This window comes from Rhinolophus hipposideros, assembly GCF_964194185.1.
Source record: "Rhinolophus hipposideros genome assembly, chromosome: 21".
Classification (NCBI taxonomy): domain Eukaryota; kingdom Metazoa; phylum Chordata; class Mammalia; order Chiroptera; family Rhinolophidae; genus Rhinolophus; species Rhinolophus hipposideros.
The window spans coordinates 48,318,341-48,440,236 of record NC_138067.1 but is presented as its reverse complement, the minus strand read 5'-3'; the positions used below and the strand labels follow the sequence as shown (position 1 = coordinate 48,440,236).

Below are 121,896 nucleotides of genomic sequence, written 5' to 3'. Positions count from 1 at the left end.
CTGGGCTGGGACCTTTCACCCCTCTGGGGAATGGGGGGACCCCCACAGGCAAAATATCCCTCCCAATCTTTAATGGTCACATGTGCGTATGGGACCAGCCCATTCCACACTTCTGACCTTTCTACTAGTCTGAAGGTGGCTTCTTCTACGCGTCCTTAGTTGAAAGGCTTCCGTTCAGCTTGATTTTAGGTGATTCTCAATAATGGTTGTTTTTCCATTAGTTGTAATTTATATGTGGTTGTGAGAGAATGTAAGCACAGTGTTTATCTACTGCGCCATCTTGGTTGTCCCACTCTTCCTTACCATTTTTTACCAGATGAATCCTAACATTTAGCCAACCTTCTAAGGACAGATCCTTGGGTGTTGCCAATTTTTCTTCTCTTCCAAGCAAAGTTCCATAAGCCCTGGATTGAGGACAATGTCCCTCTTCCCCGATATCCATACAGCTGTCTTCTCTTTACTAGCTGGAGCTCTGCTCCAATGTCACCTGCTTAGAGAGGTCCTCCCTGACTGCGAAAGCTGAGATAGCCTCTCCTTTCACTCTCTACCTCATCGCCATTGATCATGCTCGGAAGTTATTAATAACAGTGGGAGCTCCATGACACAAGGGGCTTTAGTTCACTCACTGCTGGATCTTCAACACCTAGAACAGTGTCTGGCACAGAGGAGGCACTCACATATTTATTGAATGAATGATTCCCTGTTCACCCTGAAGCCTCTTGTCTTTTGAGATTCCTGCTTCTCAAAGGATGCAGAAATTCTAGGTGTTCACATGTGAGGCATCCACTTTCTTATTTCTTAGGACTGCCTCTCCCCACCACTAAGGGGGAAGAAAAGAAACAACTCAGGCTCCTTCTTGACCAAATTCCCCCCTCCCCCTTTCCACACATGTCTGTCACATCAACCTCCCTGTGCCACGCTGAATGCAGCAGTGAAAAAAACACCAAGTTCACACCTGCCTCCCTGTCGTGCGGGGGACCCTGCTCTCTGCTCCATTTGTCTTGCAGGGCAGCATGCGGGGTCTCAGCTCCCGCTCCCCACATAAGAACGCAGGACACGGTGAGGCCAAAAAGGAACACCCACGGAGCCATAGGTAGGGAAGCCACACTACTATGGTCCCACTGGCATCTGGGTTGGAGACACAGGAACCAGGAGCAACACAATCCGCAACCCACCATCCACTTGTTTCTGCCAACCAACCTCACTTGCTAGCTGCAATCCACCCTGCTAACTGCAATCTGCCCGCTCCTGGCCAGCTCTGGAGCTCAGCCACCATCTTCTTGCTAGGCCCCATTTTCTGTTAGTGTAGCCACAGCAGTTATATTAGTGGCCAATGGCTCACTGGTTACAGCTGACAGCCCACTAGCCACAGCTGATGGCCATCCAGTCACAGTTGATGGCCATTTACTACCTGAGCCAGCACCTTTCCACGTGAGGCCGAGAGACTGGAAACTGCACTCCTGGCTCTGTCCCCACACTCCTCTTCTCCTCCACTTCTTTCCACCTCTCTGGAAAGCAGGTGACCACCTATAAATAAGCATTCTCTCTATCTAGGCAGCTCTTTACAGAAACTTAGGCAAAAGGAAAATTCCGCCTATGAATTTTCATGCCTTGGAAAATGTTTATTGGGCTAATGAGTATCAATGATGAAGGATATGGAAAATCTATTGAGACTACTGGTGGGCTGGTGGGGTGGGGTTAGGGGGAGATGGATGGATATAATTTCCTGCTAATATTTCTCCCTGGTCTTGGGAGACCAACAAGCCCCAGGGAAATTTGCTCTGATCACAGGCCTGGAGCATGGTTGTATTTAAACCTCACATCAATCTTAAGAAGTGATTATAAAATTATTATAATGATGACACATAATCGAACCTCCTATGTGCCAAGAACTGTTTTAAATGCTTCCATGTATTATCAGTTCATGTGTTCTTCACAACAACACTATAAGGCAGATATTGTCCTTATCCCCATTACACAGATTAGGAAACTGAGGTGCAGAGAACATAAGTCACTTTCCCAAGATTCCTTAAGAGGGGAATGGCCAAATCAGAATTTGGATGTAGCAGTCCACCCCTGAGAGCTATCACCTGGTGCTGCCATTTGCGCCTTGTTGGTCAGGACTTAGTCACATGCCAAAACCAGGCTGCAAGGGAAATGCAGCTAAACTTAGGGGTTTTAGAGCTATGGAAGAAGAGGAGACGAGTTTGGGGGAACGATGAGCCCTCTTCATATAGTTAAGATCCCCAAACTCAGTAGTGCGCAGACACTCCCCATGATGGGCCAGGTAGCAGGTAAGACAGGCTCCTATACATTAGTAGTGGTAATGCCAGTCGGAAGATCATCAGGGAAGGTGTATTGGTTAGCTGGTGCTAATAGCTGATGCTATTTCTGGGTAGGCAGTGTCTCCACCACCCAGCTGGTGTCAAAGGATTGCTTAGTGGAATTGGCGTCAGAATCAGAAGATCTAACCTCCAAAAATCCTACAACATCACTGCTGCCGTATTCTTCTATTCGTCAGCACAAGCCACAAGGACAACACAGATTCAAGGACTGGGAAAACAGAATGCAGCTCCGGAGAACAGGAGCTGCAAAAACCACGTGATCGTTTTTAATATCCAAAATGAGAAAAAATTGTAAAGTGAAAGGAAAGTGGGGAGGGGGAAAGGAAGAGAAAGGAGTAATGAAGAAAAACAGAACAAAACCAGCTTATACATCGGTGGTGCGGCCCAGGCGGTGGCTGCGGCCTCAGGATAGGCACGTTCTGCTCTGGCCATCCCTTTTCCACAAGCTGCAGGATTTTCTAGCTCAGATCCAAGTAGAGACAAAAACGCATCCACGTGCTTCCCCCATGGTACTGACCCTGTCTTGTGGCCTTTCTCTCCTCCTGAACTTAAATGACATAGTATGTGAGTCAAAAGTTTCTCAGGGGGCCTGGCACATAGTGCATGCTCAATACACGCTTCTAATAGTAAGGTTGTTACGTACAGTGACAGGGCCTGCCGGCGAGTATTCACAGAGCTAATCCACGCCAGTACTTGGGACGGCCCTGGCACCTAAAAAAGACCCAATAAGCGCTGCTAGTGTTATTATTGTTGCTGTGGCTTTTAAGAGGATGCATCACACTGTTAGAAAATACAACGGAAGCTTAGTATGTATAGTAAATAGCTAAGGCTTTAGAGATGCACCGTCCAATGCAGCAGCCAGTAGCCCCAGGTAACCATGAACTTTTAAATCAATTAAAATTAAACACAAGTGAAAATTCAGTTCCGTGCCCACACTAGCCACATGTCAAGTGCTCAACAGCCACGCATAGCCAGTGGCCACCATATTGGACAGTGCTCCTTTAGAGGGTCCCAACTCCTGTTTTAAGTACGTTATGTGAATTAACTCATGTAACCCACACAACAGCTCTATGGGACCCGTTTCCTTACAATCTCTTTACAGATGAGGAAAGCAAGGATCAGAAAATTACCACATTGGTCCAAGGACAGAGCTGGGATTGGAACTCCAGAACTGGCGGCAGAGTTTCTGCTCTCAAAGCGGTTCTAATCAATCACCTTCTGCCTATTGATCTTTGCAGTACCGTCGAGGTGATTCCCCCTTTCATCCCCGTATCTTCCCCCTACTCCTCTTTTCTCCTCCGCTCCCGCCTCTTCCCTCCTTGCTTCGCCCTCCCCTCTCTCCTTTTTCACCCCTCTCCTCTACCCTATCCTTTCTTGCTTCCCCTTCTCCTTCCTTCTCTCTCCTAGCTTTTCTCACCCCTCACCCTCTTTTCTCTCTTTACTTTCCTCCCGCGTCTTTCTTTCCTCCCACGCCTCTCTCCAAGCTCCAACCCCCTCCCCTTCGCTCCTCCCCACTCTCCCTCGTCCTCCCTAGGTTCCCACCCCTTTTACCCCCCTCCTCCCGCTGGTACGCAGAGGCTTCTGGGAGCAAGGAGATGGGCGTGGCCTCCGAGGCGAGGGGGCGGGGCGGGATCCTCCGGGCTGCGCAGGCGCAGACTATGCTCTCTCCCGGACCGACCACGGTCGGAATCAAGCTGCAGTTGCGTGGGCGCCGGTGAGTCCGCCCCGCACGCCGGGTTCACTGGCCTGTGGAGTGTTCGTCGTGGGAGAGGACCACGCATCCCAGATCGCGGGGAGGGCACCCGGAGGGCGCTGAAGCCTCGCCCTTTCCCTCCATGCCTCAGTTTCCCTGCCGGGACAGTGGGTCCGCGGGACTCCACCTTCGGAGCTGCGTTTGCTCTTGCTGTGTTTTAGGTAACAGTAAGGGCAGTAACGGCCGTTCGGAGCGTGTATCTCCTCTGCGGGGGCTGGACAGGAGCCCGGGTCACTGTGTCCACCCGCGCCCACACTGCCAGCATCGCCCCAGCTCGTCACATGCAGATTCCCGGGCCGCCCCCGGAAAGACTGCTCAGATTCACAGGCTGGGCCGGGTGGTGCTGAAGTTGCAGAGACCCCACTCCCACCCCTTCGTTAAACCCTTGCAGGAGCCCCATCAGGTACGCGCTACGATCCCCACCCCCGTTTTTGCAGATGAGGAAACTGAGGCACCAAAAAGAAAAGGCCCCACACCTGTGGGAGAGTTAGTGCAACTTAGTAAGACCTCACAACCCCACAAGCTCTTCTACAGGTGAGGAAACCAAGATGAGGGACCACAACCCGACAAGCTCTTCTACAGCTGTGTGCTCAGGGACACACAGCTAGGGAGTGGCAGAGCCGGGATTCAAACCAAGGCAGTAGGGATCCACGGTCTGGGTGCTGTCAGAACAGTGGTCACCAAGGCCATGCAATGAGGGGGAACCAGGGAATGTTAGCGCTTGTGATTCTGGGTCTGAACTGAAAGAGCCGTGATTCAACTTAATTCTGAGATGCATTTCTTTCACAGTTTAACATCTCCGAAATTAGGATGTGTCTTACCACTAATGGTATGTTGTGGTTTAATTGGCAGATTATTTTTTCCTTAGTGAGCTAAAATCATGGTTTCTTTCAATCGTTGTTCGCTTGGAGTCAATGAAATAAAGTGTTTAGTAGAAGACTCGTATATATCAGTTCTTGGTGTGGTTACGTGTATTAGTGTAATTATGGTATTTAATGAGTGTATACATACACCTTATATACAGGTATATATAGTATTTAGTATATGTTCATATATATACTATATTTACAAGGGTACACGGTATTTACTGATGTAAGGAATAGAATATATGAAGGTCTGCCTGGGAACATTTGGGGATGTAAACTCTCAGTGGCTGGGATACGTGCTTGGCCTTGGAAGGATTGGCTACCCTCCCAAGGACCAAGAAAATATTTACAGGATGTGGAGCCTGGCCTTCGCCTTGGTACAGGTGGGCTGAGCTCTGATACATCTAATCTCATACCAAGGACTGGCCCCAGCTCCTAGCCAGATCCGAGACCAGTTCCTTGTGTTGTTAACACGTATGCTTATTGGCTCCTTGCCGCTGTTGTTAGTGAAGTCCTCAAAACCCCAGAAAGCGGAGGCGGAGCAGCAGCAGTAGTTGTTCCCCGGCCGCCTGGGCTGCTGTAAGGTGTTTCGCTCCTGCTGATGAAGGGCCGGTGCTGTTTCTACGACTCTAATTGACCGGGCCCTGGTGGTATGATGAATTGCTTCCTTGCTTGTTAGTGGTATGATGATATATTCCCCTAATCTCTGTCTTGTCTTACTTACTTTCACTCTGTAATAAAACTCTTTAACCCCTTCATCCCGGCTTGTGGTGGTGTGTCTTGCGTATCAGGCCTTGAAAATAAGTCTGTGCACAGCAATCGATAACACTTATCGATACAATTGATTACATACCTCATCTACATTTATATATGGTATTTGTTGTGTGTAAAGTTTGTATGACCATGTATATAATATCCAGAATGTTAATTTATGTATAATCTGTTTACGTATATGTTTCATGCATGTATATATATAGTATTATATTTAGGGTTCAAGACTACACGTTACATCCTGGTATACACTGTGTTTAGCACCATAGCACACAGATACAAGATCACATATATCTTATATACACATATATGTGGTATTTAGTGTGTGATCGGGCCACTTATATGCCTGATATTTAGTGTGTGTACATCTTATATACAAGTGATGTATATAAGTTCACATTTACCTTATATGTACTAATAGGTATATACATTTAGTGTGTGATTACATCTCATATACACGTATATATGGCACTCAGCGTGTGTGTACTTGTAAACATGTTGTAGTGTGTGTGTGTGTGCGCGCACGCACATGTGCGCCTTATATACCTGTATATTCGGTATTTAGTATTATCTAGTACATGCGTATGGGGTACACACATTTTGTACATAGATATGTTCTCTATCTTGTATCATGAGCATACGGTGTTTTCTACTGTGGTACTTGTAGATCACTTAAAAATGAACACCCAGAAGTTGCCACTGGGCTCCATTTTCTTTTTTAAAATCGGGGGGTGTGATCACAAGAGTTTGACGGGGACCTGGAGCTACATCGGGGTCCCTGGCGGGAAGGGGGCATAGTTAAAAATGAAGGTTTTCAGACCCCAAATCTGACTGGGATGGGGCAGACACCCTAAAAGTTCCTGTCCCCCTCGACTTTCGTATTTCCAGTTTCTTTTTGTAACTTAAAAGGGCCTGGTGTCTCTATGGAAACTCAGTTTGGCAGTTCTTTACGAAGTTGACGCAGAATTACCACAGGACCCAGAAATTCCATCCAGAGGTCTAGATCCCAAAGAACTGGAAACTGACTCAAATAAGTGCTTGACCACACATATTCATCGCAGCGTTCCTCACAGTAGCCAAAAGGAGGAAACCACCCACATGTCCAGCAGCTGATGAATAGACAATAAAATGTGGCCTGTTCACCCAGTGGAATATTATTCAGTCATGAAAAGGAAGGAAGCCCTGATATGCTACCACACAGATAAACTTCAAAAATGTGCTCAGTGAGAAAAGCCAGACACAGAAAACCACAGGTATACGATTCCATTTGTATGAAATGTCCAGAACAGGAAAACCCATGTAGACAGAAAGCAGACTGCTGGTTGCCAGGGAATGTGGGGGATGGGGCATGGGAAAGGGCAGTGTTTAATGGGTATGGGGTTTCCTTTTTGGGTGATCAGAAAGTTTTGGATCTAGATAGAGGTGGTTATCCAACATTGTGAATGTCCTAAATGCCACTGAATTGCACACTTCAAAATGGTTACAATGCTAAATTTCATGTTATGTATATTTGACCATAATAGAAAAGAGGTGGGCTTGTCATGGGCCAAATCCCGTGCAGAATCTTGAGATAAAGGCTAAAAAAAAGGGAACCGGAGTTTAGTGGGGAAAACATCAAAATACAGATGCTGTCAGTAAAAAATAACAGTAATAATAAAACATGTATATATTCCTTACCATATGACAGGTGTGGTTTTAAGTGTTTTACTTCTACTCACTTGTTGAAACCTTATAACATTCCCATGAGGTGGGTATCTTATCCACATTTTCCAGGTGTGAAAACAGCACAGAGAGGTTAAGTCAATTGTCCAAAGCCACACAGCATTTAAGTGGCAGAGCTGTGATTAGAACCCAGGTATCTGGCTCCTGCAGCCTCACAGTTCACCAGCCCAGGGTGAAAAGTGTCAAAGGATGGTCACAGGCAAGCCCCAGGTCAGCACAGAGGAAAGAGGACTTTGTTCCATCCAGAGCCCCAAAAGCTGGGTCAGGGATGACGGTCACCCCACATCTCAACCAGGAAGCTGAGGCATCATGGGGTGGTTCCCCAGCTGGGAATTGGTTTTTCTGTTGCTGGACCTTCGTCGGCAGGGAACTTTATATCTGGTAGTGGAGCTGGACCCCAAGTGTAAGCTGGGCCCTGGGGCAGTGGCAGGGACTTGGCCACTTGGGCCTGGGGATGGATCCTGTTTCCAGGCCTGGTGGGTGTGTCTATGTAGGCAGAGTGGGCCTGGGTCTGGTCCCACCTAGGAGAGGCACCCCACTCCCCACTTCCTCAGCCACACCGGGGGTAAGTAGGTGGTGTGAGCCCATGTGATATGTCTGCTGGTCTCTGTATTTCTGTGGATGAGAACAGTGGGGTGTGGGGGAGGTTTTGTGTGTGTGTGTGTGTGTGTGTGTGTGTGTGTGTGTGTCTGTGTACGCATCCAGAGGCAGCGCTAGGCCTGGTCCCTCACTGTCCTTTCTTTCTGTATCTCTCTTCCCTCCTCAGCCGCATCGGCCCCCCAGACTCGGCCACTGTCTCCTGGTCACCATGGGCAGTGAAAGGATGGCTGTGAAGCTGCTGGCTGAGGCTCTGGTGAGTAGTGTCGTCCCCTGGTCCTTCTGGTGGGTGGCTCAGGCTGGAGGCCAGAGAGTAGAATGAGCCTCTTCCTGCCCGAGTTCCCTCCAGGGCCCGTGTCCCTGTCACCTGGAGTGAGTGTGTGTGTGTGTGTGTGTGTGTGTGTGTCTGTGTCTGTGTCTGTGTGTGTGTTGGTTGTGGTGGGGTTCAGTACAAAACAGCAAAGCCTAAACTTAGAGACAGACAAACATTGGTAAATGTTGATCCAGTTGCTGGACATTTCAAGTGTTTTCAGCCTAAAAGTAGAGGAATATCAGAAAATCAAATCCCAAGCAGCAGGTTTATAATCCTGAAACCTGCTGACTTGAAACAGAAGGTCCCCTCAAAATGGAACAAATTTATCCACAGCCAGTGAGGCTAGGTTAACCTCCACGGTACACACAAGTTGATAAAAACGGACATGGAAAGTGGAGAGCACCAAGAGGTCAGTGGGGAAAAGGGCATGGACATGCTGAAAACTCGAATCACATTTGAAAAGAATTTCTTTTACTTCTAATCAACTAAACGTAAGGAAACACACCAGTGTGACCCATTTCCCACTCTCCCATTAGCCAAGATCTCTGAGAAGGAGATCTGGGGATAATGGAGTCAAAAAGTCATTTTCACACTCAGAAACCCTACTGGCTTTGCATAGCATTGGGGGACCTGGGAGAAGGGTACACAGGATCTCTCTGTAATATTTCTAACAACAGTGATCTCAAAATACACATTTAAACAAAAATCTTAACAGCCTTTGTCTGTTCTAACCTGTAATTTCCCTTCTAAGACCTGATGGAAGGAAACCAAAATGCAGACGAGTGTACCAATTAATATCCTAGTTGGGAAAAGTCATCCTCGGACAGGATTCAAGGTCCAAACACAGATCTGCCCTCATGCAATTTCTCATTTATAACAATGAGAACCTGGAAATGGTCCAGATGTAAAAAAAGTCAGGCCTACAGCAGCTTCCAACACAGGCACAGAGCAGAGACGTGCTGTTCACTCAGTCAGTACATGTGGAACTCTGGGCTCAGCCTCCCCTTTTGGGAGAAGAGTGCCATATAAAACCATAGGACTGGACTTATCTGCTATTTGCTTTCTTATTTCCTCTCCTTCCTTTCTTACTTACAAATACGATGTTTAATACTATGCCTGGTTACCCCTTTGTTTAGCTCTGCGCTTCTTTCTTGCTTTATTTATTTATCCATTGGTTTAATGTGCATGGACTCTATACACACAGTGTATGCATATGCCATTACTTATTTATTTTTAGATTAAGAAGCTTGAATTTAATACACATGTACCACATTTATTAAAGCATTAGAATAATTGAAATTTGCTGCTGTAGCCATCCAATCTGTCTAAATAATTATGTGGGTGTCTTGTTGTGATAAAAGATTACCTAGAATTCTATTAAAGGCTGCATATGCCTTTAAATGTCTACAATTTATCTGCTGTGTTTCAAAGTATGGGACATGCCAGCTGCAGTGGGTACTGTTATCCCCACTGAGCAGATGAAGAAACTGAGGCCCAAAGAAGCTGGTAGGTATGTCTCCCTGGAGGCTGATGTGCACTTTCTACCTCTGTTGTGGGAGGGCTCATGGAAATCACGCAGCCGCTCACCAAGAGCAGGGAGAATGTATGAACAAATGCATGGTGGTCTTTTCACACAACGGAACGACCCATAGCAACAAGGACCAACAAGCCGCATACACAGTGATATGGATGGGTATCCAAAACATCCCGTAGAAGGAAGGACATACCACGGTATCTGGGAGCCTGTGGGTAACCCTTTGTCAGACCGTCTGCAGAGAGGTTAGGTCACTAGATTTAGACCCAGGCAGCCTGGCCCCAGAGCTGGTGTTCTCAGCTCCTACGTGTCACTATCTTTCTGTGTTTTAAAAAAAGAAAGATAGAAAAGAAAACGTGGGGAGGGGCGTCAGGGTGGGCTGCTTTAGCCCACAGATATTTACTCCACAGAGAAGCATTGTAGTGTAGGGGTTCAGAGCATGACTCCGCCCAGACCAGCTGCCTGCGTTTGAATGTCAGTGCCACCACCTTCCTGCTGTGGGATTCTGTGCAAGTTAAGCCACTTCTCTGGGTCTCATCTGTACAATAGGGAAATTCATAGGACCCACTTGATAGGGTTGTTGGGAGAATACAATGTGTTAATGTGTACCTGTGGCCTGGAATGGCACCCAGTGTGGAGGAAGTGTTCAATCAGTGGTAGCTGCTATTCCCAACATTCATTATTACTTTTCTTGTGCCCTGGTGGGGTTTGGCCCTTGTGCAGAAAACAGTTGATGTCCAGACCTGAGACTGCTTGTCCTTGAGAGGCTGACCCTTGGCTGGCATCTGGGGACCTGGATTTTGGGAGAGTTCCCACTGTTCCATTGGGAGAGGATTCTGGTGGTTTTGGCCCACACTTTGTCCCTTTGCTAATGGTTCTTTGTATCCTTTCCCTGTAATAAGTCACACCTGTGAGTAGACTTTATCCTGCAAGTCCTCATTGAGAATCACTGAACCTGCGGTGTCTTTGGGGGCCCCAGTGCAGCCCTTAAACCCCTAACCAAATCAGACTCAGTCCTGTAAAGTGATGGTCATCATAATCACAGCCGATGTTCCTTTGAGCACCTACTATGTGCCGGGTGCTGTGCTGGGGATAGGTGGGGGTATTTCCCTGGGGTGACCCTCTGAAGCTGGCTCCCTGCCCCCCTCCCCTGCTCCTTCAGTCCAGGACCTGGGTGAACCAGGCATCTTTGTGGTGGCAGGAGTTGGCGACATTCAGAGATGTGGCGGAGGACTTCACCCAGGAGGAGTGGCAGAGCTGGCACTGACTCAGAGGGCCCTGTACCAGGATGTGATGCTGGAGACCTTAGAGAACTTAAGGAACCTGAGTTCGCCGGGTAAGGCGGGGTTCTGGGAGGTCCCTTTCCTGGTTCGCAGCCTAACCTTCTCCTCTGTCCTCACATGGGGGAAAGGGCGAGGAAGCTTTCTGGGGTCCCTTTTATAAGAGTACCGATTCCCGTCATGATGGCTCCACCCTAATGACCTCCCCAAGGCCCCACCTCCAGATACCATTACCTGGGGGTCAGGAGTGGCGAAGGAAGTCTGTAGCGCCAGGCCTTAGTCAGAGCCCTTGGGAAGGGCTTGCGGGGCTTCTCTGCGTTCTCAGCCTGCAGCCCTCACCTCTCCCAGCTCCGAGAGCAGGTGACGAGGGTTCAGTCCTGTTTTTTGTCTCAGATTTGGAGTCCAGGCACGAGTGGGACCACCTACCGGAATCTGTTCCTGCAGGAGCTCCCCGTGGGCTGGCCCCGGAAAGCCCCGAGGTGGCTGCCCTGGGGCTCCGCGTCCTGAAAGGCCGGGAGGCGTTCAGGAAGGGTCCGTAGAGACCCCCAGTCAGGAACTGCGGAAGGGAGGAGACCCCACAAGTGTGGCCCTCAGAATCCCGGTGGGGAGAGCCCCCGGGGGCGGCAGGGAGCCCTGCGTGTGCGGCGAGTGTGGGGATGCCTCCGCGCGGGGCGCAGCGCTGGCGCAGCACCACGGCGCCCGTGCCGGGACAAGCCGTTTGCGTGCGCGGAGTGCGGGAGGCGCCTCGGCGGGAACGCCGCACTTGCTGTGCACCCGCGCGTCCACACCCGCGAGAAGCCGTTCGCGCGTGCCGAGTGCAGCAAGGCCAGCGTGCCAGCCTCACGGTGCAGCGGCGCGTCCACACCGGCGAGCGGCCCTTCAAGTGCTATGACTGCAGCAAGGCCTCGCCAGAAGGCGCACCCGGGAGAGGGCGTTTGCGCGCGGCCGCTGTGGGAAGCGCTGCCCCACGTCGTCCGCGCTGGTCCTGCACGAGAGGACGCACCCCGGCAAGAGGCCCCACCGCTGCGCGGACTGCAGCAAGGCCTTGCCCCAGAACGTGCAGCTGGTGGCGCACCGGCGCACCCACCCCGGGGAGAGGCCCTTCGAGTGCCACGAGTGTGGCAAGACCTTCAGCCAGAAGGCGCACCTCTCCATCCACCTGCGGGTCCACACGGGCGAGAAGCCGTACCACTGCAGCTAGTGTGGGAGAACCTTCCGGAAGGTGTCCTTTTTGCTCCAGCATCAGGCCATTCACAGTGACGAGAGGCCCTTCCAGTGTGGCACGTGCGGCAAGGCCTTCGTGCGCAAGTGGACGCTTGTCCAGCACAGCCGACTCCACATGGGCGACAAGCCCTACCAGTGTACGCAGGGCGGCAAGGTCTTTCGGCCCCAGCCCACGCTGACGGCGCACCGCAGGATCCACACCGGGGAGAGCCATCCAAGTGCAAGGCGTGTGGGAAGGCCTTCAGGCAGATTGGGAATCTCCCTGCCACCAGAAGACCCACGTGGCTGAGGAGGTGCCCCCCGGGGGGCACAGTGCGGGGAGACTGCCTTCCCCCCACCCACATAACCCCCCAGATAACTGCCAACAGAGCCGTGGATAATGGGCCTGAGGTCGTGGCCAAGTTTCAGCCTTTACTTTCCTGAGAGGTACTTAGGGATATCATGAGATGCCCACAAGGCTGGTGCCATGTTCCTGAGAATTCAGTGAGGACAGACAACAGCACGCACAGCTTCAAGGCTGTACAACCATACAGGGCCCACTCGCTTTCATGCTCTGCTGTCACCCTCCTGAAATTAATCTCTGAACCAAGGGCCCCATATTTTCGTTTTCCATCAGGCCCCTAAAATTGTTGTGGGTTCCAGTGGTAGAAATTGAATCAGGTGCGGGCAAACCACAGCCCACAGGGCCAGACCTGCTTTTGCGTGGCCTGAACGGTAAGCGTGTTTTTACATTTCGGAAGGGTTGTAAAATAACCTGAAAAGAATGTGAGACAGGCCGTGTGACCTGCAAAGCATAAAATATTTACGATTTGGCCCTTCTCAGAAAAAGGTTGCCAACCCTAGCCATCAACAAACCGTTATTTGTGGGAATTCCGCTCTTCTTGGAGAGCTCTGGCAAAGTCCCTGTGTGGTCTCATGATCCCTCTGTGCTTCCATCAAGGTAGGCTCCTCTGTGCTAAGCAGAGGGATTCTGGGATAGGAAGGCTCGTTCATCTCCAGGTGGTGCAGACAGACCAGCCACTGTCCTTGGTCCTGAATCCCACCTGCTTCAGGGCCACCGGGATCTGCATGTCTGGCATTTATGGAGAATGAAATAAACGTGATTCTCTGTTCCGCGGCTGCCTGTTCACTACACGACCTGGGCGTCTCATACCAGGAAGCTTTGCCCAGCAGGACCTTTTTGTAGCTTACTCTGTTCACTGTATTTGTTCACTCGGGCTGCCATGGCAAAATAACACAGATTGGGAGGCTTAAACAACAGAAATATATTTTTCTCACTGTTCTGGAGGCTAGAATTCTGAGGTCAGGGTGTCAGGAGAGTTGCTTTCTCCTGAGGCCTCTCTCCTTGGTTTGCCGATGGCCACCCTCTCACTGCCTTTTCACGCATTTGTCCCTAGTGCCCAGTGCACCCCTGGTGTCTGTCTTCTTACAAGGACACCAGTCACTGGTTTAGGGCCCACCTATATGACCTCTTTTAACCTTAATTACCCCCTTTAAAAGCCCTATATCCAAATGCAGTCACATGCTGAAGTTACTGAGTGTTAGGATTTCAAGGTGTGAATTTGTGGGGAACACGTTCAATCTATGACATCCTCAAATGGCTAGAAATTTGACCTTTTATAACTGTAGCGATGTCTATGTGGTTTGGCAAGCACAAACTGAGCTCCCACTATGTGTTTTGTTTCTATGGCAGGGAGGGCCAGCGCCCCCCAAATGCCTCACTGTCATACCTTCCTGGTGTGGTTGGTCCTGGGATGCAGTCATCCTGCCAGAGACCACATTTCCCACTTCCATCTAGGAGGGGGTGTAGACCGTACAGAAAGTGAAGGGAGGGATGATCCAGAAATGGTTGAGCCTTTGCCACTGCCCTTCTCGAGCCCCCAGGCATCTCCAGAAGTGGTGGGTTGAAGATGGTGGGGTTAGCTTGGATTCCTGAGTCACCCCGTGGAGTAGACACTCCTGCTGATTGGCTGGAATAAAGCGCCAGGTCTGTGGGGTTTGTTACAGCATTTGGTCCGTGCTGACCAATCGTCTCCACCCCGTGCTGGAGGACAGGCACCATCCCCATGTAACAGATGGGGAGGTGCCAAGGAGCTCAGTCATCACCACCTGGTAAGTGGCGGAACCACTGACTGAACCCAGGACCCACTGATCCCAGAGCCTGTGATTCTGCAGACCAGGTGTTGAATCAAATCTGTTTCTTCATGCAAGTGTAGTTGGTGTGGCCTCACTGGGCCTGCCCCAAATAGCATTTCTTAAATAAATATGGGAATTTGGTGCTGTTTAGAAAACAGAGACATTGCACATAAGAAGTCTGGCTATCCACCTCCATGATCTCAAGCAAAATGCTCTAAGCCTTGATTTCCTCAGATGAAAATCCGGCTAATAGTGCTCTGAGTAATGATTAATTAGTCATTTATTAATTAACATTTTATGTATTATTTCATTATTCACAATAATAGAGCACCATCATTATATTTATTTGCTATTCATTATTGATAATAGAGCTCTATTATATTATCAATAGTAAAATAATAAAAATATTACTAAGGGTGTGGTGAGGCATAATTGGATAATGTGCCTGCTTGACAGAAAGCACTTTATTTTCACAAGAATTCCACCTAGCATGGTGGGGGAGTAATACAGGGATTAGTCTGTGATCTAAGGCAGTATTGTTCTCCTGTAATTCTTTTTTTTTTTTAAACAGTCGTGTTTTTGTTTTTTTCAGGACTTTATTAGGGAACAGTGTGTACTTCCAGGACTTTTTTCCAAGTCAAGTTGTCCTTTCAATCTTAGTTGTGGAGGGTGCCATTAAGCTTCAAGTTGTTGTCCTTTCAGTCTTAGTTGTGAAGGGCACAGCTCAGCTCCAGGTCCAGTTGCCATTGCTAGTTGCAGGGGGTGCAGCCCACCATCCCTTGCGGGAGTCGAACCGGCAACCTTGTGGCTGAGAGGACACGGTCCAACCCAACTGAGCCATCCGGGAGCTCAGCAGCAGCTCAACTCAAGGTGCCTTGTTCAATCTTAGTTGCAGGGGGCGCTGTTGAACCGGCATCCTTGTGGTTGAGAGCCCACTGGCCCATGTGGGAATTGAACCGGCAGCCTTCGGAGTTAGGAGCACAGAGCTCCAGGCGCCTGAGCCACAGGGCCGGCCCCTTCTCCTGTAATTCTGAAACAGCCCTGCCTGGGGTCTCCTGCTGTCTTACTGGGTTTCTGCAGGAGGGGCCTTCTCCCCCATCTGTGAGGCTGTGGGTTGGGGCCCAGCCTCCTGGTGTCGCGTCCCGCGCAACAAGGGCAGTGAGGAGGCGAGAAGGGGCGGTTTGGGTTAAGTTTTTAAGCAAGAAACAACCAGAGACTTAATGCAGTTAAATCTCTCCGAAGGCCAGGGGTCTCTCAGTCTCAGAGGACTGGAGCCCAGAATAAAGCTGGCTGGAGGTTTTTATTGATAGGTCTACAACTACAAGAAAGCAACATTGTTTCTTACACGGTCTGTGAGGCTCAGACTTCATAACAGAAAAATGTTTGTTCCAATCACCCTTTGTCTGTTAACGGAAGCACAAGGTCCCAGGATGTTTTGTACCTAAAGTATGTACCTTTTCAGGATCAAGTCTTTCACGTTGTAACAACTCTGCTGGGAGAAGTGGAAACAGGTGCAAGGGAAAAGCCAGAGCCGGCAACAGACTTTCCCAAGCAGGGGGAAGGGGAGGCAAGGCCCCTTCCCATACCTATCCAAGGCAGCTCATTTGGGGTCCCCACTCGGTTCCGCCTGGCTTAGGTTGTATCTCCCGTGAGATATCTTACCCGTCTTTGGCTGCAAACCATCTTTTGGGGACCAGACAGAGAGACATAAGGTGTAAACACAAGGATGGAACAGAGTCCCAGAAAGGTACAATCTCACAAACTCTTCTTTCCTTAAGGAAAGACATGAAGGGACATTTGGCTAGGCTGTTGTGCGACTACATCCTGGTATGACCATTTCCAGGCCAGGAATCTGGGGCTGTGAGGAGCAGGTAGCCTGATATTCTGGGGCCAGGTGTGCTGAGTTCCTGGGGTTCCCGGGGTTCCCATGGGTGGGACAGCAGCCAAACAGGAGTGTCCTGGGGCTGCTGCTTGGCCAAACGCTGGTGGGGAGCCTTCTCTAGGCACCCACAGAGGCCAGTGGGAAGACAGGCTCGGGCTGGGGCAATGGTGTGTTAACAGTGGCTTTTACTTTCTGATGCTTTGACATTTGGGGGCCTTGCTGATCCTGGAGAGACTTCCCCTCCCAGGGCTAGCTAATTCCTAGAGATAGGAAACCACACAATTTTCTGTAAGCATGCTTTCCAGATGCAAACCAAACCATCCAGAGCCCACAACCCACCCAACTCCTCTGTCTCACACTCCAGCCTCTGTCCTCCTCCACCCACCCATCCTCCCTGGGCAGGTACCAGACAACTTGGGGCAGTCCCTATGCCCCAGAGCCCTGAGATCTGCCAATCTTAAGCCTGCTCACCCTGCCTCCCCATTCCAGGGGGCTGTGGGTGGGGCGCTGAGGGATCCAAGTCGGATCCAGGTCACCATGGAATATGTTAGGTCTGGAATGTAATGGGCTGGTGCCTGGGAAAGCCCACTGGCTTATTCATAATCCAGTTGGCTAGCATTTATGGAGTGCCTGCTGCTGATTCATTAATTCAAAAACACTTACAGAGCACTACTGTGCTCTTCTAAGTCCTAGGGAAACCAAGTGAACCAAACTGACAAGGTCCAAAGGTCGGTTCTCATTCTAGTGAAGGAAACAGGTGACAAAGAAAGATCAGTATTCAGACAGCCTGCAGTCTGCACATTGGCGAAATATGAAGTGTGTGTGTGTGTGTGTGTGTGCGTGCGTGTGTGTGTGTGTGTGTGTGTGGCGGGGGGGGGAGGCTGCAATTTCAGAGTGTGATCGGAGAAGGAAATGTTTAAATACAAACCTTAAGCAGACTGTCAGGGTGCTCCAGAGAAACGAGCTATATCTTCCTTTACACATATATCCTATTATATATCTTGTATAAATATCTTATTTATACATATATGTCCTATGTGTCTATATATATATATAGACACATATAAGTACATATATTCAAGTATACTTATGTATGAGTATAAGTCCTAGAGATTTTGTTTTTTAAATTAGCTCCTGCAATTGTGGGTCTGGCAAGTCCAAAATCCATAGGGCAGGCCAGTAGGCAGGAAACCAAGGCGGAAGTTGATGCTGTAATCCTAAACTAGAATTTTTTTCTTCTCTGGGAAACCTCAGTCTTTACTCTTAAGTCCTGCAACTGATTGAGTGAAGCCCACCCACATTAACAAAAATAATCTTTATAGTCAGCTGTTGGTAGATACTAGCTTCACAGCCAGCCCTGGACTCTGGTATGATCAAATTACTGAGCACTAGAGCCCAGCCAAATTGACATGTAAAACTCACCATCACAGACCCTGAGGCTCAGAGAGGTTAGGAAACTTGCCCAAAGTCACACAGCAAGTACGGTCAGAGTCTGGGTCTGAACGCAGTCTGGCTCCATATCCTGTCCCTTTTTCTTTATTTATCGAATGAGGGCATTGTCCTTGGTTGTAGTAGTAAGAGTAAAGGCACGTACTCACTATGATCGGTTATTGAGTATAGGTGACCCTTGAACAACACGGGTTTGAAATGCACAGCTCCACTTAATGCGGGTTTTTTCAATAAATACGGTAAATGTATTTTTCTTATGATTTTCTTAATAACGTTAAGATGCAGCCCCACACTCCAATCCCAGCCCCATCGCTGTGTGACCTCGCTCAGGTCTTTGAGCCTCTCTGAACCTCAGCTTCCCCATCCCCAATGGGGATGGTGTGAAGAAAACACAACTGTGTGTGTAAAGTCCTTGCACGCCTAGGCACTCAGTGACTGCTGTGATAAGGTGTTCCTTCCAACCCCCTTATGAAGAATGGCTTTGAACTTCTCACCACCCCTCCTGGTGCCTTTGAGGTGAATCCCACCCAACCGCCCAGTCGTGAACTGTCCCCCTCACTTCTTTCTGCCTCTGTCCACACGTCTGCTCCTGCCAGGCCTTCCTGACCACCCAACCTCAGAGCCTCATGCCACACCTGGCTCGATGGCCCATATGTTATGCTCAGTTGCCTCATTTACTGCCTGCACTCTGGCACTACAATGTAAGTTCCACCACAGAGGACCCTCACTTGCTTCTATTTGGTGCTGAGCCCCCACCCCCAGCTTCCAGAACTGTGTCCAGGTACTTGGTAAATGCTGCTGGACAACTGGTCACTGGAGCCTCTGGGCACTCCCCCGGGCTTGTCTCGCCCGGTCTCAGTTACCCCCATCCTGTCCAGCTTCCTACGGATCAGGTGGCAATGAGTGACACAGGAGCTGATGTCCCTTCCCATCTCACCCCTTCTCTCCCTGTCCATTCTGCATTGAGCAGAAAGACCGGGCAGGACGTGGAAGGTGCGGCAGGGAGAGTGTCACCTCAGGAGTAAGGCTGAGGATGCCAGCAGAAGGTGCACACAGGACGTGACTCAGGCGACAAGAACAGGACTCACAGGCAGGTGGAGACAGTGGCAGCTGGACAGGCTGTCAGAGATGTGGCCTCTTAGCTCTCAGAAGTGCTCGGCAGGTTACAAACTTCCACGTGCTCGTCTTATCGAATGACCCATATCTCCTGCCCCTTCTCTAGAGAGAATGGGAGAGCGAAGGGAAAAGGGGCTTTGTTCTGTAGGTTTTTGTGTCGCTGGGTCCACTTGTGACAGCAGCTTAGCTTTCACTGAGTAACCGATCCATAGACTCTCATTGTCCCCATTTTAAAGGTAAGGAAACCTCAGCACACACAGGGGTTAGATGAAACATGCTCAGAGTCACACAGCTGGGGCTCACCTTCTGTCCAACCTTTCACACGTATCATCACTTATTACGAAGTCCTCGCATGTGCTGCTGTGGATTTCAGTCACTACCAAAGTTTATAATCTCTCCAGCCACCCCCCAGCAGGCAGCCTGGCTGACATGTTTTGATGACAGGAATGGACTGTGAAGATGAAGTCCCAGTAGCCGTTGGTACAAGCAGCCATGAGGTGGGACCTCTCAGCAAGTCTGGGCGCCCTCTGGCCAGCCCCAGGGAAGCCTGGCCTGTGGCCCTTTGCTGTCCCCACCCCATGGTTGGGTCGAGGGAGTACAGAAGACACCACAACAATGACGGGACTTCCCAAAGATAATGTCACATGCAGCAAGACCTCACTTTCAGGATGAAATCCAAGCAGCCATCTCATTTTAAATCATGTTAACCCCTCAGGGCTGCTTTCCCCATCTCCCCCCACCTCTCCCCGACTGCCATCCGGGTAGAATCAACTGTACACCCCGTCAGCTCCGGGCTGAGCTGGGGAGTCATTGCCCTTCCCTTTCCACAGCTGCTGTTTCAGGGACAAGGGCAGGACCCAGCCCTAAGCACATGGTACTTATGGGGCCCTGGAGATCAGTTCACAGGTGAGCCCAACAGAATGAAGCTTGGGGCTTTTTGTCAATGAGTGGAGGATGTGACAGAAATCATGCCATCGAGAGGAGATTCTGGAGCCCACTGTGTAATGATGAGGCCAGCTGAGGCAGAGGCTGGCACGTGAAAGGGAGCAGAGAGCCAGAGCTATGGTGCCGATGACATGCCTGGATCAAACCCACCCTGATTCCCACATGGCTGCCAGACATGGGAAAACCTACCCGTCCTGTCCATGCGTGCCCAAGAGATGTTGGCCCCACTTACAACACAGGTGTGTTCACCGACATAAATGATTTTGAAAACAATTTATTCTTCGTGCATACCCGTGTCAGCATTCAGGAACACCAGGCCCTTAGCAACGAGGAGCATCAAGTGTTACAATAAAAAGGGTGGCGTAAAAAGCCCCAGAGAAAGGAAACTCTGGCGGAAACTATGTGGAAACAAAGCTTCAGATTGGCCTTAGGAAACTCAGCTGGAGCTACCTTCCGGTTTCACAGCAAAAATAAAGCAGACGCTCCGTGCTCAGATGTGCACACTTACCAAATCCAGGAAGTATTCAAACCTGGATATCAAACCTGCTGTATTTGTACACCCTCCCCTTCTGCCCCTCGCCCCACAAGTGTTGACACTGATTTTGATAGGACAACTGGAACCTGTATCTGTTGCACCTGACAACTGTTTAAAATGACACTGGTCTCCCTTAATTAAGTTTCATTTTTAAAAAAGTTTCATTTAAAAAATTAACAGATCACTACGAGAAACTCTGGCATCTGAAGTGATTACTGTCATGTGCTAACTGTGAAAAAGAACTATTTTTCCCACGAACAACTTGCCAACTCCTACCGCTTATTAGCTTGGGGGCTTCCAGCAGGTGTTGTAGGGAGGCTGGGGACTGGATGTGGGGAGGTTGGAAACTCACAGATGGTGACAACCTGACCTCTGGACTAGATCCAGGATACGTGTGACAAAGGGAGAATGTCCCCATGTTCACCTGAGTCCTCTCCCACTCCTCCATTTTACAATTGAGGAAACAGAGACCTATAGACAGTGAATCTGTTGTCCAAGCTCTTAAGACAATTTTTGCAGAGCTCGTTCTGGAGCCCTGACGTCCGAGGTCCCTGGAGCCACAGTGAACCTCACCATGTCCCCAGATACGAAACTTGTAGGGGCTTGCTCTCTACTGTGGCTGCGCAGACGCTGCAGAAACAAGTAGCTCCTGGGAACAGCGAGGCCTGTCCCCAACGCCCACATTCTCAAGACCCGTCTGGGCAGGCCTTGTCTTGGCACTGCGTTACCGGGGCCCCAGTGTCAGAACTTCTTGGGCTGTCACAGGCGCTCAGGGTCCCGCCCGCCTGGTGTGGATGCTGAGGTCCCACGCCCCGCTACGTGTGGATCCTCAGGTGTCGCGTGAGGTTGGTGTTGCGGCTGAAGGTCTTCCCGCACTCGCCGCACTTGTACGGTTTCTCTCCCGTGTGGATCCGCTGGTGGACGGTGAGCGAGGAGTTCTTGATGAAGGCCTTGCCGCACTGGGCGCACCTGTAGGGCTTCTCCCCGGTGTGGATGCGCTGGTGCTCGATGAGGTAGGCGCTCTGGCTGAAGGCCTTGCCGCACTGGCCGCAGGCGAACGGCCGCTCCCCGGTGTGGCCGAGCTGGTGGACCAGCAGGGACGAGCGCCCGGTGAAGTGCTCCCTGCAGACGGAGCACGCGTAGGGCTTCTCCCCGGTGTGGAGGCGCTGGTGCTGGGTGAGCGCCGAGTTCTTGCTGAAGGCCTTGCCGCACGCGCTGCACTCGAAGGGCTTCAGCCCGCTGTGGAAGCGCTGGTGCTCGATGAGGTAGGCGCTCTGGCTGAAGGCCTGGCCGCACTGGCCGCACGCGTAGGGCCGCTCGCCCGTGTGGTTCCTCAGGTGCAGCGTGAGCGACGAGCTCTTGTGGAAGGCCTTGCCGCACTCGTGGCACGCGTACGGCCGCTCGCCCGTGTGCGTGCGCCGGTGCTCCGTCAGGTGCATGTTCTGGCTGAAGGCGCGCCCGCACACGCCGCACGCGTACGGCCTCTCCCCGGTGTGCGTGCGCCGGTGCACGACCAGGTGCATGTTCTGGCTGAAGGCCTTGCCGCAGTCCCCGCACGCGTAGGGCTTCTCCCCCGTGTGGATCCTCTCGTGCTGCACCAGGGACGACGTCTTCCGGAAGGCCTTCCCGCACACGCCGCACGCGTACGGCCTCTCCCCGGTGTGCGTGCGCTGGTGCACGACCAGGTTCATGCGCTGGCTGAAGGCCTTGCCGCAGTCCCCGCAGCCATAGGGCTTCTCCCCGGTGTGCACGCGCTGGTGGATGGTGAGGGAAGACCGCTCGAGGAAGTGCTTCCCGCACACGCCGCACGCGAAGGGCTTCTCCCCGGTGTGCGTGCGCTGGTGCTTCGTCAGGGAGGAGCTTCGGCCGAAAGCCTTGCCACACTGCCTGCAGTGGTGGGATTTCCTCTCCGCGCAAACCTTAGACGGTGGACTGAGGTCTGCGGTACCCGACAGGTTCTTCCCACGCATGACAAACGCGTGGGTGCCCTCTGTCCTCGGCCCTTCTGATCTCGGGGGGACCGGCCTGGAGCTTTGGTGGATGAAAGCCTTAAATGCACAACGTTCAGAGGCTAGCTCCTGGGAAATCTCCAGGCGCTCCAGGCAGGTTCCTGCCTCCCCCTGCTGCCTCTCCACCCAGTCACCCTGTGTCCCCGCTTCTTCAAAGGCAGAACGCCAGGCACCATTCCTCGTGGGTCCTTCCACGACCACCCCCGCGGATGGTCTGCGTTCTGAAATGCCCTCCTTTAGGTCCGATTCTTTCACGTCAGGTTTAGTCTCCAAGTCTGGGTGGGGACGGGAAAGAGAAGACCACGTGTTAACAAGAGGAGGGAGGAACTTCCCAAGACTGCACAAAGCACAGAGGACAAAGTGGCAGCCTGTCGCTGGGACAGGAGGGAGAAGGGAAGCAGTGAGCTGACACAAGCGTGGATTAAAGAGGTGAGCAGAGGACAAGATAAGTCCCTTCGGGAGGGGGTGCAAAAGGTGGCCAGCAGCCCGAGCTCAGAGGACAGACCCCTGAAAAGGGACAGCAGGAGGATGGCAGGCTGAGAGGATCAGATTGCAGGTGGATTGCAGTCTCTCGCAAACCCGAGTAAGGGATTACTGCAACGGGCTCCTCCCTTGCAGGGCTCCTTCTGTATCCCCTCATCCAGCTGTGCTTCTCGCAGCACTGATTTTTATCAGAAACGATAAAATAAGCGCTGACATTCATGTGGTGTGTGCTGGCTGTCCTGCATCTCCCCAGTGGCCAGCTGAGCTCCCTCCTTCCCCACCCCTCCCAGTGGGCGCCCCTCACTGACCTGTTTCACTGTCTAGTCCTGGAGCAGCGCTGTCCCTTGCAGGTGGCTGCAGACCCCCTTCTCTTTGCACACCCATCCCTCCCTGATCACAGCCATATGGCAGCTCGAATCCCTTTCTACGTGTGTCCTGTGAATTTCTCAATCTCTATTTCCAGTCTAGGGGGCTCACCTGAGTTTAGACTCTGTATCATGGACCTCATGGCTTTATCCCAAACATTTAAAAATTGTGAGATCTTACACAAAAATTTCATTAAAAAATGTGAAAATCCAGCCCTTCTTCCTATGAGGCAACAAAAAGCAGGAGTAGAGGAACAGCTGTTCCCTCTTCTGCATTTAAGCTCCCACCATCCCCTCTGACCCCTCAGTTTGAGACTGCTCCCGTAAGCCATGCCAGCTTCCACTGCCACCATACAAGAGCCTGGATTTCAGTGTCTTCTCTATGCTGGTGCCCCTAAATTGAAGCTCCCAGTCCAGACCTCCTCTCTGTGCTCTGCTGAGGAATGTTCAAAAGTCTATTGGGTGTCCCTCTTGGTATTGCAAACCTAACACATTTGATGTGAAACTTGTGATTTTGGAACCCGTGCCACTCCAAAAAAATGATAGAAAGAAAGGCTCATCAGAGAAACTGTAGTCACACAGCAACCTAGCAGTCTGTCCCCTCCAATCTTTCCTTAGGGAAAGGTGACCCTGCGGGATTGTCCCTCATTGGGGTTGAGTTTATGCTACCCTAAGTCTCCATGTTTGGTCCTTGTAAGCAGGGTCTGCAGTCAAAGACGGGTAAGATTTCTCACGGGAGAAACAACCTAAGCCAGACGGGACCCCCCCTAGAACCCCCATGAGCTAATGTAAAGTTAGGAGGTAGCTGTGCCCCTCCTCTTCTGAGAAGCTGCTGTCGCATGCCTCAACTATTGTCCTTTACCCTCAGGTGTAATGGACCCATTAGAACAATAGCATCTCGCCCCTCCTGTTTGGCTCATGGGATAATCTTATCTTGTGAGACTTGTTCCCCCCAGAGATTGTATGCACCACACCTTGGTCATTTGGGGGATGGTATGCATAGGTTGCTTTGGGACGATTATGGGATTTGGAATGAAGGATTATTGTGTGGTGTAAGAGTTTCGCAGACCCTGCCCGTAATCATGTGATCTCTATTGTGAAAAATCAATACATGATCTCTATTGTGAAAAATCAATAAATACCCACGGTGACCCATTCGGGGCTCCAGTCCCTTGAGGCTGTGAGTCCCTTGGTCCTCTGTGATTTAACTATATTTGAGTCTCTGTCTCTTTGTGAGAGTTTAACTCTCGCCGCTTCCCTCGCCTTCCCACGGCTTGTGTTGTGCAGAAACTTAGCAAAATAAGTCAGACACAGGACTGATACTGTATGATTCCACTCATGAGGTCCCTAGAGTCATCAAATTCATGGGGACAGAAAGTAGGACAGTGGGGGAGGAAGGAATGGAGAGCTGTTTAATGGGGACAGAGTTCCAGTTTGGGATGATGAAAAGACTTCTGGAGACGGATAAAGTGATGGTCGCATGACAATATGAATGTAGTTAATACCACCGAACTATACACTTAAAAATGGTTAAAACAGTAAATTTTGTTATGTATATTTTACAATTTTTAAAAAATGAATTTATTAAAAAATGAAGATTCAGCAGTCATCTTTGACTCACCCCTTCCCTCCCACTGTCCAGCCTATTAACAAGTGCCACTGGACGTGCAAAACCACTTGAACTGGCCCAAATCTCTCCATCACCACTGCCAACAATCCAGCTGCACCCTGGATTTCGTGCCTGAAGTGCCACAACAGCCTCCACCCTCACCACTCCACAACGCACCCTCCACTCAGCGGGAAAAGGGACTCAAGAGTCAGAGCAAACTCTCCCGGGGCTTCCCCATGTCCTGGGGTAAGAGCCCATGCCTTCCCACAGTCTGTGGGCGGCCTCTCTGGACTCCTCTCCACCATCCACCCACACTCGCCCTTTCGTTCCCTTGTCTGTGCCAAGTTCTTCCTGCCCCAGGGCCTTTGCATCTGCTAACCCAGACCTTACCATGGGTATTCATCCTTCAGGCCTCAGCATTTATCCCTCACAGGAGACTGTCACCCTACAGTGGAAAGGAAGAGCTATCCCACGGTTCTCTCGCCTGCTTCATTGTGAGTGCACATTACTAGCTCCCTCAGTGGAAAGTGAGCTCCATGAAGCCAAGGGCCTTGCTGGTCCCCAGTTCCTCCAGCCGTGCCTGGCACACAGAAGGTACCCGACAGCATCTGCTACATGCCCTGTGTGGTGCCGAGCAGCCTGCATGGGTCATTTCATGCAACCCTGGCGTCCAAACGTGAGTAGGTGCTGTTAAGGTTGCACCCATTTTACAATCGGGTAAACCAAGGCTCTGAGAATGAATTCACACCCTCAAGGTCACACAGCACATTCAATTAGGCGGTCTGGTCCCTGAGTCACTATTTGGCTGTGTCTCGCTGTCCCGTTCCATAGGAAAGGATTTGAGAACTACTCAAGGTGAGAGAATGACCCTAGTATGGGCGTGACACTCAAATGTCAGGGCAGCTGGTGGCATGGGGCGTGAAGGCCCTGGGGCGGGTGAGGGTAACTTCTTGGGGAGGACGGAAGCGAAGGTAACGGTGGATTTGGTTTGGGGCCACATTAGGGACATAAACCGGCACGTGGTTACAGACGTCAGAGGGCACAGTCTGGGTTGTGAATATGGTTGGAAGTCTTTTGGAATAAACTAACCCAAAAAGTCAGGAGAACTGGAGGCAGAATGCCAGCAGAACCCGTAATTAAGGGGTGGGGGAAAGGAGGCAGCCTCCTTTTCACAGATTAAAATCCTTCATCTGCAGAAAAAGCAAACACCCAGCTCTTCACCCTGAAAAGCTGTGGAAACACAGCTCCACATCAGCCAAGTTAAAATGACCCCGCCACGCAGCTTTTCACCAAGCAGATTGGCAAGGAGCAAAGCATCTGATGACATGCTTGGCATTCTTGCCCAAGGTCCAGGGAAATGTCAACAGTATAAGGTCCAGAAAGGCCATTTTGGCAAAAAAACTATGAATGTGCAAAACGGTATTCATTCCTTTTGGTCTAAATGTGGATGAGGCTTGTTTTCATGGTGCTAGATTTCTTGTCCTTCATAGTTTCTTTCTCCATATTGTACCGATTTCTATGATCGTTTCTTTTTTAAATTTTTATAAGAGTTTATTTGAGCCAAACTGACCACATAGGCCAGGGGGCAAGATCTCAAATGCTCCTATAATTGTTTCTAATCACAAAGTAATTCAAGCCTCTTATTAAAACATCCAACATCAAAAAAAAATTTATAAAATGGAAGTCTCCTGCAATCTCACCCATTTGAGTTAACAGTTTGTTGTATACTTTTAGAATATTTTCCCCAGTGCATACCTTTTTAAAAAATACACACAACATGTCTGTATGCACACTCTCATGAACGCACACCTTTTCCTCCCTAAAATGAGGCTTCTGGCCAAGACACAGCATCAGGGATAACATTTCCCTGCAGCAGTGTGGGGGGCGGGGACAGAATATATAGAATAAAGGTTTTCAAGACACTGGACATCAGGCAACGAAGGGCACTAATTCCTAGAGGTGGGATTCAAAAGAGGCCCTACAACCTGGGAAGTTTGCAGGCTGCGGCCCAGAGGGGAAGCTGAGGCAAAGCACAGCAGACTCCAGGTTGAGAAGGGACCGAGGGAGCAGGGCAGGCAGAGTTCATCAGACAGAGCCAGAGCGCTGGAGAGGGAAGCCCTTCACAGAATGTGCTGGGGGTCGGTGAGATACTTCCTCCAGTTTCCAGATCAGAGGTATGTGAAATTGGGAAACCTCCTGAAAGGACCTGGAAAAGGTCCCCCGCGCTGACGCACGGCCGGAAACGGTAACTTCTCACACTGGCTAGCCATTTAACTTGCACCAGGTAAACTCATAGGTCATCGGGCAGAATACCCAGGGGGTCTTGTGGAGAGTAAGTCATCCTACACTGAGCGCGGGTCAAAAGGCTAAGCCTGAGAGCAGATCGAATGACATGAGGCTGATGTCAAGACACACAAATGGATGGATGGACACAACAGAGTCCAGAATCAGAGCCACACATACATGGACAACTAACTGATTTTTGACAAAAGCTCAAAGGCAATTCAATGGAGAAAATTCCAGGGGAATTTTTTGATGGAAAAATTTAGTCTTTTCAACAAATGGTGGAATAACATTTGATTTAAAAAAATGGACTTGAATGAACATTCTGCATCATCACTCTGAAGGGGTCAGAACAAAAATATAAAGCCTAAGATTCTGTATCTTATACTAGAAGAAAACCTTTGTGGATTTGAGCTAAGCAAAGATTTCCTAGATGTGACACCAAAAATACAATCCCCAAAGAAAATAACTGATGAACTGGACTTCATCAAATTAAAAACATCCACTCTTCAGCAAATGGTGTTGGCTCCTGGGTATCCACATTCAAGAGTGACATTAGCCCCCTTTCTTTACATCGTTTACCAAAAAAAAATAATAACTCAAAATGGACCAAAGACCGGAACAAAAGGCTAAAAGTATAAAACTCTTAGAAGAAAACACAGGAGAAACTCTTTGTGGCCTCAGGTCAGGCAATGGTTTCTCAGATATGACACCAAAAGCACAAGCAACAACAACAAAATAAATAAACTGGACCACGTCAAAACTAAAAACATTTGTGTTTCAAATGGTGCTGTCAAGAAATAGAAAAGACTACCCACAGAATGGGAGAAAATAGTTGCAAAGCATCTATACGATAAAGGACTTTGGTCTAGAACTTAAAAAAAAAGACTATGTACAGAACTGTCAAAACTCGACAATAAGGAAACAAACAACCCAATGTAAAACACAGGCAAAAGACTTGAACAGATATCTCACTGAAGAGAATAAACAGGTGGCAAATACACACACAAAAAGAGTCTCAATGGTCAAATGAAAACTGCCATGTGATAAGACGGCAACCAACGAGAATGGCTAAAATATTCTGTTCTGAGAAGCCCACAGATCAACTGGGACCGCTGGTGGAAATGTCAAATGGGACAACCTCTCTGAAAAAAGTTTGGCAGTTTCTTAAAAAGTTAAATAGACATCTACCCTATGACCCAACCACTGTGCTTCTTGGTGTTCACTCAAGAGAAAGGAAAGCACACGTCTGCAGAAAAACTTGCACATGCATGCTCTGGCAGCTTTGTCTGTAAATAGTTCAGACTGGGAACAACTCAAACATTCGTCAACAAGTAAATGCATGAACAAACTGTGGTCTATCCATGAAGTAGACTATTACTCAGCAATAAAAAGAAGTGAACTGGCAATACCCAGGGACAACATGGGTGAACCAGGAAAATGATGCTGAGTGTAAGAAGTCAGACCCCCAAACAAGAGTACATGCTGTATGACTGCATGTATATAAAATCCTACAATATGGAAACTGAAGTACAGGGATATAAAGCAGGCCAGCAGTCGCCTGGGAGTAGAGGCTGTGTGTAGGGACGGCGGGGGGGGGGGCGGGGGGGGGAGGGAGGTATTAAGAAGGGGCATGAGAAACTTTCTGGGCTAATGGGTATGCTCATTATCTGGATCATGGTGATGGTTTCCCAGGTATACTCATATACAGATGTCAAAATGCATCAAACTGTTCACTTTAAATATGGGCTTAACTGTAGGTCAATTACACCTCCACAAAAGCTGTTAAACAAGTGGGACCTTACTCTGGGTCGGAAGTTATGTGCTTTTACTGAACAGTATTGTCCAGGGACATCATTTCATGTCAGTGCCTACAAAGAGTGCTCATCTTCGCAGAGCTGCACTGCGTCCACCATACTGCTACACCTTGACATGCTCAGTCCATCCTGCAGAGGTGGGCATCTAGGTTGTTTCTCTTTATTTTTCATCCTGTGAAAAACTTTGCACACTTACAGGAAGATTTCTAAAAAACAGATCCCGCAAAATGCAATTGTTCGAAATGTGGTTGATGATACCAAACCATCTTCCAAAGCAGATATCCCAACTTTATGCTCCTAAAATGAGAGTCCCTTTCCCTACACCCTCATAATACAGGCAATTATTATCCTTTTTCATCTCTGTGTGTCTCATGGGCAAGAATTGTATTTCTTTGACTCAATTTGTATTTCTTTGACTATTAGTAAGGTTTAAAAGTCTTTTATAGGGGCGGCCGGTTGGCTCAGTTGGTTAAAGCGCAGTGCTCATAACACCCAGGTTGCTAGTTCGATTCCCACATGGCCAGAGAGCTGCGGTCTCCACAACTAGATTAAAAAAAAACAACGAGTTGACTTAGAGCTGATAGGTCCTGGAAAAACACACTGTTCCCCAATTAAAAAAAAGAAAAAAAAATTTTAAAAAGCAAAATCTTTTATAAAGTGGAACTCCATGTATTTCTGCATCTATGAATTCCCAGCTCATAAGTTTGGTCCATCTTTCTATCATTCGCTTCTTTTTTAGTCATTCCTAGGAGCTCTTTCTACAGTTATAATCCTTTGACTGTTACACATGTGCTAATACTATTCCCATTTCATCACCTACCATCACCTATTATCTACTTGAAGCTGCTGTATTTTTAGCTTCAAGTAGAGTAATTTAAACTTTCTACATAGTCAGATCTGTCCATCTTTTTTCTTATTTCTTTACAGTCCTCAAGTGACAAGCTGATGGTAACTCAGCGAGCTGCCCCTTACCCAGCGAGACCAGGTTCCTGTAGGTCTCCAGCATCACATCTCTGTACAGGTCCTTCTGGGCGGGCTCCAGCTGCTGCCACTCCTCCCGGGTGAAGTCTACAGTCACATCCCTGAACGTCACTGACTCCTGAAAGAGGAAACCCACAACCACTCACTGCAGGGCCCTTCTCACAGAGGTCTGCAGAAACGGCCAGAAGAGCAGAGGGGATTAGGGAAGGCGGACGGGATGTAGCTGAAGTGATTTCTACACAGAGCAGATTCTGAAGGGCCTGACCACTCACAGTGTTCTTGGTGACTAAGTATACCAAGAACATACTCAGGCACCAAGGGTGGTCCTCTGACAGAGAAATAAAACAAATATGAGACTGTTTAGTGCAGCAATTCACAAATTTGAGAAACAGAGGGCAGTGCTTAAGAGTGTGGGCTCAGGAGCCTGGCAGCCTGTGACAAAATCCTGGCTTTGCCACTCCCCAGCTATGTTCCCTTGAGCAACTGTCTTAACCTTTCTGAGCCTGTTTGTTCTATGGACTTCACAATAACAACATCTCCCTCTGTAGCTGTTGTGGGGTTAAATGAGGTAATACATATATGAGTCCAGCACTATAAGGCATGGCTGGAGTAAGGGCTCAATAAATATCAACTATTGCTATCATCATTGATTAATTTGACATTTCATACATATCATATCTATTTATTAATAGTACTTATCGCATTATATTATTATTATTATTTGAGTGTCTGGCCCCATACATCCTTTGGCCAATCCAGCTAATGATTTCTGTTTTTTTAAACCACTTTATTGATGTATGATAGAAATTCAAAATGTTGCCCACATTTAATGGATACAACTTGGTAAATGTGAAAGTAAGTACACATCTTTGAAACCATCACCACAAGTGAGGCCACAAACTCATCCATCATCTGCTAAAGTTTCCCCCTTTTGTTTTAATTTTTAAAATATAATTCCTCTGAAAGTCTCCCCTGAGTTTGTCCCACTGCAGTGAACTACTTACTGAGCAGGCTCCATGGGCTGGCATGGGGATGCACTGAAACCAAAACAGGTGGTCCCGGAAATCTTCAAGCCCACCCTATACAGCAAGGATGTGGGAGGGCAGACGCAGGGGTGTGGAGACACGAGAGAGGGAGAGACTGCCAGCTTTGATTGTAAGGGTCGGGGAGAGTCCAGGGAGAGTCCCGTAAGAGTGAGGCTTCACCCCCAGTAAGCTGCACCTGAGGTCTCTGTGTGCACGTGTCTGAGGCCACTCACCTTAGGGCTTCATCTATTCTGGTTTCCTGTCTAATGGCACACAAACCATTTCACCACAAGGAAAACCTCACCCACTTCCAAAGAGCTGAAATCAGATAGGCTCTGTTTTTCAAAAAATCAGAATGTAATTACACTGGAAGTGATTAAGAAAAAAATGACCCCCAAATCCCAACCATATTGAAATGACAACTGACAAATCCTGCTCAGTAATGTCGGTAAAAGAAGAAATCAAGGCGATAATCACAGAAGTTAAAAATCAAGATATCCTGGGGCAGACAAGTTGGAAAATAATCCTTAAATGGTTAAACAGAGAGTTATCAAAGGACAAGCAATTCCACACTTATATCCAAGAGAAATGAGAACACAAGCTCAAACAAAACACTTGTACACTAATGTTCACAGCAGTGTTACTAATAACCAAAAAGTGGAATTAGCCCAAATGTCTGCCACCTGTTGAATGGATAAACAATAAGCGCTCTATCCACACAATGGACTATTATTCATCCATGAAAATGAATGAAGCACCAACACTTACTACGATGGAGGTGAACGTCAAAAACATGATGGTCAGTGAGAGAAGCCAGACATAAAAGACCACATATTGTCTGATTCCATTTATACGAATTGTCCAGATCAGGCCAATCCAGAGACAGAGTAAATTAGTGGTTGCCACGAGCTGGAAGTTATTGGGGGAGAAATGGGGATGAGTGGTGATAGGCATACGGTTCCTTTTTGGGGTGATGAAAATATTTTTTTTAATTTTTTTTTTTAAATTGAACAGTCTTTGATTTTTTTAAATTAATTAATTAATTAATTTATTTTTTTGTTGTTGAGAGCCCACTGGCCCATGTGGGAATCGAACCGGCAGCCTTCGGAGTTAGGAGCATGGAGCTCTAACCGCCTGCGCCACCGGGCCAGCCCCGAAAATATTTTAAAATTGACTGTGGTCATGGTGGCATAACTCTGTGACTATACCAAAAAGAATGAGGCGTACGCTTTGTGACATGAGGTGTGTCGCAATAAAGGTGTTAATGAGGACACGACAAACCAAAACTCACGGGTAAGTGAATTGACACATTTATACAGCAAGACAAATTCCAGGTGGATATGAAAGATTCAAAAGTTCACTCTTAATACCCAAATGATAAGTGGAATAAAGGAAGATACATCGGTGACGTGCGACCTGTGGATGGAGAAAACCTTTTACAGCTTGAAGACAATGGGAAGCACCGGAATGGGAGAGAATGAAAGACTGGATTTTAAAAACATGCAATGCTTTTGTACTTACAAAATACAAATGAAATAAATTGAGAAACAAAAAACAAACCGGGAAGAATATTTGTCACAAATATGTGCACACACACACACACACACACACACTCTTCTTTAAAACCTTCAAGAATGCTAAGATTCCTGTAGACTGGCAAAGCACAGGGTAATTTACCCACCTGCAGAAATGGCTAAGAAACATTTTCTCAAAATCAAACCTCACTAATAATACAAAGGATGCTATTCAGAAAGAGGTCATGTGATGCCAGTTGTCACGTACTCCAGGTTTATACCATTTGTCACTCAGAGCCAATGAGCAGAAGAAACACCTGACAACAGCGGCCAATGTAAACCAGTGCTAGCCTCTCCTGCACCCTGGTGGGAGTATAAACTGCCCCGCCAACTGGGAAAGAACTGTGAAGACTCACGAATCACTCCTAAAGAACGCATGTAAAATGCAGGGCAAGATTTATGCCTAGCCATGTATAGATTTTTTATTACGAAATATTTCTTGCATCAAAGAAAGTTTAGAGAAAAATACCACAAATAGCCACATATATACCACCCACTAAAACATCATAAAACACAGTGAAAGCTGGGGACGCGCACGTGCCCCTCCCCACAGGCATCCTCCTCCTTCTCCTGGGACATTAGTGCTGTCTGTCACTTCTGAAGGTTACACATCCCACACTGAGCTATCTGGGCCCCTCTGCAGGGGCCTTTTACATACTTGATGTAATGTGTTTAAGCCACCACTTCCCAGGTGCCCATCTGTGTCTCCTGACAGCCCCGGGGCAGGACAAGTCACTCCTGAGCTGCCCTGTCCCCCTTGCTTGACTGAGCCAGTGTCAGGGCACTACCCTCCTTCCTCAGGGCAGACACAGCCCCCAGGAGACTGGGGCGGGGCCCTGTTGGGGGCTTGGGTGGGCAGTGTGTCATCCCGGGCAGAAGCTCCATCCTGTGGGTCTGAGCCTCAGGAAGGGAGTGTGAGAGAGTGACATGACTCACCAGGGCCTTGTCGGTCAGCGGCTGGGCGGCCATCCCTCCAGGGCCCACAGTGACCAGGGGACGGGAGGGCTGTGGGGTGGGGGGAGAAAGAGGGAGGCACAGTGAGAGACCAGGCCTAGGCCTGCCTCACAATGCGAGCAGGACAGACAGACACAACCGCACTAAGAGAGGCAGAGTCATGCAGACACCTTAGTAGCAAACACATAAGGGGCCTATCGGGTTTATCGCATGTCAAACACTGGACAAACGTCTCACTGAATCCTCCTAACACCCTACAAAGTGGGTGCTATTTCCACCCACCCCATTTCACAGATGAAGAAACAGAGGCCCAAAGAGATAAGCTGTTCCCCAAGGTTACAGAGCTGGGATTGGAGATGGGCTGAGAACATCCGGGTCCGCGTTCGCTGTCTCTCCAAGGCACGCCCAGACTCCCACTGCACTGATACTACCCCAACACACACACACACACACACACACACACACACACGCACGCACGCACACACTGCCAGTCCCACAGGCTGGAGGGAGCAACAGGACCCTGTGTCCACTCCCTGGGTCTGAGTACTGACCCAAAGCCCCACCAGATGCCCCAACTCTGTCCCCACCCATCCCCAGATCTCATGGGGTTACTGCGAGGTTCAACTAACAGATACACGAGGAGCACACGGAGAGAACTCAATATACATCCTCTGTCATTATGACTGTTGTTGTTAGTGGAGTGTGTTCCCGTGGGACGCAGTCACCTGCGGGGCTGCAGGAGCAGAACTGAGATGATCATTTTGGATTGTGTCCCCTGCATCTAGGACAACGTCCAGCACACCGGATATTCCCACACATTGAATAAATGAATAAATTATGAATAATTTATTTAATAATTTATTTATTATGAGCCAATTTCTAGCGCTGGCAAAGGAAGAAAATGAAGGAACAACTGCCTCTCAACCTTTGCAGATAGTGAGCTGGCAAAGGACAGACCCATCACCCATTGACCCTGGTGCTGGGACTCTGCCTGTGGCAACAACAGCTCCACGTGAAAGGTTACGCACGGACCAGAGACGTTTACTGTAGCACTGTTCCCAGGGGCAAAGCACAAACCAACCCACCAACAGAAAAAACCCTGGAGACAAAATCAGTACTCATCAGATACACGGCGGGCATCCGGTCTTAAATGCCAGGTCACCTCTAGGGGGCAGGAGTCAGTTGTGCACCTGCAGGCATGTCTGTGAAGTCATTAAATGAGGACAGCAAGTTGCACAGTTGTGTACATAACTCTAATGCCTCCAAGTGAAAACAATTAACATGCGAGGCTGTGTGTGCTTTTGAGCAGTGTTTCCAAGCCTGGGGAAGGCTGTGGAATGACAAACACCGGGTGGTGTCCTGAGGGAACAAAGTGGGAATGCAAAGGGGGTGCTCATTATCTTCCCTTTGTATCCCTGTCCCTGGGTGCAGTGACTTCACATTATTTCATAATTTTTAAACACAATTTAATTTTTAAAAACGTATTCTTTTTGGACTAGCAGTCTCTGACTCTTATCCTTGCAGCCTAAGGTCAACAACACCCACTCCTTTTGCCCGATGTGGAAGCGACCACAGCTGACTCGCCCAGAAGTGGGCCCCGGGCCGATACCTGTAGGGGCCCCATGAGAAAGTCTTCATTTCTTTTAAAATTATAAGAAAAAATGGTGAATTTAATCCAGGCTGGATTATATTTGTCTTTACAGCAATGTAATCACTAACTATAATTTTTAATTTTCTTTATTTTTTAATTTTTTAGTTTTCAAGAAAAGAGGCCAGGAAGGCACAGTGGCCCTGGAAGTGACATGTGCATGGGTCTGGTGACCACTGAACTCAGTGTGGCCCGAGATTTGTGTGGCTGAAAAGTCAGGAGCTCCCTCATTCCTCTTCTTCCTCCATTCGAGCTTTCTGGCATTTGCTTCCTTCCATTGTCTCTAAGGGGAAATCCCAACAGGGAAAAATCCTACAGCTTTGTATCAGAGGAGCCCAAAGGAAACAAGGATTTCCCATCTTTCAGGGTGGCTAGGTGTGGGGGCTCAGGAACCTGGATACCTGGGTGTCGAGGTGGGTGATTTGCTTCAAAGTCTCTGAGCCTCAGTTTCCCCATCTGTAAAATGGGGATATGAGGGTCAGTGCCTCAGAGTTACTGGGAGGTCTATAAATGAGGTAGTCTGTGAGTGCCCAACACACATGCCTTCAACAAATCAACCCCTGGTCAGCATGCGATAAAGGTCTCTGGCTCCCCTTCCCCTTAAGAAGGCCCCGTGGGAAGCCCCATACCCCGTCACCACACGGGGCTCTGAAGAGCAGGAAGGAGCTGGGGGCTTTGGGGGAAGAAGGGAGGCCCACCTGTCCAGGTGTGCACGGTCTTTTGCACCTGCTTCTGGGAGGGCATGCCCAGATGCACCAGATGCTTATACCCACCCAACAGTCACACACCAACACTCAGCAACAGCCCGAGACAGAGACACAGTGGACACACAGAGACAGGCAGACACAGGCAGGAGAGACACACTCACACCCAGAAACACATACAGAGGAAAAGACACCTGGATGGCACCTCACACTGAGACACAATGCACAGAAATAAAGACGCGTACACGTGTACCAACAGGCATGGACATGGGCGGCCACCCAGAGAGACCTCCCGGAGACGGGCAAACACAACCTACTGCTGGACACCTTCCACAGACAGACCCCCAGGGACCAAGGCCGGTGGCGTCCACACACGCCAAGGCCAGGGTGCAGGAGGCCACCCGCGCGCACACACACACACACACACACACACACACAGTCCCAGGCACACACAGACTCACCACCTTCCCCATCCAGTCAGATTCCGCGTGGAAACCGCTTTCCTCGCCTCAGCCCTAAACTCCCTCCCTGAGGCGCACACCTCCCCCTCAGTCCGCACGCCCCTGCCTCGGACCCGCACACCCCACCCCTCAGCCCGCCCTCCCCCTCTCCTCCCGTCCCGGCCCCGCCCGCAGCCGGCCTCACCGCACGGTCCTGTCAGCACGACGGCCGGTGCCGCGAGGCCCACCCCGCAGCACTGCGCCCGCGCGACGGGCCGACTACACTTCCCAGAACCCCGCGCGCCGCCGCCTCCAACCGAGCGCAGCCGAGCGGACCCGAGCGGACCCGAACCCGAGACCCGACCGCGCGCCTCCATCTCCCAGAGGCCCCTGAGGCACTGCGGCCCAGGGGGCGGGGAAGGGTGCGCAGGAGGGTAGGGGAGAAGGGAGAGGAAGAGAAAGGGGCAGGAACAGGGCGGGTGATAAGGTGCAGGGAGAGAGAGGTCCGGGAAGGGGACAGGAAGGGGAGGGAGGAGCTGGGAAGAAAGGGAGGGGAGGGAAGATGGAGAGAAAGGGAAAGAATGGAAGGGGGATGGGAGGGATGAGAGGGGAAGAAGGGAGAAGGGACAGGGAGGGAAGGTGAGAGGAGGAAGGGGGCTGGAAGAAATAACAAGTGGGAAGAGGGATGGGGAGGAAGGAAGAACTGTAAGAAAAGGGTCAGAGGAGGAAGGGAGTAGAAATAGGCTTGGGGTGGGAGGAGGGGCAGGAAGGAGGGGAGGGAGGACTGCTTAGGGAGGAGGAGGGAGGAGGGAAAATTCCAGAAAAGGAGGGGCGGTTGGTGGAGGTGGAGTAAAGAAGCTACAGCGCGTCTCCAGACTTTCTCCAGTCCAGCCAAGGCAACCGGGCAACTTTCTTGAATCTGATAATCATGCTGATTTGTAGAAAACTGGCAAAGCATACAGACATGCCAAGCAGCGAATGATCATTATAAGGAGAAAAAAATTAACCCCTCGTATTATGAGTTGCCCACATGCCAGCTCCTGATCTTGGCATCTTATGACGTACAAACTCCTTTAACCCTCGTAACCAACCAAGCTACTTTCCAGCTGAGGAAAGGAGTGCAGACAAGAGAGGTCACAAGAGAGGAAAGTGGGGCTTCAGGGAGCCTTCTTACACCATAAACCACAACGCCAAGTTCAAAAGCATCTGCTGACTGAGTGACCACAAAAATCACAAACAGCAGCTTGCCTCAGGTGGTGATTAATGATTTTTAAATTATTTTATTTTGAGACAAATGTAAATTCACATGCCGTTGTAACAAATAATACAGACACTATACACAGAGACCCCATGTGCCACTGAGCGAGTTCCCCCGAAAAATGGCATCTTACAATACCAATGTAAATAGCATAACAGTTCCATCACCACCAGGCTTTCTCATGTGGCTCTTTCACAGCTACACCCACTTTACTCCAGACCCCATCCTTCCTCAATCCCCGATTGTCACCAGTTTGTCCTCCACACCTATAATTTTGTCGTTTCAAAAATGTTATACTATAGACATTTTATTCACTGAACACAATTCTTGAAATTTCCCCAAGATGTTTCACGTATCAATGATCCAGTACTTTATTGCTAAGGGCTATTTCACAGTATTAATGTACCACAATTTGGGTACCTCATCTAGGATGTTTCCAGTTTAAGGCTATTCCAGGTTTCTTTTCATTTCATTGTAGTGAAAGCACTGAACATGAGATCTACCCTCCTAACAAATTTTTAAGTGTACAATACTGTATTAAGTGCAGGCACGATGTTGTACAGATTTCTAGAACTTATTCATCTTGCATAACTGAAAGTTTATACCTATTGAACAATCACTCTCCACTTACTCCCTCCCCCCAGACACTGCCAACCAGTACTCTTTATTTCTATGTGTTTGACTATTTTAGATACTTCATATAAATGCAGTATTTGTCTTTCTGTGTCTTGTTTCTTTCATTTAGCACAGTGTCCTCAAGGTTTACTCATGTTGTTGCATGTAGTAGGATTTCCTTCTTTTTAAAGACTGGGAAATATTGCATTGTATGTGTGAACCACATTTTCTTTATCCGGGTTCCGTTGATGGACACTGGGGTTGCTTCCACGTCTTGGCTGTGAATAATGCTGCAATGAATCATGCAGTGGAAATATCTATTTGAGATCCTGATTTCAGTCCTTTTGGGTAAATGCCCAGAAATGAGATTGCTGGATAATATGGTAGTTCTATTTTTAATTTTTTGGAGGAACCTTGTACTGTTTCCCCTATTGGCTGCATTCCCTCCTGCACCCAAATTTTACATTCCCACCAGCAGTGTATAAAGATTCCAATTTCTCCACATCCTAACACTTTTTTTTATATATATAATAACCATTCTAACAGGTTAGAAGTGACATCTCACTGTGGTTTGATTTGCATTTCCCTGATGATGAGTGACATTGAGCATCTTTTCAGATACCTACTGGTTGGTCACCTATATGTCTTCTTTGGCGAAATGTCTATTCAATTCAAGTGCTTTGCTGTTTTTTTTCAATTTTTTTTTTTTTGAAGGAGTTCCTTACAGATTTTGGGTGTTAACCCCTTATCAGATATTTGGTTTGTAAATATTTCCTCCCATTCCATAGGTTGCCCTTTCACTGTTGTTTCCTTTTCACAGATTTTTTTGTGTGAACACAAATCTTATTTTTCTGGGACAAATGCCCAGAGATGCAGTTTACATGTGGGATGGCATTTACTTCTTTTTTTTTTGGTTTTTGTTTCTTTAAAATGAACTTCCAAACTGTTTGACAGTGACAGTACCATTTTACAATCCTACAGTCCTTATGAGATACCAGTTTCTCTAAATCCTTAACAATATTTGATGTTATTATATATACTTTTATTCTATCCTCTCTGATTATGTAGTGATATCTCATTGTTGGTTTTTTGTTTTGTTTTCATTTTTACTAGCAGACTTTATTTTTTAGAACAGTTTTTCATTTGCAGAAAAATTGAACAGGTAGTGCAAAGAGAGCTCACAGACCCACCTCCCTGCACACTATTTCCCCTATTATTAAACATTTGCATGAGTGTGTTACATTTGTTACAATTAATGAACTGACATTGATACATTACTAATTAAACAACACAGTTTACACTAAGGTTACTCTTTGTATTGTTAACTTCTGTGGGTTTTGATAAATGCATAATAATCTGTACCCACCACCACAGTGGCATACAGAATAGTTTCACTGCCCTAAAAATGCTCTGGGCTCCATCTGCTCAACCCCCTCCATCTTCATCAACCCTTTCAGCCACTTTCTGCTCCCATAGTTTTGCCTTTTCCGGCATGTCCTATGGTTAGAATCAGACAACACATAGCCTTTTCAGACTGGCTTCTTTCACTTAACATTCAATATGCATTTGTTTCCTCCTTTTTTTTTTTAACTTGATAGCTCATTTCTTTTTATCACTGAATAATAATAATAATAATAATAATAATAATAATAATAATAATGTTCCACAGTCTGTTTATCCATTCATCTATTAAAGGACATCTAGGTTGTTGTATAAAACTGCTATAAACATCCATGTGCAGCTTTCTGTGTGTGGACAAAAGTCTTCAACTCATGTGAGTAAATACCTCACATGGAGCGTGATTGCTGGACAGTATGGTAAGACTAGCCCTGTAAGAAACAGCCAAACTGTCACCCAAAGTGGCTGCATCATTTTGCATTCCCACCAGGAACAAATGAGAACCTCCTTGCCTCATATCCTCTCCAGCGTTTGTTGTTGTCAGTTCCTTCTGGATTTTTGCCATTTTAATAGGTGTGTAGTTTGCAGTTCTCTAATGACATGGGATGGGAAGCATCTTCTATGCTTATTTGCCATCTGTGTATCTTCTTTAGTGAGGTGTCTGTTCGGATCCTTTGCCCATTTTTCAATTGGGTTGTTTTCTTATTATTGAGTATTTAGAGTTCATTGTGTATTTTGTATAAACGTCCTTTATCAGACACGTGTTGTTTCTGCCTACAAAATGTGGAGGATTCAAATGAGAATTCCTAGTCCCAGGACAGTGATGGATGGGTCCTGCATCCCTGAGAGAGTGAGTGGAGCAGAGTCCCCAACCCTTGTTGCCTGTGATCAACTTTTACTGGGACCTTAACTTGTATCTAAGACATCTCAGAGACCTTGAAATCTGGTGTTAAGGGCTGATTTGCATCACACCCCCCAATTTATATATTGAAGCCCTAACCCTGAGGACCTCAGAATGTAATGCTGTTTGGAGATAGTCTTTGAAAAGGTGACTGAGTTAAAATGAGGCCATTTGGATGGGTCCTAATCCAATCTGAGAGATGTCCTCATAAGAGATTAGGACGCAGACACGCACAGAGCATGACCATGTGAGAACACAGGGAGAAGACGGCTGTCTAAAAGCCAAGAAGAGAGGTCTCAGGAGGAACCAACCTGCCCACATCTTGATCTTGCCTCCAGAACCGTTGAGAAGACAAATTTGTGTTTAAGCCACCCATGCTGTGGGATTTTGTGATGGCAGACTAGTGCCTCTCAGGCTGGTGCACCTGGAGAGGTGGGACCAGAGGGCCTTCCAGAGCTGCCCAACCCCTGAGGCCCATGGGACTGTAGTTCCTGTTCTGGGCACAGTCGCCACCCCAACTTCTCTCAGCAGCTTCCAGCTGGGCTTTCACTCTTTGCCGCTCCTCTGGAAACCAGGTGGTAGCGAGGCAAGTACCTGGCTCCTCCCACGTAGAGGCCCACTGCTATGTCTGTATGGCCCAAGGGAGGGTGGACAGGGAGGGGCTACAGGGGTTTCAGGCTTGTTTCTCCCAGAGCACCTGGCTCAAGACCCAAAATTCCAGCCGGTGGTGTGGGAGTTGGGTGGTGCTGGAGGTGGGTCTGTGTGTCCAGGTGTCCTGCATCTCCACGCATCCCCCAGGATGTCTTGACTGGCCCGAGCCCAGCTCATGAATACTGGTTCCGTGATGGGACTCATTTTTACTTGAATGATCCACTGGCTACAAATGACCCAGCCCCCAAAGCGCAGGAGGACACCCAGAACCAATTTTCCTGCTGGGCCCGGGAGCCCAGATGGGACCCTATTTTTATACACACTTCTCTCTTTTTTTCTTTCTTTTTTCTTCTTTTAAAATTAGGTACTGATCATTTCTTTTTCTTTGTCATTTTCTGGAAGTCTGGAATGATTGGCAACTTTTTATGCATTTAACTATTTACACAATATTCATGCATTTTAAAAGATCACTTCGACACTTCATCTTGAGTCTTGCTCTCAAGACCCTTGTTCTACATATCGAAGCAACAGTTTCAGGATACCCACATTTTTACATTTTTGTTCCCCCAGAAAGGAAATAGAGCAGATTTTAAAAAATAGTTTCAACTGATAAGTTTACATAATTGATTGATTTTATGGACCCCCCGCCCCGCCAAGAAAATCTTACATGTTTCACATGTTTTCAAAACAATGTGTTCTTTCTACATTACTTTGATTTTTTGACATTAACATTCACTTTAAGCCAGCCACTATGTCTACGGTATTTAACTTGTTGAGTCAACTTTCTCTCTTTTGATCACCTTTCCTTTAACATTATTTGCAATTTGATTAAAGTCTCTTATATCTCTTATTTAAAAAACACCATTAAAATGCCAATAATGATATTAATTAAAACTCAGGGGATGGTGCCAGTCCCGATATGAATTACTCTGTATCGTTTGTAAATCAGATTGTCTCCTTTTGGGAATCATATTCATAGTGTTTAGTGGCAAGAAGAGCAGTCCTCAGAGACCACTTACTGCCCTTATGAGGAGTGTTCCGGAACATTCCGTGAGGTACATGCCCTCTGAGTTCCAGGTTCCTTGGATACAGGGAACACAAACACTCATGTGAAGGCTGCATCTGCAGCGGGCAATGGTCATTCTTCCTGCTGTGATCTAGAAATTCTGACTCCCTCAACTTATCTCACGTCTCCAGACCAACTTCCTGTAAAAGTCAGTCCTTCTGGGAAAAATCGCCAGACACATTTCTCAGTTGTCACAACTTCTCTGTAGGTCTAGTGTCTCTTCCCCTTCTTATAAGGACACCAGTCCTATCAGATTAGGACCCCATCCATGTCACATCATTTAACCTTAATTTCCTCCCTAAAGACCCCATCTCCAAATGCCGTTACATTGGGGTTTAGGGCTTTAACATATGAATTTGCGAGGAGGGTACAATTCATTCCACAACAACCAATTCCACGATAAAATATGGAATTTAACAAGCACCCTATTTTATTAGCAACCCATAAAAGGAGTCTCTCAATTTGATTTTGAGCAATCTTAATCCCATGCCTTTAAACAGTATAAGACATCCTTCAACAATATCGTACAAAGACCTTTAGTTTAAATTTTTTGCCTTGATGTTAGAAGTTAAAGCAGTTAGATACTAGCATCATATACTCTCTTTGGACTTGGCATTCCTCTTCCTCTTAAAACTGTCATTATCCAGGACCCTCAGGTGACTCCAGCTAATAACTCACTTGTTCGTTTGCCCAGTATACACGAGTTGTTTCTTTCCTAGGTTAGAAAAGAAACAGGAGTCTTACTTGTCCCATCTCACCCCAAACCAATCCTTAATATCTCAGATTTTCCCAAGATTGTATTGCCTATCACCCAATCTTCACACCTATTTCTGTACTGGCTAAGTTTCTTTAATTGCTAGCAAATAAGCAATATAAGCCCAAAATGAAGAACTGGAAGGATAACGGGTAGTTTGAGGAAAGCACAAAATCTAGGGTGGGTCCAAAGATCACAACCATGACAACACCAGCGTCATCCCTTCAGGGAGCTGTCACTGGATGACACAGACCCACTGCCTTTCAAACTCCAGAGAATTTGACTAGCCAGGTCCAACAAAACCATACGCCAGTTACTCAATGGAAAAGAAGAGATGGTGTCCTCAAAAGGAAAACTGGGCAGGGAAAAACAGAAAAATATACTTTAGGTTTTATTTTTGATATTACAATTATGAATTTAAACTAGAATACAGGTCTGAAAAATTTTTCATTTATTATAGCACAGTCATCTCTCTATCACTATACACACATTTATAATTTTTTTCAACAACTATGTATAATTCTATGAAGTGAATACACCATAATTAACTTACCACTGACCCATTACCCCTAATAGTTTACCATTAGAAAAAAAAATTTTTTTTGCCATTATACATTTACCTACCTTTGTATAGTTTGGTTTCTGAGGAATATTGATTCAAATGGTATATACATAAGGCAAGTTATATAAATGGCAATGGAATAAATTGTCTCATTTTTTCACATATTCATCAAAACTGGATATTATCACTCTTCCATGATTTAAAACCAAGCTATTGGGGCGGGGGTGGGGGTGGGGTAGAAATAGATATATCATCACTTTATTTTACATTTTCCTGATTACTGGTGATATTCAGTAATTTTCATTAGCTGTTTTTATTTCATCTTTGAACTGCCTGTTAGCTTTGTTCACTTTTCTACTGAGTTGCAGATGTTACTATTACTGATTTGTAATAGTACTTTGAATATCAGGGATTATCCTTTATTTGTTGCAAACATTTTGTTTTAGTTTCTCGTTTGTCTATTAACTTTGACGCTGATGTTTTCCACACATAAATGTTATTTAGTTTAACGTCAGCTCCTGGGTTATGTGGAATGCTTCAGAAGGTCTGCCTCAAGCCAGGGTTATAAAAACATTCAAAGTTTTTCTTGTACCTTAACATCTTACATTTAGATCTTTAATCTTTCAGAGCTTCCTCAGTGTGCCAGGGATTGATCCAGAGCTTTCCTAATGCCATTTGATCACTCCATCTTTTCCCCAATGCAATGAAGAATCCTTTTGGTCATATATAAGGAGAGTCTAGAAGTTCCACATACTCTGGATAAGACTGCCTGTCTCCTAGCTTCTATGCCGAAGGAAAGATGGAACCCCAAAGCTCCACTTTCTAGCAGTCGTGTCCTCTGCTCAAGAGATTCTCTCACGTGGTCCTCTATACTGCCACTGGGGCAGTCATGAGAAGAACCCAAGAGCTCTGGTGCTTCAGGTAAGAGTACTCCTCCAGGGGTACTGCTAAAAGACATGGGATTTCTTTTTGGGTGATGAAAATGTAAAATGTGTAAAATGAACTGTAGTGATGGTTGCATAACTCTGAACATAAAAGTCATTGAATCGTATACTATAAATGGGTGAATTGTATGATATGTGAATTATACCGCAAATAAGGCAGTTACATATAAAAAAAAAATACCCTCCACCAGCCTCTAAATCACTATTGATAAAGAGTGAATAGAAGTCTCACGACCCTTGTTAAACCATCAGTTCTCTCTGCCACACTGAAAGCGTCATAACTACCTACCTTGGGACTTCTCCTACCATGACTTGTCCTCACGCCCTGGTTACCTCTAGTTCTTCCCCCACTTCCATTGCCCACGTATACTGGGGGTAGTAAGGCACTCTCCCAGAACTCCCTGGCTCCTTTTTGAAATCATTTATCGTCTTGATACATATCATGTACTTACCATACAGCATGGATTTCCCCGGTTTTGTCTTCTCCCACTAGATCTGTGAGGGCAAAATTTTTTTGTACGTTTTGCACCCTGTTGTCTCTCCAACACCTAAAACGGTGCCTGGCACATTAGTAAATGCTGAACTAATGTTAATTGAATGAGTGCTACCTTCCCAATGGAATGCTGTATCAATTCTACAGATGGTCAGAATGAGACTGTCAACTTGGAAATACATTCGGATTTTTATGGAACATTAGTGAATTTACATATTTAATGTGGGAAGAAATACCTTTGCCAGACAGAGTCCTTCTATACAAAGACATGTCTACCTTCCATTTACTCTATTTTTTTAATAGCTAAAAAATAAGTTTAAGTACGTTTTAACATGTCCATTCGTAAGCTAATTGCAGTACCTATGGTTTTGTTTTGGTATCAGCCTTCAGTTTCTGAACAAGAAGGGAAGCTTTACTGTATTTCATGCTCTGGAACAATATAAATATCACAGGAATTGTCTGTGGTGCGTGTCTACAGGAGAAAGTATTGAAGTACCTTTTTCAGTTGATTTCATGGCTATTAATCTCGTAGAGCTTCCTAGCTTGTTTATTTTAATTTGTTTTTAATACTGTCCCCTGGCTAGTCCTACATCCTGCCAAACCCTTTTGTTCTAATTGGCCAATTCTCACTTCTACGTGCCAGGTAGAGGGAGAGTTCCTCATCAACAGTGCTGTGTCCTTATATTTATTCATAGATGGATTTGTAAGCCACCATGTTACCCTGCATATCATACACCCTTCAACTCTGAATGTACCCGTCTGTCCTACTTACTGTGAGAGTAGAGTCCTCTGTCTGCTCTAAAATCTGTAGGTTTCTTAGTCTTGATCTCTACTGGTTCACCGTACTTACAGCTGAACAACTGTGAGGAAAACTTTACCTAATGGCACTAATTATATGTCAAGGATTATGTGCTAAGCCCCTTAAATGGATTATCTAACATGTTCTTCAAAATACATGCTTTGAATGGAAAAGTTCCATGAATGTAAATTTTTAAGAGATTAAGCTGCTACCGTGTGAAAAAGGAACTAGAGGGGAGCCAGAGGGAAAATGGCTGTGATGTTACTGCAGAAATCCAAGCGATACGGTTGCATCTTGGATGATGGCGGTAGGACATGAGAAAAAGTGGATGGGTTCTAGAGGTATTTAGAAGATTGAATCTAGAGGACTTGGTGGTACAGTGCTGAGGAGGAAGGAAGAATTGAGGACGACTCTCCAGTATGAACTCGCTGATGATGAGTGAGATGTATGCTCTGCCTGAAGGCCTTTCCACATTCCTTACATTCATAGGGCCTTTCTCCAGTATGGATTCTCTTATGTAGCGTAAGATGGGCAATCTGGCTGAAGGCTTTGCAACATTCCTGACACTCATAAGGTTTCTCTCCAGTATGAATTCTTTGATGTAGAGTAAGGGATTTACGGTGGCTAAAGGCTTTCCCACACACATTACATTCATAAGGTTTCTCACCTGTATGGCACCTTTGGTGACAAATCAGGGAGGCCCTCTGTCTGAACGCCTTCCCGCATTCACGACACTCATATGGTCTTTTGCCCGTGTGGAGTCTCTGATGTTGAACAAGATAGGAGCCATCACTGAAGGCCTTCCCACACTCAACACATTCGTAAGGCTTCTCACCAGTGTGGACCCTCTGGTGCTGCACAAGATGTGCCGTCTGGCTGAAAGCCTTACCGCACTCCTTACACTCATAAGGTTTCTCTCCTGTGTGTATTTTCTGATGTTGTGCAAGGTGTGCATTCTGGCTGAAGGCTTTGCTGCACTCCTTACATTCATAAGGTTTCTCTCCAGTATGAATTCTCTGATGATGAGCGAGGTGTGTGCTCTGCCGAAAAGCTTTCCCACACTCCTTACACTCATAAGGTTTCTCTCCAGTATGAACTCTTTGATGAAGAGTAAGTGAGCCACGATGGCTAAAGGCTTTCCCACAGAGCATACATTCATAAGGTCTCTCTCCTGTGTGAATTCTCTGATGTACAGTCAGCGATGAGCCATGGCTAAAAGCCTTCCCACACACATTACATTTATAGGGTCTTTCTCCAGTATGAATTCTCTTATGCTGAATAAGTCCTATGTGATCTGTGAAAGCCTTTCCACAATCGATACAGTCAAATGGCTTCTCTCCAGTGTGATAATATCTCCGATGACGTATGAGAGAAGCATTCTGCCTGAAGGCTTTCCCACAGTCAACACATTCATAGGGTTTTTTTCCAGTGTGAATCCTTCGATGATGAGCTAGGGAAGAACAATCACTAAAGGCCTTCTCACATTCAATACATTCATAGGGCTTCTCTCCAGTATGGACTCTCTGATGCTGAGCAAGGTGTGCAAGTTGGCTGAAGGCTTTTGTGCACTGCTTACACTGATAAGGTTTCTCTCCAGTATGAACTCTCTGATGTTGAATTAGATGAGCATTCTGGCTGAAGGCTTTTCCACATTCAGTACATCCAAAAGGTTTTTCCCCTGTGTGAACTCTCAGATGTTGAGCAAGGTGGGCACTCTGGCTGAAGGCTTTCCCACACTCAATACATTCATAGGGTTTCTCTCCAGTATGAATTCTTTGATGAAGAGTAAGGGTTGAGATTTTGCTGAAAGTTTTCTCACAGTCGTTACATTTCAAAAGTTTCTTTGCTCCACAGACTTGCTTCTGCTTTTTAACAAATGAATGTGTTTTTAAGCTTTTCTCATCTATGTCAAAATTATACATTCTCTCTTCAATGGGAAATAACTGCTTTATATAAGATAATGTATTCAGATGAAAAACTGTCCCAGACTTGTTAGAGTGGTCTCTTTTCTCAATAAGTGCATCTATATGAGTGACTGTCTCTTGCCTAAAATGTGGCTTTGGACTTACCGCCTCTCTCTCACACAGGTCTTCACATTTCCAGTTTCTCCCTAATGTGGAACATTCAAGGTCGTAGGTAGTAAGTCTTTCCATTATCATTGCCTGGGATAATTTTTCTTCATAAATGTCAAGGTTTGGAGATAATTCCTTTGTCATCCACACATACTCCATGTCTGAAAGATATTAAGAAGGCAAATGTCTCCTTTATTGAATGCCAGAAGAATGGATACTTCCACAATAAAACCATGGGAATCAACAATTTACTGAAGGCCACAGAGGTGAATGTTTTTGACAGTTTTCAGACAAAGGTAGGCAATGCTACTACCATTGTATTTCTGGAATAAACTCTCTTGGCTATGGTATGTTATTTCAACATGATTTTTTTATTTAAGATTTTACACCAACATTCATAATTGAGATTGGTCTGTAATTTCCTTTTTTTGGTGCTGTTTTGGTAAGACTTTACCAAGTGTTTATCAAGTGTTATGCTGTCTTGATAAACACATTTTTAAAATTGTCTGTCACAAAACATCTTAAACAATGCTGATAACATTTTTCCTTAAAAGTTTTATAGAATTTATTTGTGAAATATTTGGCATTGTTACTTTTCTAGAGGGAGGGAATTATTCGATAACTTTCTATATTCCTTCAATGGTAATGGGTCTGTTGAAATTTTCTTTCTCTCTTCTGGTGTCAGTTGTGGTAATTTATATTCTCCTAAAATATCATTCATTTCATCCAAGTTTTCAAATTATTTATAGAAAGTTGATAAAAACAGACTCTGATGATTCTTTCAAGTACTTATGCATCAGAGGTTATTTACTATTCTTTTACTTCTTGTTTTTTCTTATTTGTCCTGACAGTTTATATACTTTATTGATTTTTTAAAGCACCTATTTGATTTAATTAAGTACCTCTTTGACCTATTGTTTTCTAATTCATGTATTCCTATTTTTTTCTCTAACAGTATAAATCACTATACATGACTTATTTGGGTTTTCTTTAAGATTCATTTTGTTCTTTTCCTAATATCTTGAATTGGATACTGATTCCATTTACTTTTTATTTCTTATTTATTAATGTACATCATTAGGGCTTTCAGTGACCTACCAACAATCCTCTTCTTGAAAATACGAGAACTAAGAGTAGGAAAAGGACACACTACAGTCACAGAACAAACTCCAATCATCTCACGTGAGGCTCATTTCCCTGCAACATACTGTTAACTTGTTTCCTAAACCAGAAAAACAGCTTTCAAGCAAGGCAGGGGGAAAAAAATTACATTTGAAGAAAATAAACTGGGCCAAAAATCTTAATGGCTGAAATAAAAGTGGAGAGATTATAAATGATAAGAGGAAGGAGGTAACATCAGTGAGCTAATTACTTCATCTTTCATATGGGTGTCAAAAGATGATGCTTTGAAACTCAAACAGATAAACTTTAAAATACGGATTTAAAATTATATAAAGACATAAAGGTAAAAACTTGTGGGATTAACAACCTTTCCAATTCAAGGGGTGGGATGATGTGAGGGGGTTAAAACAGATATAAACAACAAAGCAAGAATACATAACAACAACAGAAAGCACTAAAGAGAACAATAATGAAAAGCAGAGGGAAGAATATAGTTATAAAACTTGTTAATCCAATAAACTCACATTTTAAAGAAAGGAAAATATTTAAACCAGTTCAAAAAAATTAAACACAAACTTGTCTAAAGAATTCAGAAATGTTGAAAATCAGGAATGATTAAAACAATATGGTACTTGAGCAAAACTAGGTAAATATCAATGGACAATAACAGAGTTCAGAAACGTTCAATGGGATTTGTAGGAAATCAATAAAGGTAAAGGTGGTAGGTCATACCCGTGAGGAGAGAAGGTCCATTTAAAAATGATGTTAGAACAAGAAGGTTCAATTTGGGAAAGATTTTTCATAAAACAAGAGATAGAAACAAACTGTTTCTACCGTCTGAGTCATAGGGATCATGTTGAGAGAACTAAGTCATTTGCTAAACAGTGCCAATCTCATCATGCATGGGCAGGCCCACATGCTCAGAAAGCCCAGTGTTAAAAAAAGAAAAAAAGAGGGGGAGGGATTTTGAGAGGTATTTTCCAATAAGTCTTAAAGAGAAGAAACATCTTGAAAATAGTCTGCCCAGCTCCAGTAATCCTGTACTTACCTGGGCACAGAACTCCTTTCATCACTTCATTCGTTATCCAGGGCTCTTTACCTTGCTCCAATAAGGAGATCACATCTGGTTTAAAAATGCAAAGACCTGCAATTAAGATAAGAAAATTGGCTATGCTGTGGCCATTCCAGAGCTATGACCCAGTCCAAATGTTATTGAGAGAAGAGGAAATGTTATTGAGAAATATTATTGAGAGAAGTAGGAAAATGCTGATACAGGCAGGAACGATGGCTGAAGTGGAAAAACTCCTATGTGGAGGTGGAAAGAGAAAGATGCTCTTACCCACTGACACCAGGTTTCTGTAGTTTTCCAACATCACCTTCTTGTACAAAGTCCTCTGAGCAAGATTCAGCCATTGCCACTCATCTTGGGAGAAGTCTACGGCCACATCTGTGAAAGTCACTGAATCCTGAAATGACACAAATATAATTTTGCTCTAACAGTGTTCATGCCCTCATTTAGCTGGACCTAGAGTAAAGGATTATGCTATTCACACTTTGGGGGAAAAAACAAACATTGTGCGTAAGTAATTGTACTGGGGGGTCTAAATGATCCAGGTGAGCTAGTTAGTTACTGGACAACTTTTCTGCCTAGTTATACATACATATTAGGAAAAAAGACATGACAGATGCTCTCTGCTCTTGGAGTATTTACAATTCTATGAAATTTATGAGCATTTATGAAAAAAATTTGACTGCATTCAAAACAGCATCAAATATTAAATTATTTTATCTATGTTAGGAGCTATGTCACTATTCCACATGGAGAAAATAAAGAGTTTTGGTACTGTGAAGGAAAGTTTCAAGGAAGGACGCTGACCTGATGAACATGATTTCAATCTCCACAATATATTCAAAGAAATCTTAGTGTTTTTGAGATGTTAAGAGGTGTGCCTAACACAGGACAGTTAAGAGGAATAGCATCAGAGTTCTTTAAAATTGAGAAAAAGTCCAAAAAAATAGGAAGTTGGGCAAAAGAATAAAGAGAAAAATTCACAAAAGAGATGAAAAGGTAACCCTGAATCATAGGAATATTATGTATGGCAAGTCATTCAATTAGTTGTTTATCAAGATTGGTTTAGATATTCTATATTTTTTGCATTTTGATAGTATTGATAAGCTTGCCAAATTCAAAAATGGCTAAAAACAATGACAATACCAGCAGGATGGGATCATGATTAAGATTTGTCAACTGTCTGCTTATAGATCAACTAGGGGCGTGTGTTAAAGGGTACATGGGATAAAGGGTACATGGGAAATCTCTATGCCTTCCTCTCAATTTTGCTGTCAACCTAAAACTGCTCTAAAAAATAAAATTGGTGAACACACAATGTGATATATAGATGATGTATTACAGAATTGTACACTTGAAACCTATGTAACTTTACTAACCATTGTCACCCCAATAAACTTTAATTAAAAAAAAAGGTGTGCCTAAAAAAATGAGAGAAAAATGTCTAGCAACATTCTTTTCTTTTGAAATAAAAATATATTTGGATTAGAAGAGAAGAACACCTTTGGATAGTTGGTTTTTGATGATCTGCTAAAAACTATTCTGAGAGATCATATTAGCTAAGCACATGTCAAGCAACCTGTGTTTTGTTACACGGGCTGAATTTCCTAACCAACCGCAAGTGGTGTCAGGCATCCATTCTGAGGTTGCTGGCAGATTTTCCATTTCTTATTTTGTGATTTCACTTATATCAACATCTAAGGAAGAGTTTTAAATAAGTCCTAGAGAAAAAGGTCAGATTACTCTAAAGAATTCAGACGCTGGTACCGACCATCTGGGTGATCTTTGCCAAGTTAATTAACTCACTCGTGCTTCAGTTTACCCACCTGAAAATGGGAATGATTTTAGTACCCACCTTGTAGCAGCATTGTGAGAATTAAATGAATTAAAAGGCACAGTACCTGCCTAAGTGCTCAAGAATTGTTACCTATGATAATGATGAAGGAGGGTTGGGAAAGAAGAGAAGAAGGGGGAGGCTGAGATGGGTGAAACATTTCACTGGTTTAATACTTCAATAAGTTTCACTTATATTTTATCTAATTTCAGTATACTATAGTAGTTAAGAACATGGTCTCTGAAGCCAGACCACCTATGAACAAATCCTGTTCTGTTCAGGAAACCTAAGCTGTAAGTTTTATTTTCAATCGTTGAAGATATTTTAAATAACTCAAAAGAACAGTCTCTTGTATTTACATATACACAGTTACCATTTCTGCTGCACTTCTTCCTTCATTCCTGATGTTTCAAGTTCCCTTCTGGTATAATTTCTTTTTTTTCCCCCACATTTTATTCAGATTTCATAGTTGTTGTTGTTGTTGTTGTTGTTGTTGTTTTTTAAATATTTTATTGGGGAAGGGGAACAGGACTTTATTGGGGAATAGTGTGTACTTCCAGGACTTTTTTCCAAGTCAAGTTGTTGTCCTTTCAATCTTAGTTGTGGAGGGTGCCGTTCAGCTTCAAGTTGTTGTCTTTTCAGTCTTAGTTGTGGAGGGTGCAGCTCAGCTCCAGGTCCAGTTGCCGTTTCTAGTTGCAGGGGGCACAGCCCATCATCCTTTGCGGGAATGGAGCAGTTGAACTGGCAGCCTTGTGGTTGAGAGCCCACTGGCCCATGTGGGAATCGAACTGGCAACCTTCGGAGTTAGGAGCATGGAGCTCTAACCGCCTGAGCCACCGGGCCGGCCCTGGTATAATTTCTATGTGAAAAAAAATTCCTTTAGCAATTCTTTCAGAAATCTGTCAATGAAAATTCTTAGTTTTCCTTCATATGAGCAACTATTTCACCTTCATTTTTGAAAGCTATTTTTACTGGACATAGAATTCTAAGTTGACAGTTCTTTTCTTTTGAGTGCTTTAAAAAAGTATTTCTACTTCCTTCTGACTTTTATGGTTTCTGATGAGAAATCCAGTTATTCAAATCCTGTTGCTCTTTATGGTAAGCATTATTTTTCTCTGGCTGCTTTCGAGAATTTCTTTTTTCTTGTCTTTAGTTTTCAGCAGTCTGAGTACAAAGTTTTCAGGGGGTATTTCTTTGAGTTTAATCACACTGGAGTTTGCAGAGCTTCATGCATCCACAAGTTTATGTATTTCACTATAAGTTGGAAATTTTTCAGCCATTATTTTTTCAAATATTTTTTCTACACTCCACTTTTTCCTCTTTTTTGGGACTCAATGATATAAATGTTAAACATCTTGGTATTGTCCCACAGAGCCCTGAGGCTCTGTTTAATATTTTTTCTGTTATTCAGATTAGTTTCTATTTGTCTTCAAGTTCACTATTTCTTTTGTCATGTCCACTGACATGACAATAAGCTCCCATCCAGCTTATTTTGGCTGTTATAGTTATCATTTCTTGATCTTTTCTATTTCTTGACTGAGACTATCTTTCCATTTGTTTCAAGAGTGTTCACCCTTACTTGTTGGAGTATTTTTCTAATAGCTGCTTCAAAGTCATTATCAGATAATGCCAATATCTGTGTCTCATCAATGTTAGTGTTTGATGATTGTCTTTTCCCTTGTGAATTGAAATTTCCCTAGTTTTTCATTAGCTAAGTAAGTTTGGATTGTATCCTTGACATTTTGGATGTTTTAAGACTCTATGTCTTGTTTGAATTCTATGGCGAATGTTGATGTTTTGTTCAAGGTGCACATTCTAACTACCCTTCTGTGAGCTGTGTTTCAAAAGCCGTTGCATTTTCAAAGCCTTTGCAGTGATATTAACCTGTCCTACTGTGTACCACTCATGAACAGTGGTCTAATCCTTAGTTTTAGGGTCAGATACCTGCATGAGCAGTTTAGAGTAAGCCTCGGAATTCATAAAGAACTTCATGTGGTTGATTTCCAAAACTCCACCCTCTCTGTGATCTCTCCAGTATTTTCCATTTCCCAGGAGCTCCCCTTTTTAGTCTTCTGGCCAGGTAACTGAGTGCTTACTTATTCCGTTCCACTGTGTACTTGCCATGACTGTACTCAGCCCCTGGGGCCAAGCAGGGTGAGGACAGAAGCAGAAAAAAAGCAGCGAGGGTTTCTCCCACCCTCTGGGGAACACAGGTTCTCCAACCACAGAGAAAGCTTCTCCTCCCTCCGAGTTTTAGACTCCTGAAGACCCCACTACCACTGTCAGGGCACAAAAAAAACAGAAAATTTTTTTTAAAGGGAGACCCCCACTGCCACTCTCTGAGCATTAGATCCCTTATCCACCTCCTGAGCCTGAAATTAGAATGTTTCTCTTGTAGTTCTTTCTATCCATGCCAATACCACTTCAATGTTTTATGCTTGCTGAATCCATGCTATGAGATATTGGGAGGGGAAAAAATGCGAACATGCCACATGTTTGGCGGCACTCCACATTTTGGGCTTCTTCGCCACTCTGCCTGTTACTATTCACCTTTTAGAGGCCTCTGACTGCTTCTCCAGGAATGTTGTTGTGGTTTTACAAAAAGCTTCACTGGGGAAGACAAAGTGAAGTGTGCTCAGCCCATCTTACCCAGAACCAGGACTCTCCCAAATTCACTGTAAATTATTATTGTTTTTAAAATTAATATTTCATTGGAAATAAAATGTGTCCTGGTATTCAGTGCTTCTTGTGCATTAAACATCATATTGCAGTCTTCAACCTGTATGTGTGTGTGTGTGTGTGTGTGTGTGTGTGTTTAACTACGTGGGCACATAGGCAAACAGTAGCTACATAGGCAAAAAGTGGCATATATAGCCGATGCTTATGTGATCCCTATTATGTGCCAGGTACTTCTCTAAACACTTAAAATATATTAACATAAATCCTCACAAAAATCCTATGAATTAGTATTATTCTCATTTTATGGCTGAGGAAACTGAAATTAAGATGATATATCTAGCATACAGTAGTATAGAATTTGTACCCAGGCAATCTGGTTCAAGAGTCCATGTTACTAACCTTTATGCCATATTCTGCCGCTCTTTCCTCTAACAACAATAATGCTTTTGTAGCAAATGTTTAAATGCTCAAAGGAACACATTCTACTGGTAGACCATGTTTTATGGCATTATATCTTGCTAAGAAAAGGTGTTTGGTTTTGATATAAACTGCTCATTGTGTCTTTGATATAAAATAAAAACAATTTTACTATTTAAAATTATTTTTGATTCCCTCCACTTCCGTCAAGATGCAACTCAGGAATCACTTCTTCTGTGATTCAGTTCCTCCCACCACCCAGCCCCCTCCAACAGTGAGTATGACTGTGCAGGCTACATCCTATACAAGGATCTCTCGCCAAGGAGGCAAAAAGGAGCTCAAATAAAGATTTCCTCTTGCCACACTGTGGCCTGTCACAGAGCTTCAATCAACATGAAGGGGCATCGTTTCCTAATTCACTCAAAGGCGCTCATATGAGCTATTATTGGCCCTCCCCCACCACTCCACAGGAAGCCTACTCTCCACATGCAGCACTGATCACAGACTGCAAGCTTTCTGAGAGTCAGGAGGGGGACTTAGGGACCAGGCAGATCATGGCTCTCAAATTTACTCTAAGGACTGCATTTCTGCATAGTTTGATGATTATGAAAAGACTGAGCAGAGGGAAAGGCTCGTGTGGATCATTTCTTGCATGAAGAGTAAACACCAAACAGGAAGAAGCACAAGCTCTAAGAGATCACTGGGCTGTTTGAGTCTCTCCCTGTGACTCCACCACTTATCAGAAAGGGAAGAAATAGGACTCAGGTCCCAGGGTAGAACTCGTAAGCAGACAGTTCTCAGAAGGAAACAAACATTACCAAACCCTGAAAAGCAAAACTGTATTGTGAGGAGGAGAGAGGGACTACTAACTCACCAGGGACATAGCTTTGAAGAGTTCGATCCCCATCACCTCCTCCTCTTCCTGGCCCCTCATTTGAAGGGCTTTACCTTAGAGGGCAGAGCTGGGGGAGAAGAAAGGAGCAGTGACATGAGCATCACGACCTGGGAACTCTTTCTTCCCTTCAGCTCCCTGTTCACTCCCCAACTCCCACTTACCCAACCACCCCTCACAGTCCAGGCACTCGCTGTAAGACCCACAATTTACAGCTGGGGTTCTGCTCTGCTCTGGGTGTTCAGGCTGAGCACACCCCTCTCCATCAAAGCCACCACTCATTAACTAGAGATGAACCAGGTATGCTACAGATATCATTACTACTCTGACTTAACCTTCACAATCTTCAATGAAAATAGGAACTACTATTAACATTTCACACACAAATGTTCTGGGAAGTGAAGCCTTTGTGTAAGTCATACTGCTTGCAAATAATGGAGCCCAGTCACCACCCTAGGTCTGCCTGACTCCAGTACCCAAGTTATTTGTTCAAGCAGACACCAGAATATAACAGGAAATATGTCCCCTAACTAGCCAGGATTCATGTAGATTCAATGAGACTCGGAAAAAGCCCTCTTCCCTAAAGAGAGTCCACGTGGCTTGCAGATAACTGAACCAAAAAACCATTAGGAGACCCAGTTTCTCATTTTGCTTTGTGACAAACTACAGTTTTGAAGAAATCCCTTGCCCCCCAAGCCAAGTTTCTTCTATTTGGGAGAGGATACAAGTATTTGACTTAATCTTTCCTATAAACTCCACTGCTTTCTGAAAGTATTATTATAATGATAATGATAATAATAAGAATGAACACTTACTATGTGGCAGGGACTACACCAACTACTTTATAGGTATGAGTTCATTTAATCCTTGCAACAACCCTATGAGGTATATGTTACTCCATTTTACGTAAGATAAATTAGGTCATAAAATTTAAAAAAAAACACACTTGCTCCGTGGAGGTTTTGTGATATGTACTCTTGAAGTTATTTAACCCTTTCAGAGTTGGTTTCATCAACAGTAAAAACTGGGTAAGAATACCTATCTCAAGCCTTTGTTGAGGGGATTACATGACAGCCAGTACAGAGAGGGACTGCAGTCAACCTGTCCTGGATCTGAATCCTGGCTCCTCTACTTCCTGGCAATTACTCCTCCTCTCTATGCTTCAGGGTCCTCATCTTTGTAAAGGAGGTAAGGTAGTTTCCACTTCATAACGTTGTGAAGTTTCATGTTGATATGCCCCAAAGGTCTTAGAACTGCGTCTGGCCCAAAATAAGCAGGTAGGAAACATTAGCTATTACTATGATATGCAGTGCAACAAGCCAGGAACACTATGTACTACAGCACTTCTTCCCATCCCTTACCCACTAAGCGCGGGGGAGGGGGTTAGGTCATAAAGAGAGAGAACTGTGAGGGAGGTACGGGAACGTTTTGGTTTACTTACTAGAAGGTAGGTGACTAAGCCATAAAAGCTGGGATCTCTCAGCACTGCCAGATGAAGCTGTGAATCTCGCCTTCCTCCCAAGTCGCATTCCACACTGATATGTGGGACACGACTCTGACACATAAAAACGTAAACACCGAGGTCCTTCTTGAAGAGCAGCAGAGCACCCAGGGGTGATGTTCTAATGGGTAAGGCAATACTCTCTCCCCTGGGTCCTTGGAGATACCCACGAAGACGGGGAAGGGGACTGTCTGATAAGATCCCTCCCTGAATTCAGCTCTATACTCTAGCCCAAGGTGACCTTCCAATCCTTTGGACTCCTGGGTCCACCAGCCTCTGAGGCCAAGGACATCCTCCTCCAACACTTGGGCCCCGAGGCACAGCACCCCCAAATCTTAATTTCCACTCTTGCAGCCGCACACCTGCCACCTGTCACTCTTACCTGGGTACTCAGTCCCATGGATGTTTGGACGTGTGCGGAGTTCTGCTCCCTTTAGGTGGGGCAGCAAGACATGTTGGCCGACCCGCCCCAATCGGGCACTTGTCCAGGACTCTAGCGTTTGGCCCAAGCTAACTTCTTGGTGGTTGGGTCTGTGTGGGTTGGTGCGCGTGATACCCTCCGGGAGGGTTCCAGCTCTCAGCCCCCTAAACCCCTCATTCATTGCAATACACACCGTCTCTCACACGCTCCTGGGATGGGCAAAGACGCACCGAAACACGCGCCAGTCTTAGGCGCCGCACCCTCCCTACCAGTCACACCCTACACTTGCACACGCACCCGCCTCCTCCTCGCAGCCACGTCCTCTTATACACACATATACCACGCACCCTCGCACCCTTGGTCACGGTCGCCAAGTCACGCGCGCACGTTCACGTTCTGCCCCGCATCTTCCCAGGCTGCCGAGCCAAGCTCCACACCCCTCGCGGCTTCCTCCTCAGACCCCGCCCCACTCGCCGGAAGTGGGCGTGTCCTTCCGCCGCAACGGCTTCTGTGAAGTGTAGTTCCTACAGAGGCAGCAATGGCGTCCTGAAATCAGGCGGTGAGACTGCCAGGCACACCTCCTTTCCCCGACTGGTGATCACTGTCCTCTGTCCCTTATAGGTGCCACCTGGTCGGGAATAGAGCAGCCTAGAAGCCTCTCAGGCCTGGCTCTGGGTCCCAGAAATACAGACCGCCTCCAAGCCAGCCGACCCCGGGCGCTGCTGAGAGCACTCGCCAGGTTCCCAGTGTGCAGGCGCAGCTGTCAGGCTTGACAAACGCGGAGCCAGCTCGGCAAACTGGAAGCGGGCTCAGGGGACTACTCCGCTGGGGTCCAGGAGGCCATCAGTGCCCTGGGGCATTGTGCCTTCAGGTAAAAGGCAATGGGCAGGGCTTAGTGAGGCGGGTCTGGGGCGGAGATTTTAGGAGTGATTTAGAATTCGCCTACTGTTTTGTGCTTGTGTGGTTTGTGACTTTCTAAATCTGTGTGGGGTAACTGCCTTATTTCATACCTACCACTTCTCCCTCTTTAATATAATCTACTCCCCTAACCCATTTTATGGCTCCCTGATGGAACCAGGGTCCCAGAAAGACACAGCTTCTTAATCCTGACTAGGGTTGTATACCCACTCAGTGAAAAAGTGTTTGGCATATACAGTCATGCGTAGCTTTACGACAGGTATACATTCTCAGAAATGTGTTGTTAGGCAATTTCGTCTTGTCGGAACATGATGGTGCACTTACACAAATCTAGACGGTCTAGCCTTCCCCACACCTGGGGTGTATGGTACAGCCTATTGCTCCTGGGCTAAAAGCCTGTACAGTGTGTTACAGTCCTGAATATGTAGGCAACTATAACACAATGGTAAGTATCTGTGTATCTAAATATATCCAAACATAGAAAAGGTACAGTAAAAATATGGTATAAGAAAACAAAAAATGGCAGACCTGTATAGAGCACTTACCATTGATCTTGCAGGACTGGAAGTTGCTCTGGGTGAGTCATGAGTGGTGAGTGAATGTGAGAGTCTAGGACGTGACTGTACACTACTGTAGGCTTTATAAACATTGTTCATTTAGACAACACTAAATTTATTTTAAAAATTTATCTTTCTTCAATGATAAATTAACCTTAGCCTACTGTAACATTTTTTACAACTTTTCCACTCTTTTGTAATACACTTATCTTAAAACAAACACATTGTACAACTGTACAAAAATATGTTTTCTTTACATAGTTATTGTATAAATCAGTTTTCTATTAGATTTTTTTTTTTTTTTTTTTTTTTACTTTTTAAACTTTTTTGTTAAAAACCAAGACACAAACACACACATTAGCCTAGGCCTACGCAGGGTCAGGTTGATCAGCATCACCGACTTCCACCTCCACATCTTGTCCCACTGGAAGGTCTTCGGGGGCAATAACACATGTGGAGCTGTTGTCTGTGGTAACAATGCTGTCTTCTGGAACACCTCCTGAAGGACTTGCCTGAGGCTCTTCTTGAGGTGTCCCTCTTTTCTGCAATATGCCCACGGTGGTTTGCTTGATTTATTTCATCACAGAGTTGCTTGTAAGCAGATAATGCACCATGAACATCCCTCTCTATTAATGAAAAACTGTCAGTGTTGGGGATCCATGTTTTCAAACTTTTTAAGGAGCTTGCTGAGGTCTGCAAAAGCTTCTCCTAAACCCTTCACTGTGAATTTTCTTGGGGGTTCTTCTTTTGTTCTTGCCTCCTCTTCAGCTATGCGTTCCTGTCCAGTTCCAACAACTCCTCATTAGTCAGTCCCTCAGGAACCACCTCTAAGAGCTCTCCAATGTCACCTTCATCCACACCCAGCTTAAAGTCCTGCGTTTGCCATCTCAACCACAGCCTTGTTGATTTTTGCAACCTCCTCACCCTTGGCAAAACCTTTGAAGTCATAGACAAACCTCTTGAGTGTCTTTTTCCAGATGCTGTTCATACACTCCTTGGCGACATCACCCCAAGCCTAAGCAAGATTCTTGCTGCAATCATAGATACTTCCAGAATTGCATCAGTGTCTTCCTCAATTGCAGCAATAGCCTGGGCAAAGGTCCTCTTCAGGTAGTGGGTCTTCAAAGCTGCTATAACTCCTTGATCCATTGGTTGAATCAAAGAGGAGGTGTTTGGAGGTAGAAACATCACTTTGATATTGGGATGAAGGTCACCTATAAAAGGAGTGTGTCTGGGAGCATTATCAACAATAAGCAAAATCTTGAAAGGTATGTTATTCTCCAAACAGTACTTTTCCATTTCGTGGGCATAGCAATTCAGGAGGGCATCTAGGAAGATGAGTTGTGTCATCCATAACTTCCTATTGCTCCTGTAGCACACTGGCAATGTGCGCTTACTGACATGTTTGAAGGTCCTGGGGTTCTCACTGTGCCAGATCACAAAGGTTTCAATTTATAGCCTGCAACATTGCCCCCAAATAAGACTGTTATCCTGTCCCTAAAAGCCTTGAAACCTGGCATTGACTTGGCCTCCTTATGGATACAAGTCCTTTCAGGCATTCTTTTCCAGAATAGGGAGGTTTCATCCATATTGAATATTTGCTCTGGCAAGTAATTTTCCTCCACAATCAGCTTATCTAGAGTTTCCAAGAATTGTTCAGCTGCTTTCACATCAGCAGACTCACAACTTATCTTCACGTTATGTAATGAATAACGATTCTTGAATAATTTAAACCACCCAGAACTAGCAGTAAATTCAACATTGTAGTTGGGTACAGCCTTTTCTTTCAACATTGCAAACAAACATTTTGCTTTGGCCGTGATCATCATGGTGCTGAGAGGGATATGCTTCTGTGCCTGGCCTTCAATCCAGGTTATTAGAAGTTTCTCCATGTCTGATATAGGCCCTTCTCGAATTTTTGTTAGTCTCGTTGTCTTCAATGAAGCAGGTCCTTTAACAGCTTCCGTCACTTTGTTCTTGTTCTTCAAGATTGTTGCTATGATGGAGTGGGACATACCTGACTGGTGAGCTATTACCATCACTGATTTTCCACCTTCATAGTCCTTAATCACATTTAATTTCGTTTTCAGGTAAATTGCTCGACGTGGCCTCTTACTGGCAACATTGGCAGATTTTGTATACTTAGAGGCTATGATGAACAAAACACACCAGATTAAATCAAGCACAAGAGAAAATGATGCAATCAAGAGATGCAATAAACACAAGATATATGAAACCGCCAGCATAATATGGCATACTGTTTTATAGCAAACATTTTTTATAAGTAGCAAGAGTACACTCTAAAATAACAAAATTATAGTAAATACATCAACTAGTAACATAGTCATTTATTATCATTCTCAAGTATAATGTACTATATGTAACTATATGTGCTATACTTTTAGACCACTGGCACAGAAAGTTTACATCAGCATCACTACTAACATATGAGTAACGCATTGTGCTACAATGTCCCTAGGTGATAGGAATTTTACACCTCCGTTATAATCTTATGGGACTGTTGTATATGGGGGTCGATCACTGACTGAAATGTCATTATGTGGCACATGACTATACTAAGTGCTCAGTAAAAAAAAAAATATACTTACTTTAGCATTAGTAGTCTCATTGTGACACAGGTACAGAAACTGGTCTACCATTTGTCACCTAAAAATTAAGTCACTCGGACATAACCAATCAAAGCTACAAAGCCACCTCTGGACTCTGCCTTCCCAGGATCCAATTTCTCAGACTTCATGTACTCCATGATCAAGCTAATTCTAGCTGTGAAGATGTTGTCTCTAAGGAATTGAAAATGAAATCTTAAGTGTTTGTAACATTTTGTGGTTGGTTATTTGGGTTGGATAAAAACAATACTAGTACTTTCTATTTTAGAACATATAAAGAGGTTAGAGACTTTCACTCGCATCTTCACAACAAGAAAAACATTCGACCAACTGACAATCAAAAACTTGAAAAGAAATCCATTAGGGAATTGAGGTCACAAAGGAAATACCACCACAATGTTTGGAGAATCACGGGAATATAGAAAGTCATAGCAAATATCAGCTTACCTGAAGCAGAAGCTGCGAGAGCCATAAATTGATACAAATTCTTAACTGGTAATTTTGGTGAACTGTTGGAGGCTTAGTGTAGACTAGCTCCTGAGTTAAAAATTCCTGAGGGCCCCCACCACATGCATGAATTTCCCTCCAGGAACTCCAAGTTCTCACACTAAACATCGGGGTGTGTGTAGGAGGGGGGAACCTCCTCATGTTTTTGGGCAGGGGGAGGGTTAAAGTAAACATTTTGAAGTACACTCAGAGCACTCTCCATAACAAACTCCTGCATTCCAAGGAAAACTACATACTGGAGCCTTTTTGGACCTGGAGGAGGGCCAGTTGGGCAGCTCTAGTTTCTCTAGCCTTCCTATCTTAGTAAGGGCTAAGGCCTTCTGAAGGTCGCAGCCCACGCCCACTGCAAACTAAGACTTAATAAGATTTCAGACTGCTTCTTCTTCTGAATTCTTTACTACCACCACATCAACAGGGCTTCAGTATAATAATAGCAGATTACAACAAGCAGCAAGACACATTCTATTGAAGGAGTTCTCAGGGAGACCCAAAGATAACAGAGGAAAAAAAGCAAGGGATCTAGAGGAAACCAAAGCCTCTGGCAGCTCCAGCTCCAGTAAACATTAAAGCTAGCTGGATCCTAGCCAGATTAACATAAGACCTCACCTAAAAACCTAATTACGTTAGTTTCTGTTACCTAGTATATCATGTCCAGCTTTCAACAAAAAAATTACAAGACACGCACAAGAAAAAACACAGTATGAAGAAACAAAGCAAGCATCAAAAAACAGGCTCAGATATAGCACAGATTTTAGAATTTTCATACTAGGAATTTAAAATAATTATGGTTGCTATGTTAAGACAACATGCAAAAATGGAGGGATAATGTAAGCAGAGAGATGGAAGTCCTTAAGAAAGAACCAAAAGAAAATGCTAGAAATTAAAAAGTGCTCTAACAGAAATAATGTCTTTGATGGGCTTATCAATAGCTGACACAGGTGAACAAAGAATGAGTTGAATATATATGTCAACAGAAACTTCCCAAATTATATAGAGAAAAAACAGACACAAAAAAGCCTCAGAATATCCGAGAATTGTGGGACAATTAAAAGTGTTAACGGGTGCTGGCCCGGTGGCTCAGGCAGTTAGAGCTCCATGCTCCTAACTCCGAAGGCTGCTGGTTCAATTCCCACATGGGCCAGTGGGCTCTCAACTACAAGGTTGCCAGTTGAATTCCGCAAGGGATGGTGAGTTGCGCCCCCTGCAACTAGCAATGGCAACTGGACCTGGCGCTGAGCTGCGCCCTCCACAACTAAGATTGAAAGGACAACTTGACTTGGAAAAAAAAAAAAAAGTCCTGGAAGTACACACTGTTCCCCAATAAAGTCCTGTTCCCCTTCCCCAATAAAATCTTTTTTTTAAAAAGCGTTAACTTATGCACAACTGGAATATCAGAAAAAGAGAGAAAGCAAAAGAAATATTTGAAGTATTAATGGCTGAGAATTTTCCAAGGTTAATGACAAACACCAAACCAAAGATCCAGGAAGCAGAGAATACCAAACAGGACAAATATAAATATACAAATATAAACCTAGGTATGTTATCTTCAGGATGCAGAAAATCAAACACAAAGAAAATCTTGAAGAAGTCCGGGGAGCATAGATGGAAGGGAGAGAGAGGGAACCTAAGAGAGGAAAAAAATAAACCAAACCCAGAATATGAAATTCTCAATTAAAATCAGAGATGGCATAGAGGGAGAAACAAAATATTATGTAAGTTGACTGGCAATCTGGCAATCTTGCCCTCTTACAGGTTCTAGCTGCTTTTTATAGGTAAGTGTTCATACCATGTACCAATAATGACAATTATATTTACTCTCTTACTATCATTATATCTTAATTCCTTTTCTTTCCAGAGGGTAGTGGACTCCAGCACTATGTCAAATAGTAACAACACTGGATTATTCTTAGTATCAAAGTGGAGAACCTCTGTACTTAATGCACATTGTATTATTAAGTATAATGTTTTCTTGTAGTTTAACTGGTGCTTTTCTACATTAAGGTAATCATGATTTTTCTCTTTTATTCTATTAATGTGGTGATGGACTAATAGATTTACTGTTAAGCCATCCCTACTTTTTCTGAAAAAGCACTATATGTTAATTTTTAAGAAACTGGTGAACATATAGTTAGCTAATACTTTATTTAAAAATTTAGCATTTATGTTCATAAGTGAAATGGACCTTTCATTATCTTATATTGTTCTTGTCTTATTTTGGAATCAAGATTATAGATTCTTATAAAATGAACTGGACAACTTTTACTTTTTGGGGGGGGGGGTGTTATAACTTCTATAAGATAGAAATAAACCATTTCTTGGTAGTTTCGTAGAGCGCACCTATAAGGCATTCTGAATGGTATTCTTCAAGGATAAGAGTTCTCTGACATTTTGCCTCATTTATTCTCTATATTCCTCGTGCAATTACCCATATTTTCAATAAATTTATCCCCTATATTTAGATATATAGTTGGTTAATTCTGTTGTCCAAAGTTGTTGCCTTTTCTTTTCTGCATTTTTATCTCTTGTTCAGTTAGTTTTTAAAAAATCTCCCCTCTTGTACTCTCTTATCAGATAATTTGATATATTATGAACCTTTTCAAAGCTAGAACTTCAGGTACTGTTAATCTTCTATGTCCTGCATTTCATTCATTTTCTCTCTTCTTGTCTCTGTGTATGTCCAATTGCTCTTTACTTGAATACTTTGTTCTTAACCTGTTTTCTACTTTCATGATAAACATAGTTAAAACTTCATTTTCTCACAATTTCAGACAGGTAGTGTTTAAGTCTTTAATTCTCACCCTTTTTATCCATTTTTTAAAAAAGATTTTATTGGGGAAGGGGAACAGGATTTTACTGGGAACAGTGTGTACTTCTGGGACTTTTCCAAGTCAAGTTGTTGTCCTTTCAATCTTAGTTGTGGAGGGTGCAGCTCAGCTCCAGGACCAGTTGCCATTGTTAGTTGCAGGGGGTGCAGCCCACCATCCCTTGCGGTAGGTGAACTGGCAACCTTGTGGTTGAGAGCCTGCGCTCCAACCAACTGAACCATCTGGCACTGGCCCATGGGGGAATCGAACCGGCAACCTTCGGCTTTAGGAGCATGGAGCTCCAACCGCCTGAGCCACCGGGCCAGCCCCTTTTTATACATTTTTAAATCTCTGAATTTTAATTGGAGTATTTAGTCCATTTACATTTAATATGATTATTGATGTGGTTGGATTTAGGTTTATCATTTTGCTATCTTTTTTTAACTGTCTGTTTTAGTTGCTTTTGTCTTTTCCTGACTTCTTTTTAATTAACTGAACGTTTTACTTTTTAAACAGACTTTTAAGCCATAATTTTTTTCATTTTATATAGTACATTTTACATTTGCGCTAATTTTAGTATATTTTGCTCAAGGAATTCTTAACTTTTCAATGTACTAGAAGTTAACATTGTCCCCTTCACAATAAATGTACGAGATTCACAATCATATACGTGTTTCTCCCAAAACAAGACCTAGCCGGACGGACCATCAGCTCTAGTACGTCTTTTGGAGCAAAAATTAATATAAGACTGGTCTTATTTTACTACAAGAACTGGTTTTTGCTCCAAAAGATGCATTAAAGCCGATGGTCTGGCTAGGTCTTATTTTTTGGGAAACACGGTAGTTCTACTTATGTCTTCATCACTTATGCTTTTGCTCTATGTGCACACATTACATCTACATGCTCTGAAAATTCCACAATACAAAGTTATTTTGACTACAACAATCGTGTTTTAAATAAAGTGTGTATGAACTGAGAGATAATATTAATTAGGTTTAAAATTTTTTACCCACATATTTACCATTTCTGGTGATCTTCATTCCTTCCTGAAGATCCAAGTTATCATCTGATATTTACATCAAGCCTGAGTAAATTCCCTTTAGCTTTTTTTTTTTTTTTTAAGATTTTATTGGGAAAGGGGAACAGGACTTTATTGGGGAACAGTGTGTACTTCCAGGACTTTTTTTCCAAGTCAAGTTGTTGGCCTTTAATTCTTAGTTGTGGAGGGCACAGTGCAGCTTCAAGTTGTTGTCCTTGCAGTCTTTAGCTGTGGAGGGCGCAGCTCAGCACCAGGTCCAGTTGCTGGTGTTAGTTGCAGGGGACACAGCCCACCATCCCTTGCTGGACTTGAGGAATCGAACTGGCAACCTTGTGGTTGAGAGCTGGCACTCAAACCAACTGAGCCATCCGGGAGGCAGCTCAGCTCAAGGTGCCGTGTTCAATCTTACTTGCAGCGGGCAGAGCTCACCATCCCTTGTGGGACTCGAGGAGTTGACCTGGCAACCTTGTGGTTGAGAGTCCACTGGCCCATGTGGGAATTGAACCAGCAGCCTTCGGAGTTAGGAGCACGGAGCTCCAACCGCCTGAGCCACCACGCCAGCAAAGCCTTTAGCATTTCTTGTCATGTAGATTTTCTAGCAACAAATTCATAGCTTTTGTTTATCTAAAAAAGTCTATTTCACCTTCATTTTTGAAGGACTTTTTCTCTGGATATGGAATTCTAAGTTGAAAGGTTTTCTTTTTTCTCCCAGCACTTAAAAAAGTGTCATCCCATTGTCCTGTTTTTGATTATGAAAAGCCAGCCATCATTCATATCATTGTTCCTACCTGTAATGCATGATTTTGTTTGGATACTTTCCAGGTTGCTTTTTTTTTAATCTTTGGGTTTCAGCATATCATAATGATGTGCCCAGGTCTGGTTTCCTTTGTATTTATCCTGCTTGGGGTTTTATGACACTTGAATGTGGAAATATGTATCTTTCACCAAATTTGGGAAATTTCTGGATATTATTCAAACAGGTTTTCTATTTCATCCCTTTTTCTCCCTTTTTGTAATTCTAATTACATTTGTTAGATCTTTTGATATTCTCACACGTCACTGAAGCACTATCCATTCTCTTTTAAGCCTTTCTTCTCTGTATTTTAACATATCTATATTCACCTTCATTGACTCTTCTTCTACCTCCAATTCACTGCTAAACCTATCCAGTTAATTTTTACTTCCAAATATTGTATTCCTAATTTATACAAATCCCATTTCCAAATTGTTTTTATTCTTTGGCTGAAATTCCCATCTGCTCATTCTTTAATTCCATTTTCCTTTATATCCTTCAGAATAATTATAATAGCTGCTTTAAGTTTCTTGTTTGCTAACATCAATATCTGGGTTATCTCAGGACTTGTCTAAGTTGCTTTTTCTCTTGAATGTAGCTTATGTTTTCTTGTTTTTCATATATCTAATAACTTTTATTGCATTCTATATGTTGTGAATAATACATTGTAGACAGACTGTTAACATTCCTGTGAAGAATACTGACTTTTGTTTTAGTAGGCTGTTCATTTGGTTGAACTCAATCTCCAAAGTGTCTCTCCTGAGATAGGCAGAAGTTAAAGCCTTTACTCAGTTCTTTCAGTCTTAGCTGGAATGCTTGGAGTTTGTCCAATACTTGCATATATACAGGATTAGTCAGAAATTTTAAACTTTAAGTGCTGGCGTAGGCTTAAAGAAAAGTGAGAAAAACCTTATCAGAAATTGGTGGAAAGGGGCTCTTGTTAAGTAGTGGCAGAAAGCTCAGCACCCTATTATTTGTAGTTAGTGTTGCAAATAGAACTGGGTGATCTAGCTAAAGAGACTTTCACCAGTTTGTTTGTTTTTTTAACTGCTTACAGAAACAGGCAAAAGGAGAGATAAAAATTGAGGGAAAGACTTAACGAGTAAGGACTTGATGGTTTTGAAAATCCGTAGCCTCCACTGATGGCAGATGACACTAAAATCAATAAAAGGCTTCTAAGCAAAGACAAAATCCAGGGTACTGCTAAGAAACTGGTCTATAGAGAAAACTAAGGGTATGACTGTAAAATATTTTGTTAGAACCTTAGAAAAATCAAAGATCATGTCTCAGAGTACGATTTAATCAGAAAAAGGCTTTGGTCAGAGATTAAAAAGGACACTCACAGATACTTTGATTTACATGACAAGACATCTAAGAAGGTTATCTTCATGAGAGTCATGGCTGTGGCTTTTGTCTAATGAGATTCACACAAAGTCCACAAAATTTTCAAGAGAATTAGCTCAGCGGAAAACCGCCAACTTGGAGTGACAGGGACAGAGACTACAAAATGAAGAAACCAATGGATCCCCAAAATTCGAATGCCAGTCAGCAAGATTAGAAAACTACTGGACTGCAAACACACAGCAGAACCAAGTGTTCAGAGGGTGGAGAATGTTTTCCAGGCCTTGGGACCTAATCAAGGAATTTTCAAATATTTTTCTGGCCAGATTTCAGAATTGCTGTGCACCAGTGACTTCACTCTGCTGGCTGTGGGGGTTGGGGTAGATAATTTCTTCTCTATTTCCAAAGTTCTACAAATCAAGAGGAACTGTATTTAAGAAACTACAGCTTATGAGCCTCATCAGCATCCAGACCTGATTTAATTGATAATATTCTTGACTTTGAGCTAATGCTATGAGACTAGACTTTGGGAGGACCTATGGGTAAGTGTATGTTGCATGTGGAAGGGACACAAATCATTAAGGACCACAGGGCAGACTGTAATAGGCAGTCATTAAGATGGTTTCCCCAATGATTCCTGCTTGCTGTTACTCATCCCTTTCATAATCCTCTCCACTTAGAAGTGAGCTGGGTCTACTGAGCCATTTCTAATGAAGCAAAGCTCAGGGGATGTCACTTGTAATATTAGGTTACAAAAAGACTGACTTCCATCTTGGGTACCCTCTCTTGCCTGCTCACTTTCAAGAAAGCCAGCTGCCATGTGAGCTGCCCACGTGGAAAGGAATTAATGTGTCCAGCCAAGTCAGTGAGGACCTGAGATGAGCCAGTTTAATGAGTGAGTTTGGAAGACGATTCTCCAACAGACTTCAGGTGACTACAGCCTAGTGAGAAACCCTAGGAACCAGAGGCACACAGCTAAGCCATGCCTGGATTCCTTACAAAAAGAAACTGTGAGATAATAAGTGCATGTTTGTTTTAAACCACTAAGCTTTAGGGTAACTTGTTATACAATAGCTAACACACCATCACAGCTTTTACTCCATGATCAGTGAGTTAAAAAACGTATTCTATCAGTAGTCAAAGATACCACATTGATTAGAATTGCAATAGCTACTATTAAGTTTAAAACCTAAGTGTTATTACCTTCATACATATGTTTATTTTTCACTCATATAACACTCCGTTGCTGGTGTTCCTGGGTGACTAATGGCTTTTTTCCAAGTAGTGGTTTAGGACCCAGAGTTCTTCCATCTTGCAGCTTTGCCATTCCATACAATTAAGTCTTCTTTTCCCTGCTGGAGAGCATAACCTCTTTTTCATAACTGAGCCTTGAGTGATATAAGTCACCCCTATTCAAATCACACTGAAGAAAATGAACCTAATAGCCACAACTAGAAGCAGTAGTGGTTGAGTAATGTAGGCTGTCTGGACAGTCACGTTCCAGAATCATTTCCAGACAACAGAAAGGAAAGTACAAACGTTTGGTGGTCATCTAGCTATATTATACATAGAATTAACAAATACATACTCAGGACCTTGGAAAATAACCACAGTGTGGGTTTGTGGTCACTGGACCTGCTATATGCTATACTATGTAAGAATTTCCCCATAAGCTCTCACTCCACATAAAGTCAAGTCTTTTAGGAATTCCAGTGGAAACGTTCACTGATTTTAATTACAATCATTCAAGAGTACTCAGTCCCCTTTCTATGGACTCAAGTCAATGTGGGACTTGGATACCATGCCATGGAGTGTTGTCAATTAAAACAAAACCCAGGTGTAGTTTCAACCATGAGGATCAATCACTAAGTACAGTGGAAATATCGATTATCAGAACATTTTTGGAGTTCTGAGGTTTATTATGGCCATTTCAGTTTCTTCTCATGGTTAACTATTGCCCCATAATTCAGCTACTACACATCCCATAGTTCAATTCCTTTCCAAATGCAATCGCTCTCATAATTCCCAGTACCTAGAGGACAAGACATAAGAAAAATTTTAAGATGCTGGTGCATCTTTCATGTCAAAAAAACATGGAAAGGCTACTGGACCCGGACAGGGGACCTTGCAAAAGATGAGTCAGGGGCATGGACTTAAATCATCCGATCTGCCAGCATAAACTTTTGTCCTTATATATTACGCATAGTAATTCCTAACTCTCAAAACACATTTGCAAAAGCATTCTCTAGATTTTTGATGGTATAATTAGTAAAGGATATTAGATATTTCTGGATGAGATTAATCTCTTCCCTATCTTTTTGCCTTTCAAACTGTAGGTCATATTGAATTCAGATTTTCATTACTAAGTAATATCGGTGGGACTATAAGAGCTGACTCAAAATTTAAGAGTCACAGGGAGGTATGGCAAGAATTAGTAGGGAGGTTTCTTAAGGTTTGAGAGTTAAAAGTTGAGATGCTCAAATCCTTCGTGACAGCCCCGTCCCAGTAATGTGGATTCAAATCCTTCCCAAGACTTCAATTTCATTTAAGAGAAGTCACAAGGCTGGAAACTCAGTGAAGCTTCATACCTCAGCAACAACTGGATCTACTGTTGCATCTGGCTTCCAGCAATGGCAACCCTATGATCAGAAGCAGTAACATGATTCCCAACACACTAATAAAAATGCCCTGGTCTCAATTTCTTGCTTACGGTCAGAATTTCAAGTGGATTTTTACTTGTAATTATCTAGTTTCATTATAAAGAAGCATCACATATACTTTTGGAACTAGCATTCCTCATCACCTCTAGTTTTTGGTAAGAGGACTTAGCCCCTAATGCAAAACAGGCTTACCCTGTTTGTATGATGAACACTCTTTTCTGGTACAAGCCAGGATTACAAGTTTCTCTGTCTTTGGATCTATCTCATTCAAAAATCAATCCTTAACACTCTGCTTCTCTACAGTCCGACAATCACTCTAGTATGAATTCCTATATGGGCTAGCTTTCTTTGGTTGAAAGATGATGACTCTTACTTAAAATTAGAAGTTAAATATTGGAATAATACCAGGTGCCTTGCAGATTTAAAGAACGGAACAAAACTAGGATGTGAGAAAGCAGAAATTATTTTAATGGATCAGAGTGATAGGTAGAGAGACAGAAATTTTTAGGCTGCTGCCAAAGTATGACTCAATTCCAACTACTTCCAGTCCAGGAGTGACATTCCACATACTTAACAACTGGTACAATGAGGACCCCAACCAATCAAAGTGAATACTGACTTTAAGAAAACACCCATTAGGGCTATGTATAAAGCCGAATATCAGCCCTGCTCCTGTCCCTGTACATCCAAAAAAATTACAAAGAATAAAAAATCTGATTGACTTAATTGGAGCTATGTGTAACTGGCAGTACACCATAACAATATTGAGTGAAGAAAGTGAAAGTGCCGATAAAGAGCTAGGAAAGTGTGTGTGTTCAAGATGAACAGATTTCTACAAACTGAAATATATATACATATATATATATATATATATATATATATATGTGTGTCTATATATATATGCACATACATATACATGCAAAGATAGATAAATATATTCAATATTAATTTTGACTGACTACGAGATTATTTTACAGATAGGTTCTGCAAATCACGTATTTCATTTATTATACTGTGGATGGTCAACTCTCCACAGAAGCATTTGTATAGAGCTTAACTTCTTTAAGCTTAACTACTGATTGGACAACACAGTATTGAATAATCACAATTTAATTAATCTGCTTGGCAGGAAACTGAATTCTATTTATCATAATTAAAACAACTCTGCAATAATTATTATTTACATCTACCTATTTATTCCAACAGGATAAGATTCCTAGATCAAAAGAAATGCATGTTGATAATGTTGATAGGTCATGCCACATTGCCTTCCAAAAAGGTACAAGACAAATTTACACTGCTAATGATGAACAAGTTCCTTTTGTCCCACACTGATACCAGTGATGAGTATTATCCTAATTTTAGATTTTAATCCATCTAGGAGCCAAGAAAACTTGTTTTAATTTGTAATTTTCTGGTTAACAAGGTCAAGAATGTCACAAAGTTTTCTTCATTCATTTGAATTCAACTGTAACAGGCCCATTGTTATGCACTGTGAGTTTTTCCCCACTACTTTCTATGTGTAATAGCACTTTGTTCCTAAATGACTATTTTTTCATATAAGTTATATATATTTTCTGTCAATTGTCTTTTACATCTTTTTAGTGCTTTTTACCATGCCAGTTTTAAATCTTTGTACAGGTCAAATTACTCTCTTCCTTATCTCTTCTAGGACTCCCAATCCAACTTACTAAATCCAACTGTAGTATACACAATTATATTAAACTTCTCCGGAAGGTGTAAATGTGTTTTTGGGTTTTTTTGGAGAGTGGACAACCAACTGTTAAAATGTCATTCCCCCAAAATAAAAAGCCAGTGTTTTTATTTACCAAAATATCAACTACAAAGAAACCTACTTCAAAACTGTCCCTCTATGCTTGCCAAATTATCCTTCATGCTGTTTAAAATAAACATATCCTACTCGGACTCTGTTGTGAAAGACAATTTACAAACATTTTAGTAGTATTATTTCATCTAGAAAAATATCTTATTTCTCCTTTTACTGACATATTTTTTATTGTTTAAAATGGTTTGATAATTTCCTTTCACCTCTAGTCATAAATCACTAGACAGTTTTTCTTGTTGATATTGAGAGTTGTATTACCCTCATAGAAATAATGGGAATCTTTGTATATGCTTCTGTGTACTAGAGCAGGGGTGGGCAAACTTTTTCTGTAAAAGGATAGTAAATATTCAAGGTTGTGCAGGCCACATTGTCTCTGTTGCAGCTACTCAACTCTGATCTTGTGGAGTGAAAGCAGCCACAGGCAATATGTAAAACAAATGAGTGTGGCTGTGTTCTAACAAAACTATTTACAGCCACTGAAATTTAAATTTCATGTAATATTCATGTTGTCATAAAATATTCTCTTCACTTACTCAACCATTTAAACCTTTTATAAAAATTGAGATCATGGGCTATACGAAAACAGTCAGTGAGACTGGCCATGAGTCAGTTTGCTGACCCCTACTCTCACTTGATGAGTATACCTCCGGTTAATGGTTCCTTGGAAATTTAACAATTCATTCATAAGTCCAGGTGACTTTAGATAGATCAAATCTTGTCAAGTTTTCTAATTCTTGAGTAACATGTCTATAGTTTTAGGTTTATGCATATAAATCTTGCATTTTCCTTTGTTTCAGTTTTTTTGTTCCAGGTGGCCTACTCATTCATGTTCTCTACACAATTTCTAAGACTGTGGTCAGACGTATAGTTGAATTTTCCCACCAACAAGGTCACATCACCTTATATTATGCAGATAAGGTGGAAAACCACAACACTAACTCAACATGATGGAATCAAGTTTCAAACCAACACAAGCTTCAAGCACAGCTTCATTGAGTACCTTGAAACTACTGTCCCTCATCTAAATCCTGGTTTCTCCTGGCCTCGTTCTAGGTACCATTTTTATTCAGAGCTAACTATGGTAATGCTTCAATGTCCCCAAAAAGCTAAAGTTACTCAACACTTCGTGTGGACGAGGCATTGTTTTAAGAGCATCTGAGGCATTAACGAGTTTAAGGATGTCAATGCAAGTTTTTACATGACTGAATTACATTTACACTTAAAAAAAGTCCTACTGACTGCCATGTGAAGAACTTGTAAACGACAAAAACAAAAGAACAGAGAGACCAGTTTTTAAACTACTGTAGTAGTCTAATTGAAATAATAATGAGACTATGGTGATGGGAGTGAGGATGGGTTCCAGAGAAATTTGGGAAACAGATCCACAGGACTTGATGTGGAAGGTAAAGAGGGATGTGTTGATGACTCTCCAGTATGAATCCGCTGATGAGCAAAGTGTGTACTCTGCCTGAAGACTCTCCTGCTTTTCTTGTAGTTATAGGACCGCTCTCCAGTATGCACTCTTTTATGTTGATTAAGGTGTCCAATTTGTATGAAGGTTTTCCTACACTCCTTGCATTCATACGGTTTCTTTCCGGAATGAATTCTCTGATGAACACTAAGGGATTGACGATGGCTGAAGGCTTTGCCACATGCACTACACTCATAAGGTTTCTCCCCAGTGTGACTCCTGCGATGACAGATAAGGGATGACTTTGTCTTGAATGCCTTCCCACATTCAATACATTCATAAGGCCTTTGGCCTGTGTGAAGCCTCTGATGTTGAGTACAGGAGGAGTTATCACCAAAGGCCTTTCCACATTCAATACACTTATAGGGCTTCTCTCCAGTATGAACTCTCTGATGTTGAATTAGATGTGTGGTCTGGCTGAAGGCTTTCCCACATTCTTTACACTCATAAGGTTTCTCTCCAGTATGAGTTTTCTGATGCTGTGCAAGGTGAGCCTTTTGGGTAAAGGCTTTACTACAAACCTTACATTCATAAGGTTTCTCTCCAGTATGAATTCTCTGATGAGTGGCCAGCTGTGAACTGATGCTGAAGGATTTGCCACATTCCCCACATTCAAAGGGTTTCTCTCCAGTATGAATTCTCAAATGACTAGCAAGGTGTATATTCTGCCTAAAAGCTTTCCCACATTCTTTGCACTTAAAAGGTTTCTCTCCAGAATGTACTCTTTGATGTTGAGTGAGTGATGCATGATGGCTGAAGGCTTTCCTACAAACATCACATTCATATGGTTTCTCTCCAGTATGAATCCTTTGATGAACAGTCAGAGATGAGCCGTACCTAAAGGATTTGTCACATACATCACATTTGTAGGGTTTCTCTCCAGTATGGATTCTCCTATGTTGATTAAGTCCTATGTGATCAATGAAGGCTTTCCCACAGTCAATGCAATCAAAGGGTTTCTCCCCAGTGTGATAATATCTCCAGTGACGAATAAGGGATGTGTTCTGTATGAAGGCTTTCCCACACTCAATACATTCATAGGGCTTCTTGCCAGTGTGACATCTCTGATGTCGAGCAAAGGACGAGCCATCACTGAAGGCCTTTCCACAATCGTTACATTTATAGGGCTTCTCCCCAGTATGAATTCTCTGGTGAACAGTAAGGGAGGAGCTCTGAGTAAAAGTTTTCTTACATTCATTACATTTGAAAAGTTTTTTTCCTGCATAGATTCCTGTATGTTTTATAACCAATGAATTTTTGGGGAAATTTTTCTTAACTGAATCACGACTATGAACTCTCTCTTCTGAAACGTCCAAAGGGAACCATCTTCCAGATTTGTTATACATATGCTCTCTTTCATTAGAGAAGGTTTTGTTATTAATGACTGTCTCTTGCCTGAATTGTGTCTCCTGACCTACCAGCTTCCTTTCAAACACACCCTCAGAATCCCAATTTTCTCTGAAAGTGGAACACTCCAAATTAGTGTTTAAAGTTCTGTCTGTTACCACTTCAGCAAATAAATCCTGCTTTGGAAATAATTCCTGGGTCTCATGTACAGATTGTTGGCCTGAAACATATCAAGAAAACAAATATGTCCTTTATCATGTACTAGAAAAAAAGGAATCTGCTAAAAGGAAAATTGTGAATGAATTCACTAAATGGCAAATTAAACCACTTAAATTATACATTTCTAAAAGCTACTGCATTTAAACATGCAGCCTATGATGTCTGTAAAAACACCCCAGACTGAATTCACACATGAACCTTAGGAGACAGGAGTAGAAAAAAATACATATGTGGAATCAGTTACATATCAGAAGAGTAAGGAGTTGGAAAAACGTTCTACAATCACACCACCTAAAAATACAGGCTATGACATCCATTGACTTAACTTCACTCTGTCCACCCTGCTTTGGATGCCAGAGCTGTCATCATGTCACAAAAGTTGTTCCAAGAAATATGCCAAAGCACAAAAAAGACATTGTAGTCTACAGTATTTATTAGAATTGTCTAAAAGCCCAGTCATTCCCCTACAACCAGAAAATGGTGTTTCTGTAAACCATATTTTATTTGAGAAATTTCAACAAAAGTTACATTGCCAATTGATGACCAAAGCTCAGTAGACACATAAAATCAATTTTACGTTTACCTGATTGCTTCCACAAGCCTAACAAAATCCTTACTTTTCTGGCCATTTATTAAGGGCCTTGCAATTTAACTTGTCATTTTGAAATGAATGTTGTTATAATAATGGCAATTACTAATATTACGTTTAATATGTTCATATACACTACTAAACAAGAACATGCCTTATCTCAAACTTTAAGCTTATCAGGAGGAGTGAATATGCCTGGATCCTTTTGCTAAATCACTTTGCATATACCAAAAATCATGCATGTATAGTTGTATCTCAATAAATATACATAGATAAAATTGGAATTGGGGAAATGATGCAGGGAGACAAAGGTCTACAAAATGATGATCTTAAATAAAGGAAAAGGAGGAACTCTTTTTTTTTTAAATGACAACACTGAAAGCTTTCCTTCTTAGATCAGTAACAAGACAAGGATGCCTGCTTTCACAACTTCTGCACTGTTCTGGAAATACTAGCCAGAGAAATTAGAAATAGAAATAAAAGGCATCCAAGTTAGAAAGGAAGAAGTAAAAGTATATTTGAAGGTGACATGATCCCATGTATAGAAAACCCTAAAGAATCCACAAGTAAAGTATTAGCACTAATAAGTTAGTTCATCAAAATGGCGAGATACAAGATCAACACAGAAAACTCAGCTGTACTTATATACAGTGGGAATGAAAAATCTAAAAAGGAAATTACGAAAACAATTCCATGAAAAATAGCATTAAAAAATTATTGAGGAATAATTGTACCCAAGGATGTGCAAGATTGTATGCTGAAAACTACCAAACATTGCTGGATGAAATTACGAAGAGCTAAATAAATGGAAAGACATCCTATGTTCATGGATAGGAAGACTCATCAGTGTTCACGGATAGGAAGACAGCAAGAAAGAAATAACAGAAACAAAGACAAACAAATTTGTTATGTGGTACAAATGGGAATAATACATCTATTAATAAAAGGAAAAAAGTATGAATGAAACAAAAAGTCAACAAAAATAAATGCTTCACCCAATTTAAACTGCTATATAGCAAGAAACATTGTGCAAACTTACAGGCCATATGAAACTGGGAAAAAATGTGTCACATTCACGAAACAGGATTTATATTCATACTACATAAAGGCAACAAAATTGGGTGATGAATATAAGGAAACCATTAGCAGAATATAAACTCTAACTGGATTTAAATGCATATATCCTCAATATTACAAGTATCTGGGAAATTAAAATTAAACAAAACTCAAAAATAAAACAAAAGCTTGGCAAAAAAACAAAACAAATGATATTGGTGAAGATGTCTAGAAAACAGGTTTCTTATATGTTGTTCTTATATGTTGTTCACCAAAGATATAGCACAATTTTATGTCCATAAAATTTTAAAAATATGTATATTTTGATCATGCAAAGAGGTATGTACAAACAGGACCACTGTTTATTAAAGGTAAAAACTGGAAAAGACCTAAATGTTTAAATGTTCTCAATACTAGTAAATTAGTTAAGTAAATTATGATATAGCCATATATTGTAATACTAGGCAGTCATTTAAAAAACAAAATAGAACTATATGTATTAAGTTTCTAAGAACACAAATAAAGGGAGAAATTGTAAAAGAAATAATGTATCAGACTACATAGTTTTTACATATGACAATTTAAAAAGATCTAATTAAAACAAAACTCTTATTACCATATGTGAAAAACAGTTTGAGACAATACATCAGTCAGTCACTGGGACTGTTAAGAAAACATTTAAGACATGGACAAAGAAATGGGTATAAATGAGAAATATTTTACAAAAGGATAAAGAGAATAACCATACTCAGGAAAAGTATTCAACCAAGTTCAATTTAATAAAAAATATAACTAGGCTGTATTCTTTCGCCAAATAATAAGCAAACATCTTCAATCAAAATACCTAATGCTATGAGGATAAAATTAAACCCATACATTTAGTCATCGCTGGAGTTGCTGAAAGCAAAGAAAACTTTCAGAGCCTAGCAGATGTTCGTACTCAGGGATACGGCAATCCCCAAAACACATAGTTTTCACTTACATAAAGATATTTATTCTAAGTGTATTTTTCATACCAATAAATGTGAACTAACCTAACTGAATATGTACAACATGGAATGCATTCGATAAACATCTGCATGCGTGACTGACTGTACACTATAATTCCTACTATGTTAAAAACGTGTTTATCATGACTTGAAAGGGGTCTAAAATTGCCTTGTTAACATACTGTGCTTATGGGTCATGATTTTCTACTCTTCTTCCAGACAGGTGACAGCATTACAGTTTCCACAAACCATTATTTTTGAAAGAAATTTCTTCTCCTTCCCTTGTATATCAAAGGACGAAGAGATGCTCTACTTGTTGTGATCCAACTTCTGCCGACTCTGCCCGACTGTAACCTGGACACTACTGGGAACCCTGCCCTTTGCCTCAGTAATGCCCCACTGGAAACTGGAAACTACCTCATGCACACATCTTCCCCTGTTAAGAGGATTACTGGACAGTTTATAGAATGTGCGCAAATTCCCTCTTTCTCCAGTCACCTATCAGTGCCAAGCAGAGCAGCGCACTAATGACTTTCAATTTATGGTTCTTACAGGAATGGGCGCGCAGTGAAGCGAATGGGCTGTTTGATCACAGAAGGGGAAACCTTTGGAAGACAGCAAAGGGTTGCACACGGTCAGGAAAGGTCACTTAAGGAACCAAGTGGCTGATAAACATCGAGTGCACAAACAGGGGCAGCAGTACCCAGAGTAACTATTGCCAGAGGCAAAGGAGCCCAGGAGCAGGGAAGAGGAATTCTGAAAGCCCTGATCTCAATTTTGCCTCCAGACTTAGAGGACGTGGCAAAGTTTTCTCCTGGACATTAGCAAGGACTTTGTCTCGGGAAAAGCTATGCCCTGGCCTGCGGTCATTTCCACACCAGGCCTCCCAAGCTCACCTGAGAACAGGACTCCCATCAGCTCTCTCTTCACCAGCCAGGGCTCCTTCCCTTGTTCCAGTAAAGAAACCAAACCTGGCTCAGACACACAGCATCCTACGTGTGGGAAAGACATGGGGTTCCGTCATGCTCTTGGTACTCTGAACAGAGAACCAGTTCCTTGGCTTTCAGAGAAGAGTGTTATTACAGGAAAGAGCAGAAAGAAAAGTGAGGAGAATCCGAAAGACAGCAAAGGAAATGCTTCAAGCCTAATGAAGACATCAACTTTCAACTCTATAAATGGCAAGCTCTTATTTTAGGATGCAGGAGCAAAAATTCAGCCCAATACTCGAGAAGAACCCTAGACAGAGAGACAGACAGACACACGCACAGAAATACACTGACACACACACACACTTCATAACTGAGGAAAGATAAATTCAGATTTGGGACAGGGACATTCTTACCTACTGACCCAAGATCGTGGTTCTCCCACATCACATTCTTACAGAAACTCTTCTGAGTTGGGTCTAGCTGCTGGGAGAGATCTATGGCCACATTCGCAATGGTCACCAAGCCCTGAAATGGTACAAACACGTTTTTTGGTAACACCATGCTTGTGAACCTGTAATGGCTCTGACAGGGTGGGCTATGTCAACACACTGTGAAGGAGGCACTCTGTATCAAGAATGTCACATAGGTTCCGAGTGACGCAGGTCACATAATGACTGGGCCTAGTTATAACATATATGTTTGGGGGAACAAAGAGAAAAATAGGAGGGCCTATTTCTGTCATGAAGAATCTAATTCTGTAAAGAGAATGGCCTCACGCACAGTATGAATTATCTAATGCTGACTGAAGGCTTCCCCACATTCATACGCGTTATTCCATAAATCTGTAGGATTTTCCTCTCATATGAAATCTCCGATGAAAAGAAAGGGTTGAGAGCCTGCTCGACGGTTTCTCACATTCATTACATGTCGAACGTTTCTGATTTAAACAGACTTGTGATTCATTACAACTGAATTTCCCCCACTTTCCGTGTGTGTGTATCATGACTGCACAGTCTTACCTCTAGCGGGCCAGTGTTGACAGGAAGCACTGCGTGCAAAGAGGAACCTCTCTCACACTTACTGTACCCATGGTCTCTTTCCTCAAGAAGAGTTTCTTAATAAAGGACACTGCATCTTGCAATCCAACTCGTGCCTCCCTGTCTACTGAAACCAGGAGCCATTATCGGGGATCATGCCCTTGGCCTCGGAAACACCCTACTGGAAATCTTGCACACACTACCTCATGCAAGTTACCCATGCAAGGGTCCTCTCTCCTCCATTTCTCTCCTGACTTACCGGCTGCCTCCCAAACAGAGCTTCATAATCCCAGGATTCCCCTAATACGGAGCGTTCCATACTGCAACTAGTGCGTGTGCCCACTAGCACTGCCTGGGACAACGTTCCTTCATAGAAGTTCTGTGGAGGTGTCTCCTTGGTCTCTGGCACAGCTTTCCAGCCTGAAAGGTATTAAGAAAGTAAATACTCGGCCCGCCGGGTGGCTCAGGTGGTTGGAACGCCGTGCTCCTCACGCTGAGGTCGCCTGTTCAATTCCCACATGGGCCAGGGAGCTGCGCCCTCTACAGCTAAGACTGTGCACAACAGCTCTCCCTGGAGCTGGGCTGCTGTGAACAGAGCCGGAGGTTGGCGTGAACTGCCGTGGGCTGCTGTGTGCTGCCCTGGGCTGCTGTGTGCTGCCAGGAGCAGCCGGTGGCCAGTGTGAATGGCTGGCAGCCAGCGTGAGCAGCCAAGGGCTCCTGTGTGCTGCTGTGGGATACAGTGAGCTGCTGTGAGCAGCCGACTACCTGGGGTGGAGGAAGGGGGCCAGAAGGGGCATAAGCCTCATAATACCAGCATGGGTCAGGGAGCTGTGTCCTATACAACTAGACTGAGAAATGATGGCTTGAACTGGAGTGGCGGGAGGGAGGTGGGAAAAAAAGTAAATATCGCTTTTGTTATGTGTTAATAGGAAGAAAACTTCCAACATGTAATCAGGTGAACTAAAATCCTCAGAAAAGCATATAATTTTCAGAAAGTTCCTTCATGACTGACCAACCTTCCATTCCCTAATTTATGTAGCTTTAACTGTCAACGATATGAGCTTTCTCACCTAAATGTTAGCCAAGCAGTGCACATTATGCTTTTAGCAGGAGACTAAAAAAGGAAATCGAAAATGAGATGAGAGAGTTCACTCAGATGTAAATCTAAGATAAAATGTGACTAATATAGACCAAGAGGGAGAGGAGGCTACAGAAGAAAATGCTACCTGACCCTTATTTCAGCTTATTCAGTAAAATCTGCTTTGACTTTTTCTCCATTTTACCCAGCAAAATTTCTTCTCCAGACCATTATACTTCCTTTTTTATTACAAGGCTAACTAATAACAATATGATTTAATAGGATGTTAAATAGCAAACACTCACAGAAACACCATTCTAGTTCTCCTGTGCCATGTGACAACCCATGTGCACTGTTGTACTTTGTAACTGAGTAACCTGCCCTGTTCTGTCAACACGAACTTTTCCTTTGAAGTATGATTTGAACAAAGAGGTTTTACAAAATTCTCAAGTCTTTAGAAATTCTTGGCATTTCCTATTACGGTAACCTCTAACAGAAATCTGTAATTATGATTCCTTGTCTTGCTTGATTAATTTGTTGTTCTAGAAATAATGCTGTGGTTGAAAGCTCTGTATTCACAGTGGTATAAACATCATCACAGTATCTGTAAGAATATTCCATCAGATCAGAATCAGTGTTCTTTTCTTCTGAAAGCCAATCACCACTGGAAGTCCACTTGAACCCCAAATCAATTATGGCTGAACCCCCAAACTCATCTCCTAACCTCTTTTTTCGAATTCCAAAGTTTCTGCTCAAGGCTCCTTTCCTTGGCTTGAAACTGAATATGAATTTTCTTTTTCCTCTTAAGTCCCTATTTACACTTATCACACATAGAATAGCAGTTTATTTCTTTTATGTACAGGTATGTCTTACTCCCTTATGAGATGGTTAGTTCTTTTTTTTTGAAATTTTTAATTTTTTTCAATTACAGTTGACATTATTATTTTATGTTGGTTTCAGGGGAGATGATTAGTTTTTTAATGGTTTCCACTCATCGTATCAACCAGCACCTGATGGCCTTACTCAAAGCTGACACTCAGTAAAAATGAGTTAAAAGAAGTCTGTAAATGTTACAAAACAGTCACAGAATGTAAAGTATAGCACAGGGAATACAGTCAATAATGTGGTAAAAACTGTATGGTGCGAGGTGGGGACTAATCAGGGGGATCACCTTGTAAGGTATATAAATGTCTCACCACTACACTGTACACCTGAAACTAGTGTAACTCTGAATATTAACTGTAGTTGAAAAACAAAAATTAGGAAAAACAAGATGTTCATAAATCAGCCAACTCATCAAAGACAGTAAAAAGAACATCAGAATTAGCCAAAGAGTTTTTTAAAAACGAGATGATTATGTAAGTCTGAGGGGCAAAGGGCCTGAGAAGGAGCTTGGAAAAAATGGGGTCCAAAGTAGAGGAACTGAACTTATGTTTAGGAGGAGGAGAGCAAAGTTAGAGAGATGAAACCTTGGGAGTCCATTCTCAAGAGGACTTAACCCGCCCCCCAGGTCCACAGCTTAGAAGAGTCTGCTGATGATCCTACAGCTCTGAGGTGGTTGAGCTGGGACCAGCAGTGTCTTCACCCCACCTGGGTGCTCACCTGGGCACTGGCCTCTCATCAACTTTCTCTTCGGCATCCAGGGCTCTTTCCTTTGTTCCAATGAGGAGATCACATCGGGCTTAGAGAAGCAAAGTCCTAAGTACATAAAAAGACACAGGAGGAGGTTATGCTGTGGTCTGTCCAGACTTGGGATGCAGGCCCCTGGCTCAATGAGACACAAGGTGTGAGAAGGGGCAGGAAACAGCCTCACCCAGCGAGACCAGGCTCTGGTAGTTCTCCAGCATCACATCTCTGTACAGACCCCTCTGAGCAGAGTTCAGCTGCTCCCACTCCTCCTGGGAGAAATCCACGGCCACGTCCCCAAATGTCACCAAGCTCTGAAAGGACAAAACCAAGTTCTTGCTCAACCAGTGCTCATGCCTCCTCACAATTGGGGGGTTGTTCTGGACTGAACTGTGTCCCTCAAATTCATATGTTGAAGTCCTAACACCCGGTACCTCTGAATGTGACCGTATGTGCTCACAGGCCCTTGAAAGAGGTAATAAAAAGTAAAATGAAGTCATGTGGGTGAGCCCTAATCCAATCTGACTGGTATCCTTATAGAAGAGGAAGAAACACCAGGAATGAGGGAGCATAGTGAGAAGGTGGAGAGAGACCTCATGAGAAACCAAACCTGCTGACACTTTGATCTTAAACTTCTAGCCACCAGCACTGTGAGAAAAGAAATCTCTGTTTTTTAGGCCCCCTGGATTGTGGTATGTCATGGAAGCCCTCAAAAACTAACACAGAGGTCTAGGATTATCTTTTCTTCATTTGAGGTAAGGGAATATATCCAGTGATTTGGAAATCTCATTCATTACTGGACAGCTGGCCTCATTATGTCATCAACGCCAGAGAAAAGAAAAAAGTATGGAGACAGTTCCTGCCTTTAGGGAATTGGCAATTCTGTGCAGCTAAAAGGAGGGACACACAACAAAAATATTTCACATCAATTCAAAATAAATGACAAAGGTAAATTGTTCCATACACAATAGGTAGCAGAGCATTTTTTACCACTAGGACACTCAAGTGGCCTGACTTAGCACAAGAATGGGGAAATAAACCTGGGCATGAATCTCAAAACATGAACACGACTAATCCCCAAAAGGGTTCTAAGGATTTCTGTTTGACTTGTAGTCTTCACCAGAATTTGAGTGTTTATTAAAAACAAACAAACAAACAAAAACATTTGGTAATATTTGCAGGAAGAGCCAAGAACCACTTAGCGAGCCTCGAGCCAATGATCTGCTCCTGTGCTACTACCTGAGCAAGCTACTGTGTTTCCCCAAAACCAAGACCTAGCCGGACCATCAGCTCTAATGCGTCTTTTGGAGCAAAAATTAATATCAGACCTGGTCTTATATTATATTATATAAGACCCAGTATTATATTATATTATACCCGATATTATATAATATTATATTATATTATACACAGTGTTATATTATAGTAAAACAAGACCGGGTCTTATATTAATTTTTGCTCCAAAAGATGCATTAGAGCTGGTCCGGCTAGGCCTTATTTTGGGGGAAACAAAGTAGTTAAAGCAAATGCGGTCAGCTCTCAACAGTAACATTGCAAGCTGTGGCATCTGGCCCTGACAGCAGAGGAACTGCTCTGTGGGCTTAGGACCTGGCGGAGAGTTCATCTTGCAGGAAAGAATCGATCCCAACTCTCCGGTTGTTCATACTGAATGACCTGTTATACATCCGCACGTCACACCAGCAATTCGCTAAATGCCTTCGATTTTGAAAACTGTGAGATTCAGCAGTGGAAATCTTCAAGTATACTAAAACTAACATTCCAGTGCATAAGCTCAGTGACATGAGCCAGACACAAACACTGTATCATCTCACACAGGAAATCTAAAGTAGTCACTCATAGAAGAGAAGATAGAATGGTGGTTGCCAGGGGCAGGGGAGGGGAGGTGGGAGGTGGGAGGTATGGTCATAGGGCACAAACCTCCAGTTACAAAATGAATTAAGTTCTGGAGATCTTTACAGCACAGTGCTTATATAATAGCAGACAGCAGCGCACTGTATGCTTACAATTTGCAAGGGCGGGAGATGTTACTAGAAAAGTATAATAATAACAGGTGGGAGGAAACTTTGGGAGATGATGGATAAGTTTATGGTCTTGATGGTTTTTCACAGTGTGACATCCTCAAACTCATCTAGTACACATTAAACAGTGCAGCTTTTTACATGTCGCTCATACCTCAATAAAGTGGTATAATAACGAAATAAACAGAAAACATTTTAATGCAACTGTTTAGTGTTCAAAGATACAGGTGGTCAGTCAGACACATGCTACTTCCATGCTTCTGACCCAGTCACAGAAGACGGGCTCTCACACGCTCCAGTCTTACCATTCTAACTGCATGCTCTTTGGTTAGCAAGCCTCACACTTATTTTTTTTTTAAATATTCCAAACATTTTTCAGATATTCTTTACCAATTACAATGTCTTTTAAAACTCTTTACACTATCTTCACAGAATCTTCACAATAACTTTGTAAGTCTATTGATGCAAGAGAAAGTGACGCCCATTTTTCTAGCATTTGTAACCACTGTCATTGGTAGGAAAACTAAAATGTGGGGGCTCCTAAAGAGAATATCAGTTCAAATGTTTTCTTACACTTGGTAACTGGGTTCTTGTGGTTTTGATTATTTTTTCTTAATAAGAAATGTGCCCTTCTCCACCTCTCTAACTCCACACTCACGAGAAACCCATTATTAACTGTGTGTATCCTTCTCATTGTCAGTTCATGCAGACTGCCCCTCATGCAAAGAGCCAGTGACTTGTTTGCAAATATCTTTTACTGTAAATTTAACAGTTATAGCTCACGCACTTACAATATTCCAGACACACTTCTATATACTGACATACAAGCTTATTTCATCCTGCAACAACCCCAACAGTCAATACTATTACTGTCTCATTTTATAGATGAAGACACAGCTGTAACCTGTGTAAGATCACACAGCCCACTGTGGAGCCAGAACTTGAACCTGGTAGCCTGGCTCCATGGTCCACGCTCTTTACCTCTACATCAAACATCAGCAGGGGCTTTCTGTGAAGGGCCAGAGAGTAACTATTAATATTTCAGGCTGTGTGAACCAAACAGCCTATCACGACTGCTCTGTTCTACCAGTGAAGCAGGAACACAGCCACAGACGACATGGAAGCGAAGGAGTGGGCTGTGCTCAAGCAGACTTGACTCACGAACACCAAAATGAGAATTTCATATAATTTCCACATGTCGTAAAATACCATTCTCCTTCCGAAGATTGTCAACCACTGAAAACTGTAAAAAACCATTTGCAGCTTGTGAGCTATACAAAAAGAGCTGGTGGGCCAGATGTGGCCCACAGGCCAGTGAGCCCACTCCCGTCCTATGTCACATATTGTTTTGTAATGTGTATCACCTTAACAATAATGCTGATCTGAGATGCTGATAGCCACTGTGTTTCCCCGAAAATAAGACCTAACTGGAAAATAAGCCCTACCATGATTTTTCAGGATGACATCCCCTGAACATAAGCCCTAATGCATCTTTAGGAGCAAATATTAATATAAGACACGATCTTATTTTCAGGGAAACACGATAACAATAAATTCTTACCACATGCCAGGTACCTGACATGTATTAGCTTAATTGACCCCTACAAGAACCATGAGGGAGGTAGTGTTGTTATCCTCATTTTTGAAGATAAAGAAAATGTGGTCATTTAAGTCACCCTCAGGTTGCACAGGGATTAAATGCTAGGGTGAGTGTCAGAACCCAGGTAGTCTGGCTCACAGACTACCATTATGCTGCCAGGTTCCACTCTAACTGATAATGTTTGCTATCCATTCTCCCTGATGGAGAAATAAGACCCACTAGACAATACAGCTTTCAGAGAAAACGAACTTTCTCTAACTGATGTCTAATCAACCTGCTTCATTCAAGAGTCACAAAACACTTTCAAATGTGTAGGTCTTGGTCTTACTCCTGTGGCTCCCACGGAGATGTGGAGCTTTCCAGATGGGTTTCGCAATGTCACACTACACCACAGAGAAAACATGCAGGTACAGAACCTGCTCCATATGGAAGAATTCCATTTGGTGCTTTCACTCAATCTTAATAGAGACAGACTTTAAAAACAAACCAACAAAAAACAAAAGCAACTCTATCCTTAGAGAAATACACTTTGTATTAATATTTTAGAGGAAGAAATGAATAAAAAGCATTTTATAGAAAAACATGCATGAAAGAGGGGTTTTTTGGTTCAATTTAATTTAGTTCATTTGAAAGCACACAAATGAAAAATTGGGAATACATTTTGGGGTTTTTTTTTGTGAAGTTTATTTTTTTTTTATTTATTTTTTTATTTTTTTGTTGAGAGCCCACTGGCCCATGTGGGAATCGAACCGGCAGCCTTCTGAGTTAGGAGCACAGAGCTCTAACCGCCTGCGCCACCGGGCCGGCCCTTTTTTTCTTTTTTTTTTTTTTTTGAAGTTTATTTTTTTTTAAAGCATGAATTCTAGCTTTTGAGACCCTACTGCTGTTGTGTTCAAATATAATTTTAGAAGTATTCTGATTTCATGGAAGTTTGGTAAACTTTAACCCACAAAGTAAGAACTTCTGCAAATATATTAATAGGAAATAACTGGGGTAAATCACATTTTCAGATATGATTATTGTAATACTATATTAAAGCAAACACTGACTATAAGAGAACTACAAGAGAACTTTTATCCAACAAATATTTTCTGTATCAGGCACTGGGGCAAAACTGGTCAAAGTCCCTGCCGTGTGAGGTGTACTTCACAGGAAGGGACTCAGACAAGAGAAAAACAGATAAATAAAGTAAGATATACAGGATGCTGGAAAGTGCTGAGTTTAAAAAAGTAAAGGAGGGACGAGTGATGTAAGGATCTGGGTGAAAGGCTTGGAATTTCAGGCAGAGTGATTAGGAAAAGGAGAAGGCAACTTTAGAGAAAACAAAGTGAGTGACAGGTGAGTGTAGCAATGTCAGAGCCACAGGGGCCACGTCACATCAGGCCTGTCGGGACAGAGGTCTGGCCGCCTTCACGGCAGCCACTGGAGGGTTTTGAGCAGCATGACAGAGTAGGTAGAACAGACCCCTCTGGCTGCTGTGTTGGGAAGCGACCTCGGAAGCATGAGTAGAAGCAGCCCACAAAGGAGTCGCCAAGGGACAAAGTGGTCGGCATGGTGCTGCGCCTCAGATTCTGAATCCAATTTCCAATAGTGCTGACAGGACTTGCACACAGACCACATATAGGAGGCGAGGGGAGGACAGGAGACAGGATAGCACCGAGGTTTACAGCCAGAATAACTGAGGGAATGAACCTGCCAGGGTCTGAGACAAAGACAACTGTGAGAGGGGCCAGTTTTGGAGGGAATCTCAGTAATTTGGGTCTGGACATGGTAGGTTTCAATGACTTATTCAACATCCAGGCGGAGAAGTCAAGTTGGACACATAGGTCTGGACCTCGGAGAGGTTTGGGCCAGAAAAGAATTTGGGAGGAGCCAGACAAGAACAAAGGAAGGTATGCTGACAGACAAGAAGAGAGCCAAGAATGGAGCCCTGAAGCAAGCCTATAGTTACGGGTCAGAGATGAGGAGGAACTAGCTGCGAGAACTGAGAGGAAAGCCAGAGGGATGTGGCATCCTAGAAGCAGAGGAAAAAAAGGGTCCCATGGGAGGGCCAGGGATGATGCAGTTCAGAGGTTGGCAACCACCTGTTTGTGTAAATAAAGTTTTATTGGAACACAACTCTACCATTCATTTACCTATCAGCTGTGGCAGCTTTAGGACTGGGGACAGAGTGGAGTAGCTGCAGAGACCTTATGGCCTACAAAGCCTAAAACATTTACTACCTAACATGATACTGTGAAAGCCTGCCAACCCCTGAGCTATTTCAAGTGCAAAAAAGATTGAGAATTGAGCACTGCATTTGGTAATGTGGGATGACTGATGACCTCCTTAAAAGCAGTTTGAATGGCACAACTGGAACCTGGTTCATATGTATATGAAACACAGCTGACAAAAACAAACAAAACTATTTATTAGCATTTTAAGAATCCACACAATCAAGTGGGAAAAAGATACCCTTTCACACTGCACTGAAAATGCTGCCCTTCCCGTTCTGCCTTCCAAACATCACCTCTCCCTTAAAAACATGGCTCAAAAATCATTTTATGGTCAAACTCCATAACCTACCCCCGCGGCGGACAGAAGCCAAGGGCTCCTTCTAGCATAGTCACAGTACTCAGCTCAACACTCACATTCTAGAACCATTTAGTTCCATGTTTCCCAACGATGGGCTGTAAGCTCCTTGAGAGCAGGGAATGGGGCTTAGCCATCTGCTTCTGCAGGGGCTGGCAGAATGTGGATACCAAATAAACCAGGTACAGCACAAGGGGCTGTCATGTTTTCCCCAAGGAGTACTGATCCTCTCCATCAAAGTCCCTCGAAGAAAAGTGGCACAGGGAGGAGCTGAATCACTTCACCTATGAAGAAGGAACACTGAACAGGATAAAGAGGAAGCAGGGAGGGAGGCCCTGGCTATGCTTGTAGCCCATCACGCACTAGAACGTGGGGAAATGGGAACCACCTCCCAGAATAGGTCTTTTAAACTAAAAACTTTTGTAAGAAAATAAATATTGAGTCCTGAAAGGCAAGAGTGCATTTTAGAGAGGAGACAAGAAATGCTACCCACCTGGGACATGGGTTGGGATTCATTTTCTGTCCCTGCTGCTTCCTGCTTGTGCCTCCTCTCCTGGAGAAGGGCAGTGTCCCTGAAAGGCAAGGCTGGAGGTGGGGTGGAGGGAGAAAGGAGCCGTTAGAGATCAGGTCTACATGGCACTCCAGGATCACCAGCCTTGAAATGCTCCCTTCCTGCTGAGTCTTGCTACAGCCATAAATCAGAAAGGGTTTCCACAGGTGGAGAATATAATACTCGGGCATGAGCAGGAAGATGCCAGTTTTGAAGAGGGGCTGCCACGGGAGGGGAGGGGTTTTCCTTTCCCTGGGACCACGGAAACGGGGACTGTCTGGTTAGGGTGACCCTGGGCAAGTCCAGGTCCTTCCCTGTACCGCTGCTTGATGCTCTGATTCAAGTTCTCCTTTCAGACCTTGGCATGCCCCCGACCCACCAGTCTGGGAGCCTGGGGACACCATTCACAGGCACTTGGGCCCCGAGAGGGCCCCTGCCCCAAGGCCTTCCCATCCCTTCACCCTGAGAGGGATGAATTCGTCCCCGGAGACCCGCAAGGCCACTTGTCACCCTCACCTCTGTTCTCAAGCCCTGTGGTCACTGCTCTTGCCTGGCCCTTGGAGGTGAGGCCATTCTTTGAGCGCGGCCTTCCCGGACCACGGCGGACGAAAGCGGCCTGGGTCGCTGCAGTCCGGCATCGGCCCGCCCTGGGCTTTGTGCGGAGGGGGCCTCGCCGCGCCGGAGACCCCAGCTCGCGGGGCCCCGCGATCCCGGCCGCACTTGCCGCCCCCCGCATCTCCCCGCTATCGCGCGGACACACCCGCCCACCGCGGGCACGCCCATCTTCCAGCGCTCCCGTCCCCATCCCCACCGTGGCCGCCGAGCTCACCACAGTACCGTACCCACCAGAGCCAAGCAAAGCACCGCCCCCGGAAGTGGGCGTGGCTCTCGCAGCACCTCCTTCTGGGAAACGTAGTCCCGGCCGGGGTCGCGAAGGTGTCGGGCGGAGCGCGGACTGTGAGGAGGCGGGCCCAACCCGACAATGGGCGGGTCGGCGATGCCCCTGGCGGGCAGGTCAGAGTCTGACCGGAAGTATAGGTCGCCTCGAGCGACAAAGCCGCGCCCCATGGGCTTCTGGGAGTCGGTGCCACGGTTGGAGCGCGCAGGCGCGGTTGCCTGGCGAGGCAGGATTTACGGCAAGGGGCGGGGCCGCAGGGAAGGTAGTGGACACTGAGCGGGGGCAGGCAGTGTGGTCAGGTGGTCGTGTAGCGGGTTGTCAATGCGTGCGGAAGGGGGTAACGCGCAGGGGGCGGTAACCGGCGCCTTGAGAAGGACCAGCTTGTAACTCTGATTGGGGGGCCGCGTGTGTGAGCGAGTGTGCCTCCGTGTTTACGAAGCGCACCTTTGACCCTTCTCCCTGGATACTGAGGCCTCCCACACCTGCAATACCCATCCTCCAGTGCTGCCCCTCGACTTGCAGACGTTGCTCCTGCGCAATCTCTTTGTTAATGATAATGTGGAATTATTAATTCTTATCGACGTCTAAATAACTCGAAACTTGGTACATTTAAAAAAACAAATATCCACAACTAAGATTGAAAGGACAACAACTTGACTTGAAAGTCCTAGAAGTACAAAGTGTTCTCCAATAAAGTCCTGTTCCCCTTCCCCAATAAAATCTTAAAAAAAAAACAATATATAACCAAGCTATTTTAATAACAATAGCTATGTATACAGATACATTGATCAAAAGAATAGTGGTAAGAGTATGGATGATTTTATTTTCTTTGCAACTCTATAGTATCTGAATTTAAAAAATAGCATTTATTTGTCCCCAACTTTTTCTGTCCAGGCTGGCTCCTTTGTGTCATCTACTGGTCATCTCAGAAGAGTGGCCCATCCTCCCAGTCACAAATGCCACCCTTCCTGACCTTATAAATCCCCTGCATAACATTCATCGTTATCTGGAATTAGCTGACATTTTATTCATTTACAAGAATATATCTGTCGTGTGGATGTCTGAGTGGGTGGTGTCCTGGGGGTAAGGTGTCTGTGACTCTGGAAGCTGGAAGAAGATGCGTGGAGCCGAAGGCAGAGAAGACATTTTTATTCACAGGCTTTCTGGAGACAGCCAGAGTTTCTCACTGCTGCACACAGCTGGACATTCTCAGGTTACAACCCATAGCCAGCAGCAGTCTCATAACTCAGCAGCCTGTTTCTCAGCAGCTCCATTGCTGGTCACAGCCAGCAGCACAACACAGTACAGCACAGCCCACAGCAGTCCCACTTCTCAGCAGCCCCTCATTTCTTGGCAGCTCTCAGGGCAGCCCAGTATAATGGCCGGCCCCTTTTTATACCATACAGAGACAAAAGGGGCTTACATAAGAGTATTTACAGTACCATCTTCAGGATGGACGGTGTGTCTGCAACATTCCATCTTACTGGACCGGCGGGCCACCGGTCAGGGTCACCAGCTGGCCAGGGGAGGGAAGCCTGACCGTCTCTATTTTCCCTACAATATCACAGGAGTGCCAGGGTGGGAAATCTGTTAATGAAAGTCACTACCATTAGTAAAAGTGAAAAAAATCCTCTAGTCATCTCAATAAGTGAGGAAAAAACATCTGATAAAATCTAATACACATCTGTGACTTAAGAAAAAAATGCTTAGTAAACTAGAAATGGTCAGGAACTTATCTAAATAAAAATTTAGAATAAAATTGTTCTAAACCTCAAATACTTTCATTCTTCTTTGGTTAAAATTATGCCTTTTCAGGTTCAGGGTGGAAAGAGAAGGTTGCCATAGGTAGTTATATGAATGGAAACAAAATAAACTTTGTCTTTTATTGTAAAGAATATTTCCTCATCACTTACCATAAATGCAAAAATGGTGGGGGGGTGGTTTACCCCAAGTCTTGCTTTGGTTAAATTTTGATGAACCTACCTGAAAGGCAGTAGTGATGAATTTGACTTCATCAAACTTAAATACTCAGTACATGAAATAAATATTTTTTAAAAATCACTGAAGCCATAATATTGATAGGCTAAATGGGAAACTGGTTAACTTTCATCCACGGCCATCTCAGGCAAGAAAGTATTAGTTGGCACAATTTCTTAACGTGTTTTAGGGGCTCAGAGTTATAAAACCTCAAATTCTTCCACAAATCCTCATTCCAGTAGCCATGATACCAACTGCTAATTAATGTCAAATATTTTACTTAAGAAACATGCCCACACTGTAATATTTAGCAACCACAGCCATATGGCTATGAGTTTTTTTGACTATGTGATAAAAAAACGGCTTGTGACCATGCATTCAAGCAAAAATTTTAAGATACAAGTCATTCTTTTTCTTGCATTATATTATTCAATTCTATTATGAACAGACATCATACATATGTCTTGGACTGGCACGTCACACCATCTATTGGCAACAGCTGATTGTTGCCATCAATGCATGCTTTTGTGGCATAAAATAAGTTGGGGAGCCTAACAATCCTTTGCTCCATTTCACCCAATAACGAAACTTTAATAATCCACATTTTCTGAGGACCTTTTGCCTGAAATCTAATGCCACCAATTTCTGTATTGGTTAGGTTTCTTTGGTTGATAGCAAAAGAACTTAATCTAATTTTAAAAGGAAAACAAACTACTGGTGGGATACATGGAAAGAACATGAATCAGATTGGCTCTAGCTAGGGTTTCCCTGCCCGTTCCAGGGAATGTTTTCACTTTCCCGTTCGCGGGAAAAAGTTGGTCAGGAAATCGGGAAAATCGGCTCCTTGAACCCAGTAATACCCACAATGGGAAATAAACATACTACTCACAATGTATCTCTTAGACATTTTTCCTATTTATCGCTATCTAAAGTTACATTGTGTTACAATGTTACACGCCACCAGGCATGCACCCCCACACACACACCAGAATCAGATATCCCATGACCAGCTAATTTTAGCTCTTGTAAATCGAGCACACTTAATCATGGAGAACAGAAAACAGTTTGTATTTACACAGAGAAATATTTATTTTCACAACCCAGGATTTGACTGCAAAGTCGTCTTCAGGAAATCTAACATAGTTTACCTTAATATGACATTGTAGTCAAATCCTGGGTTGTAAAAATAAATGTTTCTCTGTGTAAATACAAATTGTTTTCTGCGATGAACCGTTTCCACAAAGTGACGGCTGATACTACCAACCGCACTCGATCACTTATGGAAAGAAGAGTATTATGAAATATTGAATTGCTTACAACCTGTAAGATTAGCAGCTGAAGCCTTAAGCAATAGAGAAGCTAATATTCTCACAAATGAAGGAATTTTTAAGTTCCTGTTCAGTAATTTAGAAAAACAGAATTCTTCAATGAGCCAAATGCTTTTAAAGGAAATAAAATTTGAATTGGTTAAACATAGAAATAGAGATCTTGTGTCTCTCAAAAGTACTTGAGCAACATTAGTTGTCTATGTGAGATGGAAGAAGATGAATTTTTTGCCTTGTCAAGTAAGAATGAAATTGCATAACTGGCGAAGTCATTAATGGAAAGACTTTTTAAAGGAACATTTACAGCAGAAGAAGTTCCAAGAGAAGAAATAAAGGATGTCCTTACAAAGAGTTCTGACATTAAATCAGAATCTGATCTGAAGTGTGAATTGACTAAAGCAATATCAATTTTGACATCAAAGCCAGCCCTATGCATGTTGACAAAATATTTGCTTCTATAAGGGAGGAAAAGAGCTTATATGAAGCAACACATTCTCTCACTCCCAACTTGAAGATCCTTTTAGAGGCACTCATAACAATTCAACCAACGTCTACAGAAAATGAAAGAAATTTTTCCACAAGTATATTTGTTACAAAGTGAAGATCACAATTGTCTGATCAGGCATTTAATGCTCTATGTTTCTTAAAGTTTTATTTTAAAAATGACAAATAAAAACTATTTGAAGTATATTTAAAATTTTCAAATGAATATTTGCATTTGTTTTTTACTAATGTTTAATTTAATAAAATATTTAAATAAGATTGGGAATGTTAATACATTGTGTGATATATGTAAAAACTCACTGTATACTATAAGGTTTGGTTAAACAAAGTTTGTATTAATTACATTGTTTATATTTTGAGAAAACCTGACATATAACAGAAACCTAGCCAAAATGATACCGTAGTGACCCACTTAGCGCTCAGGGCAAAAGATGCACAAATCATGAAATTCCAGTCAACCTCCATTTAGGAAACTTTATTTACTCAAGTTTTGCGTCGACCTTTTACATATAGGAGTGTCTCAAAACCTCTGAAAGACTGCGCTGGGGCCATGAACTCCAGTTGCCCCACCTTCTCTAAGGCTTTTCTGTTTATTAACATTTACTGTTACAGCCATTGTTACAGATTATCAATGAAAATTAAATTTAAAAAGATTATTTCAGGAATTCTCAAGAACTCTCAGGAAACACGATTTCCTGTTCTCAATTCCAAAAGGTTCCAAAATGTCAGGAATTTGGAAACCCTTGCTCTAGGAATCAGAGCAGCAGAAACTGATGCACCATCTTTAAGTCATGGCCAAAGACTCATACTCATGTCCCACCTGTGTCCCAAGAAGAAGTTATCTGAATGGATTAAGGTGAACCATATTCAATTGGCAACACAAACAAAACCTCAAGAAGTGACACCAGAGCAGTTCCTCAAATCAACTCAGGGAAGGAGTTTGTATGTGTAACGTTTCTATTTATATTGTAGAGAAAAACAACATCATCTGCATTTTTGTACTTTTAACTTTATAAAGTTTATGTATTTAAAACTAAGTGATCACATTATATGGTTATGAAAATTACATTTTCAATTAATAAATGACAAACATTTTCCATGAGTATAGAGATCCACCTCATTGTTTTCAATGACTGTATACTAATCTCCTGAGCTTATTTTCCATAATTTAATTCATTGATTTACCAGGGCTGGACGTTATAGCTCTTTCAAATTTTTTACTATTCTTTAATAAATGTGCTTATGCATATATTTCTGCACTTGTACTTTTCGAGAATGTAAGTACCTAGATGTAGAATTGTGTCATTTAAAATGTTGACAGGTAACATCACCTTGCCCTCTAAAGTACCTTTCCACCAATACACTCTCTCAGTGTATGAAAATATGGTTTCTCACATCTGCAACAATACTAGGTATTAGTCAACCTTCACAATGACGTAAAATATGTGCTGGTTTGTGTTGGAAGTGAGTTTTAAAATTTACATTTATCTGGTAATTATTACCATTAAGTACTCCTCTATTTTGATTGTTTTACGTTCTTCATGGAAGAGTTGCTTATTGGTACATTTTTTCAGACTGTATTTTATCTTGTCCTTGCTGGTTTCCAACAGCACTTCCTGTAAGGGCTACATCCTTTGTAATGTTTGAAATGTCTCTCAGCCTCTCACATACCTGTTAACATTGCATACAGTGTCTCATACCATGGAGAAGGTTTAAATCTTTCACATGGTCTTACCTGTCACTCTCTTGTTTTTATGGCTCTTGGACTCTGTGTACTCCTTACCAAAGTCTTCTTCAACCTAAAAGGATAGAAATATTCTACATTATGCTCTAGAATCTTCATACTGTGTTTCCTATTACATCTTTCATCCATATTGAATGAATTCTCTGTAAGGGGTGAAATGTAGATCTCACTTTATTTCCAGTTGTAGAACTAACTGTCAAACGCCATTTAAATAATCCATTCCTCCCAGTGACACATCAAAAATACCACTTTTGCAATATACTAAATGTATGGGTATATGATCATTTTCAAAAATGTCCTTCAAATGCTCACCCACTTACCATTCTACATGAATTTCAGAAGAAAATGGTCAATGTAAAAATACCCTACAAGGAATGTGACTGGAATTGAGTGAATAGACAGACACCTTTAAAATGTTGAAACTTCCATCTAAAAACCTTTGTGGATCTCCATTTACTCAGAGCATCTGTTCTCTTTCAACAGAGTAACTTCCTTTCTCTATTATAACCATAAGTAAATTCATCTGTAATTTCATTGTTTTCCTGGGGTTGATGTCAGAGTTGAATTAGCCTCATGAAAAGAATGGAATATTCCTAAAAAAAATTTTTCTGTACTCTATAACAGCTTAATTAGTGGTTCCTTGAAAGTTAAGAATTAATCTATGAAACCAGGTGACTTTAAATAGGGATAGACTATTCAAGTCCTCTATTTCTTCACTCTTAGATATTAGTACCATGTTTCCCCGAAAATAAGACCTAGCTGGACAATCAGCTCTAATGCATCTTTTGGAGCAAAAATTAATATAAGATCTGGTATTATATCATATTATACCTGGACTTATAGTAAAATAAGATCCAGTATTATATTATATTACATTATTATATTATGTTATATTACATTATATTATATTATATTATATTATATTATATTATATTATATTATATTATACTATACCTGGTTTTATAGTAAAACAAGACTGGATCTTACATTAATTTTTGCTCCAAAAGATGCATTAGAGCTGATTTTCCAGATAGGTCTCATTTTCAGAGAAACACAGTTTATTTTTTTTCCTTGACTAAATAGCATCTTACATTCTTCTCAGAAAGTTCAAATTCATTTTCTCTAGTTCTATTGAGAGTTCCAGATGCAACCAAAAACATATTCTATGCATCAAGTCATACTGAATTTCTTCACCAACAAAGGAACACAGTGTCAGAGTCATGGAAAAGCCACTATATTACTTTGTTATAACGTTAAGCTCTAAACATGCTAATGCTAATCCTCATCATCCCCATAAGATTTTTCAGTTCCAAAATTATGCTGTCCTAGCACTGATATACTGCTTTCCAGAGTTTACTATTTAAAAATAATGTTTAAAAAGACTGAAGAATACTGACCTAACATTAAACAAGAACTTAGAGTCAGACACTATGCTAAGTACTTATGTGCATCAACTAGTTTAAAATTTCATAAAAGGGTTTAGGAGGAGAGTAATATAGTTACTTTTTGTTTTTAAAGACCACTGTGGCAGCAGTGTGAAAAATAAACTTGAAAGGGACAAAAGATGGTGCAAGGGAACCAATTCTTACACAATTGGAATAGTCCAGGTGAAAGGAATGTGCTTTGAGCGAGGGCAATGAGAATTGAAAGGGGATGAATTCCCAAAATATTCAGCAGATATATCCATAGGCGTTGGTGACACAGGGGGTGAGGAAGAGCTGGGTGCTCGAGCTGACTCTGCAGCATGAATTTTCTGATGATGAGCAAGGTGTGCACTTTGTCTGAACACATTGCCACACTCCTTACATTCAGAAGACCTCTCTCCAGTATGAATTCTTCTATGTAGATTAAGGTATCCAATCTGGCTAAAGGTTTTTCCACATTCCTTACATTCACATGGTTTTCCCCCAGAATGGATTCTCTGATGAACAGTAAGGGATTGACGATGGCTAAAGGCTTTGTCACATGCATTACACTCATAAGGTTTCTCCCCAGTGTGACATCTTTAATGACAAATAAGGGATGCTTTTGTCCTAAATGCCTTCTCACAGTCAACATATTCATAAGTCCTTTGGCCTGTGTGAAGTCTCCAGTGCTGAGCACAGGATGAACTATCACCAAAGGCCTTCCCACATTCAGCACATTTATGAGGTTTCTCTCCAGTATGGACTCTGTAATGTTGGATGACGCAGGTTGTCTGGCTGAAGGCTTTCCCACATTCCTTACACTCATAAGGTTTCTCTCCAGTATGTATTTTATGATGTTGTGCAAGGTGTGCACTCTGGTTGAAGGATTTACTGCATTCCCTGCATTCATAAGGTTTCTTTCCAGTACGAATTCTCTGATGAGTGGCCAGCTGTGAACTGATGCTGAAGGATTTGCCACATTCCCCACATTCAAAGGGTTTCTCTTCAGTATGAATTCTCAAATGACTAGCAAGGTGTATACTCTGCCTAAAGCCTTTCCCACACTCCTTACATTCATAAGGTTTCTCTCCAGAATGCACTCGTTGATGTTGAATGAGTGAAGCATGATGACTAAAGACTTTCCCACAGATATCACATTCATAAGGTTTCTCTCCTGTGTGAATTCTCAGATGTACAACAAGCGATGAACTGTAGCTGAAGGTTTTTCCACACACGCTACATTTATAGGGTTTCTCTCCAGTATGGATTCTCCTATGTTGATTAAGTCCTATGTGATCACTGAAGGCTTTCCCACAGTTGTTGCAATCAAAGGGTTTCTCCCCAGTGTGATAATATCTCCAGTGACGAATAAGGGATGTGTTCTGCCTGAAGGCTTTCCCACACTCAATACATTTATTTTGCCAGTGTGACATCTTTGGTGTCGAGCAAAGGACGAGCCATCGCTGAAGGCCTTTCCACATTCCTTACATTCATAGGGCTTTTCTCCAGTATGAATTCTCTGATGCCGAGCAAGGTGTGCAGGTTGGCTGAAGGCTTTTATACATTTCTTACATTTATATGTTTTTTCTCCAGTATGAACTCTTTGATGTTGAATAAGGTGTATGTTTTGGCTGAAGGCTTTCCCACAGTCTTTACATTCATAGAGTTTCTCTCCGGTATGTATTCGGTGATGTTGAGCTAGGTGCTGACTCTGGTTGAAGGCTTTCCCACATTCCTTACATTCATACGGCTTTTCACCAGTATGAATTCTCTGATGAACAGTAAGAGATGACCTTTGGGTGAAGGTTTTCTCACATTCATTACATTTAAAAAGTTTATTTCCTCCATAGATTCTCTTGTGTTTTCTCACCATAGAATTTTTGGAAAAGCTCATTTTATCAGACTTGTGATTATAGACATTCTCTCCTGCATTGTCTAGATAGACAAATTTCCAAGATTTGTTATTTTTATGGTCTATTTCTTTAGTAAGGGTTTCTTTGAGTGAGTGTTTCTTGCCTGATAAATGTCTCTTGATTTACCAGCTGCCTTTCACAGAGATCTTCATGTTTCCAATTTTCTCTGAAAGTGGAATGCTCAAGACCATAGCTTGTAATTCTCTCCATTAACATATCATCATATATGAATGGCTTCAGAGATAATTTTTGTGTCTCATATCTAGATTCCCAGTCTGGAAGATATCAAAAAAGCAAATGTTTCCTTTCATGAGCTATAACAAAAGAAAAGGGGAACATGGAAAAGGGGATTAAAAAATAATGAATCCCCATAAAATCTATTATGTACAGGCATGTCAACTGAAAAACTGTAACAAGACTCCCAAAGAATGAGAACTCATAGAGTAAGATGGAATAGGTGATTAAGAAAATTAAAATGGGGGCGGTCGGAGGGCTCAGTTGGTTAGAGCATGAGCTCTCAACAACAAGGTTGCTAGTTCAATTCCCGCATGGGGTGGTGGGTTACGCACCCTGCAACTAAGATTGAAAACAGCGACTGGACTTGGAGCTGAGCTGTGCCCTCCACAACTAGATTGAAGAACAATGACTTGACTTGGAGCTGATGGGCCCTGGAAAAACACACCGTTCCCCAACATTCCCCAATAAAAAAATAAAGAAAGAAAATTAAAAAGTATGATCCTAGAGAAGTAGTCTGCAAGGAAATATTTTATGCCTGTATTAACTAACAGAATATAAATTAAGCTCCCTTCCTCTATTCTGTCCCACTTCTAATTGATTTGTGTAACAGTTTGGTTAACTGTTTAAATACCAATATCATCACAGCAATAGCATCCATACTGCTGCTCAAACATATCTACAGATTCCCAGCAACTACAATTCTTTATGCTTTTGACTTCCCTTGGGGGTTAGATGAGATCTTAGATTTCTCTTTTCATAGTCAGAAAATAGTATCTCTGTGAACCATCTCCATGCGCTTCCATATAGTGAACTCTACATTTCTCAAAGATCTCAGAACTTGAGGCTGCATATAAGGAATTTTTTCCTTCATCATCTTACTTTCACCAGCCCAGGAAAGTATCACTTCTCATGGCAGATCTTAAGGGGATTTTGCCATGTGTGCTTTTGAAGAAACTACTTTTATAGTAATATGAGGGTTGGCATCACTATTATTAACCTTGTTTTTATTTCCTGCCCCATAAGTACCTTTCTTGCCTTATGAGTCACACTATAAATCTTGAAGAAGGAATAAATGTGCCTGCCATGAACACTGGACCCATTTGGTCTCCAAGGCTAACAGACGCATATATTAACATACCTGTCACATACTTGAGGCATACCTGAGTACCTTGCATAGTTTAGAAAACTCTAGACTAAAGTATAGTGAAAAAGCTAAAAAGTGAATTAGGATAAGGCTTGAGAAATAGAAAGTCATGGATCACACAGGGGCTGGTAGAATTTGGATTTTTCTTATTTGTAACAGGAAACCAAAGTTTTAAAGCAGCAGAGTATATTAAAATTGCAAGCAACACCTAATGTTTTATTAAGAAAGTTAAGAAACCAAAAAGCTTATATAAGTCTGTATGGCAAAAGTAGAGGGGATGGAACGGAGCCGGATAAAGATTTTTGCAAAGTGAGTTATCTGATGAGAGTTAAGTAGAAGAGAAGATACTTGGAAAGCCCAAGGTAAGCAGCAGCATTTCAGCTTTCCCCCCAGGCATGGAAGGCTTGAGGAGACTTCTAAGAGGCGTAAGTGAGGAGGATCACCTTTGAAAATGGCTGAGCTTTTACCTGGAAAGGATCCCCCTATCTGGTTCTACTACACTCACCTGAGAATATGCTTCCTGTCATCTCACTCTTCATCTCCCAAGGCTCCTTCCCTTGCTCCAATAAGGAGACCACACATGGCTTAGAGATGCAAAGCCCTGCACACAAAACAAAAAAATAAACAAACAATAACAACAACAACACACAAAAAAACAGGAAAATTGGCCATATTTTGGGTATTCCACACTCTAAGCTAGTCCCTTAATTCTAATGGAATAATGTAACAGGAATGATTAGATCAAGGGGTAAGAACATTTTAAGGACATGTGACAAAGCTTCTGGCATAATTTAGTGGGACTGCCATCAGTCAACTCTAAAAGTTAGGCAATTTTCTAAAGGCCCAGGGGCAGAAATTTAGCCCAGCGTCTTCAGAGGATCATCTGATAGCAGTAAATGATGATCATACATGGTCCCTGGAGACGGAATTGGGAATTTCAGTCAAGTTAAGTAACTGCTTTAAAAAAAAGTCAATACTGTCCAGATGAATGTAACAGAATCCAGAGTCCCTACAATGTATTATTTATAGTATCCAGGATAAAATCCAAATTAGTAACTATAAGAAGAAAGAGGAAAAAGTGAATCATACTCAGAAGGAAAGGCAATCAATAGAAAGCCAACCTGTGATAAAACAGATGTTAGAATTAGTAAACCAGGATTTTAAAACAGCTATTGTAGCTATATTGAATGATGTAAAAAATATGTACTTGTAATATCTCAGCAGAAAAATAGAAATTACGAAAGGGCAAAGTGGAATGTCTAGAGTTGAAATTTATAGTATCTGCAATTTGAAAATTTATTAGATCGGCTTAACAAGACATTGAAGAAGACAAGGAAATAATGACATTGAATATAAATCAGTAGAAGTTATATAATCTGAAAAACAGAGAAAAAAGATTTTGAAAAGTAAACAGATCCTTAGTTACCTAGGGTACAATATCACAGGTTTTAACATATTTGTAATTGAGGTCCCAGAAGGAGAAAAGATAGAACACAAAAAAATATTTGAAAAAATAATGGCCAAAAAGTTCTGAAATTTAATGATAGATATAAATTTAGTTTCAGAAGCTCAGTGAACCATAAACAGGATAAAAGGACCCTCTGGAGAACAGAAAGCTAGTCTACCCAGTAAAATGGTCCTACATCAGAAAAGGTTCCATGCTAGTTTCCCTAATAACATCTGAAGACATTTTCATCGTTTGTACTTCAATGGTTCACTTATTGCACGTTAATAAAAAGATACAAATTTTGAAAGTGGTATTCTGAATTTATATTAATCCAGCTATATTTTTGGTGAACCTTCTTACTGCCTCCTCGTCATAACAATACTGCAGGGAAGCACAACGGACCAGTAAGAGTCACATCATGGCCTGTGTTCCCGACTGCCTAAAAAGCACACCGTGGAATATTTGATACATGTCAAATTCACTGAATAAATCTGTAATTTCCATCAATCCCTAAATATCCATTTTGTTTCCCGATTCTATTCTGACCTACACAATAGAAAAAGAAGTTTTCAGAATAAATAGAAAAGTAAAGAGTCCCTAAGGGTAGATTCTGAATTTGCGGAGGAGAAAAGATCCTCACCAAGTGATACCAGACTGATAGTTCTCCAGCATCATACTCCTGTATAGACTCCTCTGAGCAGGGTTCAGCCAGTCCCATTCCTCCTGGGAAAAGTCTATTGCCACCTCCTTGAATGTCACCAAGTCCTGAAATGCCACAAATACATTGTTGATAAACTAATGTTCATGTCTACACAAGTCCAAGCTGAAGTGTTATATTGTCCCTACATTATGTTAGAAATAGCCCTTGGAGAAGAAAAACCTTAAACACAAGCTCCAACCTAACATGGTACTTACAGAAGTGTTAAATTGTATTGTATACAATTGTACTAATCCATTTCTCATCATGGGAAATATGGACAGGTGGCCACAGGCAGTAAACTAGGGCTTCAAGGCAGGACCTACACCTATGGTTGAATCCTCAAAACAACAACAAAAAAGACTATCTAAATTAATATTTTGCAAATGGTACACTACGGGATTTAGTGTTCAGGTGGGACAAGCACTGAACTGATGTAAGTGGTTCTTTTTCTTACACAACAAACAATGAATATATTTAGAATGCAATTTCTTATGCTCTGCCATTGAGAACGAGCATGCCATGCCATAGCAGAGTAAAGTGGCAAGCGATATGAGGAATCGCCCAGCATCAGACTATCACCCATCCAACCCTCACACGCTGCTGCTGAGAATGTAAAATGGCAGAGCCACTTTGAGAAACAGTCCGGCAGTTTCTTAAAAGAGTTAAATGTGAATTTAGCATATGACCCAGCAATTCTACTCCTAGGTTAATCTACCCATGAGAAATGAAAATATACCCAAATAAAGATTTACATTAAATGTAGACAGTGGCATTATTCATGATTGCCAAAAAGTGCAATCAACCCAAATGTCCATCAACTGATGAAGAGATTAACAAAATATGGTACACCTTTCAATAAAATGCAATTAGCAATAAAAAGGAATGAAATGTTAATACATGTTGCAACATGGATGCAACATGTAAACTCAAAAATGTAAAACTAAGTGAAAAAAGCCAGATGCAAAGGACTACATACTATATGATTCCATTTCTATACAATATCCAGAAAAGTCAAATCTAAGACAGAAAGTAGTTAGTGGTGGCCTAGGGGTAGAGATGGGAGCAGGAATTAACTGTAAATGGGCATGAGGAATGTTACTAAGGTGATGAAAATGATCTAAAATTGCATTATAATGATTCTTACACAACTCAGTAAATTTACTAAAATCATGGAATTGTACACTTCAAATGTTAAACTTTATGGTATGTAAATGATACCTCAATAAAGTTGTTTTTTAAAAAGAAACCTACTATTATAAATTATCTAGAAAGTGATGAATAGGAGGCATTACTATTCAAAGGCCAAGTGTATTTAATATTGTGTTAGACTACCTACACTCTAGAGATATCCACATAACAAAAATAATAACATATAATCCATTAAGTATTAGAAAAATATTAGTTAACTATCTCTTTCCTGCAATCATATGAACAGAGAGCTAAAATTGGGTCATCGACTCCCACAATTCCAGAGTATTCACATCGAAGTCTATGTGACTATTATGCCCTGACACTGTCTAACAAGTGTTCCCTACCCGAGGAAACTAGTTAAAATACAAAATATAAGTCATTCAAACAAAATACTCAAAAAAAATTTTTTAAGGAAATATTTAAATTAAAAAATTTTAAACTTTAAAAGGAAATTTTTAGAAAGGTACCTGGGTGTAAGCAACACATTAATATTTTTTTTTCCTTTTCTAACAACATGCACTAGAGAGGAAAATGGGAAAATATCCCATTTTGAATATGATGTATCTCTTTAAAACACTTATATTTAACAGAAAAAGTATCAAATCTGTGATAAGACAACTGTAGAATTTTCTTCAAGGCAGTAAAAGACAAAGACAAAGATAGGTAAAAAACACACTTTTAGCAACACATAGACTTGAATAAATGTAAATACATACTCATTTTTTATTCTAATGTAAGAAGATTCAAGCTTTCAATTCTTACATTAATCTATAAATTTAATGGATTCCATCCTGACCCATCATTACCTCTTATGTGGATTATTACAACATGTCTTCCTACTTCCTTCCTTGCTTCCCTAAGAGTCTATTTTCAACACAGCAGCCAGAGGAATCCTCATGTTTCATCTCTGCTTGAAATCTCCCCAACTCACACAGTAATAGCCCACGTCCTTATAATGGCCTCGAGATTCAAAAGATTGGGCACTCAAGACTTCTACTATCTCTCCTCCTGGCTCTGTCCTTGCTCTTCCTGAACACAAAAGAAACATTCATGACTGACCTTGCACATCCTGTTTCCGCTTTTACAACAAGTTTCTTCCCAATATCCATGTACTCGCTATCTTATTTTCTTTAGATGTCTGCTCAAATGTCAGACAGGCCTTCCATAATCACCCTATAAACAATAAAATCCAGACTTCCCCTTACCCAGCACTCCCTCTCCGACTTACCCTCTTTCCACTTCACTTTTCACAATTTGATGTAAACCAATTAATTTCTTTATGTCTATTTCCCCTCTAGAAGGTAAGCTCCACAAGGGCAGGCCCTTTCCTTTGTTCTTCACTGCAGCCTCAGAATCTAAAAGAACACCTGGCATGGACGAGGCCCTCAAAAAGTATTTGCTGAATACATAAATCCCAGTTTAAAATAATTAGTGGGGCTTTTAAAAACTGCCTGATTCTAAAGTTTGCCGGAAAAACGAAACTCAATTTACAAGAAAAGTCAGGAGACTCCTGGAAAGACGAGTAATGAGAGAGTATTAGGTGTCGGTTCTTCCACATTATAAAATATCACTAGTACCCAAATATGAGGCAGAGATTTCCCTAAGTGTGTTTTATACCGTGGGTTATTTCCAAAGTTTCCCATGCTGGAGGAAAGCCAGGGCTCATAGCACAAGTAGATGGAACTCTCACATCTGACTAGTTGAGGTCTTTTGAGGAAGGACAGCAGCAATAAATGCTAATCTAGAGTGTTTACAAATTCTATAATCTGCCAAAGATAGATCCCATTAAATATCCCAGGCTTTTGGTTGAGAACCCAAAGGAAGGACTAAACACCTGAGTTAATGGTAAACCAGAAATAAGCCAGCCTACACAAGGAGGGAGGCCCAGCCTCTAATTATTTCAGCTCCTGATTGCATTAAGACTTGTTCTACCATAGCTGTTTGCCTGAAGCAAAAGTTAACCCTCTCCACTGTAGAGAAATGGCTGAGTAACACTGAGTTATGACCTAAGGTATAAATAAATGTGCATCCGTCCATATGATACACATAAATAACTGAATAAATAAATGGGGGGAAAGAGATAAATCTCTCACATAGAAGAATTTCAAATGAGTTAGTTAGAAACTCCACCCTCGAGGTAGAACATAACTTCCCACTCCTTAGGTGTGGCTTGTGTATAGTGATTTTTTCCAAAGGGTACAGTATGGAAAGGTAAAAGCAAAAAGAAGTAACCTTACTGTAGGGAGCGGGCTGTAAGCTGACAAGGGCTTTGGAGCTGCAAGGTCATTCCCATAGGAAGCCTCGCCTCAGCAATCTTCCCAGAAAGTACAAGATAACACTAATGCAGTCACAGACATACAAACTGGCCAATACACAAAACAAAATGTTCTAATAATACCTGCTTATTCTGCTAATACTTGTTTGTATAGATTACTATTCTAAGATTGTATAAAAACTGTGTGTGAAATAAAGACTGCGCCACTGCTCCACCATCCATGGACGGTGGACCTCCCGATCCCAGCTTTCCTGTCTCTTGTGTCTTTTTTCTGTCTCCTCGCCCTTCCCCCTCAGGCCAACCTCTCCTGCACCTTACAGTGGAGAAACCTGACAAACACTATCTCAATCAGTAATAAGTCATGTTGATGATATGTACTTTTGATAGGATATGATAAAAAGGCAACTTTACCTCCGTGATCATCCTTCCAAAAACATATTACTGCAGTCTAATCATGAAGAAAACATCAGATTTGAGAAATGTTCTACAAAATATTTGAGAAATGTTCTACAAAATACATGAGTAACCCTCAAAACTGATATGATCACCAAAAGGGAGGAAAGTATGTGATGCTGTCATAGCTAAGAGGAGCCTTTAGAGACAGAATTATTAAATGCCATATGATATCCCAGATAGGACTCTGGAACAGGAAAAGGACATTAAGAAAAAAACTAAGGAAATCTGAACAGCATGGACTTTAGTTAATAATAACGAATCAATGTTGGTTCATTAATTGTAACAAATGCCCCATACTAATGTAAGATGTTAATAACGGGAAGCTATGTGTAGTGTATATGGGTGCTCTCTATACTACCTTTGAAATTTTTCTGTCAATATAAAACTGTTATACAAAATAAAGTTTATTTTAAAAAATTTATTTTAAAAAAGTAAACCCTATCAAGAGGAAGGGGGTGGTCGGTTAGCTCAGTTGTTTAGAGCATGGTGCTGGTAGCACCAAGGTTGCCAGTTCAATCCCTACATGGGCCACTGAGAGCTGCGCCCTCCTTAAAAAAAACACGAGAAAAAAAAAAGAGGAAGACATCACAGCTTCGTATTATCTCTAAGATTTTTTAATATAGAAAGTCTAGCAATTAACCCAAAGTAATGAGGCACATAAGACAAAATGAAGAGGAAAAAATGAGAAAATAAAAAGAAACTCACCGGAGATCCGGATAATGGAATTATCTGACAACATATCAAAATATTTATGATGAATATTTTTAAGGAATTAAAAGGAAAGATGGTGACTTTAGACAGAAAATGGGAAACTGTATAAAATAATTAAATAGACATTCTAGAACTAAAAATGCAATCATGGAAGTTTAGAATTCAATGATGGATTTAACAGCAGATTAGAGAGTTGAAGAAAACTAAAGCGTAAGTAACATATAAAACAGAGTGGAAAACAGAGTAGCATTTATATAATTATAATTTTGAAGGAGGGAAGAGAAAAGGTCAGAGCTAATATTTAAAAAGATAGTGATTGAAAAATTCCCCAAACTGATGAAAAATGCCAACCTATCCTGAACACTGACTTAAGAGTACTAAAATAACGTTTGAAGGTTGACAAGAGTGTGTGTGTGTGTGTGTGTGTGAGTGTGTGTGTGTGTGTGTGTATTTGGGGTTGTTAATGGACCACATCTTTATCATCCATATTAGTAGGTGCATAAATAATATTGAAAACTAAATCAAGGACTAGTATTCCAAATATATTATTCAGGTGTATGAAGTTAAATAACAGCTGAGACAGTTAATTGATAATAACATTATAGAGATCCCTGACTTATTCCTATAGAACGAATGAGGAGAAAATATCCTATTGGTATGCTAATTGGTGCTTGATGACTTCGAATACGATGTCAATAACATCATACACCCAAACTCTCAAAGTTCTGTATTTCTGGAAAATGACTTTAGAGGATTCATAAAGAGGTTCTGACGTTGGGAAAGGCAGATGTCCAAAATGCACGTAAATCTTTTTGATACCTAATTAACTCTGACAGATAAAGCAAAAAGCAGTGTTTTAAAATTAATTTAATATGTGATTTTTAATATAAAGGAATGAAAATAAATAATAAGTGGGCATTGATGATCCTCATTTTAAAGAAAGTGGAAATGTTCTACAAAATACCTGAAACTTCCCAAAACTTCTCATTGGGAAAATTCAGGGCTCCTTTTATATCAAGGCTCTGCAAATGATATATTTTTCTATTACAAGGTTAAAAACAAGTAAAATGAACGTAGCCCAGCAACAAAATCAAATATACGCGTACGCAGGAATTCAGTGTAAAATATAGCTGCCAATCCAAACCAGTGAGAAAGAGGTGGATTATTCAGTAAATACTACTGAGTCAACTGGACAGGCAACTGGAAAAAAAGTGAGCGTCTGTCTCACTTATCATAATAGATTAAACATTTAATGTAATAATTTAAATTAAAATTAATGTAAAAATTTAATGTAATTTTGAGCCTTACCCTCACAGAAAAAAAAAATTACAAAAGTCAACTCTAAATTTATCAGAAACCTAACTGCTAGGTGAAAAATAGAATATCTACATACCCTAGATGTAGACAAAGATTTCTTAAAAGGGACACAAAAAACACCAACTACGAAGGGACAAGAGTATCTATCTATATACAGAATAGCCCTGAATAAAATAGAAGCAGCTGAGATTATTTACTGTCTATTAAGAGAAGAAATGGGAGGCAAGAGGGAGGACTTCAGACTTTTAAATTTTGTACTATGTGCACATATCACTTATTTCAAATTTGTAAAAATTAAGTAGGATATTTTAGGTAAACAAATGAGGCTGGGAATTCATACACAGAACATTAAGAAAAATGTTTCAGAATTTAAGAAAATAAAGACTGGGACAAAATCCACCTAGAGGGATGGTTCTGATGCATTCTATGAATAGGAGAGGGCTAGCTGATGCATACTTAACTTGGAACCCAGCTCACTGGCAGAGGTACCTCCATTAAGCACAATAGAAACTTTTCGCAAGTGTCAACACTGAATTAAAATGTATGAGTTGAACAGAATAAGGGCTCTATGCTTCATTATACTCAGTTTTACTTGTCCATTACGCAGTTCAAGAACAGGGCCCTCTGGCAGAAGTGGTCACCAGGCCCTTGGACAAGACTGTTCATCAAGGAATTTTCAAAAGAAAAGAAGCATTACCAAGTCCTAAACAGTAAGACTGTCTTTCATGAAGGAGAAAGGAAATTACAACTAACCTCTGCTATGCTTTTCACTAGTTCAACAGTCATTTTTGCCTTCTTTTCCTGGCTTCTCTCTTGGAGAACAGCAGGGTCCTGGGAGGGCAAAGCTGGAAGAAGAGAAAGGATAGTGAGCCCTGAGGCCTTCCCTACACTCCCAGGCACCAGTCTAAAATGTATATTCCCTTTCTTTCTCCCAGCTTTCTTTGCTCCTACTGCCCACTGAGAGATTACAGGCAACCTATGGCTGTTGAGGGGGTCTAATTTATAACAGTTTCTCTTATGTTTGAGGTCCAAAATTTAATGTTCCCCCCCCCAAAAGTTGCCTTCCCATTCTTTGGTTTTACTACAAATAAAAATAATGAGATGTTCTAGATACTCCGCATAGATCACAGTCTTTATTTTTTAAATAATCCTATGAAACAGTTATTATGATTTCCTCTAATTTGCAGGTCGAGGTGGGTGCTCTCCCGAGGAGGATGCATCTCTGCTTCATGCTTTGACACAATCTGTTCGAAAATCTGACTCCCAAATTCCACCAGAGGCCAGTTATTGTCCTTCTACCCAAACTCCACAGGCTTTGCCTTCCTCTTGCCCTGGGGACAGTGAATCCTTTAGCACCCAATTCTGCCACCTTCACTCTCACCTCTGTTCTCAGTCCTTTGGTTTCCTTTCCTTTCTGTCACCCACAACTGAAGGTGTCTCCTGCAGTCAGGAGCTCTAGTTACGCCACGTCTTGCTTCTTACTGGAACTCCTGGACTAAGGGCAGGGAATTCTGTAGGATTCTTATTCCCGCCACACACAATTCCAAAGCAGCATGCAGAAAGTGCCAAAGCTACCAATCTTCCTAGTGGTCTCCCCATACACACTACCCACACCAGGCCAGTTACAAGCATACACGGTGACACAGAAACGCTAATGCAAGATCCCATATATTTCCTGATCACACAGAGGATATGATCACAAGCACCCAAAGGAAGGCACATCACAGGCAGTCACCCACACCACGGTCTCTGAGAGGCCATGGGTACAAACACAGGGCGACACACAAACATCACACACACCCACACGGCTCACCGCCTCTTATCTGGGTGTCACTCACAAATGCACAGTCCAAAACCTCAAAGAGGCTGTATTGGCGAGCCTACGTCTGTTACACACTTTGATGTCACACACACAACCACGTCGTTAGTGTTGCCCCCTTTCTCACACACAGACACGATAGTCTCACACTTCAGTCTCTCTCACATACAATGAATGGTTTTCAGAGACACGGATTTCGCTCACACTCTAGAGTGTCACACACACATTCTGGCATCTCACATTCTAAATGCTCTTTCTCGTACACAAAGTACATACTGGTCTCTCTCACCCTCAGGCACACACACACTCACAAAACCTCACGTGCCGGACACACACATCGGTCTCACACGCTCCGTGGTCTCTCATTACACACTCATCTAAACACACTCAGGTCTCTCCCTGTCACACACACCACTCTCTCTCCCACTCAGTCGCCCCGGTCCCTCCTACACACCACGCTCCGGCTGCCCCACAGTACGGAGCCCCGTGGGAGCCGGGCCTCAGTATACCCACCCTGCAGCCCCAGGGAAACGCGCCGCGCGGGCCTCCAAAAAATGCAGTCGGCTGAGGGACGAGCTCCCCGCCCGGATCAGGGCGGCCCACCGCTCCTGCCGGATCCGACCCTCGGGCTCCGCGATCACGTAAACGAGCCACCGGCTCCGCCCCGAAGCCAGCAGCTCTCACCCTAAGGACTCCAGGAGTGGACGCCCGAGTTCTGAGTGCCCAGGCGCCCGATTTCCCGCGGTAGGCGGAGACGGGGGTGGGGGTGGGCGTGGTTTAGATGAGAGGGGCGTGTTCTTAGTTGCGAGAGGGAGGAGGAAGCAGAGCTTCAGAGCTTGCGTGTGCACCTATGCGTCACAACGTTCCAAGGGCGTGGTCCGGGATGCAGGGCTGGGCGCGAGTGTGCGCAAGCGCCGTAGAATGCCAACTCCCCTTCCTCTCCTCTCGCTTGGAGACCAGAAGAGTCTCTGGTTACTGGATCCAAAGACCTCAGAGCGGAGCTTGGAGGCTCAGCCCTTGGAGTGATTCTGGTGTGGCTTTGTGACTTGTGTCCCTGTGACCACGCCGTCGTGCGCACCCAGCCTTCTGAGCTTCTTTCTGACACTGAGAACACCGACTGGGAACCGAACCCCGACTATATTTGATCAATTCTGTGACTACAGCAAACTAGTAAATTTCCCACCTGCATAATGGGAATGCTATTATTAGTGTTCAGAGGCAGTGAATGAGAGGGCATCTTTGGAAGCAGAACGCTAGGATGGAACCCCGTTCTGCCCCTTACCAGCGTGGAAATGGTCCCTGGTGTGGGGGACTAAGAAGAGTGTGGAATTAATACCTGCATTGGAAGTTGAAGCAAATGAAAAAGACAACCAAAAAAGCCTTTCAGGGGATCCAGCAAAGGAAAAAAACATAAAATTCCCTGCCCTCTTAGATCTTACTTTCAAGTGGATGGAGACAAACCACAGTGAATGAGTAAAATAAATAGTATATCAAACGGTGAAAATGGCTATGGAGAAACATAAAGCAGGGGCGAGGAATAGAGACTAGACAAAATTAGAATGTTTAGTGTTGAAAAAATGAGTAAAGGAATCAAGAGCAATAGTGGAAACCATCCAGAATCCCAGAACTTAAAACTGCTGCTAACACTATTAACATTTGTAGCTTCTAAGTTAATACATATTTTTCTTTCACACCCAGGTTGAGATTTCTATACATACATAAACAATTTAGACAGTGGGATAACATAGTACATGATTTTTGAAATGTTTTCTCTATTGAATATCAGGAACATCTTTTCATATCAAGTACTCTTTATCTCAATGTTTAATGATTATAACAAAAATTGATTGCCACAAGTGATTTAAATAAACTGCTATTGTTGGGCTCAAAATCCTGCATACTGAGCAAATTCTCAACAAGCTTCTGTATTTCATATCTTAGCCAACTTCTCAACCTGTTGATGCAGTGTGGATGCCTGGTGAGTAAGTATCATTCATTTCTGGGGTCAGAGATATTCAGATTTGTGGGGATGTGTCATGCGGAAGACCCTACTCTCTGTGCCATTTGTCGTGCAGGGTCTCCTGCGGGGTCTCCTGCGGGGTCTCTGCTCCCGCTCCTCACATAAGAATGCAGGATACTGCTAGGCCGAAAAGGAACACCCACAGAGCCATAGATAGGGGAGTCATACCACTATGGTCCCACTGGAGGCTGGGTTTACACGACGTGCGACCTGCTGTCCACTTTGCTGCCAACTGACCAACTCTCCTCGACTCTCCTTCACTCTCCTCTGCTTCCCTCTGTAGTCGCGGCAGTTATATCAGCGGCCAATGGCTCAACGGTTACAGCTGATGGCCAATCAGCCACAGCTGACGGCCATCTACTACCCGATCCAACACCTCTTCACATGAGGCCAAGAGTCAGGAAACTGCTCTTTGGGGCTCTGTCCCAACACTCCACCCCTACAGGGTCTCGCCTCATAATCTACGTGACAAGCGTATTCTGCGAGGGTCCCTGTGCTATATTAGCCTATTGACACCTACGGATGAAAAGAAACAGTAGTCTTAGGAACCAACAATGGCAAATCCCTTCCATCTGGGAGAATACACGCTAGCTTTTTGTCCTGGGAAAGGAGAGTCGCTGTCACTGGCACCTCTCCCGGTTTGTGGTACCAGACTTTTATGGCAGTGCTTGGGGTCCCTTGCCCTGGGGACCCCATAATAGGCCATAGTGACAGCACATAGGTTCCCCACAAAATCATCCCGGTATCAGAACCTCTGTATACTACAATCTCTTGTGGTGGCCACTGGGCCACCACCCCTGGAGTCACTTGCAAATCATGGGTCAAACCGACCCCCCATGGGACTATCAGGCCCAACCACCGACTAGGGGCTTTTGACCCACCAAGGCCAAGTCCATTGCTGCCGTTCCCCTGCTTTCAAGCATGTGGGTGCTGGCAGCAAAATGTTTCCATTTCTGCCGTAGCCTGGCTTTAACAGAGTCTCACTGGTGGTAACTTGTAATTGAATGGGAGTGGCCGTTCAATGGAGCAGAGCTTCTACTGGTGCGGGCCCTCCCTTCCGTGGTCTCTCATTCAGGATTCTCAGGACGTCCCATAGACGCAAGGCCCAGTCACGCATCGTGAGAGGGTGTTTTGACACCCGGGGGCCTTGCTTCAAAAGGCCGTTGTAGTGTTCAATCATGCCAGCGCTTGTGGTTTATACGGAGCATGAAACAACCATTGCACATCCATCCTGGCAGCCCAGCGCTGCACTTCTTGCCCCGTAAAATGGGTACCCCTGTCACTTTCAATGACTTGGGGGCGCCCATAGAGGGCGCACAGCCGTGTAAGAGCGACGACTGTATGCCGCTGATCCGCAGCCGAACACGGCCAAGCAAACATCAACCCCGTAGCAGTGTCCACTGCTGTGAACGCGTATATCGCATTGCGGGCCTTAGGTAGGGGTCCAATGTAATCCACTTGCCAGCGAGTGAGGGGCACCCTCCCTCGCGTAATCTGCTGTGTCTATGCGACACACACAAAGGCGGAGGGGAGCCTACCATTTCAAAGGCAGACCCCAGCGTCTGCTCACCTGCCACATGGTTCGGCTTCCAGTGTGCTGCAATTTCCAATGGGCCACATCAGTGGCAGGAGCCCGTTCTAACCATCAGTCCCGTACTAGGGCATCTCCTTCATCATTACCTGGGGACACTAAGGGGGAGTGACCTGTGACATGCATTAGGGTCACCTCCTTTCTCTGCCCTAGGTCCCAGAAGTCCTGCCACATGGCTTGAACCCACAATGGACGATGTCCTACCAACCAGTTTTGGTGTTTCCACGTGGGGAGCCACAACGTTAGGCCCCGGAACACCGCCCAGCTGTCAGTACAAATAACTAGGGGCCCAGGCTCATAGCTGATTACCATCCACACAGCCCGTAGCTCAGCCCACTGGCTACTGTGGCCCGTCCCAGTATCAAACCAAATGGTGTCTGTTTTGGGCTGCACATCAATAGCCGTCCAAAAAGCTGCAGCCCCTCAGCTAGAACCATCGGAAACCAGGCAGCCTCAGGTACTGGGGACTGTCCTTCTCTGTAGGGCGAGGGCTCCAAGTCCTCCCCTCTAGGCAGAGTGCTTGGCTCAGCCTGGGCTACAAGCTCCACAGGCCCCAGGACCTGTTGTAGCTCTGTGCCCAAGGGGCTTGAACTAAGGGTGCTACGTTGCTTTACCAGCACCCCACTTGGTGAGGGTGGTGGTCTGTGCCACCCCTGTTTTGGGTCCCTGGGTCCACGTACGGACCCACCCCTGGAAGGGATAGGTTTTTCGAACCAACACCCGTGCCCTTCGTGTGATGGCTTCTGTGGCCACTAGGGCTGCGTACACAGCGGCCAGCTGTTTCTCTATTAGAGAGTAGCGGACCTCCGCTCCTTTCCATAATTGGGACCAAAATCCCACTGGTAACTGGAGACGCTCCTGCCATTGCCAGAGGCCCCAACCGTACCCCTCTTGGGTTTCGTGAACATCAAGTTCAAATGGACGGCCGGGGTCCACTACATGCAGAGCCTGTGCCTGCTGCACTGCCCGTTTTGTGGCAACGAAGTCTTGCTCTATAGCCTCTGTCCAATCCCATGAGACCCCTTTTTTATCATATTGTACAAGGGCCTTGCCATTTGTGCTAAATGGGGTACAAACGCCCGCCAATATTCTAGCAGTCCCAAATATGTCTGCACTTGGGAGACCTTGGTCGGCCGGGGAAAAGCTTGTATCTTATCAAGAATTGCCTCAGGTATAACCTTTGTCTTACCCGACCACACAACACCCAAAAACTTGATGGATAAGCCAGGGCCTTGGACCTTTTCCTCATTCACCGCCCATCCACGTGACTTCAGGTGGCGAAGAGAGGGAGCTGCTTACTCTAAATCAGAAAGAGAATCTTATGTTAATAGAATATCATCGACGTAATGAAACAAGGCCAGGGAGGACGGGCAATCCCACTGTGCCAAGTCCTGGGCCACGAGCCGTGGCAGATGTGGGGCTGTGCAAGTATCCTTGCAGAAGGACTTGAAAAGTCCACTGCCACCCATCGCAAGTAAAAGCAAACTGCTCTTGACACTCGGGTGCAATGTCAATGGAGAAAAAAGCATTGGCCAGTCTACTACATAGTGATATGCCCCAGGTGGACAGTCAGAGGGTCCATCAAATCATGTATTGAAGGCACTGCAGCGTGCAAGGGTGGTGTCACCTTATTTAACTCCCTATATAGTCCACAGTCATTCACCAGGTCCCATCTGGCCTCTTGACAGGCCATCCTGGGGAGTTAAAGGGATTGTGCGTCAGTCTCACAATATGTGCCTTCTCCAACTCCAATATTGTACGACCAATCTCCTTCTGCCCTCCTGGCAGGCGGTACTGTCGCACTGTAACCACGTGCCCGGGCTGCGGCAACACTTGAGGAGGGTGGTGAGCATGCCCGCGTGTCACCATTTTCACCACCCGGATCTGGAGACGGAACTCTCCTACCGATGTCTGTAAGCTGAGGCCATGTAGCACGTCCACCACTTGAATATACTCCAGAACGGAGGAGACATAAACCTTGTAGGTACGAGGGGGAAGCCTTCCTATACCCAGTGGTAAGGAAACAGCTTTCACAGTCACAGTCTTTCCCCCGTAGCCATCAATGCAGATTGCTGGTCCGGGGAACAGTTCTGGGTTCCCATAAACAAGACTGTAGTCTGCGTCAGTGTCAACTAGGGCCAAAACCCTCTGCACATTAGAAGGGGACCAATGTATGGACAGTTCCACGTGGGGCCTCCGGTCCCTGCTCGTCCCCTCTGACCGGGTACCTTGGCCCCACCCCTTATCAAGCTGGAAGGAGTCGGCCTCAAGCGGCCGCATGAAGTCCTGGAGGGACACGGGTCGTGCTTTCCCAGACTTCTCCTTTAGGCTTCTCCAGAATTACTGTGCCGGACACAACTGTTTCCAAAGTTCCAACAGTTCCAAAGTTCCAACAAGAGTGCATTGGGTTGTTGGTCTATTTTCTCCTGATCAACCCCTGCTGCTACGAGATCACGCCACATCTGTGCGCGTGTTACTCTCTGAGGCCCGTGAACTCGCCCTTTTACCTGTGGTTTGGGCTTCCAGGTCTCAACTGTGCGGACCTCCTGTCTTAACTTCCTTCGCCTCCGGCTTTCAACATCCCCTAGGGTGGCCATGGCAGTTGTAACTTCATGGATCCGCCACCCCACACAGGGTGTAAGTATGGCAACCAAGGATCCAAAAGCACTCGCAGGTGCAGTATCCAAAACCAGATCTCTCATGTTGGCTGTAAAAAACTCGTCATCCGGCCCCTGCATGTCAAGGTTAAAAATAGCATGTCTCATACCCATTTCACAGATGATTTGAGTAAGTTCCGTATATGACTGCCATTGACTCACAGTGTCTGGCAGCTCCCCAGCCTGTCCCCATACTGTGCGTACCGCAGCAGTGAGCCACTCCATTAGAGAGTGGTTGCCCTGGTCGTGGGCCAACCTATGGCAGTTCTGTAACCTTTGTCGCAGGGACGGATGCACTGTCACAAAGGCTAGCTTTTCCATCTCGCCTGGGGAGCACAGAATGTTGTCTGCTCCCTCATCCCATAAACGTCATAGCCAAGCCGAGACTGGCTCTCCAGGGCGCTGTAGGCACCTCCTCCCCAGCTCCTGCAACTCAGTGGGAGTGTAAGGGGTGTAGGTTGTGAACTCAGTCACAGCTGGGTTGCGGCAGCAACGCCCCCAGGGCCCAAAGGTTGCTCAGGTTTTACCCTTTATTTCAAGATTGGCGGGGCTTGGGGGTTGGGAACTACATTGTCTCCACTTGCTTCCTCCGTCTCTGCCTCAGAATCTCCACTGTGGGGCCCCTCTTCTAGCAGGCGGACCCAGGCTTCCAGCGCCTCCAACTGGGACACCTGGTCCAGCCCCTGGGCCATTTCATTAAGCGCATTTTCCGTGTTAAGACTCAAGGCCGTGAGGAACATCCAGCCCACGTGGCCGGCTGTAGCCTTCTCCTCCTCCGGCAACTGCTCAGCCAGAGCCTGCAGGGCCCTCTCCACGCTGGCTGGAGAGCCATCCATGTCCTCCCACCCTTCCTTGGGGGTCCAACTCCTGAGAACAGTGGCCACCGGACACCACATACTGTGTGGAGGCCACACGTCCTCCTGCCATGAGTCGGACTCCATTCCTACCTGGCTTGAATCCTGCTCGCCGTGCCAGGTGTCTGAGTGGGTGGAGGCCTCTGTGGAAGATGTCCACAACCCTCGGAGCTTAAGGCCGCAGCAGATCACCAAAATGAAGGCAACATCGTCCATGGCCAAGAGGGTGGTGTGCCGGCTGGAGGCTTGAGTCTCCCAGGCAGACCGCGCCTCCCATTCCAGGTGTCGTTCCTCATGGGCTTCCCGAAGCTGGGCTCTCACACGCACAAACCGCTCCACCATGCTTCGGTAGGTTTTGTCCGGCACCATACCCTGCTTATGAAACTGAGCTTTTATACGTGTAAACTGCTCCAGTATATTCTGGAGAGTTTCGGCTGACACCATACCCTGCTCACTGCAATTTGTCATGCGGAAGACCCTGCTCGCTGGCTGTGCCATTTGTCTCAGCTCCTGCTCCCCACATAAAAATGCAGGATATGGCTAGCCCAAAAAGGAACACCCACGGAGCCTAGGTAGGGAAGTCATACCACTATGGTCTCACTGGAGACTGGGTTTACATGACTTGTGACCTGCTGTCCACTTTGCTGCCAACTGACCGACTCTCCTTGACTCTCCTTCACTCTCCTCCACTCTCCTCTGCAGCCATGGCAGTTATATCAGTGGCCAATGGCTCAACGGTTACAGCTGATGGCCAACCAGCCACAGCTGACGGCTATCTACTACCCGAGCCGGCACCCTTCCACATGAGGCCGAGAGCCTGGACACTGCTCTCTGGGGCTCTGTCCCCACAGGATGTAAGAACTAAAGAGGACTGTGAACTGTTGTTTGTTACTGGAGAACCACAGAAAGCATTTGGGTTGGACGAAGTTACATTCTGATACTCCAGTATCTACCCTCTAGAGTCTCTAGCATAGGGCTATTTGGGCCAATTTTTCTGCAGGTAGGAAATACAAACTGTGCACAGTTCCCTGAAAGCACCAGAGAATGAACAAAGAAGAAAAAATTGAAGAATAATGATCAAAGTTTTCTCTATTTGGTGAAAGCATAAAATTGCAGATTCAAAAAGCTCAGGGAGGGGCAACCGGATGGCTCAGTTGCCTAGACCGCGAGCTCTGAACAACAGGATTGCCAGTTCAATTCCCACATGGGCCAGTGAGCTGCGCCCTCCACAACTAAACTGAAGGCAACTAGACTGAAGACAATGAGCTGCCACTGAGCTGCCAGAGGGGTGGCTGGAAATTGGCGACTGGACTTGCACCCTCCACGACTAGATTAAAGGACAACGACTTGGAGCTGATGGGCCCTGGAGAAACACAGTTCCCCAGTATTCCCCAATAAAGTTAAAAAAAAAAGAGCTCAGGGAAATCCAAGCAGGACATTGAGGAACATTATAAGCAAACTGCTGAAAATCAAAGACAAAGAGGAAATTTTTTTAAAAAAATTATTTATTTTAAATGTTTTTCCAGGACACATCAGCTCCAAGTCAAGTTGTTTTACTCTAGTTGTGGAGGGTGCAGCTCACGATGACCCATGTGGGGATCGAACCAGCAACCTTGTTATTAAGATCACAGAGCTCTAACCAACTGAGTTAACTGGCCGTCCCCTAAAGAGGAAATTTGATAGTAGACAGAGAAAAATGATATGTTAACTACATGAGAAGCACTATGTGAATATTGTTGACTTCTCATCAGAAATTATTGAGGTCAGTAGAATGACATCTTTAAAGCACTGAAAGAAAGGAAAAACCAACAATCAATCCAGAATTCTATATCCAATGAAGTGACACTTTCAGATAAAAGGCAACTAAAAGAATTCCTCATTAGCACACCTGTCCCCCCAAAATATGCTAAGGTAGTTCTTTAGGCAGAAGGGAAACAATAGGTGAAAACTTCAGGAAAGAATGATGATGATCTGAAACAGTATACATGTGGGTAACAGTGAAAATTGTTTCGTCTTATTTTTCCTGTTCAGGCCCCATAGCGGGAGGCAGTGCTTGGTGGTGGAAGAACTGGAGGGAAAAAAGCCGCATTATTGCCCCCACCATCCAGACTCCACTCCTTCCCCCTCACTCCCTGCAGTTTTTCAAGCTCTCAGCCAAGAACAGCTAATCCCCCACCATGCTTGTGTTAAACTCCTTAATAATGGCTATATCCTATGTCCGTCTTGTAAATACCTACCAAAGATCAGAGGAGCTTGTTTCATTCCAAGATTGCCACATATAGAGGTGATCCCTGTCCTCTCCCAGTTGATCTAATGAAAACACTATGAAATCCCAGGATGAAAGGAGGTGGGGAGTAATGCTTTAGGTGGAAGCATAATGGTTGCTCAGAGGTTGTTTCGCAGTGCAGCAGCTCCACCTTGAGGACACAGGCACGAAGTACAACAGTTCTGTCTTGGAAGTTGCGATTTTTCCCGTGGAAGCCTGGTGATTTTCCCTCTTGACATCCCCATTCAAGGACAAGTCAACTTAGACTGAATAATTAGAAAGCAAGGGACCCAAAAGACTTTGATGGCCAAATGAAAATAGTATACTCGGGTGTAGCTGGCCTGGCCCTAGCGTCCTTAGTTTTACATGAACAAATGGCAGCTACCCTTTCAGGAAAATTTTATCCCTCTCTGCCCCACTAGCTCAAAAGGGCTTTTTCAGGTTCCCTTGAAACTCTGGGGCCTGACTCATTGATGTTTAGGCTAAGATGAAAGCTGATGGTATCTGCCGATGGAGGCAGCTACCCAGACTGGTGCAGTAAGGGTCAGGTAGCAGAACAGGCTGCATGAAATGCTATCAGCTTTCCTCAGACAATACACTAAGAACCAGACCTTACAATACACTAGGACTCTGGAGGAGCAATGGTCTACTTATTACCCAGGCGGGACAGATAAGAAAGAACAACTGATTTTATTGAAATTTTATGTACTTTAAAAATCACAGCACTTTTCTAAGAGAGGGAGAAATTGGTCATATTAACTTGTCTCAAATTTTAAGAGATAGGATGTGCAAATCAATACAACACCAGCATATTACTTTTAAAATAATACTGGGATCTTAGGTAAGGCCTTCCCCTTGCCCCAACAACCAGAAAACATAATTCATATAAAACAATAATTCCTTATTGCTCAGACATAAAAAAGAATGAAATCTTACCATGTGCAATAACATGGATGGACTTAGAAGGTATTACGCTGAGTGAATAAGTCAGACAGAGGAAGACAAACACCGTATCTCACTTATACATAGAATCTAAAGAATGAAATAAATGAACGAACAAAACAGACTCATAGATACAAAAAACAAACTGATGGTTGCCAGATAGGAGGGGAGTGGGGGGGGTGCTGGCTGAAAAAGGTGAAGGGATTAGAAAGTACAAATTGCCAGTTACAAAGTAGTCATGAGGATGCAAAGTACAGCACAGGGAATAGAGTCAATAATGTGGTAATAACTGTATATGGTGCCAGGTGGGTGCTAGACTTATGGGGGGATCCCTTCATAAAGTATATAAATGTCTAACCGCTATGCTGTACACCTGAAACCAATATATTATTGTAAGACAACTGTACTTGAAACAAATCTTTTAAAAGATTAGTTTTAAAAAATTAGTGTATTTCTGGTTAAGAGGGCAGAGTAGCTTTATGACCCAGGAATATCTTAAGC

The 121,896-nt window shown here is 43.5% G+C and overlaps 5 protein-coding genes across 19 annotated transcripts; 1 reads left to right on the top strand and 4 right to left on the bottom strand.

Annotated features, from left to right (window-relative positions):
* The first annotated feature begins 4,029 nt into the window (after positions 1–4,029).
* Positions 4,030–11,353, top strand: LOC308490584 (uncharacterized protein). Its single transcript, XM_081033046.1, has 3 exons — positions 4,030–4,501; positions 8,224–8,310; positions 11,103–11,353. The coding sequence occupies exons 1-3, from the start codon at positions 4,181–4,183 to the stop codon at positions 11,166–11,168; spliced, it is 474 nt and encodes a 157-aa protein (XP_080889172.1). The 5' UTR covers positions 4,030–4,180; the 3' UTR covers positions 11,169–11,353.
* An 8,546-nt stretch (positions 11,354–19,899) lies between these two features.
* Positions 19,900–36,636, bottom strand: ZNF71 (zinc finger protein 71). 9 transcript variants are annotated; one of them, XM_081033040.1, is made up of 6 exons: positions 36,566–36,621; positions 35,618–35,672; positions 34,687–34,770; positions 33,551–33,619; positions 30,007–30,133; positions 19,900–22,752 (listed from the first exon to the last, which is right to left on the bottom strand). In XM_081033040.1, exons 4-6 carry the CDS (start codon positions 33,581–33,583, stop codon positions 21,284–21,286), a joined length of 1,629 nt encoding a protein of 542 aa, XP_080889166.1. In that variant the 5' UTR covers positions 33,584–33,619; positions 34,687–34,770; positions 35,618–35,672; positions 36,566–36,621; the 3' UTR covers positions 19,900–21,283. The 9 variants fall into 9 exon arrangements, with proteins under 9 accessions (XP_080889166.1, XP_080889168.1, XP_080889163.1 ...); XM_081033042.1 differs by having other exon boundaries at positions 30,007–31,303; positions 36,566–36,604; XM_081033037.1 differs by having other exon boundaries at positions 33,551–34,770.
* A 1,044-nt stretch (positions 36,637–37,680) lies between these two features.
* ZNF470 (zinc finger protein 470) lies at positions 37,681–58,286 on the bottom strand. 7 transcript variants are annotated; one of them, XM_081033018.1, is made up of 7 exons: positions 58,156–58,271; positions 55,869–55,956; positions 50,335–50,461; positions 50,044–50,139; positions 46,469–48,034; positions 44,962–45,004; positions 37,681–42,964 (listed from the first exon to the last, which is right to left on the bottom strand). In XM_081033018.1, the coding sequence occupies exons 2-7, from the start codon at positions 55,926–55,928 to the stop codon at positions 42,916–42,918; spliced, it is 1,941 nt and encodes a 646-aa protein (XP_080889144.1). In that variant the 5' UTR covers positions 55,929–55,956; positions 58,156–58,271; the 3' UTR covers positions 37,681–42,915. The 7 variants fall into 7 exon arrangements, with proteins under 7 accessions (XP_080889144.1, XP_080889145.1, XP_080889140.1 ...); XM_081033019.1 differs by lacking the exon at positions 44,962–45,004 and adding an exon at positions 57,328–57,441 and having other exon boundaries at positions 37,681–44,512; positions 57,770–58,255; XM_081033014.1 differs by adding an exon at positions 57,328–57,441 and having other exon boundaries at positions 37,681–48,034; positions 57,770–58,238.
* Positions 58,287–71,499: 13,213 nt separating this feature from the next.
* Positions 71,500–90,866, bottom strand: ZFP28 (ZFP28 zinc finger protein). Its single transcript, XM_081033011.1, has 8 exons — positions 90,518–90,866; positions 89,945–90,036; positions 83,429–83,555; positions 83,218–83,313; positions 80,797–80,957; positions 79,914–80,025; positions 79,468–79,563; positions 71,500–75,938 (listed from the first exon to the last, which is right to left on the bottom strand). Exons 1-8 carry the CDS (start codon positions 90,804–90,806, stop codon positions 74,233–74,235), a joined length of 2,679 nt encoding a protein of 892 aa, XP_080889137.1. The 5' UTR covers positions 90,807–90,866; the 3' UTR covers positions 71,500–74,232.
* Positions 90,867–94,002: 3,136 nt separating this feature from the next.
* Positions 94,003–99,288, bottom strand: LOC308489956 (uncharacterized protein; the record flags this gene model as incomplete). Its single annotated transcript, XM_081031568.1, has 2 exons — positions 94,003–96,504; positions 98,039–99,288. The coding sequence occupies one exon, from the start codon at positions 99,286–99,288 to the stop codon at positions 98,455–98,457; it is 834 nt and encodes a 277-aa protein (XP_080887694.1). The 3' UTR covers positions 94,003–96,504; positions 98,039–98,454.
* Positions 99,289–121,896: the final 22,608 nt, after the last annotated feature.

Coding starts and splice junctions, on each gene's coding strand:
- LOC308490584 (XM_081033046.1), top strand. CDS start 4,181: ATGCCTCAGTTTCCCTGCCGGGACAGTGGGTCCGCGGGACTCCACCTT. Junction 4,502..8,223: donor CCTTGCAGGAGCCCCATCAG/GTACGCGCTACG, acceptor TTCCCTCCTCAG/CCGCATCGGCCCCCCAGACT. Junction 8,311..11,102: donor AGCTGCTGGCTGAGGCTCTG/GTGAGTAGTGTC, acceptor TTGTGGTGGCAG/GAGTTGGCGACATTCAGAGA.
- ZNF71 (XM_081033036.1), bottom strand. Junction 30,134..33,550: donor CGCTGACCGACAAGGCCCTG/GTGAGTCATGTC, acceptor TTCCTCTTTCAG/GAGTCAGTGACGTTCAGGGA. Junction 22,753..30,006: donor CAGGAACCTGGTCTCGCTGG/GTAAGGGGCAGC, acceptor GTCCCCACCCAG/ACTTGGAGACTAAACCTGAC.
- ZNF470 (XM_081033013.1), bottom strand. CDS start 55,928: ATGAGGGGCCAGGAAGAGGAGGAGGTGATGGGGATCGAACTCTTCAAA. Junction 50,462..55,868: donor TCTTCAAAGCTATGTCCCTG/GTGAGTTAGTAG, acceptor GTGTCATTTCAG/GATTCAGTGACTTTCACAGA. Junction 50,140..50,334: donor CAGAAACCTGGTGTCAGTGG/GTAAGAGCATCT, acceptor TCTTAATTGCAG/GTCTTTGCATTTTTAAACCA.
- ZFP28 (XM_081033011.1), bottom strand. CDS start 90,806: ATGGGGACGGGAGCGCTGGAAGATGGGCGTGCCCGCGGTGGGCGGGTG. Junction 90,037..90,517: donor CACAGGGCTTGAGAACAGAG/GTGAGGGTGACA, acceptor CCCCACCTCCAG/CCTTGCCTTTCAGGGACACT. Junction 75,939..79,467: donor GATGGGAGTCCTGTTCTCAG/GTGAGCTTGGGA, acceptor GATATGTTTCAG/GCCAACAATCTGTACATGAG.